At 40.5% G+C, this 144,179-nt stretch overlaps 1 protein-coding gene across 16 annotated transcripts; it reads left to right on the plus strand.

Annotated features, from left to right (window-relative positions):
- The first annotated feature begins 54,575 nt into the window (after nt 1-54,575).
- Nucleotides 54,576-83,518, plus strand: LOC131459305 (transducin-like enhancer protein 3-B). 16 transcript variants are annotated; one of them, XM_058628957.1, is made up of 22 exons: nt 54,576-55,035; nt 55,945-56,166; nt 56,758-56,858; nt 57,063-57,126; nt 58,541-58,585; nt 64,344-64,406; nt 64,978-65,082; nt 67,683-67,727; nt 70,146-70,350; nt 71,269-71,285; nt 73,658-73,780; nt 74,368-74,418; nt 74,791-74,946; nt 75,880-76,015; nt 76,388-76,560; nt 77,093-77,166; nt 77,283-77,532; nt 78,713-78,960; nt 79,047-79,194; nt 80,006-80,156; nt 80,951-81,027; nt 82,013-83,518. In XM_058628957.1, exons 2-22 carry the CDS (start codon nt 56,143-56,145, stop codon nt 82,118-82,120), a joined length of 2,364 nt encoding a protein of 787 aa, XP_058484940.1. In that variant the 5' UTR covers nt 54,576-55,035; nt 55,945-56,142; the 3' UTR covers nt 82,121-83,518. The 16 variants fall into 16 exon arrangements, with proteins under 16 accessions (XP_058484940.1, XP_058484930.1, XP_058484933.1 ...); XM_058628947.1 differs by having other exon boundaries at nt 70,146-70,349; nt 71,226-71,285; XM_058628950.1 differs by having other exon boundaries at nt 70,149-70,349; nt 71,226-71,285.
- The last annotated feature ends 60,661 nt before the right edge of the window (nt 83,519-144,179 follow it).

Raw genomic sequence — 144,179 nt, forward strand, 5'->3', positions numbered from 1 at the left:
GAAAAATCAATCTTTTAAAGAAGATTAGATGTCTATGGTTATTGTTACAGAATCATTACCCATCTCTAATGTGCAGGTTGTAACAAGTCATTTTCTCATCAAATTATGAATCACATTATGAGTTCAAAATTATTATTATTATTATTATTCTTGTTCCCTTTGAAGCCAATCTTCTGGTTGCTATATTTAAGACGTAGCTATAGTTTTGACAGCATATTTATTTCTAGTCAGGAAAACGGTGACATCTAACATGTGAGGTGTGGTTTGTGCAACTCGTCAAGATGATGAGGATCACCTGGTGTGTGTGTGTGTGTGTGTGTGTGTGTGTGTGTACTTGTATTTATATCTTTGTGAGGTCCAAAAAACCCCCAGAGCTCCCAACATTCATTTCAATAAGTTCACACGCTCACACAAGGCATTTCTCACGCTGAGAAGTGACAAAACTCACCGCACATAAATTAGTAATCTATGAATGGATGATGTGAAGGCAGATTGCTCTGTGCAGTAAATTGCTTGAATTAGCCACCTATCAATCAATCAGAAAATAGTATTTCTTGTTTCTGGGTAAAGTCCGAGGATAGGTTTCCTCTGGAAACACTAGTTCCACGAACGCGCACGAACGCATTCACAGGTTTCAGACAAGATGAAAGTGAAAGAGCACAGTCAGATAATCACTTCATTTATTATAATAGCTGCTTATTACAGTGTAAAGAGGATACTGTTGTTGTTTTATACTGTTTGTGACGTCTTTTTGGATTTAACGATGTCAGGAAAGAAGCAGAAAACTATTGTTTTATTCTGTTTGATTCAAACAATTCATTAAAACAATCTATGTGGTTTATCTCGCTCCAAACTTGAGAGCCCTGGTACTAACCTATGTCTGGGAGGACATTATGACCTCGTGGTGACATTTTGTCTGAGCCCCATAACTTTAAAGGGCTTTTTCAGGTTAAGACCTGGTTGCAGGGTTATCGTTAGCACTTAGTTGTGATGGTTAAGGGTTAGGGTAAGAGGCTAGAGAATGCCTTATGTCACTGAGGGTGAGTTTGTGTGTGTGTGTGAAGGAGGGAAAAAGAAACGGCGTTGGCATAGATCCAGTGAGGCTGACAAGCCTTTTTCACAAACAACATTGAGAGACACTCAAGCGCGGAGGACAACAGCAGCGGAAGATGCACGCTAACTGAACACAAAGATGCTACAGCTAAGACACTCACACTGACAGAGTGGGACAGATGGTGAAGCCTTTGCTAGTCCAAGGTTTTCCACTCCACACACTCCCACAGTCAGAGAAGCATCAGTACCAGGTTATGTGGAGCTCCCTGTACTGTAGCTCCTTAACAGTAACTTTTGGTGATGTTGTTGTTGTTGTTATTCAGCCTCTGTTTGGTCTTCTTAAACAGAAAATAATGCAACATTACATGTATGCTAAAAATAGTGTGGTACTGAGGTAAGTGATGAGAGGTGAAATAGTTTGACTACTTTTTCTATTATCAGAAATTGAATAAATGTTGGGGTTTTTTCACTGTGAATGTTAATTTGCTTGTCCGATAATATGTAACAGCCGGCGTGTTGCTGCAATGCTAGTTTCCGCCATGGCGTGGTGTGTTCTGTTGTTGTGCTGTGTCGTGCAGTAGAGTACAGGGAGAATATAAGCTTTTATCCCATCAAACTTCTGAATGACCGGGTTTTTTTTGTTTTTTTAGCAGTAGTGTTTGCAGACATCACACTTTAATAACACAACGCTTCAATCTGTCTTGACATAAAACAAATCGCGCACTGTGGCAATGTCGCCGGGCGACACGAGCGCTAAACACGACTAAAACGCACCTCACCGGAGTGCATTACCATATTGCTGCGATCCAGTTCACTTTTCATGTTATGAATTGTCAGGGGTGTGTTCTTGTCAAATAGAAAATGCTAATGATGATGACAAAAGAAACAACAGCAGCATCAAACAAGTTGTATCATGCCCTGCAGCCAACAACAGTACTCCACCCCCCCCCCCCCCCACACACACACATACACACACACACTCTCATAGACACACAGACACTTCCCAAGCTGATAATCAGGCATTTATTCCATAAACAATGCTGGAACTGACTTGGGATTTGCCTAACAATGTCTCATTACTAGTGTATGAGCTTCTTCTTTTTTTTTTTTTTATTCCTTGAGATAATGCAATTCGTCAAGGAGAGCAGATGAGAGAGGGAGTGAGAGTGTGAGCAGTGGAGGGGAGGGGACGGAGGGACAAAAACACGTATTAATTTGCACGAAATGGAATTAGCAGCGGGGAGTTAGGAGCAACGCAGTTTCTAATTTTACCCTTGCCCCCGTGCGCCGATGGTAAATGGAGATTTGTCACACTCGACTTGGCTGGCTCCCATCGCTCGATGAGCTGTCTCTCTTGCAGAAGCTTTACTCAATCTCGAGCATTAGCCGCAGTGCCAACACTCACATCAGCGCTGGGAGTGGGTGGAAGTGCCATCAGATGCCACATTTTACTGGTGACACTGAATAAAAAAAAAAAAGAATGTGAAAGGCTAGAGATACAATTTATGAGCATCTTGACTTGAGGATGGCGGATGAATGCGTGCACTGATGGATGAATACAGCGAAGGGACAGACACGATGCTACTTATATAATATGATCGCCTGATTGAAACGTTCCCTTCAGTCCGCTGTCAATACATCACCTTACAATGAACAACCAATCGATTTCACAGCCGCTGTCGGTGTGTTTGTGCACAGACATAAGTGGTGCAGCTATTCTAGAGTCATCTGTGATTTTAACATGATAAAACACTGAATGTTTGAACTGTAACAGCCTGTGATTTGAAGTAGTTTGCCATAAGGTCCAGCAGTGGGCGCTCTTAAAATTCACAAAATTCAAAATAGTTTGACTGATTGCATGTCCCACTGACTGGTATCAGTACACAAAGCTTATCTTTAAATCTAGAGGGCTGTGATACTTAAAATCTGACACAAAACAAGTTAAAGCCAAGTCATATAGCACTTTTCCACTATACAGTCATAACACAGCTCCACCTGACGCGGTTTTGGTCCGTTTTCCATTACTATAGTACCGCCTCAAAGTGGGCGGAGTCGTCACAACATGGCTGCATGAAAATGCTGCACACACACAAACCAGTGACGAGCAAAGCCATTATTTTTTCATGTGATTACAGATTGTGATTCGGCTCTCGGTCGTGCTGTCACTAAATAAACCAGTAAATGTTGGAGGTTAATGCACATTTTCAGGATTGTTAAGTCTTTGTCTTCTTTCTGCTTCTGATCTACAGTTCAGCATTGTTTGGTTTGATTCTTGTGTCTTGTGTCAGTGGCCGGCAGCCTGCTGACGTCACATTTTAGTATCGGCTCAGCAGCTACTAATAAAGTACCAGGTACTATCACTAAGGAAAAATCAAAAAAGAAAAAAGAAAAGACTCGAGACGTACTACATCTGTATAGTGGAAAAGTGGCCAACATTTATACTGCTATGACATTAGCCACCAGTTTGCCTGATGTGCTGTTGCATGGTCACTGCTTGTCTTTTCAGACTCCAGCCATAAATAAATATGAATACACAGATAGATGTCAAACAGCCAATTCAACATAATCTGCCCCACAACTGATTATCATTTAAGATTAAGCTATTTGTCGTCAGTCCGTGATGAGTTCTAGTCCTGCACCAGAGCGGCGGCAGAAGGAGAGAGAGAAAAAAAAAAGTGTCAGAAGACATCAAGTGCTGTTCAAGTGAGAAAACACAAATAAAACATGACAAGAATTTCAACATGAAGTTAAGAAACACAGAGACGACCGTCGGTGCAAATAAACATGAGCCCACTTTCATTTATTCACTTGTAAATAGTCTGTGTTTAGTGCTTCTCTGGTCCTCACGACCACTCGGGTGTCGTTTACCCTACACTTTTACCCACAGTCACACTAAGCTTTGTCATGTTGACTCGCAGGGCAGGGAATAGAACCAATGACCTCCCAGTAGCAAAATGACCTGCACTACTGCTAATAAATCTTATTAAAGAGGAATTGTATGTTCAGCAGCAGGAGGAGTGGCTTAATTTATAATCTGTGCCATTTTACAAGACAAAGATTCATATACACACACACACACATTGTGCCTCCGAGCGTGATAAATAACATTCTGTTAAATGGAAACGCTGATCAATAATTAACACACATGCATGTACACACACACACACATACGCCTACAGTCGCCCCTGTGGGAGAATTCAACAGAAAATAACCTGCTGACCCTGCACCCCGCCCCCTCCCCCCCCCCCCTCCCTGCAGCGATTCCTGGAGGGACTACTTTTTCAAAAGCGAGTTCAAAGGGCAGCGTCAGCGATGCGGCTGATAAACACTTCTGGAGCATCTGGGGTTTTCGCTGCCTGTTCAGCTTCATCCTCACAGCAGATAACAAGAGTGGAATTATCGCAGCTCGGCTCAGATAAGGTGCTGCCTCCTCTTTCACCCCGGCTCCTCTCTAACATTGATCGATACATCTGTGACGATGATAATGATGATGATGAGGAGGAGGAGGAGGAGGATCTGCTGTTAGATGCAACTTTTTAAGAACAACAAATCTCCATCATCCGTCCGTCCATCCATCCATCATGTACCGATCCGCCCTGCAGCGATAGGAGGGGTCACACACACACACACACACACACACACAGTTTGGCAGTCCATCACAGGGCCACATAGAGACAAACAACCATCCACTCTCACGCCTACGGTCAATTTAGAGTGTCCAATTTGCCTAATCCTCTAAATCTGCATGTGTTTGGACTGTGGGAGGAAACCGGAGAACCTGGAGAAAACCCCCCCACACACACACACACAGGGAGAACATGCAAACTCCACGCAGAGAGACCCTTGTTCCGACCGGGGGTTCTCAAACCCGGGTCTCCTTGCTGCAAAGGCAAACGCCAACCGTGTGGACCAAAAAAGAAATGAAATCTCGTGTCATAAATATCATATCTGTGTAAATTAGCCTCAGATGTTTGCCTCTTTGTTATGGAGCTCTGTGTCTTTCAAAGAAAGAAAGAACGACACAGAACAGACAGACAGAGAGAGAGAGGAGGGGTAACATTGTCATACGCTCCTTTAATTGGAAGCATCAAAACCAAAAGCAGGGGTGTTTTTTTTTTTTTTGTTTTTTTTTTGGCATTTACTGTATTTCTCATTTTGCACGGAGATGGTTTGTTTATCTGTTTGCCAAAAGTTCCTCAAAGCACCGGTCAGGTCAGTGTAGCTGCAAGGCCACAGGCATCCCTCACTGATTAAAAAGAAGCAGCTGAGACACGCACACATGCACACGCACACACACAAACTCTCACACACACACACACACACACACACACACACGCCTGCTGCTCTTGCCGGGTGATAAGGATCCCGATGTGTCTGACAGCGAGGCTGACTGCAGAGTGTGAGGGAATTAGAGGGATTAAGGGGTTATAGAGTAGCATGATAGCCTTTGGGATGATGGGGGGATTAGCCCGATTATCTCTCTCGCTCTCTCTCTCTCTCTCTCTCTCTCTCTCTCTCTCACACTCACACACACACACACACACACACACACACACGCACACGCACACGCACACACAGACATATTCAGGCAGGCCTAGTGTGGAGCTGAAAGCGGCCAGATGTGGCACCCACAGATTGGAAGAGGAGGAAACAACCGGAGGGAAGGAGGGAAGGAGGGAGGGAGGGGGAGGGATGGATGGGAGTGGTTGGTGGGGGGAGAACTGCGAGAGCAGGAGAGGTAAAATGAGGGTAAAGGCGGAAGGAGAGAAGGAAACAATTAGTAAGTAGAGGAAGGTTATAAAGACAGCCAGTTAAAAGGGGAGAAAAAGAAGACGGGGGGGAGGGAGAGAAATGGGAGGAAATTACATGGGGAGTGACACGCAAGGTAATGATAGTGCGGAAAAAGAGGGAAGGGGGATGAGATAGGAGGCAGAACTCCCCGCTGCTTTGGCTTCACTCTCGTTCCCTCCAGTGCACATCGACTCCCTGCTCGGCTTGATATGGGATTTCATCAAGGTGCTGCTTAGAACAGCTTTACATTTTAATTTGTGGATTTCGCTGGTAGTTTTATTCCTTTACTCGGGGGCTGTGTGTGTGTGTGTGTGTGTGTGTGTGTGTGTGCTACGGTGCTACAGTGTCTACTGCTCATGCATTTTGAATCCCCCCTGTTATTATTATTATTATTATTGTTGTTATGATTCTGGGCCTATAGTCTGCACTGCTGTCTATGGCAGTTTTGTAAATGTGACTTGTTTGGTTCCATTTATGCAAATCAAAAACTGAATCTGACGCAAATTTCCGAGCAGGACTTGACTTGAGTAATGTAAACAATGTTTGTGCATGTAATTTATCAGGGCCTGAGCTACAGTATGAATGGTGTGAAGCCCCCCCCCCCCCCCCCCCCATTACTTCTCCTCTGATCCTGTGAAGGATTACATTTTGGAGACTTGACAACTCACCAGACTTTGCACAAAATTCAGAAACTCCCCCCAAAAAAATTCTACACTACTCCCCCCCCATTCATTTTCAATGGGGGACACTGTGCGCAATCTGCCTTGCACAAGATGAACCCCCCCCCCCCCACCACAGTAGCCATGGCAACCCAGATCAAAGGCAAACAAGGAGGAAATTGCATCGTCTTTGTCCATCTGACAGAGACATGAGCGGTGAAAGCGTGAGCCGGGTCAACACTGCTTGCAGCTTAAATTTCAGATTTTTTTAATTTTTTTATTTTTTTAAATAATTAAACAAAATGTGTCACTGTTTAACCCGAGAGGCTCCGAGGAACTTTCATTTAAATCATGTGTCACTATGTCTGTCAGGGTCCGTCTCCCCTGTGTGGAGGTATTTGACTTTTCTATCCCTTATGTTTTGTCGTTAGTCATATGTTTAGTTATGTATACATATCTTCCTTTGTTTATAGGCTCCACCACATGTGTGCACTCACTGAAGTTTCTGTTGTCAGAGATTAACACACGACTAAATCACTTGTGGTCCGGCAGCGCAGACATGTGAGACACACAGTTACATAAACACAATATTCAGAAGATGCTTTTGTTTTTTTTTATTTGAGTGCCAGAGAAATCACCAGACACAGACTTTTGTGTCAACGTTGATTAAATGACGACATGCCGATAATAACGTCTCCACGCAAGCAGCGTCTCTAACTCGGCCTTCATCTAAAAGTGTGGAACTCAAACGCGATTAGACGACGTTCACCCGCCGGGGAGGAGAATTCTCTGAGAATCGACCACAGAGGAGCTGTTGTTGTCTTCAGAGTGAGTTGTCATATTATGCCTCTTTTAGCAGCGTAATTCACTGACTTGGTTGATTTGGAATGGTTTTGGGTGTAAAAGCGTTGCATTGTTGGAGACGTGTGGTGTAGCAGTCACAAGAGCGGAGCTGAGCGGAGCTGAACCCGTGACGACTGACTTCATCTCCATTTTTGGTACAAAAATGAATGTCCCAACCACCTAGTGTACGTTCCATTCATTCATTACATCCACCGGGAACGACCTGGTCTCAACATCCATCCTGAGTGATCTGACAGTGTACAGATCACACGGAACGCTCCCAATCCTGATCACAAATCCATGTTCCGCAGTGTTGTGAAGACGCATGTGACGGCCACAGAAGTGCTCAGCTGACTGATCTGATTTTTTTTTTGACACAATGATGCTTATTGGCACATGTAGTAATAATAATGTTATCTCACAGTTTACGCTGTAGAACATGTTGGTTCACTCTTGTTATTTCTATCACACGGAAAAACCTGGGTCGCGAGATAATTCTTTGTATTCATTTGTTGTTTTATTGAATTCATGAATATTGCAGGCTGCATAATATCCCGAGGCCCCACTGTGTTTTTTTTTTTAAATAACATCCCAACTTGAAACTCAAGGAAGTTTTAAAAGTTCATGTCACTTTCCAGGAAGTTAGGTTACAATGTGTGGATGTGGAAGTTCTCAAATGTCCAATTGTTCTCACGCTCTCCTACGATGTCACGCTTACCTTTAGTGAACCGCTAACTCACGGACAAATCTGTTGTGTCACGTGACTAAGCGGTGACACCCGTTTACAATAAAAGTATTTGTGGATTTGCGAGCAGAGCGTCTGCGTCATGGAACGTCTCGCGTTTCATTTAAGATCCCGCGTTACCAGATTAGAGCAACCACACTGGCCGTGTGACATGTGCTCTCGCCTTGTTTCACCACAGAATAGACTGTGAAACAAACTCACCATGTCCTTTTACCTGCTTCAAAGTAAAAGCAATCAAGAATGTCTGTTCACTGAATCCATTCAAAAGGTTTGTATCGCGAAATATTTGCAGGTCAACATTCCCACACACTAAGTCCACTCACACAGTGTTTTTGATCCAGAGTGGATCCTCCTCGGGTCAGAATGTGCGATATTTGCAGGAATGATGGATGCACGGCTTTATACTGCACAGTCCTGTCATTTTAGTTGAGTATATAGAGTATTTTAAAGTATTAGTTATGGCAACTGTCAAAGGCAAAACCCTGTGTGAATCCTTACACAGCATCACGTCATCCGTCTGTCACTCGACACACAGTCTTGTATAAAGTACCTTAAAGGTGATACTTGAGTAAAAGTACAAGTATCTCAGCAGAAAATGACTTTGGTAGAAATTGAAGTCACGTTTTTTTCATATTATTTAAGTAAAAGTCACTAAGTTTAAGCTTTAGTTTATTTAAGTAAATTTTAGAAGTAAAAGTATTAATATATATAATAGAGATAGTTAGAGGGAATGTAGTGGAATGAAAGTAAAAGTTGCTAGAAATATAAACAACAAAGTAAGACATGTGAATTGTGTACTTAAGTACAATAACTTAGTATTTGTACTTTCAACACTGACAGTTTGTTCCTAGATGAGAAAATAGTAGTAGAAAACATTAATTCTGTATTATTATGTCCAAAAATAAGACACAGTGAGTTAGTACTGTGAGCTCTCACGATGATTAACTGCATTCTCAGGTGTACAGTACAGTATTCTGGGTAATTATTGTTGTTTTTTTTGCAAACGCACCAAACGAATCGCAACGACTCCAATTGACGTGTTAGCAGCTTGACAATTAGACAGATAATAATTCCAGTTGTCTTCACTGTGTGAAGGGCTGTGATTCACATATTTCGGGGTGTGTACTATACAGAGCAACAAGTCGTACATGTTGAACGATAACGTTTTCATTACGGCTGCCATATGGCGTAACGTCGCGCAGTGTTGGCAGCAAAATCCGCGTGACATCACCTAAACCTTTTTAATATGCATCGCGTGTTTGTTCATCATTAAAGAAAAAGGCAAAGACAAGTACATTTCTGTGATTTTCTAACTCTGAGGGTTTTTTTTATCATCATATTGTTTACATTCAACTTTGAATATGATGTTTTGATGTCGTTTATAGAGTAACGACTGCTTCTTCTCCATATGTACGCACTTAAACCCACTGAGATAACACGATTCACAGTACAGCTTATATGCAGAGGATATTTATAATTATGCAACATTGGTAATATATAGTAGTATTCGCTTCAAATATTATTTTTTATTGACTTAAAGACTTTTAATAACCAGTCACACATCTACACACTGGAGCTTAAGCCTGCCTCACACTAGAGGATAGTTGGCCAGATTACGGTCCCAATCTGGCCCTTCTAACAATCGTTTTCGGCTGATTTGAAGAGATAATCTGGTGAAATGATCCTCCAGTAAAGATTAACGGACGCATAACGACGGCGACAGACCGCCGCCATGTCTGTTTATATTCCGAAGTCACGTTAAATCACGCGTGTTTCTGCGAGATCCCAAATCCCTGGAAACTCCTCCCTGAAATCGTGTGGTCCTGTGTCTAATCTGTGCTTTCTCAGGATTAAAAACGTTGAAAGTCGTTTACAGACTTTCGTTGTGTGTGTGTGGTTTTTGAAAATCCTCTGGTGTGGCGCAGGCTGAAGAGAGCCGAGTTCAGTAACTGTAAGAGAATAATCTGGAATATTTATTATTTGCAGTTTACAGTGTTTGGTCTTCTGGCAGCGGAGTGAAGCATTAAACATATTCTTTTGGTACAAAAGACGATTTCAAGTACTGAATTAATTATATCTGCAAAACTCTTTGCTTTTGATGAATCATTTTTCATTTGTGTGTGTGTGTGTGTGTGTGTGTGTGTGTGTGTGTGGCCTTGTTAAATAATCTATAACAGTTTGAACAGTGTTTGCCGCTCCTTAAGATCAAAATCGTAGCGACTCTTATGTTTGTCTCGTATTTTAAATGAAATGCACAGCGCTGTATGCAGCAGTTGTGAGTATTTTATTTCTTTATTTCTTTTTTTAAGGCACTTCTTCTTCTTCTTTCATTTCTGTGCTCAACACGTCTGTTATCTCACGACTACAGGAGTGGCTTACATGGCCTAAATGTGCCGAGAGGGAAACAGAACCGTTACATCTCATACAAAAGCCCACAACCCCAAAAACCACAAGTAGCAGCTTTTGTCTAAACCCAGAACTCTCCTCCTCCTCCTCCTCCTCTCGTCTGCAGTCCGAACACAATTATCTTAATCCACCTGCACCTGCAACAGCTTTCAAAAAAATGCCAAATGAATGAATTCATAATGAAGTAGCTTTATTTTCTTTTTATTTTGTATTTTCTGGTGTAGTTTCCTATTGTGTTGCAGGGCTTCTTTCACTCCGGATGTCTGACGTAGAAACTGTAACACCACATGCACTTGTGGGTTACTGTATTCTCTGATAGTTCACATCTACACAGGATGTGCCGACAGAGCTGCTTGAAGGTTGTTTTGTGGTGAAGTGGATAGATTGTTTCCGTGCACTTTGTTTGTGCAGGTCGGCCTCTCACTGTGTGTGTATGTGTGTGTGCGTGAGAGTCTGTGCGCTGTAAACAAGATTTGCTTCTGCCCTCAAACCATGGCTGACAGAGTGCTCCTGTGTGTATGACGGCTACACACACACACACACACACACTTTTTTTTTTCCATGGGTTATTGGGTACGGTGGGTTGTCATGGCAACTGCTGAGACGTCGTTCACTATGATTCTTTTCCTCTTTCTTCTCGGCAAAGAAGGAGACAGGATGCAAATTGACTCCCCCTAAAGGAACCCCGCACAAATCAAATGGACCTTACTGGAACTAGTGGCAAACAAAGAAGAAGAAGAAAAAAAAAAAAAGAATCTTGTTTTTCCTTCCAAAGACACGAAGCCCTCACAAACATTAGGAAAAAAAAGAGAAAAAGAAAGTGTCTTCTGTTAATTCGGGCTGTTGTTGTTGTTGTTGTTGTTGTAATTATGGTCGATTTTCTCGACACCCAAACACAAGATGACTGACCGAGCACAAATGACTGCACAGTCCTGCGTATGGATGTGTTTTTGCTCATGAATATTTTATTTTTCCAAAACAGACTGTATGAATTCATAAATAATGACCAGGCTGAGCCGAGACCGCGCCATGTTTGTTCTCTCTTGTTCCCGCTCCTCGAGATTTGTCTTCGTCTCTCAAACATGTGCCGTCTGCATGTTTGTCCTCCGTTGACCTGAAGCGAAACACATCCGTTATCTGTGATCTGTGTCTGCGCAGAACTGTCAGAGCTGTCGAGGTAATCTGACTGATAAGGCCAAACGCATGCACATGACTTCTGTCTTATCTCCCCACCGATAAGTGTTGGCAGTTTGTGTCAAATACACAACATGAGAGCCTCATGTGTGTGTCTGTGTGTGTCTGTGTGTGTCTGCGTCTGCGTGTGGCCACTGATGTGTGCTGACGGCAGACGTGCTGTGCCGGTCTGGGTGATGTGGTCGGAATCCACTGTCGACCACGCGGCAGAGGAGAAGCTGCAAAACAGAATAAGGCAGAATTAACAGAAAATATCCTCCAGCTCAGTGGTTCTCAACGTTTTTGTACCATGTGTAAATAACATCATTTCCTTTCTCATCATCCTCCTCTTCCTCACATGTACTTCAGAGACTGGTATAGTGAAACTAGACTCTAATTGTTTTTTTTTTATATTATTATAATAATTTAAGGGCTTTCCCATACCTCAAAACTCACAGTATTTTGCATTTTCACACAAATTTATATCTGAAAGTGGTTTGAGCAATCTGTGTCAAAAATTGGATGTGGGAGGGGCAAAAAAGTGCACCGCCCACCGTCCAATTTCACCCCGAATGCAGGTTTAACGTAACATGCACGAAAATCGGTACATGTGTAGAAGGTTGGGATTAATAAAGAAATAAATTACATTATGACCATGATCCAAACCCAACAGGAAGGCCGCCATCTTGGATTGAATGCTCACTTTTTGGCAATGGGCAAATACTTTAATAGATAAATGAAGGCGCTCTAAAGTAAACAGTTCCTGCCTATTTTCGCTCACTGAGCGTCACTACTTCATGTCTCCTCACGGTGGCGCTGCTCAAATGAATGAGGGGAAACTTAAGCGAAAGCTACGCTAAGAGATGCTCCATCCACATTCAATACATAGACTTTATGCACTTCCTTCTCTATGTTGTGGATAAATAGAGAAATCCGGCACTTTTAACTTTTCACATTAAGATTTTGTTTCCTTCAGTCAGACAGATATCGCGATTTATCGCTGTGATGATTGTCATGCGACATGTTGATTATCGCAGAATCGCTGTATCGCGATATTATTGGTATCGTGTATCGTGATTCCTACCCCTGATATATACAGTAGAAGAGTATTTCTGGTGGTACCACAGTTTGAGAACCTAGCTTTATAAAGTCACAAAATCCACCAAGTATTGACACGGCTCATGATGACAGGACTTCACGTTATTCAACAAATATAGCCAAGGCCTTACATAGACACACGTTATACACGTTATAAGACATGTACGGTAAATAAACGAGTGAACGAGAGTAACAAAGGAAGAAAAGAAAGTCAGACGGAGGTGTGGAGAAAATAGACTTCCCCTGCACACTTGCATAACGGTGACCTATAATACACCGCAACCAAGAAGAAGAACAGAGGTGGGATGGAAACAGTTCGAACGTGTGTATGTGAGCAGTCACGCACATGTCTGTGGGTGTGTAGATGTGCATCAGCGTGCAGGATGACACGCTGTATTATCAAATGTGGGAGAGAAAAAAAAAGAGCAGTGGAGGTGTGTGTGAAAATGTGCGCCCACACGCACAAAGTACACACCTGCAAGATTTTGATGTATTGGTTTCCGTCCTTTTTTTTTTTCCCCTCTCTCTCTCTCTCTCTTGCAAACGGCGCCGCGCAGACCTGCGTCGATAGCACGTTGCTTTTGCTGCGCTGTTTCGCCCACAAACCCACAATGACAGTGTCACGGCTGTGTTGTCAGCATCAATATATTAGAGGGATTGTTCATCGCATCATTTTCTGATCAAGACGGATTACTCTTCATCAGCGGCGCGCGGAGCCTTCGCTTTGGAGATATGAAATCACGTTGATGTATCTGATAGAAAAGTGAGGCTGAGAGATTTTAGATTGAGTTCTCTGTGCCTTATTGACTTTTTCAGGCTTGGATCAAATGACTCGTTTTTTTTTTGTCAGCGCGCACAAATAGCCGCAGGCTCTTGCCTTCTAATTTCTACTTTTTGAGTTATTTGTCTTGTAAAACATAATAGCATTCTTTCAGCTCTTGGCCATTTATTTTTTTTATCTTAAGTCATCTGTTTTAAATTCCTGGAGTAAAAAAAAAAAATCCTTACATTGGCCCTTCCTCGTATTCCTCTCGCTCATCCTTTACTTGTGAGCACATTTAGCTGCTGCTGCCTCGAGGAAGGAGAGCAAATTGAGCCTTAAATCCAAACATGTGACATCAGAGGAGAAAAAGGCAGCGCAGACAGGCCTCGGACCACCCACAAGCACTGCGGCTTCCCTCTAACTGAATGTGTACTGAATTAGACGCTGCCTCAAACCGTTACCCCAGAGCTTTTATTAACCACACCAGAATCAAATACATCTGCGGCCTGTTTTGACTTCTCCTCTCCACTCGACAAGCCAGTGTTTCCTGTGTTGAAGAAGTTGTGTGTGTTCAATCTGAAGGTTTTTTTTTTTTGTTTGTATTTTTTTTTAGAGAGGTCTAAGAAAAACACGGCGTGAGCTTTACGTTCAGACGCAGAGAGTGGGACTCGGTGAGTTTGTGTATTTGGGGTCGAGGCGTGCGACTCGCTTTCACCACATGAAAATGAAACTTTTGCGTCCAAACAACTCTCCAACAGGAGTGTGTGTGTGTGTATTTGTATTTATGTCAGTGTGAGGACATTTTGTCTGGGCCCCATGACTTTAAAGAGCTTTTTTTTAGGGTTTAGGGTTTGGCTATAATCTTACGTTTGAAAGGCGACCCGTTCTACCACTGTTCCACAGGAAGCAGCTTTGGATCATGGGAGTTGTTGTTGTCTTGTGTGTGCATTTATACTTTCACAGGGCCAGCTTCATCCATCAGTGACAAATACACAAAATCAAAGACAACACACTGTTATTATTAGTTCTAGTAGTAATGCTATGGCGTGTTTCCACTAGCTCTACTTGCCTCGGCACGGCACGGTTAAGTTGCGTTTCCACGAGGATAGTTCACTGATTGGTCAGAGTGCCGTTACAGGAAGAGACGTCCGACACAAGAATGAAGCCGAACTGTAGATTAAAGTTAAACAGACTTAACAATCCTAATGAACTTATTCTAGTGATTCAGTTACACTAAAAACAGCTGTTTTACAAGTCAATAGTCACTCGTTTGTGTGTGTGTGTGTGTGTCATGGCAGTTTCATGCAGCCGTGCAGTAATGACTCCGCCCACATTGAGTAGGTACTACTAAACCGTGCGTTGACGAGGTGAGGTGAGGTGAGGTGAGGTGAGGCGGTACCATAGTGGAAAAGAACCACTAAAAGTGAAACAGGTGATGTTAATAAATGGCGACAATGAAAATGAACAAAACAACAAAAAGAAACTGGCTAATTTAAATTCACTACTCAACAGAATATAAGGCACTTGTCTTTTTCCAAATACACTGGTTTACACCTGAAAAAAGGTGGTTTATTATTATTATTATTATTATTATTATTATTATTATTAATAATAATAATAATAATAATAATAATAATAATAATAATAAGTGTTTCTTTTTCTCTTCAGATACAGTATGCTGTTTAAAGTCTTCCAATCAGAAACATAAGCAATGGCAACTCACCTCAATAAAAACACTAATATTTCTCCTGTGATGACAAAGGCAGACCATGTGTGATCTGTGTTTAATATAAGGTAAGGATACTTGGAACTTAATGGATTTTTTTTTGCACGTAGACTGAAGTTGCAGCACAGATTGCATTTCTTGTCTGGTCTGAGTCCAAGAGAAATCTAATTGAAACCTAACCTGACTGACCTGACGTGACCCGGACCTGACCCAGTCTCATCCTTCATCCTCCAGCCAGGCTAAGTTCACCTGAACAAACAGGCTTAAGTTAGGTTAAACCACAGAACAATTAGTTTGCGCACTTGGGCGTAATTATGTAAACATAGACAGAAGATGAGTTTTACTCATTAAAATAAGCTACTACCGCCATGTGAATATACAGTAATATGTTGTCTTTGTATTTTGATGATTTAAGAAACATTTCTGAAGTGACGTGACAAATCGAATTCTCATCATTATCTTTTTTTTTATTATCTTAATACACAGCAGCGGACAGATTCCCACAGTTTGATTTGCCACTCTTTGCCCCAAAGGCGTCGCTCTCCTCAGACAATAAATGAGCAGCAATAACAGCGTTTGTAACAGTGGTATTGATTTTAATCGCCGCGATAGTTGCGCTGCTTGGCCTGCTTTTATGAACAGCCATAAAATAACAGGGCCGAGATGACCTGGATGCTTTCCATGTATTACAATCAGATTTTATGAATTGCCCCATTACCCACCTTTCCACCGGTTACATTTGGAACATTAGCAATTATTTTCACATGGGTCACACTCATAAAACCAATAATCTGGTGATTTAAGACCTTGGCAGAGGAGCTGGGCTGCAGGCTTCCACTTTCTCTCTCTCTCCTTCTTGGGAAAGAGACTCCTTCACTTGTGAGACTTGAGTTTCTGTTAGATTCTGCAGTGTACACACATGAGGATTTCCATCATGAGCTTTACAAGTGAGTGACAGATATGCCAGCAAATCAGTGCCAGCGAATCAGTGCATTCAGCCCAAATCAAATGATTGTTTTTTACAGTATTTAATTTAAAAAAATCTTATTTATTTATCTATCTAGCCACAGGCGAATTGGAATCATCTAAACAAATGTGATTTCATTTAATTTACACATAAATGCAGCTTTAAAAAAAAACGTTATACTGAACTAAGATAAGCAATAACTAGACCATGGTTAGAATAAATAAATACGAAAGGTACAATACATGTTTATCTGTTTGTCTCCTGTCTCCTGATTGGTTGCACGGCTGCACGTTTTGATTGTCGATTATTGGCGTGATTTGTTCTGCGCTTTTATTTTGGCAGATTCTTTGAACAGTGCGATTTCCAAAACTTTGACAGTGAAGCCGCTTTCTTTGTATAGCACTGTGTGCATTAGAGTCCGCTCAACTGTAAGTAAACACTGGGTTTGCTGCAGAGACTCTATTTTCTACTTCAAATCATCTCAAAACATGTAATCACGTAGCTCCTCACTGCTACGTTAGGTGCAAACACGTAGATCTGGAACTCTGAGGCAGGACACTGTGAGCTTATGGTGATTAATAGTATGCAGAGAAAACTCCTGATGACTGACCACTGACAGGTCACAGATACTCACCTGGGCCAGAGTGGAGGGATGAGAAGAAGATGAGATGAAGTGAGTTTGGCAGGAGGAAAGAGTAGATTAAGGCAGTAATTCACATGTTTAACATGTATTTTCTATGTGAATAATATTACATTTCAATCTTATATTCATACACTTTACTCCTGAATTACATCTGGTCTTGACTTGGTGTCACCAAAGTCAATATTTGGCCCTGGATACCCCTGCGGTCTTTCCAAAACCAGTTTAGTGATGCACCATAAATGTTGCTTGAACTGCAGTCTAACCAAAAACTGCCACTCACTCAAGCCTGAAGAGTGCCGAGTCTTTTCCTCGTCCACAAAAAGACACAAGACGGTGTCCTGCCGGTGGTTATTTAAAGATAACTCTTCTATTCCTGACGTTTCTTGGGGAGAGCCAACAATCTTGGAGCCTTTTTTTGATCTTAATTTGCCTTTAAGTGTGGGGAACATGCACAAACGGCAGCGAAGCATGTGCAGAAAGACCGATTAAGACGCACGTACGCAAACAGTTAAATGCACGCAAAATGGCCACAGATATACACACACACACAAAGGAAAAACCCACATGCACAGAGTGTGGTCCAGCCCTTGGCTCCAAAGCCTGTAATGTAGCCTCAGTGAAGGTCTACCGAGGAGGCTGGAGCAGTTAGCCACGTTGGCCTGCGGTCTCATTCAGACAACCACCTCGCCTTTGCCAGCAACCCTCAATGTTCAGTCACTGGGTGGGATGGTCAGGAGATCTAATCCAGCAAAGCAGAGGGTGGAGGTTTGAGGAGAACTCCTAGATGTGGTGACTGTGGGACACCGAGAAGAACTGTCACTTATTTGGTGCCACAAAAAGGCAAAGGTGGCCTTTCCTGTTCTCCACGCTGGTCTCTTGCTGATGAGTGGAGCTCACCACAGGCAAGACGCAGCAAAAAAAAAATCAAAGTCCATGGAGAAAACTTTATAAATCCTGTCATTTTCAAAACAACAAACACTTTAAGGTCCAGTGTGCAACATTTAGGAGGGTTTACTGCCGGAAACTGAACGCACTAGCCATATGTATGTTTATACAAGTGTATAATCACTTTAAAATAAACGTTGTTTGGTTTGCTCAGAATAAGAAGAAGACATTTTATGTGTAAAGGCAAAAAAAAACCAAAAAACCCTCGCTTTGCAGACACCAGTGTGTTGTCTCTCCATGTTTCCACAGTACAAATGAGGAAGAATGACATCTTTGTTGGTATGTGAAGGCCGCTGTACAGAAATATTTCAGCTCACGCAATAGAAACAAAGACGCGTTTGTATATCGCGGAAAAAGTGAGTAAAGTCCTGCAATCTGTCGCGTCACCATTAGATGTCACCACTTCCTCGCCACTGGACTTTAAAAAAACAAAAAAACGCTTCAAATCGGAGCTCACAGAGAACAGATGTGGATTCTTCTCAGTGTCCACTGCACACACACACACACACACACACACACGCGCGCGCTCACTGTACCACGTTGGCTTCCTCCATTTACACAATACACCTACCACAATGACTTGGCACGGCCAACGCTATGTTTGAGCATATATTTACTCCCCGGCAATTTACTGTGGGGCTATTACAGCTCATCGTTTATGCCAATGTGGCATTGCAGAAGGCACCACTCCCTGTCTGTGAGTCCATCTGTGTGTGTGTGTGTGTGTGTGTGTGTCCAGCCGGTCAGAAGACATATCACATGTTTTAACTCAGAGTACGACTGTCGACACATCCTGGATGCATCGCCTGGAACCTGCATGTGTTGGATCTAGCTTTACTAGCACGAGTAAAGAGAAACCATTTAATGTGACAATCAGTATTATTGTTGCATCATTGGAGGCTAAAAAATAAAAAAAAAAGAAAGAAAAAGAGTTTCCCCGTAAAACTACAGCTGGCCAGAGGACATCGTCTGAGGAGACTGTCTCTAATCTAAACGAGGACAGAATGCGTTCATGCATGTTCAGGAATGTGACCACATGTGTCCTCAAACCACGTTCAAATGTGGTTTCTGTGATCAGATCTGAAATCAGATTCAGGAAACGGTGTCTGCGTTCAGACCTGTACTTAAAGCCGCCGCCGTGTAATCAATTCACTCGGGATGGATGTGAACACTAGAGGGCTCACAGAGGCACACAGACATTCACACTCTTATTTACACATCTGGTTAACGTAGAGTAGCCCGTTAATATAAACTCAATCTGTATGAGTTCGGTCTGCGGGAGGAAGCCAAAGTAAACCCATGCTCACACAGAAAGTACGTGCAAACCAAAGCTTGATTCTTGCTAACCAGCTAACCACACACTGTTAATATCAAATAGTGGCTATTGTGTAACGTCGCACAACTCACTGTCAAGGCCCTGGTTCTGTTGAACCTCTGATGTGATGTTGCACAGTGGTAATTTCGGGTCTGAGAAGCATTTTCTTCTCTTCTCCCTGAATCCTCGGTGAACCGCAGCTTTAAATTCACCGTCGACACTGCTAGATTGTAGGGTGATGTAACAACAGCATTAAACATGTCTGGATGTCTTATTGAAGTAATTAGCCTGTCGTAACCTTTAATCTCACTAGATTCCTAAGCCTCACCAGATTACATGCCCCTGGCCTTCTCAAAATTGCCACATGCCTGTCACATGGAAAATGGTAACCAAGCCAATTTCCTCTACCTCTTTTCTCTCTTGAGTTGCTTTGTCTTTCTTTTCACTCCGATGTTTTCCTGCCCTCTTTTCACCCATCTCAAGGCGAACGCTGATAGCTGAAATGCCATGAAAGACGGCGGCGGCGGCTGCTGCGGCTGCTGCTGCTGCTTTTGTTTGACTACAATTGCACATTTCATAATGACAGAAAGCAGACGTCGACGCAGATAAAGAGCGAGAGACAGAAATAGCAGTGTGTCCCTAGAGAAACCTGTGTTTCCTCATAAAACTTCCATCATTTTTAAACATCTCTGCGTTTCTTAATGTTGAGATCTGGTAAGGTTCCCGCGCTGCATGCAGGAAGTGATTTGTTTCCTATCAAAACAGACAGCATCGATGCACCGGTAGGTAAAGCATGATGGTCACTAATGTTTCAAAAGTGATTCTACGGCTCAAAAATATGCAGTTGCTCAGCAGTTTGTCAGCATAAAATGCTTCTTACGGCGCTTATGGCTCGGCGCAGTTTTGGTCATTTTCAGTTAATTAAAAAGATTAGTTCAGTACTTCCTGCCTGACTGAAGCACATACTCCTTCTGACAAAGTCGCTGAATTAAAATACAGCTGACGACACTCTCTGACCAATCAGTGGCCGACAGTCTGCTGACGTCACATTTTAGTTTGGCTCAGCTCGCTTAGAACCTCGTCAAAAAAGGCACCAGGTCCAAAGACCCCAAAACAAGTAGATCCATGCTGTGCTCCAACTGTATAGTGGAAAAGCGCCTTTAGTCCCACCTGAACATGCACTGCTGGTGTGTTTACACATAAGTCAGGTCTGATAGTATTGCTTGACATAGGACCAAGGACGCAGCACAAATAAAGTGACATCATTTCTGCTCACAGAGACCAAACATAGGCAGAATAACATCAACACACATGCAAATTGTGAGCTCTATCCACTAAACAGTACAACACTGGCGAGACAGCATGGGCTCACTTACGCTGAAATGATGTTAACGTCTAACCTTTGGTTTCACCAAATCCCTGCAGTTGTGGGGCAAGACTGTTTTTTACGCACATAGCAATCTGCAGGAGGCTAATTTAAAGATGCCTGTTTCTTATTGTAAACAAAGCATTTACAGCTTGTGTGGTAGCGTTCAACAAGTTTGCAGTGCGGTTGATCTCAGTGCCAGTGGAAATGGGCTCAGATTTGAAGGGAGTGCACGGAGACGTTCTAATCAAGCAACAGGTACCCAGTGTTTTATAAGGCCAGGATAAAGTCAAGTGCTCCCAGCTATGAATTAGATTGGGAGGGGAAAAAAAATGTGTCTCCTTTGACTGCATGTTGCTTAATTCTCTCTCTGGGCTCTGGCAAGCCAAGCCCAATGTTAAGTGGCTTCTTGAGTTTATCCAGCGAGGTCAGAGGGAAAATAAAAACATCACGCGAGAGCTACAATTACAGCCCTCGAACATGACAAGCGTCTGTTTTTGTGCTCTTGAATGAGGTCCCACTTTTAATGGTCGGTTCTGGCTGCAAGATAAACAAACAGTCATAGGGTTAGCATAATTCCCGTCTACAAGTGCTAGCCAGCCCCAGCCAGTGAGACAGCCCAAGAAGCTAAACTGTGCCGCAGCAACAGCAGGAGCAGCGGCGGTTTTGGCGGCAGGGCAAATTACAGCATGGAGCAAAGCTGTGGTTTGTGTACAGAGCACTCACACACTCACTTGCTTTTCCTTTCGCTATGCTTTCTCTCTTATACACACTCAGGGTTACTCTGCTCTATCCATACTCTGTGTAGTGCACAAAACGGTTCAGGTTAGACATCACACACATACACACACACACACTTGCAGTCACTTGGGTGGGCCCTTTCCCGCAGGTGTTTCCAAACCAAAGACCCACAATCAACATCGCCTCTGGCAAGACTTCCAACCTACAAACCTAGTGACCTCATCACAAAAACCAGTAATCTCTGAAATTATTGGCTCCAAATCCCGTGGGAGAATCTAAGCTAATGGGATCTCATTATATGGAACATAAGGAGAATCCCATCAGGTGACTGTACACGTTGCATCATTCTGTATGTTCATCCAGTTTGGACCCGTGGGGCTAATCAGACATCAGTTCAGCTAGATTTCCTCTTGGACTGACACACTGGTGGGAACAGAGAGAAAGAGCGTGATTAATGATGACTGCATGGTTACAGTGACTTTGTTGTACGAGCAGTTGATCTGTGCGACCACATGTTGTGAATAACAGTCACAAATCCTTTATTTTTCCACTGAATGCAATATTATTATCATTATTATTATTCTATTATTATTATGAGGTTAGCGTTCATAAAAAATCTGGAAACATTGCATGGAGGTCAGGTGTGGCGATATATTGGCATAGCGCTATGACGCGTGCGTTGCCACAGGGCACTCTAGCGCCCCCTAAGATGAAAAGCGAGCCAAACTTAAGTTGCCCCAAATTTCAGGAAACTTGGTCGATCGAGACCATGGCCTCAACTCAACAGGAAGTCGGACATTTTGAATTTGACGTCCATCCTGTCCGCTTTGTAAATGAACAAACTTCATCTGACCTGGAAGTGCAGGTCAGACAGGAAGTGCCCTATAACTTGGCCACACATTGGCCGATTGCCTTGAAACTTCATATGTGACACAAGAGACCGACCCTGGACACGTCTACGAACATGAAATGGACCCGACAGGAAGTCGGCCATTTTGAATTTTGCTGCTATTTCGCCACAAAACAGGAAGTGCCCTGTAACTTAGCTGTACATTGACCGAGCTGCTCGAAACTTCATATGTGAGACCAGCGACCCATACATAACACGTCTGCAAGCCATGACTGCCCAACAGGAACCTGGTTGATCCGACATTCATGGTATTTGGCAGCAGAAAGCATCTGGAGTTGCGTATACCACCTTGTTATACAATTCTGTATTGTTCTTCTTTTTGATATTAACCTCGTCATTAATTCAGTTACCATGGTTACTGCTTGTTCCCCCTCCTCATAGACATATAGAATAAATTACTGTCTATGTGTACAAACAGTAGATATGAACTAAGGACATACAATAAATTACATAACGCATATACGAGCTGAACATGACTGCAGTCTGATTTCAAGTTTTAAATGTTTGTCCAAACCTGGTTCCATTAGGTCAAGATCGGCTCAGGTCCAGTATCAAACAATTTAGCAAGAAAATCTGAATTATAATGCATTTATAAACAAAGTACATTCATAATTTGTTATTATCATTGCTTAATTGCATCCAGATCATTATTTAAGTTACTTTAATGAATATCTTAGTGTGTCTCTTGTACATAAACACTCTGATGTGAACTAGGCTTCAGGGAAGAGCTCATAACAATAAATGATTTAATAAAAAAAAGACATCTACAGATGTCTATTAATAAAGGTGATTTAGTTCTGTATCCAGCCTCAAAAAGCATGTTTCTAGCATCTACAATGAACATGACTGAGGTTTGAAGTTTGCCAAAGAGCAGCTTGACACCCCCCATGATACTACGTGGGAAATTTGTGTTGGAATTGTTTGGGAATAACATTTAAAACCTGTGCACGGCATAAAAAGAACATCGCATACCAGTATGAAAATATCATGCCAACATTGAAGACGTGTGGCGGCTGCGTTGCTGCCTCTGGGTTTACACAGCTTGCCGTCAACAAGAAGAAATGAAATGAATTCCTAAGTTTATCAAGGTGTCTTACTGGATAATGCCAAGGTGGCCGTCTGCCAGCTGAGGCTCGGTAAGTTCAGTGATGTAGCATGACCGTGACCCTAAACATCAAAGTGAATCTACTTCAGAAAGACTTCAAACAAAGAAAATTCACCTTTTGGTTGAGTCCCAGTCGGAGCGCAGGTCTGCTGAATGACCTTCTGAGTTCAGCTGATCTGAAGTGGTTTTTATTGGAAAGATGGTCCAAAATTCCTCACGAACACTGTGCACTTTACAGAAAAGACTTGTTTTGCTGGAAAAGAAAAAGAAAAAAAGACCATATGATAAGATGATATTTAATGACCACTTAATGAAGTACATTTAAGATTAAAGGGAGTTTAAGATAAATTAAAATAGATAAACATAGTTGCCTTCACAGATAATTACACAGTAATTGCTTTTTACGATGTAGAAGTTAAAAAACAGAGTTTTGACAATAAGATAATTTGCTCTCTCATCATCCTCCTCCAGCAGCAGAACAGTATTTCTGGTTTTCCTCCAAGTACCACAAGAGGAAGCTCGCGTACCACTTGTGGTACATGTACCACAGTTTGAGAACCATGGGTGTAGACTATGACATATCTTGTGTGCATTTCTTGTGTTGATGTGCACAACTAATTTAAACAGTAGTTGATACATAATGTAAATTGGGTAGTTCTATACAATGTGGTGTGTGCCGAACCCCAGCCCCCCCCCCAGTGCTGAACTCCGGCACGGCATAGGCGTAGTATGAGTTTATGAGGCATATCATTCCATTTGCCATAAGGTAATGTTGGTGTTGTTCATCTGTGTAAGGTGTGGCTCTTTGGGGCCCTCCCGGTGGCGGGTGGATGCCGTGAGTGCCTCGGGGCGTTGCCAGTTCCGTGGGAGGCGTCGCGTAGCCACAGCGCTGTGTACTGTGTGATGTTGTGTATTGGTCGCTGTGTGTTGACTGTAGGAGCACATTGGCACTGTGAGCTGAAAGCTGTTAACCACAGGTGAGGGAGTTGTTGTGTGCTTGAGTGATGACGTGTCCGTATATCGGCGGGATACACGTCGTCAGTGGGCCGGCCGGCTAGCTGGCTGACCTCTGTGCCGGTGCTGTGTGGAAGCTGCCATGTGTGAGCCATGTGAGACTGACCAGTGCATATTCTGTTCCTGTCTAGATGATAAACGGCGATACTGAAAGAGAATCTTATCTCCTGCTCATCTTTATTAAAATATACAACACAGAGTCAGGAAAAGTTTAGCCACGACCAAGTATCACTGTGCATAAAATATCGTTATATAACGAAACACATGAAAGTAGTGTTTCCTTCTCTAAAAATCATTGTAGAGGCCTTATTTGATTTTTTGACAGGGTGGGATTAGATTAGCAGAACGTGTCCTCACACTGCACAAATTATCTATGTATTATCAGGTAACATTTTAAGTTCTGTTTGCATACCTTGAGCTCTATGCTTAATCTATTCTCTATGTTTGTATGTGCACATCTACTTTGCCAAAGGAGGTTGTGTTTTTCGTTTGTCTGTTTGAGCATAACTCACAAAGTAAACCCACGGATTTTGATCAAATTTTCTGGCGATGTAGGTTATGACCCAAGGAAGAGCTGGTGGTGAACCGACGATGGAAAATGAGTGGCCTGGGTGGATGTCAGCGCTCTCTGAGCACTCGCTCTAGTTTATTTGTGTGGAGCTAGTGAAGACAGCCATGACAGGATGTACTGAGGAAACTGCCGCGTCTGTGCCTCCACTGACTTTGAATGTGTAAACAAATTTGTCTTTGAACACGTTTTCTTGGTTTTTCTACTATGTTCGCACCTGCTGCTGAGTTCCTGGAACAGATGCATCCACGCTTTAGAGGCACCCGTGCACACACTCATGCACAGAGCTATTAGCATAGAGCTACTATACAGAATATTCATACTGCACACAGACACACACACTGACACGCACACTCAAAATGTATTTATGCATGATTATTATAATGTTCATGTACACAAAAGCAAGAGCCCAGACATACACAAAAACACACTACCAGAAGCACACCCACACACCTGCTGCTCATCCTTTTCCACGGCCCCTTGTGTTAATGGATGGGAGTCTAATTACTACTCTCACACTGGGACTACTTTCTCTCCTTGTCTCAGAGGGTGTGTATGTGTGTGTGTGCGTGTGCGTGTGTGCGTGCATCTTGTGGTGGGTTGAGCTACTGTCAGCACACAGCTCACACACACTGCTCATTAGCAGACTTTCTGTCTTCCTCTCATTTCACTAGCTCGCACAGAAACAAGACACTGTTAAACACTGTGCACTGCTCAGCTAAACATCAAAACACGTAGTAGCTGCCAAGCGTGGCTAATACATTTTATTTTAGGATGTACTTTATTTCCTCTCTTTATAGCTGCAGAAAGACCGAAAAAAGGCGCATTTTCACTGCAGGAACTTGGGTACATTTTTGGCACAGTGAAATGTTCTCTTTTCAGCGGGTAGTACTTTCTGGAAGTTCAGGAACCTTCCAAGTGGAGCTTACAGTAATGAACACACCTTATTTTGGCAGATCAGTCTCCACTTTTGTTTTGTTACTCCATACAGCAGCAAAACTTAAATGTCCTCCATGTAAACTGTTGTCGTCGTTTTGTTGTGTGTTGTTATGAAGTAATCAGACTATGAATCGCATTATCCATATGTTAGTCGGACTAAGACTACCTCGATATTAGTCTCTAACCTGTTTACATGACATTAAGAAAACTAAATTATAGTCTTAGCCGGACTAAAATCGGACTTTTAACTTGTAAACATTCATACATTTTTTTTAACCTTCAATTATAGACACAAATCATTTTTTTTGATTCACCACTACCCGTCCTGACATGTAAAAAACATACATTGAAGGTCCAGTGTTTAAGAATTAGCGGGACTACAAATTGTAAGAAACTTTTCTGCCTAACACTTTCTTGTTTCCAAGCACATTAGGAAACTACGGTGGCCTTTGCATACCAGAAGTCATGACATCCCATGTTTGTGTAGTACATTTTCATTTCAAAGAGCAAAAATGTGCACTCTGACTCATAATCTTCCCTGGTCTTTCATTGCAGTAGAAATGTAGACAACAATGGTCTGCAGGAACATTTTTTGTTTTTGGGACTTTGTGGTGGAAATGTGGCTGTAGAGATGATTGGTGCAAGACACAGAACCAGACAGACACACTTCCCCATTCAACCACCACAGTGCTGGATAAATATATCAACGAGGAACTGTGAGCTACTGACTCTCTCTCTCACGGTACTAATGCACACATCTGCGTGCACAAGCACACTCACAAACAGCACCCTGGTGGTGGCTGAGGTCTTCCAAGTCTCTGTTTTGACACAGTCTCGTCTATGACGCAATCTGTGTTGTACCATAAACTGCCTCTGTACCGGAGTGACCTCTCCCACCACTTCCTCTGTGTCTGCGAGTGTTTCATCTCCCCTGCGGCTTTTCAGACTCAAAGTCTAAGTGAAGCACAAAGGAAAAGACAGGTCTTCAGAGGCAACGATTGCTGTTGAGAACCACAGCAGTGCACAAACAAAGGCCACCTGGCTCCGAGCAGAGGGGGGAAAATGTGCTCTCCTCCGTGCTACACTGACAAGTGTGTGCTAATAACAGGCTCCACACTCTCGAGGCCTAATTAGCACTTCAACTAATGTGGTGCTTATCATTCATAAATGCTGGGGGAAAAAAAAACCCTCTACCGTTAATACTTTTGGTAAATGAGCCTGCTCTCATTTTCTGAGCTATGTTTTGATCTGGTATATACTGCATGGTACAGGATGGAGTAGACGTTTGTGTAAGCTAAAGCTAATGCAGCACTTGCCCTGCTTCAGTCAGTCATCCAGAGCCATGTTTCTATCATGGTACAGTTTGGTACAGTATGGTGAGGCTTGTGTTTCGACTGAACACGGTACCTTTACTTGGTAGGCGGGGTGTGCGCTGTGCCCGATGGCTGTGTCGGCGAGATACGTAGCGTAAGGCTGTACCGGTGCTTCGACAAGGAACAACGTCATCAAACGCCACACAGAAGACAACAAAGGAGGACATCCAGCAGCTCTTTTTTGGGTTTTTTTTTTGCTCGGGTTGTGGCTGTTTGGCATATCAAGATGTCAAACTTTGTTTGAGAATAGACTGTGGGTGATGAAGGAACACCGGTTTGCAACAGAGTGATACTGTTCTGTCACCGGTTGGACCGGTTGAGGCCAGTTATTTTGGTACTATTCCAAATTGAAATGCATAAAAAATAGGTACCGTACCGAATTGACCCGTTCCACTCAGTGGAAACACGATACATTATTTAATTTATGAAATAATGATTTCTCATAATATTACGACTGAAAATCAAATCATCTATGAATTAATTTGAACAGATGATGACATGCATGCTTGCATTTAAAATGCAGACTGTGCCTTTAAGTACTTGTATGTACATGTATGACTTCTTTGTATTAAACTTTGCTTTCCATTCACTGAGCCATGAGTCGAGCTGCAGCCGAACATAACAGTGACCTCGAGAAGCTCGACATCATCGCTGAAGTGAACTGACTTTAAAAACAGACGTCGTGGCCATCAAAGTTTGGGCCGCAGGTGAAGGATGTTAAACAGGAATTGAGTCTTCCAGGGCAGCCGTGCCAGCTGAGTATGGATTCGTCTCCGTCTGGCCGATCTTATCGGCGGCTTGCTGTTGAGCGGTGATGCAGAAGGAGAAGCAGACGGAGGGTGAGCAGAGACCAGCACCCAAGTAGTAGTGGACTCCTGGGCCGCTCGATTGCTCAGCCAAGTCGAAAATGTGTTCTCAGATCTTTGCCTGACATGATGTCCTGTGGGATTAGGCTTCTTTCTGTGTGTGTGGGTGTCCATGTGCGCACACCTGTGAGTGTGAGTATGTGTGTGTGTGTGTGTATGGTTGTATTTGTTTCCTTATAAACACTGACCTTTTCAGGGCCAGACGTCCTCATGGAGACTAAACCCGTGTCCGTGTGTTCTGAGGAACTAGTTAGGATTAGAGCAAAGATTTGGATTGTGCTTATTTTAAGGTTAGTGAAATCACTTTGTTTAGGCTGTGCATGAATGGAAGTTAATGCGGTGTCGAAAGACCTGTGTGTGTCTGTGTGTGTGCGCATGCATGTGTGTGTGTGTATGAAAGTGGTTTGTTTACATGAGGAAAGTCAGTCTGATGAGAGTTTTAAGTAGATGTTGACGGGTGGTTAATGGCTGAAATTTGATGCCATTTTTCATGGGTCGGGTATTTTCCTCCATAGAATTAAAAAGAAATAACAGTTTAATAAATATAAACAATACACACAAAGAAACTAAATAAAACTTTATTGACCGACACATTTCGAAATCTGCATTACGTGTCTGCACTGCAGTGTACTTCCCATGGTAGTGGGTTGAATTAAATATTATTATGACTTTTTTCTTTCAAGAATAAATCATAATATTATTTAATATGTCATAATATTATTTTAATAATATTAAATATTAAATATTAATATTAAAGTCATACGTTTAGGAGGTACTATGAAGTAATGACGTGCCTGACACCAAACCGAGTAGAGTCGAGTCGAGCCGGGTAGTGCCGGGTAGTGCTAGATGTGAAGAACTAACGTGCGTCTGAGCCTGTGTGTTTGAAAGGCGTCGGGCATTTTTCTCATGTTATAGTGGATGCAGTGAAGCCATGATGCCTCTCTGGGCCTGTTCCAACTGGAACTCTGTCAGACTGAGCAACCTTCTTTGGTCTGACAGGCCCAGGAGTCCACTGGACCGTGTGTGTGTGTGTGTGAGTGTGTGAGCGAGTGAGACAGAGAGATATTGTATGGTCATGCATGTGTGCGATTATGTGTGAATATTGGCGAATGCACGCATGTGTGACTCTCTGTCTGTCTGAAGTGTGTGTCACACATCCATTGTGTGCGTGCGTGTGCTTGCAACTCTCCCAGGATAGCAGTCCATCTTGACAGACTGTGTAGCCCCATCACATCACTGTCATGCCACTCTCTCACTTGGAGGAGTGATGGAAGGAGTCCAGAGGGAGATAGGAGGAGGGTGGTGTGTGTGTCTGTGTGTGTGTGTGTGTGTGTGTGTGGGGGGGGGGGGAGGGGGGGGCAGTGAATGACAGAGTGAATGACAGATCACATCGGACTCATCAGGAAAAAAGTGCTGTGACACACACTCTTCTCCAGAGAGTGTGTGTGTGAGAGAGAGAGAGAGACCAAACTCAGTATTATACTATACTATGGATGTTGACTTAATTGTGAGTCTCTGCTCATGTGCAAATAATATTACATTTTTTATTTACATGTTTTTTATTGCTGACACAAGATGAACTTGGACGTGATGAGAGCCTCCTTTTTTTTTACAGAATGAAGTTACAGTATGTAAAATAATAAAGCTTATTCATGCTGCACATCCTTTGGCAGAGGAAGAAACACTTTATACAACATTTTTACTGTTGGCTGTGCTGGAAGGGTATGTCACTCATATAGGTGGACGGGTTATAGGTTTCAACTGCACAGTCCCAGCATGCCTCGCCTCGACTCTACGCGGTTTGGTACGGTTTCCCATTACTGTAGTACCTCCTCAACGTGGGCGGGGTCACCATAGCACGGCTGCATGAAACTGCTGCTCATGCTGTCGCTAAATACATCAGACTCCTGCTTTTTCTTGGCTAAATGTTGGAGATTAGCGTATGTTTTCCGGATTTTTAAGTGTTTTCAACTGATCTACAGTTCGTTATTGTTTGATTCTTTTGTTGGACACAAAAGGGCAGTCTGACAATGTCTAGAGTATCGGCTCAGATTAAAAAAAAAGAGCAGATACTAAAACAGTACCAGATACAGGTAATATTGCTAATGGAAAAGCAAAATAAACCATCCGGAGTCGAGCCAGTCAAGTGTCATAAGTAACCATTCATTCTAACTAAACGTTTATCAACTGCATTGGTGCAGTATATGCTGATGTTTTTCATCATGCTGCGCTCTACATTTAAATAAATAATCCCAAACTGTTGCATCAACATTATTCCAAATCACATGCTACACTAAACAAATAATGTGAGCATGGTAAGTGTTATTCTGTGCCTGCTTAACATTAACACTCTGTCACAGCTTCACAGAGCTGCTGTAACTGCAGTTTTTTTTTTTATATTTAGTCTTTTTAATTGTAGTCTTTCTAATCGCGGACACATACAGAGAATATTGACAATGTGAAACAATACAAAAGTGGATTTAACAGAAACTGGATTCCGTGGAGCCGATTCTGTCGTCTCTCCGCTGGAGGACAACAACATTTCACAAGATAAAGACAAATAATGGAACACAGTGATGCAGACTTTATGTATTCATAACACAAAGTGGAGGCATTCTCCGAGCCCCTGTGGTTTCCTAAATTCCAACAGGATATATTTGTTATAAAGGATTAATGCTGACATTATTTCCCATTTGTGAGCTGGTGTTTTTCTGTCGCAACCTCCAGACAGCTGTAAAACTATGGCGACTCCTGTGCAGATGTCATTAAGATGTCCAGTGAGGAAGCTGCCTGCTCAGCCTTAGCAACGGGGCTAAGCGCCGCTGTTCTCAAAGGAAACCAAATTATATTGATGAGGACATCTGAGAGAAGTTAGTGTTTTGCACTGCTTCAGCTCACGGGAACGTGAAGCCTAAACAGTTCTGCTACACCGAGGGCGGATTTTCTCGTCGTTGCCTGGGACTTTCCGTCTCATTAATTATCCATAAACCTCACAATGATTTGACGAAATCCTGCCACACTCGCTAATTTGAATTCCTTTCAAGCATTTGAAGCTGTTGCTGTAGATTTAAGTTTATATTTCCCAAACGTGGTGTTTGGCCTGGTTTGCTCAGCGCGGCACCATCCGAGTAATGATTTGCAAAATTGCACGGGGTAAACTTTCATGACTTCATTTCCTCTCCTGCTGCATTGTCACTCAGCTGTAAATGTAATCAGTTGCTCGTCCAATTATATTCAAACCCGGCCTGTCGATGCTGTTTTGGACTGCGGTTATGTGAGACAGTGAAGAGAGTCTTGGCTTGTTCAACTTGTCAGCTGCTGCTTTTAATCGAACTATCTTCTGAATAGTATCCAGGCCGGGCCTGCACTTCTTCATCCAATCCTTTTATGTGTTGGCCGCCTGAGGCACACGAGGAAAAAAAAATCTATCTCCTTGATATGCTTGGCTTTCTCGACCTCTGCTCGAAATGTGGAGCGCAGATGGTCATTATTGGCCGAGGATCAAGTTTGGAGCTTGGTAACACTGTCCATGGTCTGCAAGTTTAATTGAAATGCAAGAAGTTGGGCGGATAAACGAAAACGTGTGGGAACACAGCGTGATGTCTGTGAAATGTCATTAATTTATGTTGATTTGTTTAATCGCTCTTCGAGTGTGTCAGGCCCAGATCACATCAAGATGTTTACAGAGTCAGAACTTAGCACAGCGAGGTGTTGGAGTACTTGGGGCTGCTGTCAGCGGGGTTGTGTTTTGGCTAACTTCCTGTCTGTTGGTGCCCCGCCCATCTCACCTCACGTTTGGTGAGTGGAGGGGGAATTTATTCACTGACAAACAGCAGAACGTCACCAGCGCAGAAAACCAACGTTTTGTGAAGTTCTGGCTCCTGATTGGGGAAATTTGTTGCATGATGATCAGAGTTTGAAAAGACCCTGAGACTGATTTGTCGTCGGAACTTGGAATGTCCAAGTTCGCAGGGTTTTCCTTCAAAGGGAACAGCCTGTGAACTTGGTTTTCCAACATAGACTCCAGTTTAATTCCATGAAGACCTAAGGCCTTGTTTAGACTGCAGCCCAAATTGGATGTTTAAGCTTATCTGATCATAATCTGACCAGCTGTTCACATTATACATTGCAAATGATCAGATCTGATCTGCGTGTGTCCATATTGACATAGTCTACTCTAGTCTTGTGACGCAGAAGACACTTCCTGTTCATATTGAGACAGATGTAAAAATCCGAGTCGGGGGAAAAAATGGATCCCATGTGTTTTTCAGCTCGTCCAGACTGCCCAAAAAATCAAGCTAGATACAATGTGGATATGCTTGAAAATCTGATATGAGCTGCAGCCTCAACAAGGCCTTATTTATTTGTTTATTTATCAGGATCACCACAAGATTTGCTCTCTTGGGGGCCGAAAAAAACCAGACATTGGTCATTAAGCACTTGAAGTTGAAACTATGCATTACCAAAGATAAATAAAAAAGAATAGACAGAGACAGAGATGCCGTGAAATGTTAACAGAAGTGCCAGCGCAGAGTAAAATCCCTGCAGCACAGTCTCTGACTGCTCGTCTCAGCAAGAGCGTACCATTCACAGAGAAAAGAGGGGTGAAAAGGTCACAGAGGTGAACAGTTTCACAGAATTAGACACAGTTTCACAGAATATAAAAACTGTATATTTTAGAATAAAATACTTGTATTATCATATCTTTGTTCTTGTAATCATGTGCATCTGTTGAACTGAAGAAAACCAAACGTCCGTGAAAAGTTAAAAGTGCACAATTTCTCTATTTATTCCCGACATAGAGAATAAAGTGGATGGAGCATCTCCTAGCGCAGCTTTCTGCGTCATTATCCCGCTGTAAACTCCCTCTTCTTCGGCCAGGTAACGTCCACCCAAGTTTCCCTCATTCATTTGAGTTAATTCATTAATTAACATTTCAATATCTGCGCCAGCATATCGATTCTCGTTTTGCACGGGGATATATCACCAAATCGATATTTAGACCCACCCCCAGCCTTCACTATTATTCTACCTGCCTGCTCTAACAGTGCCCTCTGCTCCCTCCACACACACACACGCAATTGTCAGTTTGGCAGCTACAACACGACGCTGTTCTCGCACTACACACTGTATAGAAGTGAAGGTATTTTTAACTCTGCCTCCTCTGTCAGTAGGCAGGTATCGGAGGGTTTGTGTGGAGTCTTATGCCCAGCGGGGGCTTTTGGTTGTATCTCTGTGCGGCAAAAACAAGTCGAGGAACAGCAAGGAAGCCAAAATATGGCATGTTTTTTCCCCAGCTATGTGCAGCAGAGGTTTAGAAGCTGAAGTGTATCACAGAAATGCCTCCAGGGACAGATAGCCTTTTGTTTTGTTTTTTTTGCCTCTATAGGTAGATGTGTTATGCATCGACATACTGTATGCATACTGTGCTGCAGCACCTCGACTTGCTGGGGAAACATGATGAGTTTAGGCCTCCTGATGACAGCTGAACAACAGCTCCGACGTCATGAATATCTGTGGTGCTTGGTTTGTGACAGTTGTCCTCTCCAGCTTCAGGTTTCCTCAAATGCTGTGGTTTCATTTGTGGCAAACCTGAGCTTTTCCATCTACTTTATATACAAGCTTTACATTGATGATGTTGTCTCAACCAACAGGATGGCAGCAGACCCACCAGGAGCTCTGTCAATAACAACTGTAAAATATCACATCTGTCCTATGTGTAATGCAACGCCTAATGAAATAAAACTGATAAAATATTTCAAAACTTTTCACTCTGAAGGTCAAGAACTGGCTGGAAACAACACTTTTAATACGTAGTCTCAATAAGGTCGGACTGTTTTAGAGTGCATTTTTACATTGTATTAGATATGGTTTCTACTGTACATGTCTTTTTATCTCTGAAAAGCTCGGCCAGGGACACGAGTTTCAAACTCCTACACACACCGCACTCCAAAAACATACTCTTTGTGCAGTACATCAGACACTTCAGACAATTGTTGTATATCTGCTCCTGGTCTCTCCCCCCCTTTCTGTCCCCCATTTTGCCTTTCACCCCAACCTGTCTAGGCAGATGGCCTAGATAGGTTGAGTCTGGTTCTGTTTTCTCTCCACTGATGCCTAGTGCTTGCTCATTGTGTGAACTGTTGGGTTTCTCTGCTCTCAATGATGTTGTTATGTAAAGTGCCTTGAGATAATGTATGCTGGGATTCGACGTAATAAAAAATAAAATTGAATTAAAATTAATTGAATTTAACTTTATCTTGTCTCACTGCACTGTCCCTGATAAATACAGATTAATAGATTGCTTGATGAAATACTTTGGTTAATTGACAAAAAGATGATACACAGAAAACAGAAATAGTGCAGATTTGTTGCTTTTGTTTCTTTGAACAAGTGAAAACTGTGACTTCAAACTCCATAATGTTGCTGCTCCAAGAGTCAACAAATCAAGTGTCGTCTTTAATCCAAAATAAATGACAGAAGCTTGTTCTCTGCATGGATCTTTCCCACACGATGACAAAGTATGCCATTTGTAATTGGCCTTTCAGAACAACACACACAATGGCATTTTCCTAAACTAAAGCCAATATTTGCAGGGAAACAACACGTGTGCCTCCAAAAGATGACAAAAGACTGGGTGAAAAATAGCATTCCTTTCTGATCTGACACCCCTGTGGTTGCAGGTTAACAATAATATGGAAAGTTATTGGTAAAGGGCTTTGTCACTTTCCTCTGAGGACAGTATCATTTTTGCATGTTAAATCCTTTTTATTGTACATATATTTTGCACCATAGCCTTTTATCTTCTTGGTCATTAAGCCACAGTAATATCGCACAGTACACATTGTATAGTATTATTTACGATATATTTCCCGTCTTGATTAGTGCAGCCTGGATCACTTTTATCTCACCATTTTTTTATGTATTTTATGAGGTTTTCAAATGTATCTTTTATTACTTTTTAAAATTTACAGTACCCAAGGGTGGTAATAAAATAAAAAAAAAAATAAACCTCACTCCTCATATTTAAACACATACACTAGTGTGTTATTCTTTTACACAGCTGATGGTCAGTGCAGAATGTCTCTGGCTCTGTCCGCCGACTTCAGCTGGCCACTCGCAGCCTGATCACAGTCCTTTAATCTAATTAACTGCCATCTTGGGAAGGACATCTAAACGACTTAAAGACAGATGATGCGATTTAGTCCAGATCTAATTGTTGTAACCTTTGTGACCCGGGCTATTGTAGCGTCTATCGTAAAGCTTAAAGCAGCTTGGCAGCGAGGCCAGTTCTTCCTCATCCAACTGCCGGCTCGTCGCTCAGTCTAATTAGCTGTGACCTTTTATGTCGCCATATAAATATGAATGTGTTTTATGAGGATCTCTCTCAGACACTGTCGCTCCATGTCCCGGTGTGACGGTCGGTTGGTCGACAGCTTTGATCCACATCACATTCTTGCAGTAAATTTTAAAATAAATTGGAATGGAACTTTGTACAGACAACCCTGGTTCAAATAAGATAGATCTTACTCACTCTGGTGATTCACTGACTCGTTCTCTGTAGGCCATGAGTGACATCTCTTGGGTTTTGGGATGTAGTTTGGCACATAATAATGAGGAAACACAAAGTAGAGTGCTGAATTGGCTAAAAAGAAAAAGATTATCTATTAAAAATGTATGTCCTTTCAGTCTTAAGGGAGAGTCCATCCATCCATCCATCCATCCATCCATCATCAAACCACTTATCGAAGATCAGCGCTAGCAGAGAGTCCAGACTTCCCTTTCCCTGGCTCCTCTTCTGTCCATGAAGTATGAGTGGCAGTCCAAACTAAAGGCATCTGAGGTAATCCACGTAGGAAAAACAAAACCTTTACTAATGGATACCTTTAAGTTAAAAACCAATGTGTTTATGGACTTCACTTAACATTGAAAAGACAGTTGTTATTGTGAATTTTGAAGGAACTGTAAAAGCTTTGATGACACATTCAGCATCATCATTATGTCAATTATGACAATCTAACTTCAACCCTACTGGAAACACGTCTCGTTCTTTTAACCTGAAAGACTGCTACCCCCACTCCCAGAAAAGACTTGTGAGGTTGTGCATTTTTTTTTTTTTTTTTCAAATGAAAAACAAATAAATTCACCCTGTGGGGACCCAATGTAAAAATTGATTTCATGTTGATTTAGTGTTTTATCTTGTGTGGAACACTCGACTGCGCCTCCTCACTTTGTGAGTAAGAGTTTAATCTCGGATGTGTAATCTGCTCTGTTAGGTAATCCATAACACAAAGTGACGAGGTGTTTTCCTACTCCGCATTTGATGGGATGCTATAGTCCATCGCACTGTTCCTCCCCCTATATGCTTTCCTTTTTGCTGAGTGGTAAAAGCAGAGAGAGAACACAGTATGTGCCATCTTCCGTGTCTTTGGTACGATGCGGCCAGCATTTGAGCCACTAACTCCCACCGCTCAGAGGTGACCACTCTCACCACCATACCATCTAGGTGGTAATCGGGTGTGTTGTCTGTGGTTGCGTTCTGTCAGATGGAGCACTTGTATTCTTTTATTCTTGTATTTCCATTTGCTATTTGGGGGGTGGAGTGGCTCAGTGGTTAAGACCGGTACCCTGTGTGCGAAAGACATCATGGTCGCAAGTTTAACTCCACCCTTGGCTGATTGTACTCAATTCCATTGTAAATCGCTTTGGATAAAAGTTTCTGCTAAATGACATGTAATTTATGTCAATAACACATCTACTATTTGGAAAACCACACTTTCTGAACCTTGAAACCTATGATTTTATAGTTTTTAAGTACTGTATATGGGCAGCCCATGGCCAAGAGGAAAGGGATAGGGCTGGAGGGTCCCCAGTTCAAATGCTGAGACTGGTGAAGGGCTGGGGTGTTCCTGAGCAAGGCACCCAATCCCCACTGCTCCTGCACCCAGCTTGTGTATAAAAACGATGGGTTAAAAGCAGAATTCACCATCACTAATTGTTGCGTGTGCAAAAATAACAAATTCTCTAAACACAGATTATAGTGGATAAACGTATTCCCCTCCTCACCTGAGGCGGCGCTGCATCAAGAATTACTGAAGGAGTAGACGAGACAAACACGGAACAAGAAAACTCGCTCATCTGTTAGTTAATGCAGGACAACTTCAGTTTCCGCCACATAAGAGCAAAACATGGAGCTGCACCAATCGGCCTTCAGTTTTTCATTTTGTTTTATGTGAACATACGACACATTCTGTATACAATGGCTATTGTTCTACGTATGTTTTAGTTGTGTTTACCCACAATACCCTGCGTTGTAGTCCACTTCCTGCATTTGGCTCACCTGAAGCAAACCGAAAACTATGTTTTTAGGCGGACCAGAGTCCACTTCTTTGGTTGTGCACTCACACCTCCCCAACGAACGAGGGCAGGTGTGAACACACCCTATATTAGGCAATCTCTCCAGGTATAATCCTGTACTTGGCTGTTCATTTAAACTGTGTTAAATCAGACGTATCACGTAACCACTGACCAATGCCAGAGTGTAGTTAATAAGAATGAGGGGACGCAGAGCATCAGATCAGATGAATGTGAACAGTCCCACGTTCGAATATCAGAAAGGCCTTAAAATACGTGCCAGTCCTGGTAGTCAATCACCCTGAGCACTCAACTGTAAATTTTAGTTGCACTCATATTCCCCTCAGTATAAAGACTTCAGGTGATAGAACCACTTGAAAGCTGACTGACCCTGAGCGAGGCAGTGTTTTTGTGTGTGTGTGTGTGTGTGTGTGTGTGTGTGTGTGTGTGTGTGTGTGTCGCTTGGCATGAGAGAACTGCCTTTTGTTTGAGAGGCACTCCATTCAGTTTCTAAAACATATTTTGTGAGCGATGCCACAAAGAGCACGGAGTAAAAATCCATTCTCCTGTCGGTGCTAAAGCTCCACATCTTGACCCCTGAGAGGCTGTTGAACACGTTCGTCTCAGCTTCTGAGACCCAAAAGACGGAACGGCTCAAGGAGAGGCTCTGTCATTCGCTAACAACCACTTGAACTCTGCTACCAAGGAGACCCAGGTACTCCCCAAATCCCAATTAATGAGAGAAAGGCTTTAAGAGGGTGTTCTTGACTCTGGCTGAGACGGTGTAATTGTGATTTTGGTGAGGGAGGCCCCTCTGGCAACAATCTCTTCTTCTTGACAGCTTTGTGCAGTGTGTTTGAACACACTGCGTTTCTTGCATATTCAATGACTTACAACCGAATACAGAATTACCGGTGTAACATATGTCCACGGACATGCTGCAGTTCATTCTGTGTGTCATCCTCATCTTCCTCACATATACTAATTATTATTATTTCATTTATTATATTTTGTTTTTGTTATTTCTTTCATTTTTTACACACCCCGGTTGAAATCGCTCAGCTCCAAATACGATCACATACAGTAGAATTTCTAGTATTAGTATTTCTGTTATTTACCTCCAAATACCACCAGAGGAAGCTTGCATACCACTGGTGGTACATGTACCACAGTTTGAGAACCATGGGACTAGAGCAAGGGTGTCAAAAACAGAGAAATAAATAAATGACTATTGTGCTGATTGTGAAAAATGTTTTTAAATTAATTTTGGGTTAGGGTTTGTCAACGCTGAACTTAATTTTAACCCAATTTTACCAAATCAGTGATAGATAGATAGATAGATAGATAGATAGATAGATAGATAGATAGATCGATCAATGGTTTTTCTCTGAAGGAAGAAATCAATATGACAACCTAGTCAAGTACACACATTTCATGAGTGTGTGTTGTTGTCATTTTATCACTTTAATAAGGATGTACTCTTACAACAACCTTCTTCTGTACAAAACAACAAATTAAATATCCTGAGTTACGGCATCTTCAAACTTTCACCTTGAGCGTACATGTTGCAATTCTTGTGCACATCAGACCAATGTTACTGTGAAACATTAAAAATGAGGTCCTTGACATCTTTATTATATAAAATCCAGTCATTATGCATGTGCGATTGTTCGTGTATTAGTGTCATTGTTGGTGAGGATCATGACGTAAAAGCCGTGGTGCTACATCGCTGACCTCAGATTCACCTGAGCTGATTATTACCATAAACTAGAGTTGCATAAAGAAAAGTAGCAAAGTGCACGAACATTAGTCTCTTGAATGTGTACGCTCGGATGTTCTTCCTTGGACAAGTGCGCCGTACTTTACCTGGTTTTTGCTTCTTATTAACATAAGATTTGATCAGACTGGAGCTAAAAGCATTATTTGGCATGAATAATGCAAGTACGAGACATGTCGTCTTCCATGTTCCTTTTCACTAAAAGCCCGTCCTGGGAGGCTGCAGTCAAGTGGACAGCAAAGCCGAGCGAAAGGTTATTTTGTTGAAAGAGGTGGCAACGCTGGCAGATTATGAACAACTCATTACACCGAGGTGGTCCTTTTATAGAGCAGTGAAACACATTCAAACGTGGAGGCTGGATCTGTGGGGGAGTCGTGGAAACGCACTAATGGCTCTTTGTCAATGACAAAATGAATACATTTCTCTTAAAACCAAAATCTCATTAATACAGTATATGAGCATGTTTTTGGTTTTAGATTTTTTTTGTTTTGTATTTTTCTTGGTCTGGTAGATCCTAAAATATACTTTTAGTCTAGTACATATTCAGATTTAAGAAGTTGCTTTGTAATAATAATGAAAAACACAAGTCATAGTTGATAGCATAGGAAGAGTTGAGTCGAGTTGATGTGTTGTAGCCCTATTGTAAATTACAAAATCGATGTCATATTCTATTGAAGGAAACCTGAAAATAGTGAATGAGACAATTTACTGAATCAAGTGACAATGGGTTATTTTCCCGTAGACTTTGATTCAAGTTATTTGTGTAAATAGTGGAGTCGCCCCCTGGTGGCTAACTGTTACTTCCAGCCTCCTTCCTTGGTTGTACTTTTAAAAGTGGAAGGCTACGTCAATTTAATATATACAGTGTATGGAATTACAGTGGAAAGTTGAAAACCAAACAAAACATCTAAATAAAAAGAAAAGTAAACTAGAACGGTGATAGAAGTGGAGTGTCTGTTCTACTGTCACAGAGCCTAATCTGTTTTTGTCTCTCTAGCAGGGCTGTAAAGCACTGGAACCCTCCTCCTTTCTCTTGGATAGAGTTATCAGCTGTTTGGATGCTATGGTGTTAAAGAGACCCACTGTGCAGGCCAGCACATGTTTCCCTGGTGGCATCATGAAATCCCTGCAGCTCGACTCCCCACTTTGCTTAATATCCCTTGTCAACAACTGCTTTGGGTTCAGTTTGGGCCTCTGGTATTCTCATCAGTCACTATTATGGGCTAAACAGCCTCTCTGGCCCTGAGGCCAGCTGCTGGGCATGTTTGGATGTGTTTGGATATGTGCCTGCATTGCAATGGCCTGCCAGCATGGGGGCAGTACAGTTTGATAGACGCACAAACACAGACGCATGACTTGTGGGTAAAGAAGAAACACACGCTCCTTGCTAACAAGTGACAGCCTGGACTGTCTAACTGTATAATTGTTTTGGTGGTTTTCAGTGTGATGTTTGTTCAGTTAGCTACTTGTGTACACTATTCTGACTAGTCACAAAAAAACACAGTTTAATCCAGGGTTTAAACTGTTTAAACTGCTACGACACTAGCGCTAACTGGCCGTTAGCATAGCCATTAGCACAGTGGTTCCAAATCGTTATATACCATGGTACCACCCGAGGAAATATTTAGCTATTGAAGTAACACCATTATTTATTTGTTTATTTATTTAAAAGGGACAGTGTACGGCTATTAACATTTCAATTTAACTCTAACATCTACAAGAGTTAGCACTTGAGCTAATTTTCATCTGTAGTCCCTTGACAGGTCAACACAACAACAACATTAAGCAGCAAGAAGATGTGGTAGTTTTGTTCATTTTAATCCATCATTTAAGTTTAATTTTAAAAACTGAATAGTTTGTACTTTTTTGTACTCTCATATCAACAGAAGGACTATTGCAATAGTGAGAAAACTGTTTGCCCAAACTAAGTATGTCTGTATTGTACAACACAGTCTCCTCTGGTTGTTGCCTGACTACTGCTGATCATTTAATATTTTAAAAACAAGACATACATCTAAAAAGTATGACAAACTATCAACATTAAATAAATTGTTTATTTTTTACAATATGGCAGTGGTGATAAGTGATGGGTTTTTGGTCCAGTGCTTTTAAGGTCTGCTTATAAAATGTTAAAATATAGTGGTGTAAATAGGTCGAGCAAAGACAGATTTATTTCCAATAAGATTATTTGCTCTCTCATCATTCTCCTCTTCCTCAGATATACTTCACACACTGGTATAGTAACATTAGATTAAGATGTATTGAGGGATAAGGTGACTCTAATTATTATTATTGTTATATCATTTATCACATACAGACAGTATTTCGAATTTTTCTCCAAATACCACCAGAGGAAGCTTGTTTGTTCACCCACAGTTTGAGAACCATGGCATTAGCATTGTTGCTTTTGAAAACTTGTGACAGTGCTTGACGCTAAATATTTGCATCTACTGAATGATGATTTAAAATGAGACTAAAGAAAAAGATGCAAACTAGTTTTGTTTCTGGCCACAATTTATGCTTGAATTACTCTGGGTTTAAAAAAAGAAATACACCACACAGCAACAACCACTGGGAATGGAAATTATGTTAATTTAATTTTCTCTTCTTTTTTTAGCAGTTTCACTGGGTTCAAAAACTCTCGGTATACATGCTAACGTTACTATATATGTAAGAGGCTTTAAAATCTAACATGACAGAGATACAGTATAGGTAATATCCGGGTAAATGAGGTGGAAAACAGTAAAGGAAGTATCACCAACAAGGTTAGCTGCTTTAAATGCGTCATTATGAGGATAATATCAATTAGATCCACTCCTTGGTCTGAGGAACAAGGCTTTCAAAGAAAAACATTGCAACATACCAGTACCACATAACTACATATTGGTTACCCCCATGTTGACATACACACATCACACATGCCTGTAGCAAAAGACATGGTGCAGATATAGGAACATGGGAGTTTTTATCTGATTAAAGATGCTATCAGTGAAATACTTGCGTTTAAGAGGCAACAGACAACTTTTGTGTCACTGGTTCCTGTTTGGACACAAAAGTTGTCTGTTGCCTCTTAAACGCAAATATTTCACTGATAGCGTCTTTAATCAGATAAAAACTCCCATGTTCCTATATCTGCACCACATAACTTCACGGGTACTTTTCCTCACAGCTACTAAATTCTCTGTAGTGACTTAAATTTGGAATAACACGGTTCCTTTGTGCCGTATTATAAAGCACTTTGTCATTTTCCTGTTAAAAACTCCATCCCGTTGGGGAAGAGACTAATGAAGTTAAACATCCACTTTACCAAAGGCATTCATGATATGATGTGAAGGGATGAAAAGAGAATGCTAACAAAAGCAACTGATAGAAAGTTAGTTAGTTTGTTAGCCAAATTTAGCCAAGAGAAGACAGTATTTTTTTTTTTCTCACACTATGAATACAACTGCGCCATATAGCAACGTCTGCACCTCGTCAACGGACCATGGTGTATTTTTCGCGTACAGCAGCCATGTGTGCATACCGTAACACTCTTTCCAATTTTAAAAAAATGCCGGGTTTGATTCTTGTGCCTGACATGGCCGCTCATGACTCTTCCAGTGACGACGCTCTCTGACCAATCAGTGGCCGGCAGTCTGTTGACGTCGCATTTTAGTATCGGCCCCAAAAAAGCTTCTGAAAACTGAGCAAACTGATAAAACAACACTGACCCTTCCCTGAAACTTCATTCCTGAAAACTTAAAACTTGATTTGTAAAGGTAAATGGAATGGAGTAGAGCTAGCGTAGTGCTAGAACTGTATAATGGAAAAGCGCCATAGTGAACAAACCAGCAGCTACAGAGCAACATTAGCATTAATATGGAGGCATGTTATTCGGCCACTATTCAATCTCCTTTCAACTCCAACAAACCCTTATTAAAATAGCAGGCTGTTAAGCAACTAAACGCTTCACCACATTAACCAATAAGTCTTTAATTGTGTTGTGTCTGCCCTCTGTGACTAAAATCTATGCTACAACTGCAGTGATAGCAGGTTTATTATCATCCATCCATTATGAAAGGGAATACATAACCAATGATAGCCAAACTATGATAATGTATCATATCAGTTGAGTTCACGCCATATTGCCCAACCTGAGAAATGGACCCAGTCGAAGTTACCACCACACAAATGAGTTGTTTTCTTCATCTGAGTGAGAGAGAGAAAGTGACAGACGTGAAGTGATGGGCAGTGGGCTGCGTGCCAGCGGCAGTGATAAGTGGACCACAGCAGAGTTAGGAGCGTGTAGAAACCTGATAGCAGGGTGGCAGCGCTCAGCATGTTAGAGGTGAGGGAGGGAGGGCAAAACACTGACAACAGCATTACTATATGAGGGCGGTGGATTGAAGATATTAACCAGAGACATTGTTTACCTATGTGAGTATGTCTGTGTGTGTGTGTGTGTGTGTGTGTGGTGCTGGGTTAATGACACGTGAAGCAGAAGTAGTGCTGAGTGAGAAGAAATCTAACTAGACCAGTGAGCAAAGGTGAAACTCCATCACAAAGTCCCATGCTTCCTTTTTGCACTGCGTGAGCTGTCTTGTTTCAAATCCGGTTAAGACTCAAAAAAAAAAAAAAAACACAAACCACGTTTGCAACTGACAGGCCACATTTACATGTGTGGTGTGTTTATCTCACAGACACGTCCTGTTCTGAGTTGAAAGCGAAGCGGTATCTTCCAAAACATGCTTTTGTTTTGATTGACGAGAATCCTGAGGTACTTTCCTTTTACTCCTTTAGTTTACGTTCCTTTGAGGTGCTAGTTCTTATTCTCAATTTAATAAATGCCCTGTTTAAGTGGCATATACTCCATTTCTTCTCTGATCTGCGTTGCGTGAGAATGGTATTTCCTTCATCGTCTGCTTTTAGCAACAATGCAAATTCTAGAGTAATTTCCAGTGCAACTACAGTAAGACACACTTAGCTGTTGGCTGATTTATTTTAGTGCTCAATGGGGTTTTTTTTATCACAACTTGGTTCATTTTCATAGCAACTGAAAGTGTCACTGAGCTCCATGGTGTTGTTTTCTTCTTCCTCTTGACTCAGTAACTCTGATTCCACTGATTCTAAGATTCTAACATTGCACTGGGTTCTGCAGCAGTTCTTTGGCAGGTCACAGGTAATTACATGACCTGACCACAGCCACTGTGAATGTGATCGGTAACACGTGTGTGCTTTTCCTGCTAAAACACGTCAACATGGCTGCTGTGCCAAGGACATAGATCAGCTCATGTCTGAATAATGACAGAGGGATAACTGCAGTGGCGTGTATGGGGGTTAATCGCCCTACGGTGCCCTAATGGACCAAAAAGCTGCACGTTAAAGTGCCGTCTTGAGTCGCAAGGCACACAATACAGTACTCTCTATGGGAAAAACATTAGGAAGTGCCCTACTGGCTGCCACTCATATGTGGCCTCTAAAGCAAAATATATTCATTTTAAAAATTGTTGATGGAGTGTCCTATAGGACGCCCTTTGTTCCCTTATGAAGTTCAATCCATCCATCCATCTGGGACAGGGTACACCCTGGATAGATCGCCAGTCCATCACAGGGTGTTATGAGGTTCCCTACACGTGAAACTCAGTCCTCAGGCCGCACTTTGGACCTGCTTGCCTGAAGCGTACTAGTGGCGCCTGTCCCACCGGCGCGCAGTACGTGCCCTTTTCATTTTCGCCCCTGTCTTTTCAAACGTCTGTGCACCCCCTGGCTATTTAGTCTGTATATGAAGCTGAAAGAACGTGTATGTCTTCTTCTTCTTCTTATGGCAGTTGTAATGCTGCCTCTTTCTTCTCTTCCCCTCGCTCACCTCAGTTATGTGCCCAAACCTGGAAAAAAAAAATCAATCTCTGTCTGAATAGAAATTCAGAGTCAACAACTTTGCTGTGATTACATCACTGATACTGTACCTCCATTTCCTTGAAGACAATATGATAGGTTCTGAATTTATTGCAGTGGGTGGAGCAGGGTAATTAGAGCTATTGATCTGGCTAAATGATAGCCTTCGCCCCGGTGCTGAAGGGCATGTGCTCAGCAAGCCCCAGTGTTATCTGATGACCCATGAAATCGATGGTCTAGCTGCAATCTCCCAGGTGATTTACCTCATTCCATCTATCTTACAAGGCCGAGAGAGTCCACATGGATGAAAACAGCACACAAGGCTGTGCACACAAGTGCAGACTCTCTATATACATGCATAAATACTGCACACTTCTCTCTGGGGTATGGACAAGAAAACACTGCAGCGTACAGAGTAGAGTACAATGCATGAAGGGGACTGTTCCCTTGGAAACCACATTTTGTTCTGGTCCATTATGAACTCTTATGGTTCTCTGGTAGCCTGAGGAGTGGCTGATCAAAAAAAGATAATTAGATAGAGACATTTCAAGTGTCAGCAAGTTGTCAGGCTACCCTCACTTAGTTGATGGGTCCTTGTTTTCTTCTTGTATAACGACGTTAAATATGCACGGACAGCGGATTCAGAACTAATGAAATCCGATTTTTTTTTATTTGATGTCCATGGAAATAAGAGAAAGGTACAGAAAGAGGAGACTGTGTTTGTGTTTACACACTTGTTCAGATACTAAATTGGTGACACTGTGGTTTACGTACAGATAATCTGAGCTGCTGTGTTGTTTGAAGTTTCCACATTTCACCCCTAGGTCTGAAGGTACCCAGTGTGTCCTGCACTTTTCAACATTCTTTTGCCTGTGTGGACATAAATCCGTCCTTAAGCATTAATGCCCGTCTTCTGACGTCCTCTGACCCGCTGCAGTTTAACAGTGGACAGTGGTACATTTATTTGTTACCACTGCCATGTGATTTTTTTTTTATTTAGAATTACAGCAGCGTGAGTAGAGCTTGTTATACACTGTCCACACGATCAGATTTCTCAAGGTGTGAAGGTAAAATGCACAGCAAGTTTAAAAATGTATGCTTATTTAAAAGTGTATTAAATTATGCTCACGATACGCCTGCCGTCCGCACAGCTCTGGTGTTTTCAAGGCCCAAAAACTGTAACGTTTGAAAAGGCCGTGGGCTCCATTTTCGTTGGAAACCTCCATAGACCATGTATAAAAAAGTGTCCATCGTCTTCTGCTTGAAACTGACCAGAATATATTGAATACGTCACTGGTTTTTAAAAAAAACTCCATTTGAATGGAAATCTATGGGAAAATGAGTCTATTTCCCACTTGATTTATAACATCTGTAAATGTATTTAATGGTCTCAATCGCTAATTTCAGTTCTTCAATAGAACTTGATGTCAATTGTGTAAAATAGACTATACAACATGGCACATGTGAGTGGACACCAGTATTATTGACAGTTGGTATCATCCGATCCTAACATAATACTTCCCAGTCGCGAATCTCAAGGCTTCAAAATGCAAGTTTAGATTTTTATGGGTGATGTCAAGGCCGACTGCCGTTTGATCTGGACAGGCAGAACCAGAGACCTGTAAAGAGGATGATGCACTTACCTGCATTGTCTTCCTAAGTGGTTGTCGTCTTCCACAACTGGATTATCAGCTGTCGGTTAAAAGCTCCTCTAACACCTACTCCCAGTTTCCCCTTTCACATTGTTTTCAGTCTCATTATAAATAAATATCCTCTTATATAGTCAGTCATACTTTCCAAAACAATTGGCTTCCTGTTTACATTGGCATGCATTGTGTGGATGTAAATTACTTCTGACACAACGCTGAAATGCTCGCCTGGACCCAGATTATTTATTTATCTGAAAAACCTGTTTTCAAATTAAAATGTCGCAGTGAGGACGAAGCCCCCGTGTCTCACTGTCATTACTGGGTTCTTTTCCACTCTCCAGCTGAAGGACAGGCTGAGGTCAGTGTGTTGACCTGCCTCTTACAGCAACCACTTGGATGGTAATCACAAAAAATAACACCAACCCACTAAAGAGCCTTATGCCGGGCTGGCCTGTCGACTCCGTCACAATGAGTGGTGACTAATGAGCTTATTAATCACAGACAGCACCAGAGGCAGAACCATTCTGAATTCATTAATACTCGGCAGAGCAGCATGACAAAAGACTCAATCATCTTTTCCATATCAACAACTCTCATCTCATTTCAAATTGACACCGCGTGTACGACAAACATTCAAACTGCATGAGCACTAACGATTCTGTTCCACGCAATCGGCTGTGACAATACACAACACTGCAATCAACTTACACACACAGGTACTGTCTCTCGCCTTCATTCACAGATAGTATGAACTTTATGGCATAAATTAGATAAACTCTCAGTATTTACATCTCAAAAGACTTCCAAAGTACTTCAAAGAGCCTCCTGTCTTGTCTCAATTCGTCCTCTTGTTTACATTAGTAGCTTTAACCAAGTCTCACTTGTCACCGGTTTCCTTTGCAAACAATGGAGCCTGCGCCCAAGAAGGGATTAAAGCAAGTTACCAGGCAAGAAAGTTCTCTTCAACTTTTACACAATTAATGAATAAAAGTCAATTAGTCACTCCCATTTCCTGTTGATATGGCACCAGTTACCATTAAATGGCACTGACTTGACTCTGGTTCCCCTCACCAGAGTCAAGTGGTTTGGCAGATCGGATGACAGTCTGTCCTCAATGCGTCTCAGGTGTATTTACACCTGTACTTACAAGTGGTCAGACTCTATCTGATTGCAATCCAATCACAGAAAACACACATTAATGCCAGTTGTAAACGAGGTGACTTGTGATGACATATGCAAAGGCTTTCATATTGTATATTATGTATATTGTAAACATTTCTATTCTTATATATTGTCATATTCTATTGTTGTACAATATTTCCTTTTCTTCCTATAATCTGCTTTAATCTCTATTGCTCCTGTGCCTTCTTTATTCTCTCTTTTCTCGTCGCCGTGTTTGTTAATGCATGGAAACGCCGACGCAAATCCCCCTGTATTTTAAAACCTACTTCACAATAGAACAGATTCTGATTCCGTGGCAATGTTATTCTCTGCAGGCATAATGAAATCAGAAGAAGAGACTGCAGACAACATGCATGTGCGCACACAAGCAGCACACAAAGCCCAGAACAGGACAAACAAACAAACGCATGGCCTTTAGCCGAAAGAGTCCGTTTTCCTCACACGCCGATCATGCCTGTGTTTGTCTTCTGTGATAAAGCCCTTTCATGTTGTTTGCATTGATTGCGGGCGGACGAACCACAGAAGCCCCTTCTGTCCCACTTCTCTGTAAAGCGTATGAAAATGGAAATGGAGGTAATTGTTGTTTGGCCTTTGTGTCGGCAGTGGAGGTACAGTCGAATCAAAGTCCATGTAAAGAGAGGACAGTTGCTGACGCTGTTGTGTTACATGTCGCACCTGGTTCTTGGACGCTGGCGTGCTTTGTGAAGTCACGCAGAGGGGCGGCCAGTACGCCACCTTGTTTGGTTCACTGTAAACAAGCAAAGTCTTCTTAACGGCAATGTAGCGGGATCTCTATATAAAAGGGCCTATTGATACACTAAGAGGCTCCATTCATGTCTGCAGCTCCTTCAACACACACTAGGTCCATTGTGACGAGGAATGTTTCCCTTTGTGGCCTGAAGTCCTTGTGAAAGCACGCCAGTGATCCAGAGTCAGTGGGTGCTCCACAACAGTGCCGCAACCAACCTAACCAGTATGGATGGATATAGGGCCTGTTTTGTGTTCCGTCAAGGAAAAGCAAGTGGGATGGCTGAAAGAATGGCCAGTGGAATAAAAGAAGTAATAAATCTGATGCGCTGCTGACACATAAACAACTTCACGACTTGAGGAACTGCGCGATTCCTCTTCAATTATAAATTCACAGGCTGCACCGAATATCACAGGAGCAGCTTTATTGCTTTGCACAGCCCCTCCTTGTTTTCACACTGCGGCCCACACCAAAAGGCGAGTGAGTATGGTGTCTCTTCTCAGGAAGTATCAGGATCAGACGCAGGAACCAGCGCTGCTTCACTATCGAGGCTGTGGTCTTTGTACTGGGGGTTTGTTTGAACAAAGAATGTGGTACTATAAGCAGAGTAAATGAGATTTGAGTCTTTAGTGGCCACAGAGCTATTGAAAATATACATCAGCTCTGTTTATTTTGGGACTGGTGTGAATTGGGGTTTGGTGTCGGTGGTGGTGGGAAGGAGCAGGGGAGGCTGGAGGAATCCGATGGACAAACTCTTGCAGGGACGGGAGTGAAGAGAGCCAATCATTGCTCTGTGAAGAATTAAAACCACCTCTGCAAATAGCCCCAATATTTGCGTAGTGCCTCAGAGTGGGAGTTTCACAGCGTCTGGGTTTCCAGTGCAAATAAACAGTGCAGAGGTCTACAAGGGTAAACCAGCCCCCCTTAGCCCAGAGGTGAAGCCCACTCCTTTGTTGCTCCCTAATCTAGGCCACTCTCAATTGAGTGGGATGAAAAGTAGACCTGTGTGAGTGTGTGTGTGTTTGTGTTTGTGTGTTGGTGTGAGAGTGACATGTCCACGGTCCTCAGATGACGCTCTATGATAATGTTTGTATGTGGTTCTTAAATCAGAGGCTTGAGCTTGTGGAGACCACCGCTGTATTTGCCAGTTCTCAGATAACCCACATCCTCACACTGGACCTACACATACCACGGCCAGGATCCTCAGCACAGAACAAACTGACAAATATCAACACTGCTCACCAGCGATCCAGCAAGACTCAACACAAACCCGCTCAGTGGACGGTGTGAAAACTAGATTGCATGTCAACGACTTTTATGGCACTTTTTCCATGATACAGTTCTAGTTTCATCTCCACGAAAACGGTATTATTTTGGAAATGGGACAATCATTACGCTACTTTGGGAATGCGATGATGTCCGAGTCCCGCCTCCCTCTTGTGCTGGCTTTCACTGTTGCTATCTTCGTCATCGCTGTCGTCATCCTCCGCTTGTGTTTGGAGATTATTTGGTCTGTTTGCTTTATGATAACTTTTATTTTCTTTCCTTTATCTCCTTCCTGTCCTCTGGCTTGCTTCATTCTGTCTCTGTTTCTGTGATCATCCATCCGTCCATCCATCCTCTACCGCTTTATCCTCCACAGGAGGGTCGCAGGGGGGCGGGGTCACACCCTGGACAGGTCGCCAGTCCATCACAGGGCCACAGATAGAGACAAACAAACATTCACTCTCACACTCCATTTTCAAATTACCTAATCCCCATATGTGCATGTTTTTGGACTGAGCGGGTCACGAAGCCGGGTCTTGAGTCCTAACCACTACACCAACCATGTGGCCCTGTTTCTGAGTATATACATTGTAATGAATACTCATTGGAATAAAGCTCTATTTTAAAAAACAGAACAAGGTTTGCACATGTTCAACATCTGTTTTTGGTGTCGCAGCACCACAGCGCCACTCTACAGGCCTGGCATATGTAATGCAGCGCTTTGAGTCGTTTTGTGTGGACAGAAACGACGCTGTGTTTAAGGAGAACTTTTTCAAAATGACAAATAAAAAAAAAAAAGATAGTTTCCATGTGGACAGGGCCTAAGGGAGTGTTTGCGTGCATACACCATCAAACTAAATCACGCAGGACTTGAAAGTCCATGATAGTCTCGTGTGATTTTGACAGTCTCTGTGCACGGTAAACACGAAATAGCGGGGGGGCACTTTATACTTGGCAGTACTCCACGCTTGAAGTGAATGAAGACGTTCTCGCAGTGCGACTCTTTTTGAATCTATGAATTACGTGTAATGAAACGGAGACATTTTATCATCTCAGTCACAGTAAACATTGCAGTGCGTGAGTTCAGGTCGCTGCGCTCTGAACCTGTGTCTCTCAGACATCTGAGTTGTGCGTCTTCGGGAATGTAGAACAGATCATGTAATGAAAATAAACACAAACACACTTCATACGCAAACAGTCTGTGAGGTGAAGTGAATCACTGATCCAGTGATGTTCTGCTGCTCTGTGAGACAAAGCACCGGAGGCTAAAAGTGTTTTTTGGGGGGGGTTTTAAACATGAAGCCAGGATTCTTAGTCTGTGAGTCTCTCTGTTCAAAGTCAAAGGTCAAACGACAGAAAGGCAGAGAGGAAATGATATCAGCTGCTTTTTATTGAAGGATTATGTGGTAATTAAAAGAATTAAATAAAAAAGGACATTTTTATTAAACTACCCTAAAGATGGGAACGTATCAACCTATTATAATTTATGTTATTAACTTTTGTGCAACCTTTCTTGCATGACGCCACCTCATTTGGCAAAGCTGCCTCACAAAAGCCTCATTTGTGAATTCTGTAACTCATATAACTACAAATGCAATTCATCACTGCTGGGAAAGGGCAATATTTCCCAAAAGTATGTGTTTAAATCAATTTTTGTGTAAAAATACGTGTACAATTACTATAATTATTATTATTATTTTTGAATTCAGTCCAAATATTTGGCTGTACTTGCGATCGTATAGATAAGCTCCGCGTGACAGAGCTTCTTTAAAGGATCCCGCTGAGTGTGTAGCTTACTGACATGTCCTCCGTACATGAGTTATTATCCCAAATCATGTCAGAGCATCTGCAGGAGGGATCCATTTGTTGCTAAGCAACAGCTATAGCTCGCAGCATGCTATGCTACACAGGCACGTTTAAAATTTGGAATACTTCTTGAATTTTTTTTTTTTTGGGGCTCTCGATTCTGCTGCAAATTATATTAAATGTACAAATGTTCAAGTAATTCTTGATATAAAATTATATTTGCATTAAAGGCATAAAAAACATGAATTTCATTTTTTTCCCCACCCTTTTTCAGGAAGAAATGACATTGAATGTGAAAAGACTTTGTGTTTTTCCAGTCTTAGTAATCTAACCCTTAATAGTCAATTAAGGGTTATTGGGTGATTTTAAAACCATGCTAAGTGAGACCTAGGGTGAGTTTTCTTTCGCCTGTTTTTAGTCACATTTTTGGTTTGCACAGTACATACCCAGAATTTCTTGATTATTTCTTGAAAAAACATCCCCGTCTTTTTCATTTTGCTCCAAAGAAAAATGACTAAATATCGGAAACAGTGGTCAAGAGGAGGAATGTGTGGACTGATGAGGAAACCACAACATTCCTCTATTTGGTGTTCAAAGGTAAACATTACCACAATGAGAGACGGACACAGCAACAAAAACAGCAACCACGTACTTACACGGACACTGGCGCTCTTTATTTACCTCATCAAGTTGTGCCTTCTTGTCCTTCTGTTGACCGGTTTTCGTCACCTGTCGCTTATCTTGGTGAACTAATTCCCAATATTTGCTTAAGAGCAATTGATGGAAAAGCACACAGAGACGAGAAAGGACATCGTCTTCTGGTTTCAAAACAAACTCCCATTGTGAAGCCTCAAGATATGTGATACGAGCAGCGGCATGACGTCACCTCCTATTGGACAATACCAATCACCCACATGAATTACAAAATTGAAGCAAATGAAAATGTTAATTAATCAGGAAAACGTTATAAATCAAGTGACAAGGAGCCTCTTCCCCCCCATAGATTTCCATTCAAATGGAGTTCTTTTTTTTACAACCAGCATCAACATATTCTATTAAATCAAAGTGAAACTAGTGATTAAGACCATTAACTCCACAGGAAAATGTTTACCCACATTGTTATTCAAGTGAGTCCCATAGACTGCTGGAGTCGCCCCCTGGTGTCTAAGTGCTACTTTCTGTCTTTCGCGTTTAAAACTGGAAGTCTATTTTAAATACCCTCTATGAACCCACACATGAATGTATATTTTCTATAACCAATTGTTTTTATTATTATTATTATTATTATTATTATTATTTTGATTTGCACTACATGTTAATAGAAAACTTAACACAAAAAATGATTGGTATCGTTCCTTTACAACACTTTTACCACTGGCCCTAACATTTAACAACTCCGCAATAAATCAGATGGTGTAATATAATCATATTCTTATATAAGCTGGTTAAACATGGTCTACTTGAACCAGGAAATTATTAAATTTAAATGTTACGGTCCTAAATGAACACCCAGGAAAACAAATGAATTCTAGGTGAAACAGAGGAGTGAAAGTAACCTATGTCTGATTGAGGTTTTTTTCTTTCTTTTAAAAGCTTTTGTTTTGCGGCAAATGTTTTTATGGTTGAGGGGGTTGAGGAGAAGGGAGGGGGTCAGACTGATATTTAGCCCCTACTACTGGCTTTTTTTCTCCTGCTTTTGTTTTATGCAAGGCTCTTTTTACCACATGGTAGTGACAGATTGTTTGAGCTGAAAGGAAAAGCCATTCGAAGCTAATTAAGCAGCCATTCCAGGCACTATTCGCAGGCAGGAGGGAGAGTAGCACAAGCATTTGTCAGCGCCGTGCCCAACGTGGCTTTAATTGACAGCCCGGGCTCCCGACTGACAGTTTCTCCCGCTCTCAGCCAATGGCAGGCCGCGGAGGGAGACAGCTGCGACGCCATTGGACGAGAAAAGCAGAGGAGGGAGAGAGGGGCGGGGAAGACCCACGTGGGGTCGGGTGCAGCGAACAACACGTGATGGCGCCGAAGTGCTAGTGCTGCTGCTGCTGATAGGAAAGCTTGTAGATGCTTGAGGTCTCGTTAGAAATAGGTCGATCAATTCAAGTCACTCAAAGGACACTCTGCTCTGCAGATTAAGCTGTATTCACATCTGCGCACTTTCGGGGGTCTTGGGTGAATTTCTATACGAGTTTCTATTATTCTTGGCATTATATGAGGATCTATTTTCTTCCCCTTGCCACCTCTTGCCTCTGTAGTCTTGATAACACAAAAGCGTGATCCTCCTGTTCCAGTTCAGACTATCTCCACGTATATGATTTAGTTCTCATAAATGCTCACTTGAACTTTGCATATATTCGTTGTTGTGATCTTATTCTGACATTTGTATTCCTTATTCTTTATATAATTGGGTATGCTTACCCACATTTTATTCTTTAATGCACATGTTTTGTATAAAATCTCCTATTTTTTGTAGTTTTTGGTGTCTCTTCCCTTTGTGCATCTATCCATGTACCTACCTGCTATCTACATACAGCCTGATGCCTTTATTAAAACGATAGATTATGTACCACGTAATCTCGTTAATAGTGGCTTTAAATTAGCTTGCCCTTTAACGATTAAACGCTCACTGGTACATACTGTTCAGGTGTAAAGCTGGAGCACTGGCTGCAATGCGCGCATATATAAATTACTGCCTTTGTTTTGAACAAGTTGTTGAACGTGCTGAATGTCACTCCAAATCCAAAATGGCGACCCTGCGTGTGAGGTCACTGACCGCGCACCAATCACAGCGCCGCCTCGCTCACGGGGCCCACGTGGGGACACCGCGCCGTGATTGGCCGAACGCGGCGGGCGACGCGATTGGTCGGCGCGCGGGCTCTCTCTCGACAGTCGGGTCCTCGTGTCAGTGAACAGTCTGTGTGTGGTACCGCGAGCGAACGGCGGAGGAACTGGGTGTACAAGCTAGTGGTGTATTTCACAAACGGCCGACATTTTCAAGGAAAAAAAGAAGGGGGGAAGAAAAACTAAACCGATTACGCACTTCGAAATAACATTTGGAGTTACCGGAGGATTGGACTGCGCCGTTGCTGGACCTAATATTGATTTTCTTTGAAGTTCTCCGCTGTCAACGACTCCGGGATTTTCAACAATCGAGCGGACTGAGAGACGCTCTCTCCGCCGCGGGTCACCGGGTTTTTTTTTTTTTTTAAAAAAGGAGAGACGCAAAGAAGAAGTCGATGTAAAATAGACATTTTTCGGTTCCTGTAACTCCGCGGTTACAAGTCGAGGATATCGAGCTTTGTGTCTGGATATAAGTGCTTTTTTTTTTACCTGTGCGGAGGAAGGGGAGGAATCGGTCGAGACAAAGGTAAAAGAGGCGCTAACGAGGCGGGCGGTGGTGGAGGAGGAGGAGAAGGAGGTGTTGTTTGGTGGTGGTGGTGTTGTGGCTTTACGGCAGCAGCTCCTTGTTTTCTTGATCTGTCCTGGCTCAGCAGTTGAAACAGCCCCAGTGTGTTCTCTTCCCCCCTCCTTTGTTGGGGATGAATCGTAAGATTTACGAGGAAAACAAAACATCACGTAACCGAGGGTGTGATCCAAAAAGTCTCAACTTTATGATTTATTACATTTATGTTTTACTGCCACACTCGTTTTTTTCCACGCACTGTAGGGGGGTAGATGTAGATTTCATCACACGGAGTAGGACATATTTGAATACATGTACGGCATTAACGGGTGATATGAACTATTCCTGTCACGATTTGCCTGACCAAAAAAAATTGCGAGTCACGATGCCAGAAGTGTAAACAAATGTTTTTTTAAACTTCCGTAAACAGGTAATTTGGTTCATTGTCCGAAAGCTAGTGTAAAATTTTATTCCACGGAATGTTACAAAAACACACTACTCAGAATACACATTTTTAGTGAATATTATATTAAGTGAACACCAAAGATCGTAAATGAGAGCGCAGTAAATCACAAGGTCTGTTGTATGTTGGAGTGCTAGCATTTTCAATCACAAATACTAACGATTTTCCCCCTTCACGATTATCCTGATAGTATTGGAAATCCACCACGATTAAGTGCCAGGAGAGCTTTTTTTTTTAAAATCGCAATGTATGTGATCATATTGTACATTGTCCCATACCTGGTAAAGATAAACATTAGCGAAACCGCCTTAGGCAATATATTAAGTTCTTTAATCTTCAAATAATGTCAATCACAAGGAAGGCACGACACTTGCTCGCTGCAATTTCAGCTACTTTTCTTTTTTGTTTAGGTACAAAGAAAAGGCTGACAAGGTGATATATCCTGTGGCCCGGGTCTGAGGGTGCGCCTTTAAGCCGAGAACGAGGTTTTTGTCCACCACCATCGTGCATTTACAGGGGAGGAGGTGGCGGTGATTTGCCGCACCTTCACTGGTACGACAGAGAGAACGAGAGAAACCACACAGATTCCCTTGTGTAAAGGTCTCGACATGTATCCACAAGGCCGGCATCCGGTAAGTAGCTGTCTTTGTGACTGTTTGTAAATTGATGCAAGTGCACCGCCCTTCAAAATAGCCTAATTAGCGTGTCAGAGTGTAGTTGCTGATGCACACCTTACTATTTATGATCTGTGCCTCACTTTGACAGAAGATCATGTTTATTGGCAACAAGATCAAAAGGTTTGGTTGAACACAAGGAAACAAGATGATCACCTCCTGCTTTGAAATAACTTATTTTCTCAGTTTTTATGTCACACTTGCCATGTATAGTGCTGAAAGGTTGGCTGTGTATGTTGAGCCAGCTCACACTGGTATATCACAACAACAGCGTGTTTGATTTTAAATGTTCCTCCCTTACCATCCACTGTTTACATTACTTTAAGCACGGATTAAAGGACCCTCAGTCCTTTCACATGCTGTTGAGTGAAAGTGGTTGCATTCTGTAATCAGGGCTCTGGGGAAATGTGAGGACAAACCACAGTGAAGAAAAAAAACACACAGTTTATTAGGAAAGAGGAGGAGGAAGTGGCAAGAGAGTGAGAGACGAGTCTATTGTCTTGGCTGTGATGGTGGTATTTTTTATGTGTCTATCCTTGTACTTTTCAGGCACCCCATCAGCCAGGGCAGCCTGGCTTCAAGTTCACTGTGGCAGAGTCATGTGACAGGATCAAAGATGAATTTCAGTTCCTGCAGGCGCAGTACCACAGGTAATGGCCAAACTACTGTAAACAACACTGGCTTCCTGGAAAGAATAGAAAGCGGAAGGTGCCTCTATTGGGTTCCATCTTTGTAGCTTCATTCAAGTCTGCACTCATGCAACACATGAGCTATTGTTTGTTTCTGTTGCACACTTGAATCAACGTGTTAAAACTGTCGTCACTAATCAAACCCTCTTTCTCCCCTCCTGTTAGTCTCAAAGTGGAGTACGACAAACTGGCCAATGAAAAGACAGAGATGCAGCGTCATTATGTCATGGTAAGAGCAACCATCATAAAACTGCTAATCTGATTTAATATCATACCCTCCCTTTTGCCTCAGGTGAGCAGTCACAGGTGGTGCAGCCCTTGTGTTTTGCACAGGCCATGTTAGCATTTGTTCGTGCTTGGTGGTGTTGACTCACGCCTGTGTTCTCATTGGATAAGGAGGTGCAGGGTGGGGGTGTGTAGAGAGGCAGTAGAAATTCTAGCAGGGTCAAATGTCCAACTATTGATTGTGCAGCGTGACGACCCCCCCTGTGGCTCTAGGACCCTCTTTATGACCCTCCACCACCCCTCCCTAACACACCCAACATGACCCACTGGGGGTTAATGACTGGTATGCTGGCTTTGTGCATGAATCAGAGGGTTTCCTGTACTCTTTTATTTCTCTCTCTCAAGGTGAACCATTGGGTCGTTTCGACATTTAAGACTCACCAGGGGGTTTCTCAGATATTGGGTGACTTTGTGTCTTTTTCGTTAACAATAAACATAATACACTGCTTGTTGGCTCGGGCATTTCTCTTGATAGGTATTTGATTTCTATCAAAGCAGAGTGACAGGTTAAATGTAAAACTGTTCCAAAACTGCAATTAAATCATATTACGTTCGGTACAGAGCTCCTCGATAATCAGATGGAGACAATCAATTCCGTGTGTGTGCAATGAAAAAAAGCGAACTTCAAAGGTTATTTCTAATTCAAGAAAAGCTGCACTCTGTGCACCGAGTGAGATCAATCTTTATCTGACAGGTGATGTGACTAAGGCCTCACTCGTGGTTTGTGTATGTGAGTGCTTATCTTGTTTGTACATGCGAGGAATTACTTTAACTAAACGCAGCAGTACATTTGTTAAATATTATTTTTCCCGTGAGAAAGCAGAAGATGGTGGGAGTAGCTGTAATATATGGAAACTGTTAACTACGCATGATAAACAAGACTGACAAGCTATTAAGTCTTAGTTTGCATCTGCTGGTGGGCTCAACAGCTTTTGGCACTTAACAGCTGATAATGTTGTTTTCAGTGATAGCATTGGCTTACTGCTTCAGTTTCTGAAGCCATAGACAGTGTCTGTGCCCAAAAGCTGGCACTTCCTGGTGGAAGTAAATGTAGTCATTGATGTGGCTGTACATGGAAATGTCAATGTGTTTCTAATTCTTCACTCCTGTGCTGCAACGTGTATTCAGCTGCTTTTTATTGTTTGTGTCAAACAGTTTTTGCAGCATTGTTGCCTTTAAAAAAAAATAAAAATATTTCCCCGAGTGAGGGCAGAAGCATCTCAGGATCCCTGATACAGTGTATCATAGAGGATACAACTTGCCTAGGATTATCTGATTCAATGTACAAATGAAAATGCATGATTGAAAAGACAGTTGTTGTTTTTTAAAAATAACTTTTTCCTCCTCTTCTTTTTCAGTACTATGAGATGTCCTATGGGCTCAACATTGAGATGCACAAACAGGTATGTAGCCATATCAGAGATAGTCTGTGTATAGTCATAACACTGTGGTTCCCCCCCAGTGATTGAAGAATATAAACACACCTCCTAGCACACACTCACACACACACGCATACCTGACCTTAGTTTCTGCCTTCATCCTTAAATGCCTTCAGGAGGCGTATACTGGCTTCCTGTTGTGAAAATGCTGACAGGCTAAACAACACGAAGGGCACAATGCCTGATGGGGATGGTTTGATAAGATTAAAGTGAAGTATTTGGCAGACAGTCTTGACAGAATGTTTTTGTGTGGATTGTCCTTCTGTGTGTGTGTGTGTGTGTGTGTGTGTGTGTGTGTGTATGTGTTTGTGCGTGTGTATACACACATGCCTGCACCATTCTGTCTGCCTCACCAGTGCCAGCTGGACTAAAAGCTCATTAGTTCAGCTGCCACCCAGCACTGGGCATCATGCTGCAGTAGAAAGACTTGTACTGATGAACAGGGCAGAAATACCTCTCCACCACCCAAGGAGCAAGAGTTTCAGTTGACTGGAGGCATGGGGGTGGGTGGAGGTGGTTTATTATAATCTTCTAAGCTGGCAAAATAGTGGCCATGTTTCACATCAGGCTTATTTGTTGGTTTGCCTCCAGTTACTTGTGGTCCGTCATGTCTAGTGTCAGTGGAAACCAGCCCTCAATACTTAGCTGGTTTAATGCTGCATTCCATTTACATCAGAACTCGGCGTGACCTCACCCCCCGAGTTTACCGCGCTCTCGAGAGAGGTCGGAAAGACCCATGGATGTAAACATATCCCTGGCTAGTCGTTGTTGGCAATACCAGCCAATTACAAACGCCTTTCATAGTTTATAGTTTTACTGTTAAATAACTAAGACAGAAGTGCTATTAACAATACAAGTAGCAGTGGTTGTACGGGTGGCAGCCATCTTGAAATCGTATGTCAGCAATTTGACTTGAGGGCGCATTCCACTTCCAACTGAATTCTGGAAATGAGAGCCCTCACTTACTGTCTTCCATACTAGTACAAGGTCTGAGTGTTTTTTTTCTTAGCATCTTTTATAAATGATAAAATGGTCTCACGGTGTCCCCTCTTATTTTTGTGACAATTTTAGTTTCTCTCAGTCTGTGTTGCTTTCTGATTCTCTTTTCATCTCTACCTCCTCAATTCTCCTGTCCCACCTCCTTTGTGCCCTCATGTCTTTTCATTATTTCCCCTCCCACCACCCCGACAAAGTGATGTGAATGATGGCCCTTGTGTCATTAGCCATTTGATATGATGCATGAGAGTGGGGGTCTGTCGGAGAGGAGCGGTAGAGGCTTCATGGCCCCTTAGATCCAGAAGGTTAATGGCTTCAGTGGGAGGGAGCCCAGTTGGAACAGCAGCACACTGCACTATTCATCAGGTGTAGATGGTATTTGTAAGCACATCGTAGCTGTGTGTTGATGCTATGGGTGCTAAGTAGGTGTGTATCAGGAAGCCCTCCTCGTCTCACCTCCCTACCTGTTCCCTGTTCTTGAGAGTCAGGCACCAACAAGGAGGTGGTGTGGGGTGGGGTGGAGCTGGTTGTTGTTGTGTTGATGCCGGTGGCAGTGGACAGGAAAAAGCTAGCAAAAAGAGGAATTGAGACAGGAGTGAGTGTGGCCTCGGGGTAAATGGGTTAATCGACTGGTCCTCTCCTGTGCATCTTCTTTGTTTATCAATAAACCCGGTGAAGTCGATGGAGGGCTGTGAATAATGCATGATTCCTGCCACCTCCCTTCCTCTCTCCCCTCTCCCTCCCTGGTGGGTGAGTGTTTGTGATGACATCAGCCAGAGGTAAACAGACAGCCTTTAGCCCTCCCTGTTATTGGAAGGAGGGGAGGGAGGCTGGATTATTGGATGCAAGTAGGCATATTACTCTACTTCTGTTGAAGATTTATCACGGTGTGGAAAAAAAAGACGCAATAAACTAATTTTGCATGATTATTGCTACAGAGCTCGATTGAAAAGCAAGAGAATGAACACAAACTCTCATATGCATGCGTAAATAGATACTCACAGCCCCCACATGGAAACGCCAATTGTGCCTTTACACAAACACTGTAATTCAACTTCCGACAGATGCAGCTTCCTGCTGATCTGAATGGTTGCTAGCTAAGGGATCAGTGTGGCTGCTGGGGGGTAATTTGTTCTGACAGTGTCTCTTATGATGGCAAAGAGTGCAGGGTGGAGGTAATCACCCTCAGTTGCTGTCAATAAGTGATTTTAATTAGCACAGCTCATTAGGCTGCCTCAGCAACGTGCCCTGCTGACTTTGTGGTGTGGGGTAGGGTGGGTATTGCTTTGTTTTTCACTACCTCTGTTCTCCGTTGCAGCCCTTGTTTATCTCCTGTGCGCTCGCCTACATTTTAATTTCATCTCCCTCTTAATAAATTGGAACATGGACATAAAAAGATAAATCCCCACAAATAACACTCGCCACATCATATTCCTCAATTTTAAATTTAGCTCCTTATCTTTTGGGGAACATTTTGTCAATCAGTGTTACCCAATTTCTCAATTCTTGAGTGAATGAGGAAAACTGAGAAAGTGCTTTACCAAAGAGACTCATGTCTGTTCCTGGATGGAGGAAGATGATGAAAGGGGGAACAGGAGGAGGGAGAGAAAGAGAGCTTGTGCAAATGAATAATTTATACAGGATTCCTGGAATTGTTTGCCAAGGTGATGATGGCCGACCTCTCTCTAAGCCAAAACAAACTGACTATGAGAACACACACAGTCTCTCAAGGGAGGTTGAGGAGGGCACTGGAGGCTGTGAGACGGGCTTTATTATGATAGCCAGTCTAGAAGTGCTGGTAGAACAGAGTTACACAATTAGTGTCTGGGTGTGTGTGGAGTCAACCAACTGATAGTGGATTTGTGCGTCATTGTTGATGTTGTGAAATGGGAGTAAATACATACAGTATGTGTGCCGTTTGGCGGCACATATTAACTGCATAATTCAAAAATAGGAAATATTCCCTCATGAAGATTTGAAATCCATCGAAATTGAATGTAATCTTTTGGGAGAACAGCCCATATCCATATTCTCCCCCCTGCAGTAAGGAATGTCACTTCATTTTCTAGTGTATACACTCAAAATTGAATGACACACACATGCAAATGATTCTTCATGCATTTGTAATGAACAAGTTACCTCTAAGTGCCTCTTTCTCCCTCTACTCAGGCTGAGAAGATAATTCCCAAACACCCATCTCTGCCCTCCTCCCATCATATGCCACTTGTTTTCCTCACCAATTGAATCCTCATCAGAGACTCTGCTCTTCACTTGGGGGCTAATGCCTGGAGTGACAAACAGACAAATGGCTTTCAGTGCACCATAGCCTCTCCAAGCTCTGGTGCTACTAGACAACCCTGAGTACCTGCAATTGTGGCGCTGCAGTGAAAAGCTACTGCTGGCTCAAAAGGCCTCTGTTTTCAGTGGTTTTAAGTGTCAATAAACTCTTTCCAGTGCCTGTCTCCGCACTAAAAGCACCGTGAAAAATAGTGCCTCCAAAGTAAAGTGGCAGACACTTAAGAGTGCTGCGAGTCATCGGATGTGATGTGTTATCAGTACTTTCCCCCTTCAAAATGGCTGTCAAAAAGTCGCTTAAATAAGCCATTTGCCCTCTCTAACATGTGTGGACAGAGTCAAGCGACTTCAATTGAAAGGGAAGGACAAGATGTCGCTGATAAAGGCAATGATTCAGTTGCAATATTTTTTGCAGTCTGTGTGTGGGGTTGATGCGTGAGTCATCTTTGCCCTCTCTCAAATTGTCGCTGAGAAATGACAGGCGAAATGTCCAACATCAGCATTGTAATAATTAGGGCTCAAAGAGGAAGTCTGCTCTATTGTTTTACTTCCTGGCTTCAAGGTATTAATTTAACTCTGAGGTAAATTTGAAAGCGTATGTGAACGTTTAACCTTAAAAAACCCCAGACACAACTTGCTCTCAAGTTAAAACACCTGGCGTTCCACTTTGCTGTTCAGAATGAACCGCTGACAGAAGTCTGTGTGTTTATAGCACCGTGCACCTGCATCCATAAGTATTTTTGGCTTAGTTTTGGCTGTGGAGTGATGATTTGCTGTGAACAAATTGATGGCTTTTCTTTGTAAATCAGTTTGTGGTGAGGGTTTGTAATGCTGCTCTAATGTATCGGTACACCACTGTTTTCTGCAAACCCCATGTTGCTCCCCTTGCAGCCATTTCCAGAGAAGTGGTGTGATACTGAAACAATCTAATCCTACTGTGTGGCATTGTATCCAGCCCCCGCTAATGATGATGGTTTATGAGTCTCCATAGAGGCTCGCTCTCTCTCTGTCTCTCTCTCTCTCTACCCCCTCACTGTGCTGCCTCGTCCCCACTCCCAGTTATCCCTCATTAATTTCCCGTGCCGATCAGATCGACAGGCCGAAAATTCAATTTAATGACCTGCCTCTGTGCTGCGCCTAATATGATTTTACAGGCTGTTCTGGTCAGGGCCCCAAACCAATTTACATAACGATCAGCCGTGCCAGATAGCGTTGCCCCAGCAACAAAAGAGGGGGAAGATGAGAGAGGAAGAGGAAAGAGGGAGGGCACAGAGGAGAGTTGGGGAGATTAGCATGAAGGGGTGTGAAGAAGTGGTTGGAGGAGGAGGAAGGAGGGTGAGGGCTGGCTGTGGAGGGAAAGCAGTGTGTCTAAGGTCAGACAAGGGGTTGCAAGATAATTTCTGACAGGCCCAGTAAAGATCTGTCCCCCTCTTCTTTCCTTCTTTTCCTGCTTCACCTCCTCCAGAATGGAAAGAGTGACAGAGGTTGAGCAAAAGGCTACTGGACCCCCCTCCTTTTCCCTTTCTTCCTCCTCCTCCCTCCCTCCCCTTTCACATTCAAACAAGGTTAAGGGAGAATATGAGTGGAATGCAGGCATGTATAAAATGGCGGGAAAGACCTCTTCACCCCACACACACCTGCTGGGCCTCCACCCCTAATCTCTCAGAATCAATTAGTTCACCTCCCTCAGTCCAGTCAAACCACATTACCTTAGTGTCAAATCATAGGGTTTCACTCCACCATTCATCACCGCCACAGAATCCCCCCCCCCCCCCCCCCCCACACCTTCTCCTTTATCCTGCTTTTTACTTTTGTGTTCCCCTCATTCTCCACCTCCTCCTTCTATGCCTCCCGTCTCTGTCGAGAGTACAGGTTTTACAAAAGGAAATGGGTTTTGGGCAAAATGTCTTGGGACATTCAAGTGCAGTATTGGTGCAGCACAGCACATCCATTTGTCCAAATCGAGCACTGTAAAGTGCTCTCTATGTTTTGTCGAGCCCTGCAGTATCGTCTTACTCTCCCAGCTAATATTGCGTGGTCGATACCGAAGATGGCTCTGATAGATAGGGCCAGGGAGTTAACCTGTCTGCTTCAGCATTCCCCACACTGCTCTCTATGGGCTGTAATTATGAAGTATGGCCCTCATTAGGGTCTCTCCAGCCAGATGGTATTAGCATATTTCAGCCTCCTAATGAAATAAGGCCTAATGGAAGCAGGGGGTGGGGCCAGTAAATTTGTTTTAAGGCAGTCCCAATTTAGTTAAGAAATATATGGTGTATGCAGATGGACACTAACTGTGTGTGCGTGTGCAAATGCACACCCATTTTTTTTATTATACTGTAGGCATTTTAATAGCTTAATTATGGTGTAGCCTTTGGCATTTCGTATCCTGGAAGAGTGTTATTCTAATGTCGTCTCTCTTCTCCCACAGACAGAGATTGCTAAACGTCTCAACGCAATTTTGGCTCAGATCATGCCGTTCTTGTCACAAGAGGTGAGTCTCAACCCCCAAGTAACTCATGTTGTTCGCTGCATATACGGGAAACTGTGAACGGTGGATATTATGCTGAGACCCTGTCGAAGACACGCTGCAAATTGTTGTATTGATCATAAGAACGAAACGGAATTGAGTGGCAAGGCAGCCTCACTAAGTAAAGATGTTAATTATTTAATCACTCACCACTCCTGTTCATTCTCCTCCTTATAGATAGATGTAAACATAGACTGAAGTGGGAATGATTGTTCAGTCAAATCTACAGGTTTTTCTCAAAGAGATTAAAATAAATTAAGATAAATGTGCAAGGAGCCTGAATTAGCTATCCTGTCCTGTCCCGACAAACAGATTTATAATGTAGTGGTTTTTAATCAAACATAACCACCTTTGCTCTGTATAACACAAATAACACACTGCGTTTATTCTAATACAAGTAGGATGGGGAAAGTCATTCGATCCTTTACGCGGGATCGAATGACTCTTGTGCATTATAGAACTCATTTGTCTCTCAGGCTCAGGGTCTGTTTTTAGACTTTGATGAATCTCATCGTTGTGTTCATGTGTTTTTCAGCACCAACAGCAGGTGGCTCAGGCTGTTGAGCGGGCCAAGCAGGTGACAATGACTGAGCTGAATGCTATCATCGGGGTACGTGGACTTCCCAATCTGCCTCTCACTGTGTGTATACCCCCTCTTCTTACTTAATTTGACCTGAGGACAGAGGCAAAACTGCATGCATGGAGAAAAACTGGCATATAGGCTGTTCAGGCATGCTACATTACACAGGTATCCTTACCACCACATGCTTCAGCTGAAGTGTTGCATATCAAGGACAACCTGGGAAAGAATAACAGATACAGGAGGGAGGGGGGGGGAGCGGAAGAAAAGGAAATGAGTGACTTAGCGAATTAATCTGCTTCCATTTTCTTTCTCCTCTCTGTGACATTTGAATGTTAAGACTGAATACATACTCACAAAGCCATATCTTCTTCACTTCATACAGATTTGCCCCTGTCTCCAGTGGTTTATTGCGTTTTTGTTTGAGTTTACACTGTCTGTAATGTGCTGTGTTTGTATTCATTGCTGTAATTCCGCTGATTGTTGGTTATAAGGTGCAGTCGCTAACAGCAGCGCTGCTCTGATTTTTTTTTTTTTTTTCCCACTGTCTGGCAGAGTCAAAGAACATCTGATAAAGAGTAATGCAGTCCAGGCTCAGAGCAGATCATGGGGTTTCTCAGATTTCACTTTGGCTGCACTTTAATTAGATAAAAGGTTCCAGCCATCAACCTCTACCTCTGACCCAACGGCAACGGAAATTGGAGCTTAGGGTTAGAACAAGCATTGTGACTTAGCAAGTACTGAACATTTGTTGGACAATTGTAAGGTGTTGTTGATAAAAGATTTAGGCTGTGCTAAAGCAGTGTTGTTAAAGTCTCCTTATATTCCAACTAATGAGTAATTTTTTATTTTTTTTATTTGTGACATTGCTAGAGTCGAAGTAGTCATGCAACTTCTTTTGGGTTTAAATAGCCAGCTGCTATTGTCAAACTAGGACAAGGACTATTTTCTTCTTGTAATGGTCAGTTTTTGAACCGCAGTCCTTTCTTCTTGGAGATGTTTAGTGGGCCATATCCCCCACCCAATTGGAGTTTCCTTTCCCTCATCTGCACACAATTAAGGTCGGAGTAATGTGACATGTATGTGGCAGTGTGTCTTGCAGTTTCTTGCACTAATCTTGGTATTTTAATCCCATCACCCTTTTAAATATAAAATGTATTTTCTTCTTTTCATTGTTCAGTTTTATTAAAGACTGTTTGTGGCAAACCAAACTTAAGTAGAGGAAAAGAGTGCACTTTAACAATTAGTAATTGACCCTTTTAATTGTACCCAAACCCCTGAACACGAACAAAGTCTCTGGCCAAATATACCTTTTTTTGGTATTCTTCCATCTGCTTTTATTTAAGAAGAAAAGCTCTGTTTTTTTTAACAGCCAGCTTGGATCCAGATGGATAAATGACCCTTTTTGATTAGCTCTCTGTAACAGAGCTTAGTTAGTGGTTAGCTTGTCCCAGTGGTAGGGGGTCAGCTCTAATGAGAGGTGGATATTGAAATTTGATTAAGGTAAATGAGCCAGGCTCACAACCCCCAGTTTTCAAGGTAATTACTTCCCATTTCCTCCTCCTCCTTTTTTTTGTTTTATTTATTTTATATTCTACCTGGCTCAGTGAGACTGTCTACAACAGGAGCACCGTGTCTTAAGAAGGGCCAGACATAACACGCAAAAGAAATCAGACTTTAATTCCTACTGTGGTGAAGACATGGCAACGTTATTGATTCCCCAGTGTTGGTCTTCAAAGTTTGAGTGGAGTTTGAATGGATCACCTGCAGCGCTGGGTGACAGCATATGATCCAATATATGAAAACCGAAACTGATGTATTTCTTGTGTCTTTTAATTGAGCAACAACATTGTCTGTCCAGCTCTTCATGTTTTATATTCTGAATTAAATAATATGTTTTATTGGACATCATGTTTCTGTAATATCTGCTAGATGTATTTAGCACATGATAATCACCTTTATACATAAGTACCATTTCATTTCAGGTGTCAGTTTAAATGTCAGTGTTAATATCAGAGGAGAGAAACTCACTATTAAACTTAACAAAAACATGATGAAAATTGGAAAGTGGCAAAAACGATGTGCGAGCTGTTGTCTCATTTCCATAATTTCCACATTGAGCAGGGTTGTACCTGGATAATGGTTAACGAGTCAGTTACAGGTGGCGTGCTGCTTATCACTAACCCTTGTGTGAATGCTAATCTGTGGTACACAACTTCCACACTGTCTGGTTGTTTTTTTTTGGTGTCACTCTGCCTCATTTGCTTAGTTATCTCCTACGTGAAAAGATTTGCATGTTCAAGTCGTATTTCCATCTGATTTGAGTGCTACACCTGTGACAAATTGTTTGACTATTTTGCATACATGTGCTACAAGCAGTTAATGTCTGTTTCAGGATGCTGGCACATGACTAACAGAAACTGGAACTGCAACTCTTTCTCATTGATTGTGTATTAGGAGTCATTTCAAGTCCAATTTCCCCACAAATCTATGATTCCTCCCTCTAAATGTCAACTGACTCTTCACTTTTAATTTTCATTTACAGAACAATTATGTGATTGCCGGAGGAAATTGCAACTGCAGATAAACTGATAGAAATGTTACTTTTTGCATGTGTAATTCCTGGCTAAATCTTTTCCTTCTCTCCTTTGACTTGCCAGCAGCAGCAGCAGCAGCCACATCATAGTGTCTATCCAGCCTTCATGGTCAGTGTTCAGAGACATTATCAGAAATATAGAAGTGGTCGTTTGAAATGCTTGCTGACCGTCTAACATGTTTCTTTGTGAAGGGGGCAACGTCTTTGGAAACAGAGCTTGACTCACTTGTGTGTGTGTGTGTTTGAACATTTTTGGCATCTTGTCCTTTATGTTGCCCGGTTGTCACAGATGTCACGGATTTTCTTTAAACTGACGGCTAACTAAAAAGACGTGTCAATCCTATTACTAATTTATATTTGCTCTTGAGTGGAAGTTGAAGACACTGTTTGATTGTGTGTGTGTTTTTTTTAACATTAATCAAATCAGGTAAAACATTTATAACAATGTTGTTATGTCTAAAGTGCACGACCACTATATTGGTTTATAGTGAAACATTTGTTATATTGTAAGTTAAACTCCAATACACATTGTTATTGAGTAATTGCCCGGCTTTAATTATTCAGCCCTGTTTTTAGCAGAGCTTCCAGTCTATTCTTTCTTCTTTTTTTTTTGTGCGACAACTGAAGGAAATTTGTTATAGTGCACAAGATAAGTCGGTAACGTAACGATCTTTTCCAGACTTATTAAGCCAGGCTGCCAGCTGGATTGTGCTGCTGCTGTTGATGCTTGTTCCACCTGACAGTACAGTTCTGCAGGGAGCCAGCTTCGCCTAGTTAACTTTAATTGCCTGTTTCCTGTGGAAGTTGCCTGAGCTGCAGCAGCATTTACACATAATGAAAAAAGATAAGTGTGAAAGGAAGCCAGCTCTTTATCCATGAATATTGGATTGGAAGCAATTTATTTTCTGAAAATTTCCCTACCCCTGCACCCCCCCACCCCCACCACTCTTTCCTCATCCCTCCTCGCTCCTCTCCTCAGCCATAGCTTGCTAATGAGGCTTCTTGATAATGATCCCTGCACGCTTTTCCTCATTAGGCACACTCAATAGGGACGTCCCTGCTTCAATCCCTCGCTTGCTCTCTCTTTCATTCTCTTGTTATTTTCTGATTCTGCCTCTCCCTCATCTTGTTCTGGCTGCCCCTTTCTCTCTCTCTCTCTCTCTCTTTTTTTTTCTAATTCGCTTTTCCCTTTCCACAACAAATAGGCTGTGCTGGGCGCACCGGTACAATATCGATTAACAATGCCGGCCCTGAGTTGCTTTTATCCATCGTGCGATTTCAGGTCCAACCATACATAATGAGCTGACAGAATAATGGTTAGCTGCTAAATAAACCTTTAAATGTGGTAAGCTACTAGAAATAACCTTGTCTAGTTTTTCCCCATTACATGTAATGAATGCATGGATGAGGTTATTTAAGTTCTATCTAGAAAGCAGAATAGCAATCATCATATGTTTTTTTTTTTTCTTTTTTTAGAGAGGCAGTTGATGGATGTGCTAAGTGTTATTTAACCTTGTTTTAAAGCACTTACTTCCCTCTTGCCTGAGTGGCTATTTAACTCCTGTCTATCTACTCACTCCTCTCTGGTTGCCTCTCACAGATATTCATGGCCTCTTGGGAGGTGTCTGTGTGTGTGTCTGTGTGTGTGTGAGAGTGAGAGCTTACTGTGCATGGCTGCTTGGTTTTCCACAGTGTTGAAGGTTTTGAGGTTTTTCAAATGTAGACCTATTGATTTTCTAAACAGCACCAGCTATGATTGAAGCGCAGTGGTTTTTGGGAAAATGCTCTGAATCACCGCTGACGACCCGAGGACACATGTTGTCAAACACGCTTGTTCCCTAAATAAAGCAGAAAGGCAAGAGAGATGAGTGCTGCAGTGTTGTGATGAAGGTGAAGTGTAATAAGAACAGAGAGCCGTATCTGTAATATGCTCGTGTAGCCCGTGTTTTCATAGACGCAACAATAACACACACGTGCAAATCCTTGTAGTTTTAACAATCAGTTGCAGTTTCAACCTCGTAGTCCATGCATTCAGACTCTGTGACGATTCAAGGTTTTTTGTTTTGTTATCGAAAGCATTTTTGTTTTATCAGCGTTTAACGTGAAAAAACATTTCATGTTAACATGTTGCTGCCACATGACGACAATACCTAGTCTATGATGGGTTAATGATGCAAAGACAAATACTAAAGACCTTCAGAGTGTGAGAAGAGTGAAAATAATGATGATAATTATATGTGTCCTGTTTATTCTACTCTTATCCAGCACACTGAACCAGATGATAACCGCACTGTGCTCCTACAGCTACGAGCACAATCTGTTTTTTTCCCATCAGACAGTGAATGAGCTGGATCAGCATGTTGGCAGCCACCATCATTCTGCTATTATGCATAAATGGTTTGGCCTTGAACTAAATGTTGTCAACGCCAGCTGTAATGCACAAGTAGAGTGCGGTCATTCATGGATTCACTTCCCAGCCGACCCATTTGTCCTCTGCCTTGTCTCCTGTCTCTGTGTTTGTTTACAGCAGCAGCAGCTCCAGGCTCAGCACCTCTCTCACGCAGCCCACGGCCCCCCAGTCCAGCTGCCCCCGCACCCCTCAGGCCTGCAGCCACCCGGCCTCCCCCCTGTGACAGGTGCTGGCTCCGGCCTGTTGGCTCTGGGAGCTCTTGGCAGCCAGGCCCACCTGCCCGTAAAGGATGAGAAGAACCACCACGACCTGGAGCACCGAGGTGAGGAGCACAGCCAGCCACACAAAACCGCCTGCAGCATTGTAGTGCTGATGTGTGATTGTAACTGCCAAGAACAGGTTTTACCAGTGCGATGCATTTATCACAGAAACATGTCATTGTGTGTGTGTTTTTAACTATGGCATTTATTACGGGGTGTTGAAATTTGTATATGGGTATTTTTTGGCCTCAATCCAGGATATGTTTGGACATGAAAATAAAAAAAAAAGGGAGTGTATCAGCAAACAGAAAAGAATTTATAGGAGCAGCTTAAGTAGGGGATTAGCATGTTTTCATAACAAACACAGAAAAGAAAGTGGAGGACTGTTTACTCCTCTTGTTGGTGGGAAATTAGTTGTTTATCAAAAACAAATGTAGTAAAATGTTCTAATCCATAAAAATACAACCTTATCTTTCTTGAGAAATGAAGGTATGTATCATCAATCAATGATTAATACATGCTTATATATTATAAGCTTGAATAGAAAATACTTTGGATTTTTTCTTCTATCTCATTAAACCTGCATTTATATATGTTCAGTATACACTAATTATAATATGGGCCAATAAACCATCAACTGATGTAGACCTTTTCCATCAATAAGCTAAAATAAGACATTTGAGTCAGTCTCCAGTTGTAAATGTGATGCATAATTAAAACATGGACCTGGTCCAGATGTCCCGCAGTCTTTCCCAGACTCAATCAAACTAATTGTTACTGACAGAGTAACTTATTTATTAAACATCAGTACAATGAAAATGTGTTTTTTTTAAGTATAATAAGTAGTACGACAAAGTTGATTTAGCAAAATATTAATTGGATTACTCCACTGGTGGTGACACTCATAATAACTTGTGTTTTGCTTTTTTTCTCTCCTGGCCCCTCATCTTTTCACTCACCTCTGGCTCTTCCTCTGAAAGAACGTGAGTCGAGCACGGTATGTTGACTCTCCATCTCCTTCCTTTGTGACTTGACCTTGTTTGGGTGCATGTTACATAGCCGTAGGGTCACTGTACAGTTAGGAACTTTCACATTTTTGTACTCTAGGGGGTATAAGCTGACTGAAATCAAATAATTAAGTCTGGCCAAATAAGCCAGTGCCATCTAATCCAGGTGGAAAATGATTCCAGTCACTGGGCGAGGATTAAGAGTTAGCTACCTCCTTTAATTTCAGCACAATTAAAAAAGACTTTGACTCCTTTTCTTTGCTCACCTCTTTAGGGGATTTACTGTTGCATGTACCCGATACCTGACTCCCTTTCATCTCCTTTTATCAGCCTTTTTTTCATTTTACCTATACCTGTAGTTTCTCCTCTCCTCTTATCTCACTCTGTCTGTCCACCTCTGTCTCTCACTATCCCTATCTCTTTCTCTCTCTCTCTTCTCATGTTAAAGTCCCTGTTTATTGGACTGGCTTAAAGCTCTCAGTTAGCTGGAGTGTAACGCTCTGTTGGATCTGCTCGACCAGATTGAGTTCCCATTGACTGGCCATCCTGAATGAGCCCACTCAGGTCTGAAGGGAACCCAAACTCATCTCGTATGTTGACCAATGGCTGCCAGTTCTACCTTACCTAATCTCTCCACCAGTCTCCCCCTCTCTCCTCTCCACTGCGCACTCACACGCACACGTCTTCCTGTCCTGTTGTCTCAGGTCATCTGATACCAAATTTGGAGAGCAAGTGCAGGGTTATTGAGTCTAAGCGGTCATTCAAAGCTCACATACGTACATCGATAGACAGGCTGCAATGAGGTCAGGCAGCATCTTCACACCAAGCCAGAATAAAACTTGTGGCTTGTGGCTTTCTTTTCCACAACAGTGTCTGAAAACATTTCCATATTTTGACACTAGACGGAGGGATGTGGAAATGGCAGAGAGCTGCTTGGTTGGCTGAAAACCTCCAGGAAAAGTCTTTCTCTGAGTTGTGGCCAAGGCAGTGGCAGTTTCTGGAGGGGGTGGTATAAATGTATGTGTGCGCGCGCCATTAAGTGGCCAACCACAGTGTTTTTTTAATTGTCACTCTCCACTTTCCTCAGCTTAGCCAGAGAACTGAGTGAAAGGGTGGCGTAGAAAAAGACCTCCTGTTACCTTTCTCTGCCTCGCTTTTCCCCCCCCCCGTTCCATCATTTGCAGCCAAAATGTCAGACATCTTGCTTCTCCCTCTTTCACCACATCTTTCTGATGAAGGCAAGGATTTGTTGAGCTGCCTGAAAGTGTGGGCTGGCCTCTGGTTTGCTTGCCTTCAGCCCTCCACACTCCCCACCCTTCCCTGCCTGTTGGGTTGTTTGGCAGGGCCACCCCACAACACCACTGCCCAGACTACAAAAACCCCGTTAGCTGGTTGCTGAGCGAGTGCCAGCCTCTGCAGGCATTCCCACTAGTGGGGAGAACTCATTGCCACACTGCTATGCTCTCATTGCTCGCCAAGTTCCCTTTCCTGTTTTGCTCTCTTGTCTTTCTTCCTCTTTTTCTCTCATTTTCTCACTCTGCCTCTTTCATGGTTCTTTTCTCAGCTGGCAACACCCTCTTTGTGTCTTCACATTGGACTCTTGTCCAGTCCCCCCTCAGTGGTGTCTGTCTTTCCTTCCTCTTCTTTATTCGAGTTGATTTTCATGAACTATTTTGTTCGTTGTTTTCTGCTGTTTCATCACTGACCTGCCTCAAACACACACACCCAGCAGTCGGTTTTACAGTTGCACAGTGATAGATTTTTTTATGTGTTTGGTTTGAACTGTTAACCTTGCGTCAAGGATTAGATGTCATGTCGTGTCTGCTCTATGCACCACCTTGCAGTGAGAGCTGTCTACCACCGGTGTTGGGTCTTTAGTGGTCTTTTATGTGACTGTGGGTTCCTCGGCTGTCTCATCTTACTTGCTTCATCGTCTCAGTGGCAGCAGCAAAGGCTAAGCTGTCCCAGAATCGTCTTCTGTCCTGTCTGTCCTAAATCGGTTCAGTTCAGTGCAGGAGCAGTGCACGTTTAGCGTTGCAGTCAATAATGTCACTGTTCTGACAAGGGAAACGCTTCTAGAGAAAATCCTGGCCTTGGTGCACTATTTTTTTCCCCAGGTCTGCTTTCTGAGGGTTTGGCACCTCATATTTTTTTTAGTCTGTAGATAAGTTAAAGTGTTTGTATTTTAGCTCATTTGTGGGCAAGATAGCATTTACAATAATGGTGAATCTTACTTCCTTTTCTGCTCATAGACGATGAAGCATATCGTCACATGTTACTGGATATCATAAGTCAAATGTACAGCCAACTTGGGCAACCGGAGACTGACTCTGTGGTCTTGTCTTCACGTTGTTGTTGGCAGAATAACTCGGTGTCGCCTTCAGACAGCCTAAGAGCAGCAAGTGAGAAGCACCGCAGCTCTTCAGATTACGGCCTCGACTCCAAGAAACGTAAAGTGGATGACAAGGACAACATGAGCAGATATGTGAGTGTCGGTGTCTGTGTTACAAGTGTTTTCATTCATGAGTTTGAAGCCCACTTACATTAGCTGTTGGTTGGATTGTGAGATTCTTTCTCTTTATATTTTAACATGTATTAACTCTGTGAATACAATGCAACAGATCTATAACAGCAATACGCTAAATAAGTAAAGCAAGGACACTAAGTGTAGTGGAAATGGATATGCCAGGCTGCAATTACTGTTAATATAGTTTTAATATATTTGATATAATATATAATATAGCAGCTGAGTATAATAAGTCGCCAAGACTCACTTTTTCCTTCTAAATACAACCAGGTTACTTTTTTTTGTTTATTAGCTGAAATAATTTAAGAAATGGTAACGTGGAAAGTAAAAACGTCGCCAAGTTTCAGTGTATTAATATTTCAAATTCAAATGACATACAGGTGACAATTTTTTAAAGTCGGAGAGTACATAGATTGATCTGATGTCGTCTTTAATTTTCTTCTAATTGTAAAAAACATTGGGATTGTTCTCAATCACGTTGACTGTAATTGTATTGCTCTTAGTGAAACCATCAGTAATCCGAGTCTGTCACTCCTTCCTTTCAGGACAGCGATGGAGACAAAAGTGACGACCTGGTGGTGGATGTTTCCAATGAGGTAAGACGGCGTTTAAACTGAGCGGTTCAGGCACATTCCAGTGTGAACGCTGTGTCGAAACTGAACAAAGCTCTTTGTCATTTTGTAAGTCTGTCACAATATTGGTTGTGTGCCATGAGTGTGTGCTTACTTGCTGTATTTCTTTAGCCATTCATGCGCAAAGTAAGACAAAGAACACAAAGAGGAAAGGGAGTGACAGGTGAATGAAAAGTGTGTGTATGTATGTGAGGGAGAGTACAAGCACGCATGAGTATATTTATCTGTGTTTGCACATGAGGCCCCAGTTTGTTTGACCTACATGTACATGCCAGTGGCTTTCCTCTGGTCTGTTTGCTTAGTCTTGCTCTCTGTCTGTTTCGTTTAACTCTGTAGGATCCAGCCACCCCTCGAGTCAGCCCCGCTCACTCTCCTCCGGAAAATGGCCTCGATAAATCAAGAGTCCTGAAGAAGGACGCCGCCCCCAACAGCCCCGCCTCTGTCGCCTCCTCGGGCAGCACGCCGTCCTCCAAAGCAAAGGACCACGCCCACGTGAGTGTGAGGGACATGCTGAAAGACTGGAGAGATGATGAAATAAGGAGGTTACAGTAGAGGGGGTGATGTGTGAAGTGACAGACTAAAGGGCATTTGTCAAGTGAAGTGGGTGTCTGTGTGAAGGACTTATACGCAGGCGGCTTAGCAGTTGGCTGCTATGAGGGGCTTTAAGGGGCAGAGGGTGGATGCACTCTCAGGAAATCAAACCCTGTGGCTCAGTCCTTTCAATCTCCTTTATGGCTTACCCAATAAATGGTCATTTCTTCCTCAGCCCGAGGCTGTAAATAACCCTGAGATACAGTAGCAAGGGAATTGCTGTCTTCTTCCCTTGCTTTGTCTCACCCTCTGCTCCCTCTGTCCACCATTTTCTTTAATACTGAAGCTTCCACTAACCAGGCCTGCTACAGTCTTCATGCATTGGTTTCACATTATGATTTCGCTGCAAATTCAGATAGATTTATACTATATATTACCACCCTTTACCTCCCATGGCACCCAGCTTGACTCGGTCCCTAATTATTGTGTGCCACGAGGCGAAAGCCCTGCCTTTCTAACTCGTTCTGCAAAGGAATAAGGTGGATTAATTGTGAAAGAAGTGGTTGGGTCATCATTTTGCTGATCTCGCCACTCTTAACATGCTTGACTTAGAAGCAAAGCTTTATGGCTCAACCCCACACACACACACACACACACTCTCTCTCTCTCTCCGTAGCTGTAATGAAGTGTCAGAGTTAGATTGGATTACCTTGAGCCGTCCATTCAGATCGTCACTCTGGATTTTTCTGCCAGTGGCAATTTTTCTTTTTTTTTTGGTCCGACATGGATGCTGTTACTTTTTCACGTATGCGTGACTGAAAGTGAGAGGAAGTATTTCAGTAAAGGGATAATAACAAGGTTGCACACAAAGGTTGAATAGCTTCTCTGTTACAGAATGACAAGTCATCCACACCTAGCCTGAAGTCCAACACGCCTACACCAAGGAATGAGGCACCAACACCAGGAACCAGCACCACCCCTGGACTACGGCCGCTGACGATGGGAAAACCTCCTGGTATGGAGGCGTTAGGTATGTTAATTGAAAGAATAGTAATTTTTTTTTGTATGTGATGACAAAAAAGTGTTTTAATGACAATTTGCTTTAAGAAATTGTAATTGGTATTTTTCTGTTTCATGGACCAGCTCACTAAATCGAGAAAGTAGTATTCTAAGTTATTGGGTAGACAATGTTCATTTGAACATTGGTTGATAGGACCTGATCTTGTTCAGGTTTCATGGCTTTTTGAACTATTTTTTGCAACTAAACAACTTTTAATAATGTTTAGTTGCAGCCCTACACTCATTGTAATGAACTTATTTACTACGTCAGAAATTAAAGAAGCATTTCTTCCTTCTACAGAGTTTCTGAGAATGACTTTAAACCTGTTATCTTTTTTTCTAGCTGCTCCTGCTCTGCGCACACCCCTCTCCATTGGTGGTTCCTATGCCACCCCGTTTGCTATGATGGGTCATCATGAGATGAATGGATCCCTGACCAGCCCTGGTGTTTACCCAGGTCTCATTTCACCACAGATGAGTGCTGCTGCCGCCGCCGCATACGGACGCTCACCAATTGTAAGTATTCCCACTTCTACATCAAATATATGAATGGAAGTTTGCATTTATTTTGGAAGTCTTCCGATAAGTTCAATCAATTCATATGCACTTCCTCCATTAATTAGACTGAAAAGCATGTGTTTGAATGATCCAACACAACTGTAGCATGTGAAGCGTTTGCAGGATGACTTGAGTATTCAGCCCGTGTTTCCACAACTCATTGTGAATATTTCTGCTTGGCTACCCTCCTGCTTGTTGTGTGTACATAATGAGAGCACAAAGACAGCCCGCAAAACACATCTCTGTGCTTGAACGTCTCCCGGGCTTTCATTAGCATTAGTAAACGGGATGTCGGAGCCTTGTGCAAAGGTTGCCCTTTTGCTTTGAGGTTGAATTTGCACCTTTTGAAGGGATATGCCTGGAAGTGATGGTTCCCCGAGGTGTTTGCGGCTTAAGTTAAGCATAGTTTTCATTTTGAATATTAGTTTAGTGTAATTCATCTTTGCAGGTTATTGACTGATTGACACTTTCCCTCTGTTTGCATGTGCAGGCGGCATTTGACCATCCTCACATGAGAGCTCCAGGCCTTCCTGCCAGCCTTACTTCCATTTCTGGAGGAAAACCGTGAGTTTTTGTATTTTATTTGCCTTCAGGGGGGAAGTGGTTTGTGTTTAACTGGAAATATTTAACAGAATACTTATCTTAAACTGTCCATCTTTCCCCATCTCTGTCTTCTGCAGAGCTTATTCGTTTCACGTCAGCGCAGATGGTCAGATGCAGCCCGTGCCCTTCCCTCCAGATGCACTGGTAGGTCCAGGCATCCCGCGGCACGCTCGCCAGATCAACACACTGAGCCACGGGGAGGTGGTGTGTGCCGTCACCATCAGCAACCCTACGCGTCACGTCTACACCGGTGGCAAGGGCTGTGTCAAGATCTGGGACATCAGCCAACCCGGCAGCAAGAGCCCAGTGTCCCAACTCGACTGCCTGGTAACTAGATGTTGTTGTTGTTGTTGTTGTTTGTCACAAGAGGAGATTTTAAATGTTTTCATTAGGTCACTGGGATCAGTTTACTTGTGCATTAACTGTAGCCGTATTCCAAATCCTGACAGATAGAGATGTAAATAATTCAGCAAAGTGTCTCACTGTCGCACAGAAATAATCCTCTCTGAGGAAAAACCCCTGCTAAGTAATGATGATCTGATTGGCCAACCCAGTCTGCCATTACCCAGCTCATTACTTCCTCCCAACAGTCTCCATTTCTCATTTTGATACTGCAGCTTCATGCTGCTCATCTCATATAACCTCAAACAGCCTTAAGGTGTGTCCAGAATGCAACTGGGTCTTATAAAGCTATCAGGGTGCTGTTTTAATTCAGCCGGAGCTTCCACAGTCCTATTGATCTCTGCCTTCCTGCTCTCTTGGAGCCTGGCCAGCAACTGTGGCCCCAGTCCTCCTCTCCCTGAGTTTCTTGTTAAAGCCGACATTCACATCTTCACTATAACATGAGACAGTCAGTTGAAAACTCCACTTGTTAAAGGGAGAAAAACTCCCCCTTGGTTTAAATGTCGATGGTTTCGACTTCAACACAAAGAAGTGCCCAACAATTAATATGCTGTTATATGATTTCACACACTTACAGGGAGGATACCTTTTTATTATGATGAATGATTCAACCGGATACAATACATTTGTTTAATGTAGACACTCATTTTCATTTACAAATTACAATAAGTGGAATCTTTCACTGCTTACCTTCAAAAGGATATTTGATAAAACAACCAGAGAATCTTTTTATTTCTGCTATTTTATGACGAAAAAAAAAAGCTTGGTACAGATAAGAACGTCCAATTCACCCGTTTACAAAGTTTTAAGTGCTTCAGCCGACTGTAAAAGGCAGGATATTGATCTGCACATTGACATCGACACAGTCATCAATGTATTTGTATCTTACTGTGTAACCAATTGGTATCAGTTGATTTTTACACTTGGATTTGTGGCCTTATGCCCACGGAAAAAAAGGCAAGTTTCGAGATTTTTTTTCCCCCAAAACTTATGCAGATTCTCCCAAACGTGTTCTCGTATGTAAGATTTTTTGTAGCTAAGTGACATTAAAGTTGTGGTTATAAAGGTGAAGACTGACAGTGCTCTCCTTTTATTTCTGCTATAGAACAGAGACAATTACATCCGCTCCTGCAAGCTGTTGCCTGACGGCCGCACCCTAATAGTGGGTGGAGAGGCCAGCACGCTGACCATCTGGGACCTGGCCTCACAGACCCCCCGCATAAAGGCCGAACTCACTTCCTCTGCTCCGGCCTGCTACGCGCTGGCCATTAGCCCTGATGCAAAGGTCTGCTTCTCCTGCTGCTCGGATGGAAACATCGCCGTGTGGGACCTCCACAACCAAACCCTCGTCAGGTCAGTACTTGCGACGCTCATTGTCAGAGTTTGGAAAGCTCTGCGCCGTGTTCCTGACCCCGATGTCTGTTCTTGTTTTGTTCCAGGCAGTTCCAGGGCCACACAGACGGAGCCAGCTGCATCGATATCTCGCACGACGGGACCAAACTGTGGACCGGAGGGCTCGACAACACTGTCCGCTCCTGGGATCTGAGGGAGGGACGGCAGCTCCAGCAACACGACTTCACGTCACAGGTAGAGAGAACAAAGTTTCACATTCAATCCGGTTTTAGCAACTCTAGCACATCACGCATAGTCGAGGAGACGGTGCGTGTTTGCTCAGGAATTAGTGTCATACAGGACAATGTGTTCCCTGAATCTTTAAAACCCAATAATCTTGAGGCATCCTTTAAATTTGTCAAAGCTTAACTTTGTTTGAGCGTCTCGAACCCGAGGGCTTATCTAAATAACATCATGTTCACTAAAAACGTTACTTCTCAAAGCTCTGAAGCTCACATAAACATTGAATGAAACCCAACTCTTTGACTTTAATTGGAAATCATTGCCTTTTTCTTTGAAACTGGATACAGAGGGAAAGAACGAGCCTGTTTTTCAACGTTTTCACTTCAGGTTTTGTTTATTCATTCTTTATGGTGTTTAACATTAAGGCATGTTTAATGATTACCACCCCCAGACAAACCAAAGGTTTACATTTTCAAATCGCTTTTAATTTTCTGCGTCTATCTCCCTCATGGTTTTGGTTATCTTGTACCAGAGAAACATGACATCATTTTCTCCCTCTGGTTTGCAGTTAAACTGGCTCTCGCTGAGCCAAATCCTCTTTAAACATGCTTTTCACCCCGAGCCTTTAACAGTTGGTGCACGTTGAAGTCTGTGTCTCGCGAGTAAATGATGTGTTTGAGTTTCACGGTCCTCCTTCAGGTCATCAAATATTCTTAACTGTGACTGTAAACAGTGACAAGAATTCCACCACGTGTCATATCGTTGGCCACACGTGAGAGTCAACATCCTCTAAAAATGGGTTCCACTTGTTTCCTTGTTGCAGATCTTCTCACTGGGCTACTGTCCCACTGGAGAATGGCTGGCCGTTGGCATGGAGAGCAGCAACGTGGAGGTGCTTCATCACACCAAGCCTGACAAGTACCAGCTGCACCTGCACGAAAGCTGCGTCCTCTCACTCAAGTTCGCATACTGTGGTGAGTATGAAACAAACTTTTCTCCAAATCGTGACCTTAACACTGAAATTGAATCAAGGATTTGGAGTATCGTGAAAGCCCTAGGTTTGATAGTTGGGTGAAAAAGCAACGGTTGCATTATTTTCATGTTGAAAATCCACAAACAACTGCAATATTTCAATTATAATACATTTAAGATGTGATGCATCAACATTAACATGAGTACTAGCTGTTTATGGCTGGACAAACTATTACTTTTTTAATCTCGGCAGTCTGGATTATACACACACATGAATGAAAAGGCAGGCTGTTATTTTACAAACACACACATTACACATTATTTATCTTCTTGTTCAGTTTAGATCGTTCAGACCAGATGGTTTCAGGTTTAAGGCTCAGGCAGATGAAGACATTTTTACTTGTAGCAGAAATGATCAGCAATTATTTGAGAAACATTTCGCGCAGAACCTCCGCAGCACCGCCGGCGCTCTGTGCCTCTGCAGAACTTGTTCATTCAAACGGCGCTCGCAGTTTCCCGAGCACTCGCCGTCACTAATTAAATCATTAACAACTAGTCAGCGGGGTAATTAATACGAGTGTGATTTAAATAATCATCGGTGCAAATGCGGGTCTTCTTCATTATGTGCTTTTTTTTAATGATTGTTAATGCAACGGAGTCTTATTCTATTAGCTTTTCATGGCCAATGATGGCGTTATTACAGGATGGTGTTTATGGGGATATTAATTAATGTGCGTCGAGCACATACTGAGGACGACGATGATCTCAAGACACCTGTTTGTGTTTTTTTTTGCAGGTAAATGGTTTGTGAGCACAGGGAAGGACAATCTGCTGAATGCATGGAGGACTCCCTATGGTGCCAGCATATTCCAGGTAACACAGACAAACACAGACACGGTTTAAATCGGGGATTAAAAGAACAGTATAGTTTGTGTGAAACGTAGATTAAATCAGTTATGCGACATATGAATGTTTAAAAAGAAGTGTATTAAATCAAGATGGAGGGAGTGATTTCACAAAATATCTCTATAAAACTGGTCTTCTTTCTGAAATCACACTGAAACAATAATATTTAAATGGGTCACCTTGATTTTTTAAAGTTATTTTTTACTATTCTTTTATTTACACTGGATTCACTAATTGAACAATTATGCAGTCGTTTATCTTTAACGCACAGGCCCACGTATTGACCTTAAATTGATCTGTGAGAGTGGGCGGCCGTGTTTAAAGCTCATCTGGTGACACCCAACATTTGTCACCAGCTAATTGGACTCGCGTTCCACCGTCTGTTCCACTTGTGCTGGCATCGACCGAATTTGAGTGTTTTAAGCTTTTAAAAGTTCAGTGTGTTAAATGTAGCAACGTTTACTGGTAAAGTTGCAGCTGAACTAGACGATTCTTTTCATAATCGAGGTCCATAAAATGTGAGAAAGCGTTAAAAAATGTTGATCAGTGTTTGTCAAACCTGGAAATGATGATGTTCTCGAATGTCTTGTTTTTGTCCACAAACCAAAATGATTCACTTTAACGATTTTGCTCATTATCTGGAGCAAAGAAACCAGAAAATATTCACATTTAAGAAACTAAAACAATCAGAAATCTTGTTTTAATAATGAGAAATACTTCAAACCGATTAGTTGATGATTAATATAGTAATCAAGTAATTGTTTCAGATCTAAGCTGAACATCCCTCACCTCACAGAAAATGATTAATCTTCAATTTCTGCCAAATAAAAAGTGGGAACCACAACGAAGAAAAGTTGCAACCCTCAATTCGAGGAATAGTGGAAGCTTCAGGTAAACTCAAAAACACCAGGAACATTCATTAATTTAGTTTTTCTTCCGTCTTCTCGTCCAGTCGAAGGAATCGTCCTCGGTCCTGAGCTGCGACATCTCGGCAGACGACAAATACATTGTGACGGGATCCGGCGACAAGAAGGCGACGGTCTACGAGGTGATCTACTAAAGAGGAAGAGGAAGACGTCCGTCTGCTCTGCTTCAGCACTTCTACTGAGACGACTTCACTTTCTCTCCCCCCCGACATCCACACACGTGTGGCGAACACAACAGGACAAACGGAGGAACTTCACTGGTGGAATTATTAACGGATCTGTTGTCCTGAGGATGCTTACGCTGGAAAGGAGTGAACTTCTTTATTTTTTTTTGAGGGTTTATTTTTGGGTTGCACTTTTTTTGTTTCTCCTCTGAGAATCTTGGGGTGTGATCCAGGGAAGCAGCGCTTTCGTTTCTGAGAACCTTCTCAAGACTTTCATGTGAAAAGTGTAAATAGTGGATTAAATAAAAGACATTTTATATATATTATAAGAATATATATTTTCATGTCCTGGGTGTACTTGTGATGATTTTTTTTTTTTTCGGCCCACTCTGTGAGAGCAGAACATACAGTAGATTAGAACTTTTTAAACTTTTTGATTTTTGTCGAAGCACATTCTCTGGGCCCGATCCTTTCAGAAATACAAAACTGAGGGACATGAAACTCGTGAGGACCAGGACGTTTTGTGGAGATTTTTAAAATGGCCTTTTTGTCACTCTGTAAATCTCTACCATGGAACCCTCCGACTCAGGCAGAGCCTCGGCTGGTTTGGACCACTGTGGGACCGAGTGAGACATAATGATTCAGGAAAAGAGATGGATGTAAATTTAATTCGTATATATAAAACAACCTTTTTTTAAGAAAAGAGAAAAAAAAAAAAGAAGTGTACTGCTCTTGTCTGTGCTATCTTTCCCTGTTTGTTTTACCTTGTTAGATCATGGGAGATGGGAAATGTTTAATATTTAGCCTAACCCTTGGACCTCAGTTGGCAGCAGAAGCACTGCTGCAGGCACAAACTGAATGACAATGTGCTTTCGCTAACTTGACGTAATATGGATGTTGAATTGCACCATTGATTTCTACAGACTTAACTCGAAACAGTCCAATCTGCACTATTGGAGTCCTTCTGCCCTTGGTATCTTATCGATATTCCTGGAATATGTTTGGTCGGCTGTGGTGGGGGGAGGTGGAGAGACGTTTGGCCTGATTAAATGCGTAGTCTGTCTTCATAAAAATGTTCAGTGCCTGTAAATTCCCCCCTAAAGAAGGAGGAGGATGGCACTTAAATGTAAAGACAACAAAAAATACCACAATGAGTCGAGCGTCTCCGATAGTTGACGTTAAGACGACAGTGAATAATTCTGGGTTCTACACTGTGCTCCTGAGCCTGTCAGCATTTCCCACAACACGAGAGAAGGGGTGAAATGTGATCGTCCCTCTGAATCACACCAAAGTATGTAGCAAATGCTGTCAGCACTGAAAAGAAATGTACAGTTGTTAATAAATAAATAAACCTGTTTTTGTAGAATGGCCCAGTTCCTTATGATTGACCCACTTGCATCAGTTGTTGAGTAGGTCTTATTTTTGTCCGTGGCGAGTCGAACCGGTGGTAAGTATCTGACTATGACTTTTTTATCACATTTTGGACGTTTTATTAAACTATGACTTTTTTGTCACATTTTGGACGACATAGTGTATTATTTTTGTCAAAAATTTTGGACAACATACTAAAATATGACTTTTTTGAGTAATTTTGGATGACGTACTAAACTGACTTTATAGTCAAAATTTGGACGACATACTATACTATGACTTTTTTAAGTGATTTTGGACGACATACGGTACTAGGACTTTTTTGAGTGATTTTGGACAACATGAATTTTTTGAGTGATTTTGGACGACATACTAACCTATGACTTTTTTGAGTGAATTTGGACGACATACTATACTATGACTTTTTGATCAAATTTTTGACGACTTACTAACCTATGACCTTTTTGAGTGTTTTTGGACGACATACTAACCTATGCCTTTTTGGTCACATTTTGGACGACACACTATACTATGACTTTTTGATCAAATTTTTGACGACATACTAACCTATGACTTTTTTGAGTGTTTTTGGACGACATACTAACCTATGACTTTTTGATCAAATTTTTGACGACATATGACCTTTTTGAGTGATTTTGGACAACATACTATACTATGACTTTTTTGAGTGTTTTTGGACGACATACTATACTATGACTTTTTTGATTGATTTTGGACGACATACTATACTATGACTTTTTGATCAAATTTTTGTCGACATACTAACCTATGACTTTTTTGAGTGATTTTGGACGACATACTAACCTATGACTTTTTGATCAAATTTTTGACGACACTAACCTATGACTTTTTTGAGTGATTTTGGACGACATACTAACCTATGACTTTTTTGAGTGAATTTGGACGACATACTATACTATGACTTTTTGATCTAATTTTTGACGACATACTAACCTATGACCTTTTTGAGTGTTTTTGTACGACATACTAACCTATGACTTTTTTGAGTGAATTTGGACGACATACTATACTATGACTTTTTGATCTAATTTTTGACGACATACTAACCTAAGACTTTTTTGAGTGATTTTGGACAACATACTAACCTATGACTTTTTTGAGTGAATTTGGACGACATACGGTACTAAGACTTTTTTGAGTGATTTTGGACAACATGAATTTTTTGAGTGATTTTGGACGACATACTAACCTATGACTTTTTTGAGTGAATTTGGACGACATACTATACTATGACTTTTTGATCTAATTTTTGACGACTTACTTACCTATGACCTTTTTGAGCGATTTTGGACGACATACTAACCTATGACATTTTTGAGTGAATTTGGACGACATACTATACTATGACTTTTTGATCAAATTTTTGACGACTTACTAACCTATGACCTTTTTGAGTGTTTTTGGACGACATACTAACCTATGCCTTTTTGGTCACATTTTGGACGACACACTATACTATGACTTTTTGATCAAATTTTTGACGACATACTAACCTATGACTTTTTTGAGTGTTTTTGGATGACATACTAACCTATGACTTTTTGATCAAATTTTTGACGACATATGACCTTTTTGAGTGATTTTGGACAACATACTATACTATGACTTTTTTGAGTGTTTTTGGACGACATACTATACTATGACCTTTTTGATTGATTTTGGACGACATACTATACTATGACTTTTTGATCAAATTTTTGTCGACATACTAACCTATGACTTTTTTGAGTGATTTTGGACGACATACTAACCTATGACTTTTTGATCAAATTTTTGACGACACTAACCTATGACTTTTTTGAGTGATTTTGGACGACATACTAACCTATGACTTTTTTGAGTGAATTTGGACGACATACTATACTATGACTTTTTGATCTAATTTTTGACGACATACTAACCTATGACCTTTTTGAGTGTTTTTGGACGACATACTAACCTATGACTTTTTTGAGTGAATTTGGACGACATACTATACTATGACTTTTTGATCTAATTTTTGACGACATACTAACCTATGACCTTTTTGAGTGTTTTTGGACGACATACTAACCTATGACTTTTTTGAGTGAATTTGGACGACATACTATACTATGACTTTTTGATCTAATTTTTGACGACATACTAACCTAAGACTTTTTTGAGTGATTTTGGACAACATACTAACCTATGACTTTTTTGAGTGAATTTGGACGACATACTATACTATGACTTTTTGATAAAATTTTTGACGACTTACTAACATGACCTTTTTGAGTGTTTTTGGACGACATACTAACCTATGCCTTTTTGGTCACATTTTGGACGACATACTATACTATGACTTTTTGATAAAATTTTTGACGACATACTAACCTATGACTTTTTTGAGTGTTTTTGGACAACATACTAACCTATGACTTTTTGATCAAATTTTTGACGACATACTAACCTAAGACTTTTTGATCAAATTTTTTCACGACATATGACCTTTTTGAGTGATTTTGGACGACATACTAACCTATGACTTTTTGATCAAATTTTTGACGACATATGACCTTTTTGAGTGATTTTGGACGACATACTAACCTATGACTTTTTTGAGTGATTTTGGACGACATACTAACCTATGACTTTTTTGAGTGAATTTGGACGACATACTATACTATGACTTTTTGATCTAATTTTTGACGACATACTAACCTTTGACCTTTTTGAGTGTTTTTGGACGACATACTGACCTATGACTTTTTTGAGTGAATTTGGACGACATACTATACTATGACTTTTTGATCTAATTTTTGACGATATACTAACCTAAGACTTTTTTGAGTGATTTTGGACAACATACTAACCTATGACTTTTTTGAGTGAATTTGGACGACATACTATACTATGACTTTTTGATCTAATTTTTGACGATATACTAACCTAAGACTTTTTTGAGTGATTTTGGACAACATACTAACCTATGACTTTTTTGAGTGAATTTGGACGACATACTATACTATGACTTTTTGATCAAATTTTTGACGACTTACTAACATGACCTTTTTGAGTGTTTTTGGACGACATACTAACCTATGCCTTTTTGGTCACATTTTGGACGACATACTATACTATGACTTTTTGATAAAATTTTTGACGACATACTAACCTATGACTTTTTTTAGTGTTTTTGGACGACATACTAACCTATGACTTTTTGATCAAATTTTTGACGACATACTAACCTAAGACTTTTTGATCAAATTTTTGACGACATATGACCTTTTTGAGTGATTTTGGACGACATACTAACCTATGACTTTTTGATAAAATTTTTGACGACATATGACCTTTTTGAGTGATTTTGGACGACATACTAACCTATGACTTTTTTGAGTGATTTTGGACGACATACTAACCTATGACTTTTTTGATCAAATTTTTGACGACATACTAACCTATGACCTTTTTGAGTGTTTTTGGACGACATACTAACCTATGACTTTATTGTCACATTTTGGACGACATACTATACTATGACTTTTTTGAGTGATTTTGGACGACATACTAACCTATGACTTTTTTGAGTGAATTTGGACGACATACTATACTATGACATTTTGATCAAATTTTTGACGACTTACTAACCTATGACCTTTTTGAGTGTTTTTGGACGACATACTAACATATGACTTTTTGATCACATTTTTGACGACTTACTAAAGTATGACTTTTATTGTGTTTTTGGACAACAGTATTTTGTGAGAGATTATGATAGCATGCCACCAAAAAGTAGAAATTTCATTTGGCCTAGCGGTCTATGACGCTGCATTTTGGTAGCCATCCTTCCCCAGGGAACACTGGTTCGAATCCCACCCCTGACAGTAAATAAGACATTTTTTTATTGGTTTTGGACGACATACTAACCTATGACTTTTTGATCAAATTTTTGACGACATACTAACCTTTGACCTTTTTGAGTGTTTTTGGACGACATACTGACCTATGACTTTTTTGAGTGAATTTGGACGACATACTATACTATGACTTTTTGATCTAATTTTTGACGACATACCTATGACCTTTTTGAGTGTTTTTGGACGACATACTAACCTATGACTTTTTTGAGTGAATTTGGACGACATACTATACTATGACTTTTTGATCTAATTTTTGACGACATACCTATGACCTTTTTGAGTGTTTTTGGATGACATACTAACCTATGACTTTTTTGAGTGAATTTGGACGACATACTATACTATGACTTTTTGATCTAATTTTTGACGATATACTAACCTAAGACTTTTTTGAGTGATTTTGGACAACATACTAACCTATGACTTTTTTGATCAAATTTTTGACGACTTACTAACATGACCTTTTTGAGTGTTTTTGGACGACATACTAACCTATGCCTTTTTGGTCACATTTTGGACGACATACTATACTATGACTTTTTGATAAATTTTTTGACGACATACTAACCTATGACTTTTTTTAGTGTTTTTGGACGACATACTAACCTATGACTTTTTGATCAAATTTTTGACGACATATGACCTTTTTGAGTGATTTTGGACGACATACTAACCTATGACTTTTTGATAAAATTTTTGACGACATATGACCTTTTTGAGTGATTTTGGACGACATACTAACCTATGACTTTTTTGAGTGATTTTGGACGACATACTAACCTATGACTTTTTTGATCAAATTTTTGACGACATACTAACCTATGACCTTTTTGAGTGTTTTTGGACGACATACTAACCTATGACTTTATTGTCACATTTTGGACGACATACTATACTATGACTTTTTTGAGTGATTTTGGACGACATACTAACCTATGACTTTTTTGAGTGAATTTGGACGACATACTATACTATGACTTTTTGATCAAATTTTTGACGACATACTAACCTATGACTTTTTTGAGTGTTTTTGAACGACATACTAACCTATGACTTTTTTGAGTGAATTTGGACGACATACTATACTATGACTTTTTGATCAAATTTTTGACGACATACTAACCTATGACCTTTTTGAGTGATTTTGAACGACATACTAACCTATGACTTTTTGAGTGATTTTGGACGACATACTAACCTATGACTTTTTTGAGTGATTTTGGACGACATACTAACCTATGACTTTTTGAGTAATTTTGGACGACATACTAACCTATGACTTTTTTGAGTGATTTTGGATGACATACTAACCTATGCCTTTTTGGTCACATTTTGGACTACATACTATACTATGACTTTTTGATCAAATTTTTGACGACATACTAACCTATGACTTTTTTGAGTGTTTTTGGACGACATACTAACATATGACTTTTTGATCACATTTTTGACGACTTACTAAAGTATGACTTTTATTGTGTTTTTGGACAACAGTATTTTGTGAGTGATTAGGATAGCATGCCACCTTAAAGTAATGATTTCATTTGGCCTAGCGGTCTATGACGCTGCATTTTGGTAGCTATCCTTCCCCAGGGAACACTGGTTCGAATCCCACCCCTGACAGTAAATAAGACATTTTTTTTATTGGTTTTGGACGACATACTAACCTATGCCTTTTTGGTCACATTTTGGACTACATACTATACTATGACTTTTTGATCAAATTTTTGACGACATACTAACCTATGACTTTTTTGAGTGATTTTGGACGACATACTAACCTATGACCTTTTTGAGTGATTTTGGACTACATACTATCCTATGACTTTTTTGAGTGATTTTGGACGACATACTAACCTATGACCTTTTTGAGTGATTTTGGACGACATACTAACCTATGCCTTTTTGGTCACATTTTGGACTACATACTATACTATGACTTTTTGATCAAATTTTTGACGACATACTAACCTATGACTTTTTTGAGTGTTTTTGAACGACATACTAACCTATGACTTTTTTGAGTGAATTTGGACGGCAAACTATACTATGACTTTTTGATCAAATTTTAGATGACATACTAACCTATGACTTTTTTGAGTGAATTTGGACGACATACTATACTATGACTTTTTGATCAAACTTTTGACAACATACTAACCTATGACTTTTTGATCAAATTTTTGACGACATACTATACTATGACTTTTTTGAGTGTTTTTGGACGACATACTAACCTATGACTTTTTGATCAAATTTTTGAAGACATACTAACCTATGACTTTTTGATCAAATTTTTGACGACATACTAACCTATGACTTTTTGAGTGATTTTGGACGACATACTAACCTATGACTTTTTTGAGTGATTTTGGACGACATACTAACCTATGACTTTTTTGAGTGAATTTGGACGACATACTATACTATGACTTTTTGATCAAATTTTTGACGACATACTATACTATGACTTTTTTGAGTGTTTTTGGACGACATACTAACCTATGACTTTTTGATCAAATTATTGAAGACATACTAACCTATGACTTTTTGATCAAATTTTTGACGACATACTAACCTATGACTTTTTGAGTGATTTTGGACGACATACTAACCTATGACTTTTTTGAGTGATTTTGGACGACATACTAACCTATGACTTTTTTGAGTGAATTTGGACGACATACTATACTATGACTTTTTGATCAAATTTTGGAGGACTTACTAACCTATGACCTTTTTGAGTGATTTTGGACGACATACTAACCTATGACTTTTTTGAGTGAATTTGGACGACATACTATACTATGGCTTTTTGATCTAATTTTTGACGACATACTAACCTATGACCTTTTTGAGTGTTTTTGGACGACATACTAACCTATGACCTTTTTGAGTGATTTTGGACGACATACTAACCTATGACCTTTTTGAGTGATTTTGGACGACATACTATACTATGACTTTTTGAGTGTATTTGGACGAGATACTAACATATGACTTTTTGATCACATTTTTGAAGACTTACTAAAGTATGACTTTTATTGTGTTTTTGGACAACAGTATTTTGTGAGTAATTAGGATAGCATGCCACCTTAAAGTAGTGATTTCATTTGGCCTAGCGGTCTATGACTCCGCATTTTGGTAGCTATCCTTCCCCCCAGGGAACACTGGTTCGAATCCCACACCTGACAGTGATTAAGACATTTTTTTATTGGTTTTGGACTACATACTATACTATGACTTTTTGATCAAATTTTTGACGACATACTAACCTAAGACTTTTTGATCAAATTTTTGACGACATACTATACTATGACTTTTTGATAAAATTTTTGACGACATACTAACCTATGACCTTTTTGAGTGTTTTTGGACGACATACTAACCTATGACCTTTTTGAGTGATTTTGGACGACATACTAACCTATGACCTTTTTGAGTGATTTTGGACGACATACTAACCTATGACTTTTTTGAGTGATTTTGGACGACATACTATACTATGACTTTTTGATCAAATTTTTGACGACATACTAACCTATGACCTTTTTGAGTGATTTTGGACGACATACTAACCTATGCCTTTTTGGTCACATTTTGGACTACATACTATACTATGACTTTTTGATCAAATTTTTGACGACATACTAACCTATGACTTTTTTGAGTGTTTTTGAACGACATACTAACCTATGACTTTTTTGAGTGAATTTAGACGACAAACTATACTATGACTTTTTGATCAAATTTTAGATGACATACTAACCTATGACCTTTTTGAGAAATTTTTGACGACATACTATACTATGACTTTTTTGAGTGTTTTTGGACGACATACTAACCTATGACTTTTTGATCAAATTTTTGAAGACATACTAACCTATGACTTTTTGGTCACATTTTGGACGACATACTAACCTATGACTTTTTGAGTGATTTTGGACGACATACTAACCTATGACCTTTTTGAGTGATTTTGGACGACATACTAACCTATGACCTTTTTGAGTGATTTTGGACTACATACTATCCTATGACTTTTTGATAAAATTTTTGACGACATACTAACCTATGACTTTTTTGAGTGTTTTTGAACGACATACTAACCTATGACCTTTTTGAGTGATTTTGGACTACATACTATCCTATGACTTTTTGATAAAATTTTTGACGACATACTAACCTATGACTTTTTTGAGTGTTTTTGAACGACATACTAACCTATGACTTTTTTGAGTGAATTTGGACGACAAACTATACTATGACTTTTTGATCAAATTTTAGATGACATACTAACCTATGACCTTTTTGAGTGATTTTGGACGACATACTAACCTATGACTTTTTTGAGTGAATTTGGACGACATACTATACTATGACTTTTTGATCAAACTTTTGACAACATACTAACCTATGACTTTTTGATCAAATTTTTGACGACATACTATACTATGACTTTTTTGAGTGTTTTTGGACGACATACTAACCTATGACTTTTTGATCAAATTTTTGAAGACATACTAACCTATGACTTTTTGATCAAATTTTTGACGACATACTAACCTATGACTTTTTGAGTGATTTTGGACGACATACTAACCTATGACTTTTTTGAGTGATTTTGGACGACATACTAACCTATGACTTTTTTGAGTGAATTTGGACGACATACTATACGATGACTTTTTGATCAAACTTTTGACAACATACTAACCTATGACTTTTTGATCAAATTTTTGACGACATACTAACCTATGACCTTTTTGGGGTGTTTTTGGACGACATACTAACCTAGGACTTTTTTGAGTGAATTTGGACGACATACTATACTATGACTTTTGATAAAAATTTTGACGACATACTAACCTATGAATTTTTTGAGTGTTTTTGGACGACATACTAACATATGACTTTTTGATCACATTTTTGACGACTTACTAAAGTATGACTTTTATTGTGTTCTTGGACAACAGTATTTTGTGAGTAATTAGGATAGCATGCCACCAAAGAGTAGTAATTTCATTTGGCCTAGCGGTCTATGCCACTGCATTTTGGTAGCTATCCTTCCCCAGGGAACACTGGTTCGAATCCCACCCCTGACAGTAAGTAAGACATTATTTTATTGGTTTTGGACGACATACTAACCTATGACCCTTTTGAGTGATTTTGGACGACATTCTAACATATGACCTTTTTGAGTGATTTTGGACGACATACTATACTATTACTTTTTTGACAGATTTTGGACGACATACTAAAGTATGACATTTTTGAGTGATTTTGGACGACATACTAACCTTTGACTTTTTTGAGTGATTTTGGACGACATACTAACCTATGACTTTTTTGAGTGAATTTGGACGACATACTATACTATGACTTTTTGATCTAATTTTTGACGACATACTAACCTATGACCTTTTTGAGTGATTTTGGACGACATACTAACCTATGACTTTTTGGTCACATTTTGGACTACATACTATCCTATGACTTTTTGATCAAATTTTTGACGACATACTAACCTATGACTTTTTTGAGTGTTTTTGAACGACATACTAACCTATGACTTTTTTGAGTGAATTTGGACGACAAACTTTACTATGAATTTTTGATCAAATTTTAGATGACATACTAACCTATGACCTTTTTGAGTGATTTTGGACGACATACTAACCTATGACTTTTTTGAGTGAATTTGGACGACATACTAACCTATGACTTTTTGATCAAATTTTTGAAGACATACTAACCTATGACTTTTTGATCAAATTTTTGACGACATACTAACCTATGACTTTTTGAGTGATTTTGGACGACATACTAACCTATGACCTTTTTGAGTGATTTTGGACGACATACTAACCTATGACTTTTTTGAGTGATTTTGGACGACATACTATACTATGACTTTTTGATCAAATTTTTGACGACATACTAACCTATGACTTTTTGATAAAATGTTTGACGACATACTAACCTATGACTTTTTTGAGTGATTTTGGACGACATACTATACTATGACTTTTTGATCAAATTTTTGAAGACATACAAACCTATGACTTTTTGATCAAATTTTTGACGACATACTAACCTATGACTTTTTGAGTGATTTTGGACGACATACTAACCTATGACTTTTTCGAGTGATTTTGGACGACATACTAACCTATGACTTTTTGAGTGATTTTGGACGACATACTAACCTATGACTTTTTGATCAAATTTTGGAGGACTTACTAACCTATGACCTTTTTGAGTGATTTTGGACGACATACTAACCTATGACTTTTTTGAGTGAATTTGGACGACATAATATACTATGGCTTTTTGATCTAATTTTTGACGACATACTAACCTATGACCTTTTTGAGTGTTTTTGGACGACATACTAACCTATGACCTTTTTGAGTGATTTTGGGACGACATACTATACTATGACTTTTTTGAGTGATTTTGGACGACATACTAACCTATGACTTTTTTGAGTGATTTTGGACGACATACTAACCTATGACCTTTTTGAGTGATTTTGGACGACATACTATACTATGACTTTTTTGAGTGATTTTGGACGACATACTAACCTATGACTTTTTTGAGTGATTTTGGACGACATACTAACCTATGACCTTTTTGAGTGATTTTGGACGACATACTATACTATGACTTTTTGATCAAATTTTTGAAGACATACTAACCTATGACTTTTTGATCAAATTTTTGACGACATACTAACCTATGACTTTTTGAGTGAATTTGGACGACATACCATACTATGACTTTTTGATCTAATTTTTGACGACATACTAACCTATGACCTTTTTGAGTGATTTTGGACGACATATAACCTATACTATGACTTTTTGATCAAATTTTGGACGACATACTAACCTATGACTTTTTTGAGTGAATTTGGACGACATACTATACTATGGCTTTTTGATCTAATTTTTGACGACATACTAACCTATGACCTTTTTGAGTGTTTTTGGACGACATACTAACCTATGACCTTTTTGAGTGATTTTGGAAGACATACTATACTATGACTTTTTTGAGTGATTTTGGACAACATACTAACCTATGACTTTTTTGAGTGATTTTGGACGACATACTAACCTATGACCTTTTTGAGTGATTTTGGACGACATACTATACTATGACTTTTTGAGTGTATTTGGACGAGATACTAACATATGACTTTTTGATCACATTTTTGAAGACTTACTAAAGTATGACTTTTATTGTGTTTTTGGACAACAGTATTTTGTGAGTAATTAGGATAGCATGCCACCTTAAAGTAGTGATTTCATTTGGCCTAGCGGTCTATGACTCCGCATATTGGTAGCTATCCTTCCCCCCCAGGGAACACTGGTTCGAATCCCACACCTGACAGTGATTAAGACATTTTTTTATTGGTTTTGGACTACATACTATACTATGACTTTTTGATCAAATTTTTGACGACATACTAACCTAAGACTTTTTGATCAAATTTTTGACGACATACTATACTATGACTTTTTGATAAAATTTTTGACGACATACTAACCTATGACCTTTTTGAGTGTTTTTGGACGACATACTAACCTATGACCTTTTTGAGTGATTTTGGACGACATACTAACCTATGACCTTTTTGAGTGATTTTGGACGACATACTAACCTATGACTTTTTTGAGTGATTTTGGACGACATACTATACTATGACTTTTTGATCAAATTTTTGACGACATACTAACCTATGACCTTTTTGAGTGATTTTGGACGACATACTAACCTATGCCTTTTTGGTCACATTTTGGACTACATACTATACTATGACTTTTTGATCAAATTTTTGACGACATACTAACCTATGACTTTTTTGAGTGTTTTTGAACGACATACTAACCTATGACTTTTTTGAGTGAATTTAGACGACAAACTATACTATGACTTTTTGATCAAATTTTAGATGACATACTAACCTATGACCTTTTTGAGAAATTTTTGACGACATACTATACTATGACTTTTTTGAGTGTTTTTGGACGACATACTAACCTATGACTTTTTGATCAAATTTTTGAAGACATACTAACCTATGACTTTTTGGTCACATTTTGGACGACATACTAACCTATGACTTTTTGAGTGATTTTGGACGACATACTAACCTATGACCTTTTTGAGTGATTTTGGACGACATACTAACCTATGACCTTTTTGAGTGATTTTGGACTACATACTATCCTATGACTTTTTGATAAATTTTTTGACGACATACTAACCTATGACTTTTTTGAGTGTTTTTGAACGACATACTAACCTATGACCTTTTTGAGTGATTTTGGACTACATACTATCCTATGACTTTTTGATAAAATTTTTGACGACATACTAACCTATGACTTTTTTGAGTGTTTTTGAACGACATACTAACCTATGACTTTTTTGAGTGAATTTGGACGACAAACTATACTATGACTTTTTGATCAAATTTTAGATGACATACTAACCTATGACCTTTTTGAGTGATTTTGGACGACATACTAACCTATGACTTTTTTGAGTGAATTTGGACGACATACTATACTATGACTTTTTGATCAAACTTTTGACAACATACTAACCTATGACTTTTTGATCAAATTTTTGACGACATACTATACTATGACTTTTTTGAGTGTTTTTGGACGACATACTAACCTATGACTTTTTGATCAAATTTTTGAAGACATACTAACCTATGACTTTTTGATCAAATTTTTGACGACATACTAACCTATGACTTTTTGAGTGATTTTGGACGACATACGAACCTATGACTGTTTTGAGTGATTTTGGACGACATACTAACCTATGACTTTTTTGAGTGAATTTGGACGACATACTATACTATGACTTTTTGATCAAACTTTTGACAACATACTAACCTATGACTTTTTGATCAAATTTTTGACAACATACTAACCTATGACCTTTTTGGGGTGTTTTTGGACGACATACTAACCTAGGACTTTTTTGAGTGAATTTGGACGACATACTATACTATGACTTTTGATAAAAATTTTGACGACATACTAACCTATGAATTTTTTGAGTGTTTTTGGACGACATACTAACATATGACTTTTTGATCACATTTTTGACGACTTACTAAAGTATGACTTTTATTGTGTTCTTGGACAACAGTATTTTGTGAGTAATTAGGATAGCATGCCACCAAAGAGTAGTAATTTCATTTGGCCTAGCGGTCTATGCCGCTGCATTTTGGTAGCTATCCTTCCCCAGGGAACACTGGTTCGAATCCCACCCCTGACAGTAAGTAAGACATTATTTTATTGGTTTTGGACGACATACTAACCTATGACCCTTTTGAGTGATTTTGGACGACATTCTAACATATGACCTTTTTGAGTGATTTTGGACGACATACTATATACTATTACTTTTTTGACAGATTTTGGACGACATACTAAAGTATGACATTTTTGAGTGATTTTGGACGACATACTATACTATGACTTTTTTGAGTGATTTTGGACGACATACTAACCTTTGACTTTTTTGAGTGATTTTGGACGACATACTAACCTATGACTTTTTTGAGTGAATTTGGACGACATACTATACTATGACTTTTTGATCTAATTTTGGACGACATACTATACTATGACTTTTTTGAGTGATTTTGGACGACATACTAACCTATGACTTTTTTGAGTGATTTTGGACGACATACTAACCTATGACCTTTTTGAGTGATTTTGGACGACATACTATACTATGACTTTTTTGAGTGATTTTGGACGACATACTAACCTATGACTTTTTTGAGTGATTTTGGACGACATACTAACCTATGACCTTTTTGAGTGATTTTGGACGACATACTATACTATGACTTTTTGATCAAATTTTTGAAGACATACTAACCTATGACTTTTTGATCAAATTTTTGACGACATACTAACCTATGACTTTTTGAGTGAATTTGGACGACATACTATACTATGACTTTTTGATCTAATTTTTGACGACATACTAACCTATGACCTTTTTGAGTGATTTTGGACGACATATAACCTATACTATGACTTTTTGATCAAATTTTGGACGACATACTAACCTATGACTTTTTTGAGTGAATTTGGACGACATACTATACTATGACTTTTTGATCAAATTTTTGACGACATACTAACCTATGACCTTTTTGGGGTGTTTTTGGACGACATACTAACCTAGGACTTTTTTGAGTGAATTTGGACGACATACTATACTATGACTTTTGATAAAAATTTTGACGACATACTAACCTATGAATTTTTTGAGTGTTTTTGGACGACATACTAACATATGACTTTTTGATCACATTTTTGACGACTTACTAAAGTATGACTTTTATTGTGTTCTTGGACAACAGTATTTTGTGAGTAATTAGGATAGTATGCCACCAAAGAGTAGTAATTTCATTTGGCCTAGCGGTCTATGCCGCTGCATTTTGGTAGCTATCCTTCCCCAGGGAACACTGGTTCGAATCCCACCCCTGACAGTAAGTAAGACATTATTTTATTGGTTTTGGACGACATACTAACCTATGACCCTTTTGAGTGATTTTGGACGACATTCTAACATATGACCTTTTTGAGTGATTTTGGACGACATACTATACTATTACTTTTTTGACAGATTTTGGACGACATACTAAAGTATGACATTTTTGAGTGATTTTGGACGACATACTATACTATGACTTTTTTGAGTGATTTTGGACGACATACTAACCTATGACTTTTTTGAGTGAATTTGGACGACATACTATACTATGACTTTTTGATCTAATTTTTGACGACATACTAACCTATGACCTTTTTGAGTGATTTTGGACGACATACTAACCTATGACTTTTTGGTCACATTTTGGACTACATACTATCCTATGACTTTTTGATCAAATTTTTGACGACATACTAACCTATGACTTTTTTGAGTGTTTTTGAACGACATACTAACCTATGACTTTTTTGAGTGAATTTGGACGACAAACTTTACTATGAATTTTTGATCAAATTTTAGATGACATACTAACCTATGACCTTTTTGAGTGATTTTGGACGACATACTAACCTATGACTTTTTTGAGTGAATTTGGACGACATACTAACCTATGACTTTTTGATCAAATTTTTGAAGACATACTAACCTATGACTTTTTGATCAAATTTTTGACGACATACTAACCTATGACTTTTTGAGTGATTTTGGATGACATACTAACCTATGACCTTTTTGAGTGATTTTGGACGACATACTAACCTATGACTTTTTTGAGTGATTTTGGACTTCATACTATACTATGACTTTTTGATCAAATTTTTGACGACATACTAACCTATGACTTTTTGATAAAATGTTTGACGACATACTAACCTATGACTTTTTTGAGTGATTTTGGACGACATACTATACTATGACTTTTTGATCAAATTTTTGAAGACATACAAACCTATGACTTTTTGATCAAATTTTTGACGACATACTAACCTATGACTTTTTGAGTGATTTTGGACGACATACTAACCTATGACTTTTTCGAGTGATTTTGGACGACATACTAACCTATGACTTTTTGAGTGATTTTGGACGACATACTAACCTATGACTTTTTGATCAAATTTTGGAGGACTTACTAACCTATGACCTTTTTGAGTGATTTTGGACGACATACTAACCTATGACTTTTTTGAGTGAATTTGGACGACATAATATACTATGGCTTTTTGATCTAATTTTTGACGACATACTAACCTATGACCTTTTTGAGTGTTTTTGGACGACATACTAACCTATGACCTTTTTGAGTGATTTTGGGACGACATACTATACTATGACTTTTTTGAGTGATTTTGGACGACATACTAACCTATGACTTTTTTGAGTGATTTTGGACGACATACTAACCTATGACCTTTTTGAGTGATTTTGGACGACATACTATACTATGACTTTTTGATCAAATTTTTGAAGACATACTAACCTATGACTTTTTGATCAAATTTTTGACGACATACTAACCTATGACTTTTTGAGTGAATTTGGACGACATACTATACTATGACTTTTTGATCTAATTTTTGACGACATACTAACCTATGACCTTTTTGAGTGATTTTGGACGACATATAACCTATACTATGACTTTTTGATCAAATTTTGGACGACATACTAACCTATGACTTTTTTGAGTGAATTTGGACGACATACTATACTATGACTTTTTGATCAAATTTTTGACGACATACTAACCTATGACCTTTTTGGGGTGTTTTTGGACGACATACTAACCTAGGACTTTTTTGAGTGAATTTGGACGACATACTATACTATGACTTTTGATAAAAATTTTGACGACATACTGACCTATGAATTTTTTGAGTGTTTTTGGACGACATACTAACATATGACTTTTTGATCACATTTTTGACGACTTACTAAAGTATGACCTTTATTGTGTTCTTGGACAACAGTATTTTGTGAGTAATTAGGATAGCATGCCACCAAAGAGTAGTAATTTCATTTGGCCTAGCGGTCTATGCTGCTGCATTTTGGTAGCTATCCTTCCCCAGGGAACACTGGTTCGAATCCCACCCCTGACAGTAAATAAGACATTATTTTATTGGTTTTGGACGACATACTAACCTATGCCTTTTTGGTCACATTTTGGACTACATACTATACTATGACTTTTTGATCAAATTTTTGATGACATACTAACCTATGACTTTTTTGAGTGTTTTTGAACGACATACTAACCTATGACTTTTTTGAGTGATTTTGGACGACATACTAACCTATGACTTTTTGATCAAATTTTTGACGACATACTAACCTATGACTTTTTTGAGTGAATTTGGACGACAAACTATACTATGACTTTTTGATCAAATTTTTGACGACATACTAACCTATGACCTTTTTGAGGGATTTTGGACGACATACTAACCTATTACTTTTTTGAGTGATTTTGGACGACATACTAACCTATGACTTTTTTGAGTGAATTTGGACGACATACTATACTATGACTTTTTGATTCAATTTTGGACAACATACTAATCTATGACTATTTTGAGTGATTTTGGACGACATACTAACCTATGACTTTTTTGAGTGATTTTGGACGACATACTAACCTATGACTTTTTTGAGTGAATTTGGACAACATACGATACTATGACATTTTGATCAAATTTTTGACGACATACTAACCTATGACTTTTTTGAGTAATTTTGAACAACATACTAACCTTTGACTTTTTGATCAGATTTTTGACGACATACTAACCTATGACCCTTTTGAGTGATTTTGGACGACATTCTAACATATGACTTTTTTGAGTGATTTTGGACGACATACTATACTATGACTTTTTTGAGTGAATTTGGACGACATACTATACTATGACTTTTTGATTTAATTTTGGACAACATACTAACCTATGACTATTTTGAGTGATTTTGGACGACATACTAACCTAGGACTTTTTTGAGTGATTTTGGACGACATACTAACCTATGACTTTTTTGAGTGAATTTGGACAACATACGATACTATGACATTTTGATCAAATTTTTGACGACATACTAACCTATGACTTTTTTGAGTAATTTTGAACAACATACTAACATATGACTTTTTTGAGTGATTTTGGACGACATACTATACTATGACTTTTTTGAGTGAATTTGGACGACATACTATACTATGACTTTTTGATTTAATTTTGGACAACATACTAACCTATGACTATTTTGAGTGATTTTGGACGACATACTAACCTATGACTTTTTTGAGTGATTTTGGACGACATACTAACCTATGACTTTTTTGAGTGAATTTGGACAACATACGATACTATGACATTTTGATCAAATTTTTGACGACATACTAACCTATGACTTTTTTGAGTAATTTTGAACAACATACTAACCTTTGACTTTTTGATCAGATCTTTGACGACATACTAACATATGACTATTTTGAGTGATTTTGGACGACATACTATACTATGACTTTTTTGAGTGAATTTGGACGACATACTATACTATGACTTTTTTGAGTGATTTTTGACGACATACTAACATATGACTCTTTTGAGTGATTTTAGACGACATACTAACCTATGACTTTTTTGAATGATTTTGGACCACATACTAACCTTTGACTTTTTTGAGTGATTTTGGACCACATACTAACCTATGACTTTTTTGAGTGATTTTGGACCACATACTAACCTTTGACTTTTTTGAGTGATTTTGGACGACATACTAACCTATGACTTTTTTGAGTGATTTTGGACGACATACTAACCTATGACTTTTTGATCAAATTTTTGACGACATACTAACCTATGACCCTTTTGAGTGATTTTGGACGACATTCTAACATATGACCTTTTTGAGTGATTTTGGACGACATACTATACTATTACTTTTTTGACAGATTTTGGACGACATACTTAAGTATGACATTTTTGAGTGATTTTGGACGACATACTATACTATGACTTTTTTGAGTGATTTTGGACGACATACTAACCTTTGACTTTTTTGAGTGATTTTGGATGACATACTATACTATGACTTTTTGATCAAATTTTGGACAACATACTAACCTATGACTTTTTTGAGTCGTTTTGGACGACATACTATACTATGACTCTTTTGAGTGATTTTGGACGACATACTAACATATGACTTTTTTGAGTGATTTTGGACGACATACTATACTTTGATTCATACACAATGTTTTGTGCTGAGAAACACAACCAAAACTGTGAATCAACTTAGTTTTGTACAAATTACGGTTGTAAATAAAAGCAACATCAGTTTCCAGGTCAACTCACTCTCATTGGTTATTGTGAAGTTCTGCTCATGCCTCCAATCACTGTTCTGTCATAAATGTTTGATATTTACAATTTGAAATCAGGAAGACTCCTTAATTCCTCACATTACAGGATAATTTGGCCAGATTATCTGTTAAATCAGCCTAAAACTGGAAGAAACCCATGATTGTCGGAAGGGCCAGATCGGGACCGAAATCTGGCAAATGATCCTTTAGTGTGGGTCAGGATTTAAAGACTCAAACTGCCAAAGTCAGCCCAGTAAGTTAAGGAGTAATTCCAAACTAAGGTCAGTGAAATAGACTTAAACACATTCAGCTAAAGAGACATAAAGTTAATAATGCCAGTTAAACCTTTATCCTATTGGAACTTTTCTGTCAAGAACTTCTTTATGTGAAACTGTGTTTGGTCAGATCTCATCTTAACTTCCACAATTCACCTCACGGCCATTTCATAATGATTTTAAACAGTGGAAATTTAAAGATGGTTTACATATTCCAATGAGTAAACAAGGACCTTTTAAGTTATTAACATGTTTTACAAGTGGTTCATCCCCCAGATGTGTGCCTCAAGTACTTTTTCCTTTAACTTTTCATGAAATTAATGTTTGCAAAACGGCTTACTTTTAAGTCGAGTCGGTTTGCTGCAGGCTGTGTATTTTCCTCTTTTCCAAATTCAATAACCACAAAGTATCATTTTCCCATGGGTGCCAAAACTTTTGCACACAAAGTGTCTCTGATCCTGTGGCAAAACGAAATAAAGTGAAAACAGACTAAAGCAAGTAATGAACAAGTTTACCTTAGTTTTTTTCTTTTTTTCTTCTCCCCCCCTCAGGGGTAGTTATGCATTTTTTGTATGACTAGAAAAAGAAGCCTGCTGATGATCCTTGGATTTGTCCGTCCTGTGATCCACACAGGTCATAGAAGTGAACCAAGAGACTCTCCGTTTATCAACCAGTGTAAATATTTAACCCAATCCCAGCCTAAACATCAGCAGAATGTGCAGAACCTTCCCCGATACGATATTTCTTGTTCTTTAAAGGTTTTCTGTAAACACGGCATTGTTTTAAGAAATGAAACCCCTCAAAACGACTATAAAGGCTGTAGTTTATATGCCAGGCCTGTGTGTGGCGCTGTAACGCTGCCACGGAAACAAAAAACAAAAGCAGAGAAAGTATACGTTATAATACAATCGCAGAGAAAGCCGGGGCAACGACGAAAGAAAATACATTTTAACATAGAGCGAAACAGATCAAACTATTACCAAATAAACGACGACAAAGATAGCGACAGAATGCAAGCGCAAAAGAGAGGTAGCACATTTAGTTGTCTACACAAAAATGCAAAGGTGGTGAATAGCGTTTCAGGTCTCCGTAAACACCAGCTCCATGTGGATGAAACGTCGCTATGATAAGAAACTTTAGCCAGTTCACACTAACTCTTGTTTTTTTGGGCTGTTGTGAGTTAGTGGCTTTGTTTGCAGACTGGATGCTTTTGTGGCTGTTGGGCCTTCTGACAGGAGTTAACGGTGGGAGGCATGAGACACCAGGCTCAGGATCAGAGCGGTTTGCCAAACCACTCGCACACAAACACACAAACACACACACAGAAAATAGATACTCGCCATACAGAGACACATTCAGCCGCACACTCCCACGCGTGACTTAGAAAAAGACAAACTACTTTGGGGAATTTTGTGGCTTCGAGCGAAACCTGTTGACAAAAAAAAAAGCAATATCGTGTCAGTGATAGTCAGCAAATGATTACACATTTCTCTTTCCTGTGATATATTTAAAGTGCAGGCTCCTCACACTTACTCATGATGAATGTATATTATTGTACGTGTGTGTGTGTGTGTGTGTGTGTGTCTGACTCTCTCTCTCTCAGCAGTCGTCATTTCCTTCTCTCCTCGCTCTTCCTCTCCCACGTCCTTTCCCACTCCCTCGCTCTGCTCCCACCACAGGTGGTGAGTGCATTCATTTTCACATTTTGTGGGGGTTCTGGCTGCCAGGCTGTGATTTCTGACTGTGAATGTGACACAGAGAGAGAGAGAGAGAGAAGGTGAGAGTGTGTGAGAGTGAGAGAGAGAGTGGTTAGGCATGTATTAATAATGGGTTATTTGTATGCGACACAGTGTGTGGGCACATACATGCAAATTGTACGTAACATTTTTTTTTGTTCAAACATGATTGTAAAACCAACTGTGTCAGCTTGTTTTTCCTTATGTCTATGAAAAATAAGTTTACATACAATATGACGTGTTATTTTGGCTTCTTGCTCTGTAGGGGGCGCTACAGTGCATCACCTGCTCAGTAATCCGCATATTTGATTTGGTAGAGATTCTTTTTTACAGCAAACTTTCCCATTGATCCATTTATCAATGATTGCTCAGAGGTGCCCCCGCACAGGATCTGAACCAGCAACCCACAAGTTCCATTTATACTATACCCATGGTTATCAAACTGTGGTAAGTGTACCACCAGTGATACACAAGGTTCCTCTGGTGGCCCTTAAATCAGAAATATTTAAATATATATGTATATACTGTTCTACTGTTTATACCAGGGTGTGTGGTCTGAGTGGAGCTGAGGAATTCTGACTTTTGAGTGCGTAGAAAATTACAAAATAATAATAATATATTAACCCTTAGTTCATTTAGGCTGCTTTATTTCCATCACTATGTTGAAACTTACAGAGGCTATAAGAATGTGCAATATTCTTATACTGTGTTTCTATAAAACTGTAAAACCACATCCAAGCAAAAAGTACAAACTGGAATTTGGAAATACGTCACAGGTCAACGTTCGTTTTTATGGACAAAAATAGAAGAAAAATGGTCTATTTAGCTACTTCTGTGCAATTATCACTACCATAATATACTCTACAGGTGTTTTATACAGGTAACTACCGCCCTTCATTCACTAGAGCAGCGCCACCGTGAGGAGACATGAAGTAGCGACACCTGGCGGGGAATGTTCACTTTGTAGCACCTTAATTTTTGAATTAAAATATTAGAGTGATGACGCCGATGCACATTAGTCTCAGTTGAATTAATATTTCTTTGAGATGAAGATCTTTCCATAACCTAAACCAAAAGCTAAACTAAACACAGAAACATGAAGTATATTATCAGTGAACAGTGTCTCTAGTGTTCATGTTGAGCTCGGCTGAGCCAAACTTCTAAGTGATTCAAGACCGACACACTATAATATGGATCAATATCCACATCTGATTCTCCTCAAAGGCGTTGGCACTTTACGTTAACCCAGGTTGTTTTCACAAAAAAATTTGTAAAAAAATAAGTAAATAAATGAATGTTTGGTGCAGTCGTATCTGCTGACAGACACAGAACAGAAAACAACTTCCCTGACAGACGTCCAGATCTACACAAGCTCCTGGAACGAGCCGCGGTCATCAGTGTTAAATGATGGAGGAATGTCGTAAAAAAACACAACATATTCCAGATGCAGCATACGAGGTTTATTGTGATCTTAAACGTAACCTTGGGCTATGACCACAACAGACGGATTGCCGTGAACTGAAAGTGATCTGTCAGACATTAATGGGGACGACATATTTGAGGCAAGAGCAATGGAAAGGTTGACTCTATCAAAGGGCCAAAAGGGGGATGTTAAGAAAAGAAAATAGCTCTAAAGACACTAACTAGTAAGTCATCTGTTGACCTTTAATGCAGCTACAAACTCAGATGAAAAGGTGTTTCTGAAGAAGAAGTGATGCAGAGGACATCGATTGGGGCAAAAAACCAAAGCGGCTCGAAGAACAACAAAGACGATTGTTTGAGGGTGCGGCTGTTTTTTTTTTTTCAGAGCGACAAATCAAAAAATGAGAAGCTCTCCGCTCGCTGTGTCACTCACTGGATAACCAAGTGCTTGTGAAGAGCAGAGGGAGATTAAAGGGAGCTTGTGTAGAGGCAAAGAGTGCTGGTGCTTCAGCTGACAGAGGTCATTTGGTTCCCTTTGATAGCAGCGAGTCCACGCTCCATCTTCAGACCTGTCCCGAAAAATGAGAAGCTTTCATCAGTGTCTGCCGGACACAAGGGCCCACTCAGAACCAGGGGCTCAAATTAGATGATGCAGTGTATGTGTGTGTGTGTGTGTGTGTTCTTATGTATAATTCAATGCTTTTTTCCCCCCGCTATTAGAGCCTTTTTCTTTGATCTTTGATCACACAGACTTGGAGAACAGTACTTCAACTAGGTTTAAGACATGATTTGTCTGGGACTTGATTTAAAATTTCAGGTGTAAAAAAAAACAAAACAAAAAAAAACACAGCACAGTAAAGGAGGCTCTTCCAACAGTTCCTGAATATAAAAATAGGGGTCCCTACATCCTTGGTTGACATCAAAGTCAATGACTTTTCAAGGACTTTCCAGGCACAATTTCTCTCAAATTCAAGGACTTGAATGTGCTGACACAGGTGATGGCGCCCACTTTTATTGATTTGCAGCACGCTCTGCATCTGGACGTGAAGTGATTGTCCTTGGGATCTTGGTCAAAGACAATCTTTGTATTTTCCTTTCCCAGGCATCGCGTCGTAATTTGCCCTCTCTTGCTTAACTTTACTCGCTCATTGTTCTGCCCGGAAGCTCACATCAAAGGCGGGCATGAAACACAGGTGGCACCATAACAAACAAGGGAGACATTTACCTGAATATCAACTTAACTCCTTTTTTGCACAAAATTCAAGCACTTTCAATGACCCATGTCTATTCAGGTGATGTTTCCAACCCTTTCAAAGGCCTTGAAAAACATGTTTCGAATTCACAAACTTTCAAGGACCTGTGGGAACCCTAAAAAATGGCCGTAGTCTTCCTGTTGCAAAACAAACTCTACCAGCTGTCAATCACACAAGTTTAATCATCTGTTTTCCTTTGACTGGGAGCAGAAATGTACAAAATTCTAAAAATCTATTGAAGACGACGACGACGACTGAAGCTAGAGCTTGAGACCATTCAGATCAGTGGTAACTCACACAACTCCTCTCCACTGGTCAAATCATTTCACTAACAGCCACTAACTTCTGAATATAATCAGCATTCACTCCTGGGTCAAATGACTCTGCAGTTTAAACAGGGTTTTATCAGATAAGCTCAGACCAGATCAGCAGTGATAGAAACAGCACATACGGTATGGTGAACTTTCTGAACTAGAGTTCACTGGACTTTTACTGTATGAAAGACATCGAGTCAAAGACTAACCACAGTAATATAATCACTGATCACTGTTTGTCCTCTTGTGTTTCACAATCAGTGAGGCACAACTCCACGTTCACTGATTCTTCGACTAATACCGGTCCCAGTCTCCGGGCTACAGCAGTGGATATCAGCCTCATTACTGAGACACACAACTCTACTCTGTTGACAAAAAGAAAAATGTCTGAAATAGATATTCAAATGTTGGATTTTCCAAAATAGCAAAAACAATAACACAAAAACAGTGCAATAAAACACAAATGGTTTCATATTTTAGTTTTGCTGTGTATGTGTTATATATGTCCACATGTCAGAGACAGGGGGTATGATTATTTGATTTAACATACTGTACATACACACATACATACAGTGTATACATATACAGTATATTCATACTTGCACACATTCAGTACATACATACTATACACACACACACATTCAGTACATACATACTATACACACACACACACTCATACATATACATATACATGTACATATACATACATACATGTAGTATATAGTATATACATACACACATACTGTACATACATTGCATTTGTACAGTATGTACATAGTATGTAAGTATATACATTTATACTTACTGTACATACATTGCATGCACACACACACACATTCAGTACATACATATTCATACTTAGAAACATACACATTTCCACATGAATGATACCAGCTGTTAGCTTAGCTTAGCATAAAGACTGAAAGCAACATCATCAGCCTTTTTTTTATAAACGTCACATTCAGCGTGTTAAACTATTCCTTTGATATTGAGGCAGACAAACACAGAGCAGGACAAACACAGTGGTCAAAAATAATAAATAATAAATAAATAAATAAAGCCCGACTTTAGAAAAGAGGATCCGTCAATTCTTACATCATCCACCTTCAGTATTTTCCCCTCTTTGTTTTATTTTGTTTCCACAGCAAACGCTTCCACCGCCAAGGTAAACGTGGGGGTTAACAAGCGCAGCAAAGCAAATAATTGGTACAAATATGTCATTAGCACAGTGAAAGGGCTCTGCAAAAATGTGAAGGAGCGCTAATTGAACATGATTACAAACTTCCTCCTCCATCAATTGCAGCTGTAATGAGGTCCTCACAGATAATTAGGATCACAGGGCAAAAGTGACTCTGAGTTTGCAGGAAAACACTCAAACACTTTGGCATCTTCTAGTGATTATTTACACACCGTTCACATGCGACACAAAGGTTCTTAGTTCATGGACTCGATCCATTCACAACAATATTGTGAAACGGTGAATCAGAAATGCTGTAAATCAGCAGCTGTATGTTGAATTTTAGTATAATGTTGTCTTTCCAGTAGGAGTGGGGAGACAAAATCAAAAACTAGCAACTATTCTGATAATCAATTTATTGTTTTTTTTTAGAATGTTCTGGTTTCTTTGCTCCATGTAACAAAGAAATCAAACCAAACGATGTCTTTATAGTCGTTGCTTTGTTCACTGGGGCACAATCATGATGGATTAGAAAAGGGGCCTTCCTCAAAGTTGTCCAAATGCACAGCATTGTCCAAAATGTCTTGGTATGCTGACGTGTTAAGATTGTCCTTCTGTATCACTTTCTTTTAATTACATTGAAAGATTATGGAATTATTGAAGAATGCAAAAACCAAACAAATCAGAAAAACTTGACTTTTTATGGGATTTTTAAATCTATAATTCTTAGTAGTGACACGGGTAGATTACCTAATTCTTCAGGAGTTTACGTCGTAGTTTCCAGAATCAAAATACAGTGAGATGGTAGAAGCTCTTCAATACAAATATATGATAGGTGTAACTCAGTTTGTTTAGCTATTCTTCCAAGGACCGTGCATTGACTTCCATTCATCTGGATGACAAACACTAAGCTTTATCTCTAGTCTTTACCATAACCAGTTCTCTCTCACACACACACACACAGACAGAATCTGCACCGACGACTTCTCCAAATAGAACTTGCCACCGTATGATGTCTAGGTTTGTGTGTGTGTGTGTGTGTGTGTGCAAGTCACTTCTTTCCACGTGATTGTGACTTTAATGCAGTTACAGAGAACATGTCAGTCATTCATTAATCCCTGTGTCGTTCATATTACCTGTAAGTAGGTAAACATGTCATGACATTTTACTTATAATATCCTAAGGTTCAACAGAAACCTTATCCAGCAAACTCTTACACAACAAACACCATCTCATCTCAAACTCAAGACAAATATTCATCTTTCGTTCGCTCTTAAATACTGTGAACATACATTTGATGTTTTTTTGTGTGAGACACTTTATAAACTTTGTTTTAAAAGCGCTTTTCAAATAAAACATAACTTGGAAACAAATGGAATGGAAGTATTTGAATGAAGCCTATTTATAAAAAAACGTAACTAATCAGTTTTAAGTTAACTTCTAAAGTAGAAGACAAAAAGAGGAAAGGAGACAAAAAAAAGGGAAAGGAAGGAAAGGTTTGAAGAGGTCATTGCAAAGAGGTAAGAAGTGAAATGAAGCCGGAAGGCTGACACAGGGAGGGAGCATTGTGCTGAATGAACAGGTCATTTGTTTGGTCCACAACGGTTAAAGGGCCAGAGGAAAGTGAGGTGCCAAGTTAATGTGACAGGCGAAAAGAGTGCGAGTCTGTTCCTGCGATTTCTTTGGGCTTTTCTGCAGCGGACAGACAAAAGGAGAAATGCCCATTCACTGTCGCTGTCAGCAGCAACAGGAAGGAAAATCTAATCAAGGGGAATTCACAACAGCAGACCCACTCTAATGGTGTTATGACGAGAGGATTTTGTTTGTTAAATTAAACAAATAATTGTTACATGTGACTAATGGTAGCATGTTTTTGTAAAGTGTGTACAGAGATTTGTATATACTTTATTTATGTATCCATTGGGGCCGTATAAGTGTTTTTTTTAATACCCCAGAATAAGCCTTTAATATTTATAGGCCACAGTGGACAAACAAAACATCTTTTGAGTTTTAATACTACATGTAAGTGAAGGCGACATAGTTTCTCCAACACACTTTGAAGGGAAGGATGAGCTGAGGGATTCTCAGCTGCAACATGAAAACTTCACCAACCTTACCTTTAAAATATTTATTATTAACTTGTTTTTCAGCTAAAGTTGTTAAGGGTAAGGCTTTATGTAAATATATATATATATATATATATACATATATACATATATATGTATATATATATATAAATATACATATATACATATATACACACACACATATGTATATATACACACACATATATAAAAATATATACAGTATGTATATATGTTTATATATAGTTTGCAATAGTATCACCATTTGTGTTTTAATGATGAGCAAATTGACAATATGGAGTATGTAAATTAAAAAGCCGATGACACGTGCACGTAAAGTCACGTAACTAGTAGACTCGTGAGCGCTTTTCCTGCAACTTCATAAAAGTATATACAGTATATAGTAATTGTATTATTGTCCATTTGACTAAAAACTGGGGATTTTGTTTATATTCATGACATTTGTTTAAAACTCATTCTATATTCATGCCAATATCGCTAGTAGTGTGTCAATTGGCAGAAATTGTATATGTTACATTTAATAAGTTTTCACACATGTAAAGTAATTGAGGTAAAAAAAAGGCCTAAAAGTCGTACGACTGTACTTTTTGAGGACGCCACCGTCTTGCTACGCTCCTACACTTTCTACAGCGGCCATTTTGAAGCAACAGCTAACAACACAAACAAAAACATGGCTCCTCCCTCATGAAATCGATGCATTACCCAAGCCGAAACCAACTACCGACTAACTCAGCATGCTCGTCTGGTTTGTGAAGGCCACTGTAGTTCCTTAGTGCACTTATGAAAGGGAGGACAGGAATCTGCTGTCTCATCGTTTGATGTCACACACTTCAATGACGTGACATCATCACCGCCCGACACGGTGCTTTCTTTGCTCTGTCTTGTATTTCCTGCATCTGCCACGTCGCCTTTTATTATACAAGTTTATCCGTGTTTACAAACCCTTCAGGATAAAGAGGAACTGGGGATTGTGTCCATGACTGTTGCAGACAGAAGTCATGTGTTTGTGGCTTTTCTGGCCACTGGAGAGAGACTTTAGTTCACTTCTATGCACAAATGTAAACGACTGTGGGAAACAGGTGATTTCTCGAAGTGCAGAGGCTTCTTTTCCATGTCGACCCTGTTCCCCAGTCTGAGTTTCTCTCTCTGTCACACAAACACAGCATATTCTCTCTCCCTCTCTCAACCTGTCTCACACACCATTACCCCTGTGAGGCAAGGAGACAACACTAGCCAGGGGAGAGCGGGAGGAGGGGTAGCATCATGCGTAATGTCAGTAGACACATGTCAAAAGTAGAGCCTGTGTCCTGAAAAAGCTGTGTACGGTGTGACAGCCGTCCGCCTGCCGCTGGCTCACTTGCATCCCCCCCCCCACCTCCGCTCTACCATGACTCTGTCCAGGCAACACAAAAGCTTCCTGTTTTAGCCCCAAGAGAGAAAGAGAGCGAGAGAGTGCCAGCAGGGAAGGTCATCAGTGCTACTCCACCAGGATAAATGCTTTTACTCTCACTGTCTCACCTCACTGCACAGCTATCGTCCTCCAGAAGAGTGCTAAAGGCTTTTGTGTGTGTGTGTCAGAGAAAAGCAGAGTGTGTACAGGTTGAGGTTCTGAGCCGTTCACTACTCAAACTCTCACAGTCACACAGTCACACACACACACACACACACAGTAGACTTTAGTCAGGATTGAGCAGGATTATTGGTGCTTTCCATTTACATCAGAAGTTAGAAGTGGGAAAGACGTCACCTCCAAGCTGAGAACTTGGAAAGAAAACATCCACAACAACAATAACTGACTAACTGTGTAACAATAAAAAGTAAAAGAAGCTAACTATTGATGCAAGTGGCAGCCATCTTGGAATGCACTGTCAGAAAAAACTGACGTGAGGAGGGCATTCCGGTTAAAACTTCTGACTCGGAACTTGGAATGTCCAACTTCTAACTACAACTGGAATGCACCAAGATGCACCGAAGTTTGTTTCGCTTTTCCACTACATGGTCATGTGGCTCATGAATCCAGTGCAGGGGTGAGTGGCAGTGATCGCAGTATTAATCCAGTGATTTCTTCTACTGTTTGGAGCAACCACTGGTGCCACTCTGCATGCCAATCGAGTGCCAACTCATCACAGGTAACTGCTAGTTCCTGTATTGCTGTAAAATGAAGCTGCAGTTCCCTCTTTAACCAGGCAAAGGCTATGAGGATCAGTTTTAGCCAGTGGAGCATATCCTCCTCTCTACACAACTGAGGGATCTAAAGGTCTGATGCAGTTTGGCAGCAGAAGCGTCACTGGAGTGGCAGCCGGACACTGATGTCAGTGTTCTGTGTCCAGATTTCTCCTCGTGGGTTTACTCCCACCGCTTTTTTCCAAGGATGGGTAGAACCACAAAGCAGTTGAGGTTTGAAATCAGAGATTTCCTTTTTCCCCCAAGACTGGCAACCATCACCGGTTCACGGGCCAGATCTGCCAGAGGCTAACAGGTTTTAAGTCACCAGAAATTAACCCTCACCCCTTTTCCTGTCAGTGCACTTCCACCCTGTGAAGGCCAAGACCTGTCAAAGACTATTTGAGTCATATGACATCACAGGAGTAATTGAATAAGCACTTGGAGCTCATCACCAGAGCAAATCCCATGTTTTACACAGTGTAGCCAAAAACAGAAGGTCACCTCAATAGTGTGTATTAATGTGCTAAAATAACAGCCTTCAGCTATGATATGATTTCCACCTGATTACAATACACCTGGTATTAATATGTGTCTCCATTGTCCACACGGAGCTCCAACTCAAATCTAATGTCCTTGTCCAGTTTACATCACATCCTTTTCCCATTTGCACACATCCAAAAGAAACAAACACAGAAGAAGAAGAAGAAGAAGAAGAAAACACAGCTCACTAAAGATGCAGGTCATGAAAGACCGAGGAATCCATGCACATCTGATCCCAGAGACCGTGTTTGAACAGGAACAAAAGGTCTGTAAGGTTTGTAAGACACTGTGACATCTGACAGCGAGACTGCAGAGAGCAACAAACAGAGGACTCCTCTGTCCTCCGCTCCCCGTCTGAAGTGTGTCAGTGAACCACCTTTGAATACCAGAGAAGGATGTAAACACATTCAATACTCTCTCCACTTCTTCTTCTTTTGTTTATGCATCAGATTTTTGAGGGTGGAGTCCTCTTGCTCTTCATCTGCGTCCGCTTCACACCATGAAATACACACTGTGGCTGGTTTTGTCCTCTGTGGTTTGCTGTGGAAGTGTGGCAGCAAACGATGTCACTCTCTGTAAAACAAGGCCCTTGCTTAAAGGTACATATGAAAGGCTTATTCTAACCTTACAAAAAAAACAAAAGGTATTTAATGTGATTATACACACATACTAACATACTTAATATTCAACATCCATCAATAAACTGTCCTTAATGCTACACTGTGGACATTTAAGACCTGGCTTTGGACACTGGGCTGTTGCCATGTTGAGGGGAAGAAGGGTGTTTCTTAACCTGCTGGCAAGAGCTGTAAGCACGCTATTGTCCAAACTATCACTGTACAGTGGCGCACTGGTATATCCCATAATTGTAACAAAACAAAAATGCCTCACTTAAAAAGAATATACAATTATGAGGTTTGAACCCCGCCACAACGGCTCGGCCAGAATGGATTCAGAGATTCAGAGATGAGTGACTTTAGAAATGCTAGACCCACAGTCTAATTCACTGTGGACAGTGCACACATCTCAGTGTCTCTCAGTGGACATTCAGTCGCAGAGCTAAAACAGGCAAAGCAAGGACAAATCTGCGCCGTCTCTCTCACTGTGTTGCACACAATCAGAACAATGGAGACGTGAATGTGCTGCGATTTTGCAGAGGTGCATGAATGAAGAATCGACAAAACAGCCAAAGTTTTCACCACTGCCAGTCTCTGTATTCACTTCTGACTTTGAAATACAGTATATACCATGTGATAAGTTTGGAAACTCAAAGCTATGAAATCACGCTATTCTCACACTCCTTACAATGCACCAGCATCTACAAATTTCAAAAGCAAAAGGTTTACTCGGGTCAACATTCAGACCAAGCTGCAGTATAGAAAAATATCACATACAAAGTCTGAGAGAATACGCTGTCGAGACAACGGTGTCTCGACGTTTAAATCCTTAGGTGAGGATCACCTTGACGCGATGACCTCTATTATTCAATCTTCGCCAAACAAAAACGGCGTACTGTAGACGTACTTAGGCAGCTCTTCATATATTCCTTTCAGCCTGTCCACTGTCAAGATTACAGAGGACACAGGTAATTGCCCTTATTTCTGCTGCAGACAAAAGCCAATGTTCTGGCGGCTCTTAAGTGAACTGTTGAGTGTCAGTTAAGGATGCGTCAAGGCTGCGCAAAATTGTATGGCTGTCTTTTCTCCTAAGACAGCTACCAATCTGAGTTAACCACGAGTTTCCCTATTGAGAAACCTTGTATTGACAGATTGATTTTAATTTTTTTCACAATACAATAACATGGAAATGCTGTCATCCTTTCTGGGACACTAAGTGAGGATGTTTGGGTTTGTTTTTAAAAAAAATGATGGGTTAAATGCAGGTCAAAATTTACGGAGTAAAAAGTCAGAATTCATACATCAGCTGGAAGTTGTCACAGATTGTGTGCTTGTGATTTGAAGGCCAATACTATTCAGGGAATACAGAGTTCTTGAAGTTTCTAATGACTTTCCACACACACAACTATTCTTCTTAAGATACTGCATTGACTTCCATTGACTTTGACCATCAAAACAAAGTGCTATCCCGAAACCTTAACCATAACCTGTTAATGCCTAACACTAACCTTATCCTCACCACAACTCAACTCTTGGCCCAAAACTTAACCAGTTCCTCAGAAATGAGGTTCTGCTTCAGTAGAACCAGGTTTCAGTGTCCATGTCCACGACTGAGGTAACAAATACAAGTGCACGCACACACACACACACACACACACACACAAACACACAAATATCACATTCCCATTGGTCAGATAAAAGTTTAATCTCAGGTTTAAACATTTTTTTTTTGTTTGTTTGATCACCATTCACTCCCAGGTCAAATGCCATGAATTGGACATGGGTTTTAATGGGCTTCGACCTTCAGGTGAATTTTTTCTTCATCTTTGTCACCTTCCAGCCATTAGATTAGCCATTAGCTATGAATGTTAGCAGCAAACTTTAACATTTTACAACTAGCGACAGCACTCAGTATTTCTTATTTCATCATTCAGACCAAATAAAAGATCAGGTGACTGTGGGCCTGAGGTAAAAGACACAAAATAGTGAAGCATGGCTGACACAAAGGGTGGAAAAAAATCATTGATCAAATGTCATTGGCAGACCAACCAATGACAGTGGAAATGTTGATAATTGCCTTTCTTAGGTTCAAAAACCCTGGATATACCCACTAATTTTAGTGTGAAAGAGGCTTAACCCAGCAGTGAATAAGTAATAAGTAGGAAAGCATTATTCTCACCCCAACTATTATTCCTGCCTCAGTAAACACTAGTCCATGGGAGAGCAGCTGGTCTCCTCCCTCCAAAATGAGATCTTATAAAACCACCATGAGTAAGCACACAGCGCTAAAACCCCAACGGACAATAAAATACTCCAAAAGCTAACAGAAGATGAGAAGACCAAATACTTGCCCGTTGCTCATCCTCTGACCCCAAATGTGTTGTCCATTATGGCACACAAACCACTGGAGAAGAACCAATCCTAACCCAGTCTCCATTTGCATATGAAAGGCCTTAAGCTCAGAAAATAACACCCAGAGAGGTGGCTCTGGCCCTGATTTCAAGGGATATTTAGCCTCCTATTCAGCCATCAACAAAGGACCAGCATTCAGACAGGCAAAGAGGGAAGCAGTGCTTGCTGAGCTGTCACAGAGCTCATTTGTTCTCTTCTGTTTACTTAAGCCTCCCTGTCTTTTTTCCCTCTTCCCTCTAGAGGCTTCAAGCATGGACGGGCGGGTGATTGGGAACCCTCCCTCCACTGCTCCATCCCAGTGGGAGAGATAAACAGCAATTTAAGTGGTCGTCACCAAAAAGGTTTTCATTTGCATGAATTTATCGGTCAATCAGCGATGCCGACAATCACTATCACGCTGTTGCATGTATTTATTTCTTTAGTCTTCTTTGTCCAGCTGTTGGCTTTGTTCTTGTTTCTGTTAAAAGAACGTATGAAAGTGTGTGTGTGTGTGTGTGTGTGTACATGTACTTGGTAGTGTTTACAATAGCAGACTCTCCGAGGATCTAGATGAGGAGGTGACACCTGTCTTAAGAATGCAGGACGCTGGAATTTCGCCCACTCACTAACTCACTCACTGTGGAGTGAACGCGTTGTTTCTTTTGCTGTGTTCTGCCATGAGTCTGGAGATGAGACTCTGTAGAATATCTGCAGAGATTTCTAAACTAATTCCATCCATCCATCCATTTATTTACCACTTTATCCTCCACAGGAGGGTCGCGGGGGGTGCTGTGCCAATCTCAGCTGACATAGGGCGATAGACGGCGTCACACCCTGGACAGTTCGCCAGTCCATCGCAGGGACACATATAGAGACAAACAACCATTCAACCATTCACTGTCACTCTCACACCTACGGACAATTTAGAGTGTCCAATTTACTCTTCTTCTTTGGTAGGAAGGGGTCCTAATCCCTGCGTCCAGACTTGTACCACCACCCAATGGTGAAGTGAGATACTACAGGGTGTCTTTAAAAGGATGGCTGGCACAAACCTGTGTGTGTGTGTTAAGGAATGCCTCTGAGAAAGTGGATGTGTCCCTGCACTGTTTAAGTGTCTCAGGTCTCTGATAGGGACACACTTGATGAAGCTGAGAAGCCTCCTAATCTGATTCCTGCCACCATCCACCTCCAGCCTCCTGTGTGAGATCACTGCCACGTCTGAGGGGAGAGGTATTTGTAATTATATCAGGGGATTACGGGGGTAGACTGAAGGCCACATGGACTAGCTTTGTCATGTCTGAGACGTAGGCGAGGTCAAGTCTGTACCACACGTCCCTCAGGTATATGGAACAAGGTGCTGGAGAGAGAATAAAACATCAGCAGATTAGGTCAGTGTTGTGTAGAGCGGTGGGCGATGAGGGGGAGTAGAGACAGGTAGGCATTTATTCCTGCCAAGATAAGAGCCCCAATCTCAAGACAAATGATGTAAAAGTAAAACTAGATAGATGGAAAATGCTGTAACAAATGTCTGATCACACCGAACTGTGAAGCTTTTTCTTACACCAGAAAAATGGGCACTGTCCAAGGTGCTGAATGATTTTCCTCAGCTGAAAAACCCTCAACAATCTGTAAATATCAGAGCTTTATTCATCGTGTTGGTTAGAAACTGTGTCTCTAAAGCCAAAAACAAACCATGGTGACTAAAAAAGTTTGAAGACACAGCGGTCTAAAATAATGACTCACTTGAATGGAGTTGATATTTTTTCTTTTGCCACCGTTGCAGTGTTTTTTTGTTTTTTTTCTCCACTATTTTTCACTGATTTTAGCTGGAGATTCAAGATTCAAGAAGACAACTGTCAATGCAGTGCAATGCAGACACAAGGCATCACAGACACACAACAGACAAAGTGAAATCAGGCGTGCAGATATGAATCTATGCATCCTGTTTCTTTTGGAATTTATCTTCTTTCATCACATATGCAGCTCTTTATAAAACAGCACTGTCATACCTTACGGATCTTTGAACACCATACAACTCAGCATGAACCATCAGGTCCACAAATCCAGCAGAGAAACAGCTTTGAGCTACTGCCCAGCTGTACCAAATGTGCAAAGTCTGGTGTTATCTATCTATCTATCTATCTATCTATCTATCTATCTATCTATCTATCTATCTATCTATCTATCTATCTATCTATCTATCTATCTATCTATCTATGTGCATACAATCAGGGTCACTTTATTAGAAACACTAGGTAAACTGCTCAAAATAGTACTCGTAAGGACGAGAGGCACAGTTGCCAGGGGCTCCATCAGTGCATCCATCTAAATGATTTCCTTCCCGAGAGCTTTACCATCAACTCTCTTATGTAATGTTTGTATTTTTGCACTTCTCTTGTGTCCATTTAGTATTTTGTTGTGAGCACACTTCCATGATATCATTCCATTATATTCAAAACTGAGAGCAAACAAGGGAAAAACTTGTGGCAAAGGGTCAGAGGTTTCCACTCGAGTCTCTGAAGCCTTCAATCTCTTTATCCCTGGACTGAGCTGGTCCTGGCCCAGTGCCTGTTCCCAGGCCATGTGTGTGTGTGTGTGTGTAGCTTTATCCTCCCAACAGGGAGCAATCTGGGGGTAAAGGGCTCACTACTGTTTTTACATAAACAAAGACTTTAGAGTCAACAAAGAGAAACACGTCACAGACAAATCCTCGTGCCCGGCTGTTGGCCACTGCTCCATTGGTGCCGTCACCTCAGGCACCTTGTGGACACCATGCTGGTCCTGGTAATTAAGCAGCACAGACAGGAACCTTGAGAAGCCATAGACCAAAGTGAGGCCATGACACAAGGTGTGGAGAATTTCCATGTGATCTGACGCTCATTACATCAGAGAAGTTACAGTTACAGTCTGTTTCCAGGCATTTATGTAGACGTAAACCTCAGTAAGGACAGTTCAGACAATAAGAACACCCAAAAATATGATGTATCTAATGCAAATATCTCATCATCAGCAACTCACTGAAGTTCAGGAAGTTCAAACTGATCATCGGAATGAAGACAAAAGGTAATTTAAATGATTTTTGAACATGACGTGGTTGTTGGTGCCAGATGGGCTGGCTGCTCTGACCGACTGCCATTTTCACACACAATCATGTTACAGAGAGCGGTCTGAAAAGTGAGAATAACCAGTGGTTTAAAAAGTAAATAAATAAATAAATAGGCAACTGTAACACAAAGGTCGTCCTGTGTACCTTATAAAGTGGCCGGTGATCTGCTATAACTAACTACTGACTCTGGTCACAGTTTGCCTCCCACTGTCACTCACCCACACACACACACACACACACACACACACACACATATGCAGGATTGTTGTTACAGTTGTAGCAGCTTGTTCCCGGTTCACCGAGGAAACAGTGTGCGATCGACATGCTTCTGCGGGCGCCATGGAAACCGAAGAGGGAAAACTGAACCAGTAACAGAAAATGGCAGACATGAGTGACTGTTAGCGGGAGTATTTGTGTACATAGTGAAATACACCTGGATTGGGTGGTGGGCCAGGTGGTGATGGGGGGGTCGGGAGTGTTCCCACTGTTTACTTGTCTATCTGTATGTGTGTGTGTGTGTGTGTGTCTGTTTTTTTAAACACGTAGCTGTGTTTCTTTGCAGAGTCAGCAATATCCGGGTGTATTTAGTGCCGTTTAAGTGAAAATCTAGCAGCCGCCATCTGTCATCTGCTATCTATGCAAATAGAAGGCAAGCAACACCTACCTTATTATTCAAAGCAGTTTGTTTTCCTTTAGTCGGACATCATCAATGAACAAGTCACTGGATCACACACACACACACACACACACAAACCTGCTGTAGCATCTTAGTGAGGACACATTATAGATATAATGCATTCCCTAGCTGCCTTACCCTCACCTTAAGTGTTTAACCCTAAACCTTAACCTAAAACCATGAAAAAGCCCTTTAAAGTTGTGGGGCTCAGAGAAAATGTCCTCACAAAGATGTAAATACGTGTGTACACACACACACACACACACACACACACACACAGAGGACAGAACATCCTGTGTTGATTTAGAAAGTTTTTCATTTCAACTCATTTGATTATACTATTTTCAAATATGACAGGGAAAACAAGGGCGTGGCGACAGATGAGTATCTCCATGACACATTTTTGTAACAGCGTGTACCAGAAGAATGAAAGGCAGTTAAATCAAATTTGAATAGAAAATGTATGAAGACGTTGGTTAAACAAGAAGAAAAAAGAAATGTCCTCTGTTAATATTTCAGAAGGACAGTGACTGTGAGGTCGCTGTGTCTCGCATGATTTTAATGGTTATATAAATTATACAGTTGTAGAAGGTGATTTATATTTTTTTTGTCCTTAAAATCTCCATTTCATTTAACCCTTTAAAACCTAAGCCTCAAAATGTCCGTCTGGACTTTTTTTGCTTATTTTTACCATTTCTTCCAGGACAACGTTCAATATATGGCAGTTATTTCGTAGTGTATTAACAATTTAAAATTAAGAAGAACAAAAAAAATGGATTTAGAAACAACTTTTGAAAGTTCAGTTTGAAATCTGAACAGTATAAAACATATTTACAGTAGTTTGGTTATAGTTATGGTCATAACAGGGTTAACATCAGCCTAAGCACAGTTTGTATCTAAGCCCTCAATTTTACCACTTCATGAAAATTGTGAAGCCATTACCTTGTTAATCCATGAATTATTGTTAATCCATGAATTATTGACTCACTCTATAATGTCTTGAAATTAATCCATAATTAGTAGAAAAATGCAAAACAGATGCAAAATGTAATTAGTTATTACAACACGGCATTTTGTTACATTATCAACCAGTTGTTATTATTATCAGCTCTTACATGTCTCATTAGGACCAGGTTTTGGTCTCCATGAGGACTTCTGGTCCTGACAAGCTCAGTATTTATGCCAGAAAAGGTTCTAAATCAGTAACACGCACATACACGGTTACAATGATTCATCCATGTGACTGAGTGGGAAGAAAGAGGACATGATCTATTTAGCTCTTTATGGCATATTCTCAAAAAATATCCAATACTTTGGCGAGGACACACCGTCTCCGTCTTTTTTATAATTGATTAGTGTTTTCTTCAATCTCCTGCCGAGTCATCTTGTCTACAAAGTGCGACAGAATGATTCATCCGGGGGGAGGAGGAGGGGGGGGCGGGAGGGGGGATGCTTCTCTCCCTCTGCCAAAACCAAAACACCTTCGCTCTCTGTCACTCTTGTGTAATCTGCATCACTCATGTGAAAATCTCACACCTTCAACGTTTTCAGAAGCAGAAACCGAGTTTAAGCTTCACACAGCGCAACATTCAAACTGTGGGGGATTAAACGGTGACGGCGCAATCGTGACTGAATAGGTCGATTTAATCCAGACTCAATCCAGACAAACATATTAACATATACTAAGTGTTTAATTTACCCTCCTCCAGTCTCTGGCTCAACATGTTCCCACTATCTCAGGCTAATCTCACATTTCAAGTACTTTTTGCTCAGGTGTGTTTATATAGTTGGTGAAAATGTATTTATTTTTTCACCCGATTGCCTATGTTGTGCTGAAAAAAAAGGATATAAGACACTCTATATTGCACATTCTTATCACCTCTGTATTTACTTTACATTTAAACATAGTAATGGAAGCCAAAATGCTCTGTGCTCTGAGGGTTCATCGATAATCTCTGCAGCTCCAGAACTGTCAGACATTTCCTCAACAGAGTGTAGCAGTTATATCACGGCTTCACTAGGAATACCAACAACATGGAGAGAAAAAACAAAAACACTATAGCTGATTTTCCAACTATGCATATTGCTTTCCTCATCAGCCATGACATGAGAAGGTTTGGCCGGTTCAAATCCCTAATCTGAGGGTAAAATAATCTGTCTCAGAATGTTATAATTCACATGGTATGTCTTTTGATTTGGATTAGTGGCCTGCAATCCTCTTAGCCCGGTAGCTCAGTGGAACTTCTCAGTGACAGGTTCACAACTCCAACACAGCCTCGCATAGACTCCTCTCACAGCTCATAGGTAATCTGCTTATATCTGGCTCCAGTTTTACACACACATATATATATATATATATATATATATATAAATATATATATATATATATATATATATATATATATATATATATATATATATGTGTATTTTGTTGTGGCATTGTAAACAAGTCTGCCCTTATGCCACGATACTGTGTAGAAATTTGGGGATCTGCAATCACCTGCTGCATAAATGAGAGCAAAAACACCTGAGCAGAAAAATCTAAATATCCTTTCACTTGTGTCACCACTGAAAACTTGTCAAAGGGATCAGTGACACTCGGGGATTAGTAGCACATGGGAAACTCTTTATACTTTAATACCCAGGAATCAGAACCCAGCCAAGGCCACATTTGCACTTAATGTAGGTTTGTACTTAGAGAGCGAGAGAGAGAGGGAGAGAGAGGGAGAGAGAGTGGGAGAGAGGGAGAGAGAGAGAGAGAGAGAGAGAGAGAGAGAGAGAGAGCGCTCCATGTGTAACAACAAAGTCTGTCACAGCTTTCGCCCGCTGCCATCTTTCAACATGATCCAGTGCTATCAAATAACCTGCAATAAGACAAAAAAGAAAAAAAAAGCCCTGAATCATTTAAATCCTCGACTTGATATTCTTTATCTTTATCCTTTAAGGTTCTTTATAATTTAATAAACAGGATTAAAGTCATTGGGTAGAACAGAGCTAAGCGAGGCTCGTTCCACATTTTCCTGTTTCAGCCCGCACTCAGCACACTGAGTCTTATTAAGCCCTGGCAAGATTACAGGGCCTTAATCTCTGGGAACACATGTTGTGAAGAATAAAAGCAATTTTATTTGGGAAAGCAGAGTCCAAGTTTAGCAGGAAATGAGCTTTCTACAATAATCTCATCTTTTTTTGCTTCTTTTTTTTTTTTTTTTTTCCTTGAGTAAATGAAAAGTTCCCTGTTACAGAGCCAAGCTCTCTCTCTCTCTCTCTCTCTCTCTCTCTCTCTCTCTCTCTCTGGTTATGGAATTAAATTGGAGTATTGTGTGCGGCATGATGTCTCTCTTACTCACTCACTCACTCTCACACACACACACACTGGGTTCACTGGTTCATAAATACCGCAGCAGTCGCTCAGGTTTTAGCCACCGAGCTGAGCTTAGCTTTGATTCCTCAGGAATGTAAATCCACCTGTTTGTGAACAGACAGGCTTTCAGATGAACATATTTATTGTCACCCCCCTCCCCCCCCTCCCATCACTAGAAGCTCCTCCTTCCTTCCGTCCTCCCCCCTCTTCTCTGTAAATTCTATGCAGATTGCCGGTCCAGGCTTACTGCACTTTGCAGAGGAAGCTTCGTGAAGATGTTGATAAGCTAAAGCTCTAAATCCTGGACTTAGCGTTCTTATCGAGAGCTGCAGGAGTGAATGAAGTGCTTTAATATAAGATATGTGCATTACGGTGTCCTCGTGTATGTGTGTGGACATGTATTTGTTACCTCTTTAGGACCTTTTTGTCTGGCATAAACACTTTGTTACCTTGTCAGAACCAGGAACAAATGGAGACCAAAACCTGCTTCTAATGAAACTGGTTTAAGTTTAGGGTTACAATTTGAATTTTAGTTAGATAAAAGTTAGGGTTAGGGATTAACTGGTTAGGGATAACACTTGGTTTAGGCTGTCCAGATGGAGGTCAAGGTCAATGCGGGGACCTAAGAAGAATAGTTTAACAAATTTGGAAAGAGTACTGAAATATTCTACTGAAGTAAAAGTACTACTATTTTGAAAACATTGTACTTAAGTTAAAAGTTCTGGTCTAAAAATGTACTCAGGTTAAAGTAAAAAAAAAAAGTAAAAGTTACTTAGTTACCTTTTTAACAAAGTTGGGGTTCAATCTTGTGTCGTGCAAAAAGGACAAGGGGACACAAATCTCACGTTAAGTGTTTATAATTAAAGGCAAAACTTTACTAATTAAAATTCTGACAAAATAAAATATGTAAACAAAGGTCAAAGGTTTAAGGTTAATGCTTTAACTTTGTCACTCACTCAGGGACCTTAATTAACGCCAATTCACCTGTCCTCATCATTCACCTATCCTCGTCATTCACCTGTCCTCGTCATTCACCTGTACTCATCATTCACCTGTCCTCATCATTCATTCACCTGTCCTCGTCATTCACCTGTCCTCGTCATTCACCTGTCCTCGTCATTCACCTGTCCTGTGTGAAAAAAAAGAACAGTATTTGCTATGCAGATGACACACAACTAAATTTATCCAATGCAGCCAAATGGAAAAACCCTAGGAATGTCTCAAACTAACAAGTTAAAGTATTAGATTTTGCTGATAAAAAAAGTCTATTCTCAAATGAATGAAATGATGGTTGTCTTGTGAGCATTAAGACGAAATGAGCTTGACTCTCAGTGTTCATTTCTTTTAACCACAACCATGGCACTCCTACTTAATCACAGCTAAAGCTTCAACACAGTAGTTCATCTTAGAGTAACTACTAAGAACTAAATCTCAGATAAGACAAATTGATCTGGTTAAGAGGTTCTAGTTAGCAGCATGACGGTGTTGAAGGTGCAAGGTACTTTGAAGGGCCTTGAAAAATTTACAAACTTTCAAGGATTTCAAGGACCCGTGGGAACCCTGGATAAACAAACCTTGTGTGAATTTAACACGTTCAAACAACATAGACCGCAGTCAACAAAATCTGATCAAACCCCAATCCAAGGGAGTTTTTAAGTATAACAATAGTGAACCCTCCCTCCAGCACATTTTACTTTATGCATTCACTGAAAAAAATATATATTCAATGCTATAAAGAAACACCTACTTAAAACCATACGTTTTTTTAGGACTTTATCTAAACCCATGCCACGTGGTTGGCAGGTCAGAAAATGTTTGTTTTGCAGCAGTCATGTAGGTCAATTTGGGAGATAAAAGGACTTTTCAGTGGCACACTGCAGAATAATTGGTTAAGTTGGAGAGATTGGGTATCTTAGGTGCAAGGTATGCACACCATAAATGAATAATTGAAAAACAACCAGGTCTGCTGCTGAGGCTCTGTTTGAAGTTAATTAAAATTTGACTGCAAAGGAAAAAAGTAAACATGCGGAATAACCAATCACAAAGTTTCAGTAGCTCGTGCCTCGTGCTTTAATTCCCTGAGCAGACACCGGTACCGTCAGACTGCATTTCAAAACATGTGGTGCCTCGTTTTAATCTCTGCCAAAAGAAGCTGCTTACATGGATTTAATGTAACGCTCCAGGTGTTAAAGTGTTAGGAGGAAAGTATTGTTATGGTGCAGTTGTGCATGGTGGGAGGCCATTGTTTCTCCTTTAAGAGAATTCAACATGATTGATATTTGTTCCACAATATAACACGTTACATTATAGTGTTGTGACAACATGGAAACAGTATGATTATCTTATTTTTTTATTAAAATTCCAAGTTAATAATAGTAATAGTGTGGTAATACGGAGACAATATTACAGTAAGTTGTTATTTCCAAAGTAAGGCTGGCATGTTGAGGGTTTTTTGGATGTTACCAGTTGTAGTGGCCAAGTCCCATTTTCAGCTGCTACTGATTGCTAATTGGTAGATTGTTCAGACGTGTAACTCAGAGAAACTGATACCGAAACTGTCTTATACTTTAACTCAAACTTAAACTCCAAACTCTGTTGGTATGTTACTTTCAATAAGTTTTCCATGAAAGTCTTTCAACCTTAAACATCCAACACAGGTCTTCCAAGCACAGTCAAAAATGAGCAATTACCTGGGCCTTTACCATTACACCCCCTGAACCCAGAAAATAGAAATGAATATTTGGCTCCTGCACCAGTTGTCAGTCTCACTGGTGTCCAATCATTTGTGCTGTGCTTTATAATCTATGTTCCAATAAATGGAAGCACAATTTATAAATACGCAAACTTAAAGGACTTCATGTTGACCCCCACCTACTTCTGTTACTACTGTATATACAAGCATATAATGTTCCACCTGCTCACTGTACAAAACCACAGCAAACTCATTCAGATACCGACACTGCCACAACAATAACTGGTCTAACAAACAAATCTAAACCTACAGGAACAAAACAGCAGCAGTATCACAGGACACCACACACACACACACACACTCAACCGTCATTTCCAATTCCTAGCATCAAGAAGGAGATGATGCCTTATACCTTGAGTCATCTCCACCTTAAACAAAACAAAGCCATATATGTGAAGTATGTTATACATTTTTCTTTTGTGTTTGATCTTTTTAGGTCGTATCTGTTTGCAATGTGAGACACGCAAATGTACAGAATAAACTAACTCACTAAAAACTGGCATCATGTTCTACTGAAGAAGACCAATAACTCAAATAATCTCATTTTCCCATACACTCCCATTCAAACGCAGTTCTGTATACAAGTAGTGGAGTCCCCTCCCCCCCCAATGGCTATTTAAAATATTCTTACTTCCTGTATAGCCTCAGCTGGCAAACAGGACGACCACATCCATTTTTAATATACTGACAACGCCATGTTAGGACTTTTGGCACGTGTAGTTTTTTTTGGCCTGGCAGCATCACAGGCTTTAAAGACTGTTGCTCTGTCAAACTGCCAGTTAATCAGGCAGCCAGAGCGCACTGATGTCCGCTACCCTGCTATCTGTGCTGACACACACACACACACTGCCTGCCCGTGCCCCCACTCACCTCCCTGATGCCTGTCCTGTGCACTCAGGTGCACGCACATCAGCATAATGAACTCCAAGGTAGACTTTACCACTTCACTGCCTCCTCACAAGACAAAATGCCAAAACAAATCTTGTCATAATTAGGCATAATCCAGCTCATTACCATCTGCTTAATTATCCTATTAATAACACTTCCTGGGAGAGCTTGTTTGCGGCGGCAGCAGCAGTGCACTCGGGCAAATGTTTGTTCCTAAATGAGCAAACATAGAGAAGACAACAGCATTGTTCAAACACTGGAGCTCTGACAATTGGAAAAACAGGGGCAGGATTAATAGTGTGGCACAGAGCTCATCTCCCCACTGAGGCCTTGTTTCACCACCACAGTTCTACAACACAGGTAAGAGTCAAGAGTAGGTGTATGTGCATAAAATACCCATTTTGCCGTGTTTCTGCTTAAGTGATTTCAATTTGAAGCAGAGGCGGCCGTGATCATGACTTTTTAACTAAATTAAATATATAACCCCCATACGGTCATAATTCATACCGTTTGTTTTCAAAGCTTCTAGAATTCCTTACAAATGGAGTAAAAAAAAAAAAGTAATTTGCTGCTTAATGACATTGAACTGATATTGTTTTCTTTATATGAAGAGCCTCTTCTAATCTCATAATGAAGACTGAGTGGAAGACATTTCCAGACTAATTTCAGGTCAGTGATTTCATGTTTTCTCCGAGGCTGTGAGGCATCATTTATGCACTTACTGTAGTTTTTCAGCTGGAATGGGTTAATGGATTTTTTTTTCATTCTCCAATCTTCTTTCTCAGTTAAATAAATGCGTCCGAGGGCAAATAAGCAACATAATGATATCATTACGATGGCATTATGCTCAGTTTGTGCTGTTTTTTCATTTCAGTCAACAGTTTGATTTGTTACGTCTTAAGGATTCGTTAGAAACGTTGCATTTTTCATTTCAAAAGGACTCTCTGCAGGTGATTAATTAACATCATATTAGGCCTTTCTCGGTCGGTGCTCTCATCTGTTTTTGAATTCTCGTGCATCTCACTTTAACTGCGGCGTTGGCAGAGGATATGAGCAGAGCCGCGAGCTGTTTCATTTTGAGTTATTGTGTCACTAATTGAATAAAAAGGAAAGAAAAAGATAAAGTTTTACACCACTTTTTACATAACTTAGAGAATGTTAGTACACAATGTGGAATCATTTAGATCCACATTTTAGGAGGTGTACCAAGTTTAATTTACAGCAGGCTTTTGCTGGATTTGTGCTTAAGATTTCATCGGTTTGGTCTTTATGAACAGAAACAATGCTGTGGCCTTCATCATCTGTCGAGCATTAAAGTCAGACCTGTGTATACAGCAGCAGCGCACGGGGGATCAGGGATCATAAGTGTTTATTCTATCGAACTGTCAAACTAAACATTATCATTTGACCTTTGGAGCAGAGTGCGAAGAAAAAGCTCTGGCATTACACTGTATTTTGTTTTTGTGTACACAAAAAAAACACTTTTCTCATCAATATTCAAATAAACGGCATTTCTCTCAGAACTAAAGCTTGAGCTTACCCGAGTGTATGAACATCAAGTATGAGAAAACCTTAGGTCAACTTTTAAGCGCTGAGTTTGCTCTCAGCATTCTCACTGATGTTTCGTTTGCCCTGCTGGAAAGCTTCTTTTTTTCATCATTTAAAAAGAGACCATCTGTGATATAATGTAGCACACTTATCCGTTTGATGTAAACTGAAAAGGATCCTGTGCTGGGGATGCATGTTTCATCTTTTTTTTTCTGTGATCTTTGGAGACAGACAGACAGAAAAACAGAGGAGGAGAAAAAAAAAGTTGCCGGCAGATAGAGGCGGGAGAGGGAAGGGAGCGACAGTGGCGCTGCCATATCAAAAAGAATAAAGAGAATAAGTAATCAAGGGAAGAATTGATTAACGAATTCACTTCATGCAAAAAACAGCAAATAGCAGATGTATTGAAACCTCATTATTACGAGAAAACTGAATAACTCATGCATTCTACTTTCTGTCACACTGCTGCATGTCTGTGGTGAAATGGATTTACGAGCTGGATGGTGGCGTGATAATTATCGATAATTTCCCCAGTGGTCCTTAAACAGTATTTTAACTGCTCTTATATTAAAAGTGAAACTATGTAATGTACCAAGGAAGCTTCGGGCTACTTTCGGATTACATGGTTCAAACTCCATCCAGTCACATTAATGGGAAAAATCAGATATGAGTTACTTTATCATGCGATCAGAATCAGAATGGCAATGGTCATATGAGTATACAACAAGATTGTGCCCTTGACTCAGTCACGTATGAGGTTTTGTGCAGATCGGTCAAAGTACAGCAAAGTTATAGGGCACTTCCTGTTTTGTGGCAAAATTCAAAATGGCAGACTTCCTGTTCATCTTCTTAGAGTGTCAGTCTCTTGTGTCACGTATGAAGTTTACAGCCGATCGGTTAATGCATGTCAAAATTTACAAGGCATTTTCTGTTTTATGGCGGATGGTCAAAATTCACCAAAATTCCAGGTGGTTGCTGTGGCCCAAATTACCACAAATTCTAAATGGCTGACTTCCTGTTCAGTTGATGCCATGGTCTCAATAGACTTTTTTGTTCGTCTTGAGCTGAGACATGTTTCCACCAAGTTTTGGGAAATTTGGTGCAACTTAGTTTTGGCTTTGTCCTACCGGGGTTTCACCTTTGGGGGTGCTACTGAGCAATTTATACTTATGTCTCCTATGTCAAAATGTGATTCTTTGGGGAGAAAAAAGAAAATCCAGTAATTCCAATAGGTCCTCGCAACACTGTGTGAGTGCACAGGCCTAATAAGTGCATAGTCATAATAAACAGCAGCATGAATATTGCACATTATTGCCATTCTGGTTGCACTATATGGGGTTTATAACAAATATGGTATGACATTTCTTCACGTAGAGCAGGGGTGCCAAACATACAGCCCAAGGGCCAGAACCGGTCCACCAGAGAGTCCAATCCGGCTCGCAGGATGAATTTGCTATATATACTATATTTTTTCAGTTGGAGATTCCTGTGGCTTAATGTGTTGTGCCTTTGTAGATCCACTGTCATCTGTAAGTTGTAATGAAACTGCACTTATTTTACTCAAGAAATGTCAGGCTCTTAATAAAAAAAAAATTTAAAAAAATTACACAACTAAATGTTATTTGTAGGTTGTTATGCTATTATTTTATTTACTAATGAAATTAGTCTTTATTTGGCCCCTAAACTAAAATGAGACGTAGAGGTTGTGGTTCACACAGGAGTGTGTGCACATGAGCTTGAGAAACAGACAGGTCCTTGTAACTATATATAACTAAGTTGTTTATTTTGTTAAGTTGTGCTTCACTTGTGTGATGGTGGTGGCGTGGTTGACACAAAGCATACAGAAAAAAGAGACAACGTCAACTAACCTTTCTGACAAGACACCTTAGAAAGGTGTGGTTCACATGGGTCCATGGACACCCAAGCATGAGAATGTGCTGTGGATTAGAGCGCATGCGTGTATGGAAATGTGTTTAATCTGCTGGATCAACTTAATCTAGTCTTACCCATTCATTTTCCTAGAGCAGTCATTTTTGAGCGGGTCCACCCATGGGCGTCGCCTGAGCCGTTAAACTGGGACACGTGCACCACAGCGATACAAGATTAGAGTGAATAAATACACAAAAGCCTGCATTTAAAAAATAATAACAACAACAATAATAATTCAGTTAGATAATTATGATATTATATTGTTATTCCATCCCCAATCATGGGATGTTGAAGAATGCAAATGTGAAGAAGGTATTATTTGCATACTGTAGTGTACTGTATGTGTTTGGGCTATAAATCATGTCGAGTGTTCCTATGTTGTATGTGGAAGTTCAACATTATCATAAAAAATAATAGCTTCACACGTTTACCTCCCAGCACTGAGAGTAAAGTAAACGGCTTGTATAGTATGTTGTGTTTGCACGCAGCATTGCCGTGCCCCGGTAAAGTCTAGCAGCGCCCCTGGGTCCACCTGAAAACTAACTGAATTCACTGTGGTGAGCAGCAATTGCATTTGTTCAGATGCATTACTTTTTCACTCCTGTGTGGCTAAGGTTTGGTTACATGGCCATTAAAAAAATTATAAATGGAATGAAAATAAAATTATTATAAATTACGTAACTTTAAAAAAAAAAAAATAAAAAAAAAAGACATTATCAAACGTGGCACTCGTTAAAAAAAGTTTGGATGCAATAAGCAGAACATAAGCATAAGAACAACAAAACAATTACTTTTTTCTTAATTGCAGAAGTTGTATAATTTTGCAATTCAAGTCCATATTTACAATGTAAAGCAACATTTTACAGTGTAGACTTTTATATTTACTAGTGTTGTTCCTGTTCAATTTATTTAAGGTTTTTGTGTGGTGGTGTATTTGTTTGGTGGTGGTTTAGGGCTGCAATTCCTGGTTATTTTATTATCTATGATTATAATTAACCTGCCAACTATTTTCTCGATTAATCAAGTACTTGTGCAGTCTGTAAAATGTCAGAAAATGACCTTCAGTGTTTCCCAAGCCTTGAAATGATGATTATTTTGTCCACAAACTAAAATGATCCAGTTCTAATGATTTATTTGTCACATGGAGCCAGAAAGGAACCAGAAAACTTTCCCATTTAAGAAGCTGAAAATCACAAAACTTGCTTTAATTATTAAAAAAACAAAAAATAAAAAAGATTAATTTAGTAATTGATTAATAATGGATTCATCGAATAATCGTTGCAGCCCTCGGTGTGTTTGAGTGGTCACTGTTTGTTTTGCACAATAAAAGATCTGTTTAAGTTAAGCAGATCCATTACAAGGCATCATAATGACATTGTATCGTTGTAAGAACTAGACAAGTGTCCACATTTATGAAAAGCCCAGCCAGGGACAGGAGTTGCAAACTAGCAAATTACTACATACTCCTTGTGCAGTCCATCAGATGCACTTTATGTCCACTGTGTCTCACTGCATTGTCCCTGATAAATAAAGATTGATTGATTGATTGATTGAAACTTCTCTCAGATTCTTCAAATTCCTTGAAGTACAAGTACAAACACAAACACACGGGCGTGTACATGTGCACCTTCCAGCACAATCCACACTTCTTAAAAGCCCGGTACGTCCTCTCCAGCCTTCAGGCCAAACAACAATTAGGCCCCTGCAATCAGTCATCATAATACTGCAGCTCACTGGGCAGCAATAAAAAATGCTGATATAAGATGTGCTTACTCAAGGGGAGCTAACATCCCACAAATGCTAATGACAGCCAGACAGTGCACCTCATACAATATGTGCTCTGTTTTTACAATGAGACACATGCGCTGAATGAAACAAGGAGGAAGAAGAAGAGGAGAGGAGAGAAGAGAAGAGAAGAGGAGGAGCGAGAGTTTACTCGGGGGCTGACAGAGGACGACGGATGTGCGCATGGCCGGGATCGCCATCTGCAGTTTGGGGCCGGAGTGTGGAAATATATTGGAGGATATTAGTATGATTTATGTACTTGTCAGCACAACATACTTTGTGTTTTGCTTTAGGTGAAGGGTTGAAAGGTTGGATAGAATTTTAAGGACTCTAATAGCCCAAGGAGGAGAAAAGTCATTCTGCTGTTCCCTGTACTTTCAGAGATGTATGAAGGTCAGAAAGAGCTGCTTCTGTTTTGTTATTTTTCCCAACAGTTTATTAAAAACATCTTCTGTCCTCGTTCGGCTTTTGCTCTATCGGTGTATTTAGAAATCTCACAAAAATTATAAAAAACTTGCACATGAACCCTTCTGTGTGAGATACCTGATTACAGGTTTCCATCGTGGATATAAGAGCAAGTGTGAGGGAGACTGTGGATCGACAGTAGATGAACAGATTCACATGGAGTTTAACTAAATTATGATATTTTGTATGAAAAGCGTGAAAAAATTGTTGTTTAGTTTGATAACCAGTAATTAGCATTTTAAGGGAATGCTACTTAAAAAAAAACTATTACACTATAAAAATGTCTGCAATCAAAAAGTAACTTGTTACATTAAATCAAAACTTTCTGAGAAAAGACACTTTATCATATTTAGTGTTAAAGACCGCTAATATGTATTGATACAGTATTTATTAATGTTTGTACTATTGTCATATTCCATTTGTTACTATTTATTACTTTATTTACTTTTTTTATTTACTTTCTCTGCTGCTGTAACAAATTCCCGCCCTGATGGGACTAATAAAGATTTATTTTATTCTATTTACTTTACCCACAACACTGAAAAATTGTTTCTATTATGGTAATATTGTGTTCCAGTAATAATTTCCTAACTCAGAAATAACTAAGAGGAGTAACTAGAGAGAAGATTCACCCCCTCAACACCTATACCTATGTGCAACGTTACTGTTGTTACTATTTAAAGCCATATTTCCTCAGTTTTTATATCTCTACAGCACTTTTTATAATAATAGACAATGTTAGTACAGTTTTGAAAATATGTGTTAAATTACTACATTACTGAAAAAGTAATCCAACTACAGTAATATGTTACTAAATCACACGTTACTGCCCAACACTGTCACACACACACACACGCACACACACACAGTAGAATCCTTATTAAGTATGTTACAGGGTCCTTGACAGATATAAAGTGTTTATTGTTGGGTCCACAGACAGCAGCTGCAGAAAAGACTTCAAATGGAAAAACAATCACACACTAACCACAAATAGGAACTGAGCCCGACTCCACTATTAAAACGGTTGCCATGACAAAAACAGAAGTATCCTGCAGAAACGCCATTGTCGACGCCGGTGCTTTTATTGTGAGACACAAAACAGGTTGGGAAGTGCAAGTGCATCAGAAAAAAATGGCCAAACCCCACAATGCACCAGTGCCTGGCACACAGGAAGCAGATGGGCTGGCTGGTCTTACCAGAAAGTGGAGGCTGAATAGTGGCACCGGTTGTTGTTTTTTGATGAGCCACGCACATCAGAAACCAGAACATCTGGTCTGAACATCTTGCACCTACATTTGTCCAAGGCCCCTTGAAGGAAGTCCTCACATTTACTCAAACAAACAAACAGACACGCGTGTACACACACACACACACACACACACACACACACACACACACGCACCCGCACACACACAACTTCCACTGCCAGCTGCATTCATGCAAATGTGAGCTAAATCCAATGAATGATGCATGTTAGTCACAGTGGGACGGTGGAAGGTGTGGGCGATGAAGGAGGGAGGGGGGTGTGGTGAGCCTGCCGCCCGTCAACAGAAGCCCCCCCATCGTCCCTTTCTGTGACTTTGATTAAAAATCATCCCGCTTTCCCCACAAACAACTCATGAATATGCAGCAGAGGTAATAGGCTCTGGCTCAAAGCAACTGATTTGTCAATTGTCTGCATTTCATCAAGATTGAGTAACACCTCGAGGGTGCTATAATCGAAAAGCTGTAAAAGAAGAGGGAGGAAAGAGCCTGTTCACCATTAGATTGCTGCGTTATCTTAATCATTAGGCACTTGGGGAGCTTAATTAACGACCTGACAAGAGCCGGGTAGAGAATTTGGAGTTGATTGGTTGTCGGAGGTGTTGAGTGAGAATACTGAATGCTAAGTCAGGAGAGAAATTCTAGTGAGAGTGAGAGAGAGAGAGGGAGAGAGAGAGAGAGAGAGAGAGAGAGAGAGAAGAGCAGCTGATTCGCTTTTTAAAGAGCAACTCAGCAGCAGCCATTAGACTGTTTTAATTAAGCATAATTAGAGATCTGATTACAATGATGGGTTTGATAACCAGCATTAAATCATTCAGCCATAAATGTTATGTTAAAATAGATGAGGGGTGGGGGTGGGTGGGATGAGAGGGGCGGGGTGGAGGTGGAGAGCGACTGCGATGTGAATAAATATGTGCATGAGAAAGGAGTGTATAAGAAAGACAGAGAGCAAGGAAGTAAAGGACAAAGAGAGAGAGCAAATGAGACAGAGAGAAGAGGCGGGTGGAGAAGGGATGGGGGCGCAGGGGTTGGGGGGGCGGTGGCAGGATGCCACCAATTAGTTGGGTGTGCTCGATTGCAGGAAATCCCTGGTGTCGTGACTCATGTTGACAGGTGTTCAGGGTGAATTATTTGTGCAGGGGAGGCAGAGTGTGCACTAACGCACACACACACACACACACACACACACACACACACACAGGATACATGTTTGCGCAGCTATTCTTCTCAGGACTCTGCAGTGACTTCCATTCATTTGGACAGCCTGAGCAAAGAGTTACCCATAACCAAGTTAATAACTAAACCCTAAGTTCCTCATCAGTGAGGTTCTGCCTCATTAGGACCAGGTTTGGTCTCTGGTCCTGACAAGGTCAGTGTTAATGCTAGAAAAGGTCCTAAAGATGTAACAAATACAAGCACACACACACACACCCTGGTCACCGTGCCTTGATAAACACTCCCTCTGGTCTGCAGGGATAAAAAAAAAAAAAAAAAAAAAGAGATTGGACAATCCTGCCTCCTTCGTTTCCTCTCTGCTGACCGACCTGACTGGGTCATTTTTTAAATACCTTGTAAATTTGTCAGCCATATTAAGTGCCCATTAAAGGGCACCGAGCTGCAGGAGGACGCAGAACAGAGCGGCTCACGTGGGCCATTCCTGACTGGCACTGCTCCCACATCTATCCAGCTTAATGGTGCCTGCCCACTGTGCACTGGGAGTCATAGCTGTGATGTATCGTGGCATGGATGGGCACAGGAGGGAGGAGTGGCAGATTAGGCTCCTGAAGGCTAGTATGTTTGGCGTAACCTGGCTGCTTGGCCATATTACCCCAGCATGTGGACCGGAAGATTACTGGGATATCATCAGAGGATCAGGAACAATTAAGACCCAATGCCACAACCATTTCTTACTCCTTATAACTCCAAAACTTACAAAGGGTGGTGGTTGAAATGGGACATACAAGGAGACTCTATGTGTTTTTGCTGGAGATTCAATGTGCTGTCATTAAAAAAGAGGAAACAAAAGCTGTCGACAGAAGTAGTTCTGCAGCAGAGTGGAAACATGTCATCTTCAATGCCTGGAAATACTGATGAACCAGTTTATGGTATCTGTGATAATATCCATGAAAAGCTTTTGTTGTGGTTAACATACTGTAGTGACACAACTCGCTCACCAATGCTGGCTTCTTTCTTCTTCTTCTTCTTCTTATGACTGTAACATATGTTGTGTTTCTGGGAAAAAAGACAGAAAGCGGGGTGACAGAGCCTTCTACCATCTCTACGGGGAACTCCGTCCTCAAACACAGACTTTAAAACAGGCAGAAATTATTGTAATAATATTGTTTGATCTATAATGTGCATTTTATTTTATGCATCATTATTGTGCTTCCATTTCTTGTTGCGTTTAAGTGACGTTGAGCATCGTTAGCTATATAAATAAAATGTGCAATTATTATTATTATTGTTGTTAGTAATTAGAATTGGGACACAGGCAAAAGTGCAGGTGCTGATGATGGCAAGGTGTGAAACAGGGTTGAACGTGTGTGTTGGAGAAGTCTAATTAGTGGTCGTAAAGTGTGCGGGAACATGTGATCGTATGTGTTGGATGCAGCAAAAAGACTTGAGCAACATTCACAAGAGCAGAAAACATGGACCAGTGACATAATGTTATCTTGAAATAGATCCAGTACACGATGAGCCGTTTATTCTGAGGATGAAACACACACATCACAATGAGGAAATAATGAAACACAACATATCAGCCACAACATAAAAAAACCCCCATGTGTTTCATATTATGACTAATCATATTTGTAGATATCAGTGTGGGAGAGTAACATGTTAAAGGATTAAGCTAAGGACCAATGAACTTCCTCAGACCAGAGTGTTTGCTAATTAGTGCAGTTAAAGCAAAAAAAAAAAGCAAGACTCTGTGTTTCTGTGGTAATTAACAAGAGGGAAAGTGGTCTTAATCAATCCGTGCAATCGCTCCACATATTTTGTCAATACAGGGGCACTCAATAAAATCTTTAGCCTGCTCTAAAATGAACAGACCAGACAACCATTTTCTGATGAACATGATAAACACCGTGTTAAACTGACGAGAAAACAAACCAGAAACAAAAGCTCATGCTTCAAAAGGATTCTGCTGAAAATGCACTAAGAGTAAATCCTCCCAATGAAGTGTTTGTACATGGAAGTACAACTGTTTGTGAACACACACACATATGTATGTGTGTGTGTATATATATAGATATATACAGTATATACATATACATACATATATATATACATATATACTGTATATACATATCTATGTATATGAAAACACAATATTTTCTCATAATAGTGTCATATATACACATATGTATATATATATATATATATATATATATACAGTGTGTCCAATTTACCCAATCCCCGTATTGCATGTTTTCGGACTGTGGGAGGAAACCGGAGAACCCAGAGAAAACCCACGCACACACGGGGAGAACATGCAAATCCATGCAGAAAGCCCCTTGTTCCGACTGGGTCACAAACCCGGGTCTTCTTGCTGCAAAGGCAAGAGTGTTAGCCACTACACCAACCGTGTGGCTCCTATTCATGTCAAAACAAGCAAAAACTACTTTTCTCACAAAATCCAGTTCAGGAATGCACTTTAATTGTGTGGGGATGTAAATTTTGTGGGCCGAGTTTTGGTTTGTGTGCTTGCGCTTGTCTTGTTTCCCTGTGATTTTGATACACATCACTCTCATTTTGTCCTCCCCTCCCCGCAGCTGCCTTAATGAAGCTGTATGGAGCCGTATTCTCCCCACGCTGGGACTGTAAATGAAAGAGAGCCCACAGAGCCATGGTGGCACTGGGCTATCTGCCTCCCACTAATGAGCTGAGCTTTCAATGCACCCACTAATTAGTTCATCTATAACTCTAAGCACTCAATTACTCTCCACCAGCACCAGCACCACCACAGAGAGCCGAGAGAGGCGATAAGACTGACAAATGCCTTGGCAGTATGTTCGAGACGCACACACACACACACACACACACACTCACACACACACACACACACACGCACACTCACACAAAATAGCTTTAAGCAGGGAGGCTCAGGAGAAGTTTTCCTGAACTTCCCACGCTCAAACACGCTGTTCAGGCAAAGCACATTGATCTCCAGTTTCACCCTCTTTTGCTGATTTTTGGTATTTTCCCACTCACTGGCTTCCACAGAAGATGATGATTCACGGGCTTAAGTGAGACGTTGCACGCTGACGGATCTATCTCTCCATCTATCCGTCTTGGTTTTGATCAAACTGAATAAACATGTAATAAACAAGTGAGCTATGAAGTCAGTGGCCTTTTCCACTGAACCCATGCAGCTCTCTGAGATAACCATTCGTGGAACGCTCACTGCGCGGCCAAGAGGAAAAGTCACACCCTTGTATTTTTCTTGGAGCACCTTTAGCTTTGATTACACGCTGCCAAGATCTTGGCAACAAATTAAAATATTGAGTTGGACCATGGCATGAAGTTGTGTGAGCAGGATGCCTCATGCTCACTGAACCATTCTCTCACAACTTCAGTCCAATGAATCACGACATTATCATGTGGGAAAAACCTGAATGTGACCACATTTTTGGGGCATGTGACGTTGCTGAAGCCCAGATCATAACACTGCCCCCACAGGCTCGTACAGTGAGCAACAAAGTGACATAGTACGTGAAACATCTGACTTGTTTTGCTTTATTCATGATTGTACGCAGGTTTGCACCATGTGGCTCCTCAAAAAAAGGGAGGAAACAGGACTCATCAATGCCTCACCGTCTTGTAATGTTTAGTCAATGACTATCATTAGTCCAGTAAGGACGTCCAAGCAACAGATGAAATGCCTATATCTCATTTGCACAGCCTTCTACACACACACCCACACACACACCCACACACTGAACCGTTGTATGTGGACATGCAAATGCACACCAGGACCAATGCTCTGCTTTCTACAACGACTCTCTAACCTAATGAAGTTCAACCGCTGTCGTATATAAATAGATTGTGTTGTGTCAACACCAGAAAGAGGAAGTTCTCCATTCACCTGGTTTTCACAGTTGTACGTACACACGGCAGCCAGTAGTAAAAGACAAACACAGGTGTGCAGAGGACATGGGACACATGCAAACAGATAACAGACGTGTCCTCCACCAAGACACACACGCAAATGTCCCCACATGTGCCTCTATCTCTCTCTCTTTCACACACACACACTGGACAATGTGTCCGGGAATTACAGCATAATTATGTGCCAAGCTAAGGACAAAGTTCAAAGGAATTCAAAACCTTTAAATTATTTGTGATTAACCCTTTAACAAGGAACGTATTGCAGACGACACGTTAATGTAGTTAATGTTAAAGTTAATGTGATAAAGGAAAAATGTCTTTACATGTCTTTAGATCACACTACAAATATCCATATTCTAAATTGGACCTAGACAGACAGAGATTAACACTGTTGATGCACCACACGCTGCAGATTTAAACAGAGACGGAGCATTTTTTTACTTATTTCATTGTGCTCCTCTGTACATTTACTGTCACTCATAATAACTTTGTAACAGACAGGGACAAAAGATTGAGTTTCTTCATTTATCACACACACAAAACAACTGTCAAAATGTACAACAAGATTAAAAAAGGGAAGAAAAAGCTGAAGGATAAACACTGTTTCATGAAGGATTATTGTAAAGTACAAGAATGTAGCTCCAGACTAAAAATTACAGGAGGTCCACAGAAGCACAGTGGGTGACTGTGTAATTATAACTACAAAGAAGGTGAAAAATGACCCACATATGCAAAAACAAAACAAAACAAACCAAACAAACAAACAGTAACCTATGTAAACTTGTTTATCAGGCAAAACAGGGGCACAGATTTGTTCCCGTGGTTTCTCGGTTGGTGCAGTTATGTTCACGACTCACAGCGAGAGCTTACTGCATTCCTGTTTTCTTTCATTTGCTCTGAATCTGACTATAGACAGAAAGTGTGTGTGTGTGAAAGAGAGAGAGAGAGAGAGAGAGAGAGAGAGAGAGAGAGAGAGAGATCAGAGGTACAATGTGACTGAGATTATTGGTGTGTGTATGTGCTCACACTCTACATGGTGTAATAGGCTACGGGGGTGGTGTTCACAGTTTTAAACAGAATGGAGGCAAAATCCACATTACACAATGTAACCCCCCCCCCCCATTCCAGAATAGTCAAGCCATCAAGCCCTTGCACTAAGCATCTGTACATAAACCTCAATTATGCTAATGCTAATCCCTGGGACACTGATGTGAGTAGGCAAGGAGGCTAACAGCTAAAGGCTTTGATGTGTTCTGCCATTTGGCAGCGTCTCCACAAAGACTAGCATTGGACCAAAAACTCAGCCAGGGCTTAAGGAGGGAAAACCAACACGGCCTTGTCTGTTCCTCTGCTGATTACAAGGGTTTAGGGGACTTCTTTTATTTGCCTCTTTGGTGTGGACCCAATCATGGGTGTCAGTTGTCTCACCGCTGCATGGCAGGTCTTCGGCATTCATGTTTTTCTTTTTACTTGCCCTTCATCTGCACCAGACTTTGTTTTATTTTTTCTTGTACCCGCCTCCTTTATGTGCAATTCACACTGGAAAACCTCCAGTTTTATTCCCATGTTGGTGACTGAATTGAAAACACTAAAGTGTAAGATTGTTTTAGCCTGTAACATTTCTGTATTATAATATCTAAAAACAACACTAAAATGTATTCATTACAGCTGCCCTAAATTAACAGCATAAAAGTAATGGTTAATACACCAGTATGTATGTAGAAGCCCTTTAACTGAAATGTTTTTAATGCTAAAATGTAAGTATTATTGTGATGCATGAATTTTCAAATGTACTGCTTTACAAAAAACAGGTAAAAAAAAGCACATTATTTTGACTCGATTATTATTATTAGTTATTTATGTGCATTCCTGAACAGAAAAAAATAGTTTTAGGGATTGAATGTTATGCTCAGAGAAGAAGCCTAGTGAACTGGCACACATTTGAGTATAAAAATAGTGTACTTATATTATCCAAAATATTTGTAACAATCCACAGAAACCCATATTTATATTTGAGGTTGTAAACAGTTCCATTCTGGTTGATCTTTTTAATGATTGACGTCATTAAAAATCCAGTCATCCACTTTACACATCTGGTTGTGAACCGACCGTGGAGGCTTTACAGAACTGTGTTGGGGAAACACCAGAACAGGCAACAGCATGTACAGTGTAAACACACTCCACTCCTACTACAGCTCTACTGTGTCTTACACACACACACACACACCACCCAGACAGCATTGAGATGTGGGCCATTTGTGGCGATGACGTGGCATTTCTGCCGCCTTTCATGAGCCTCAAGTGGCCCACATGTGGAATGGTAAACGTGGCCCGAATATCCTTAAACAAATGTGGGCCCTTTTTATTTTTCTCTTTCTTTCGTTTTATGCAAATATGTGGTGCTCTGTAATGTGGACGTCACCATGAAGTGGGTCATGTCATTAACAATAAATATAGGACAAATATCGTCAGACGAATGTGACCCACCTTTGGTGAAGATGGTGGTATAACCGCTGACATGTGGTGATGCAGTGGCCAGCTTGTGGCCCAGATCTGGCAACCAGGAGCAGACACAACAAGTGCCATCACTCCATGTGGTACAGAATGTGGGCCAGATGCAAATGCTACCTGGGTCTACAGTTAAGCAAAATTGAAAATGCACAAGCACATTTGTATACTATGGTATATGACAGCTACGAGTTCTGGAGCAAATACCCAATGAAATTATTGTGTGTGTGTGTCTAATGCAGGGGTCTCATAGACTAGCGGAGCCGGGAATTGGCCCCTGAAGTTAGGGCAGTAGGGGCCAGTAAAGTGAAAAAAACAACAACAAATATTCAGTGCAAAAGGAGCTTCAAATAATATCGCAATAACAATATTTGTGACATCATTTCTTAGAATTTGAAAATAAATATGTTTGTGTTGATATGGAACAATATGTCGTGGGGTCAGTTCCTGTCTTTTATTTTGTTAAAGTTCTTGGTTTCCTGTGTTCCTGTGTATTGTGTTCTGCTTTATGTTTCAGGAGGCTGGCTGGTTATGCGGGGGCGGAGCTTCTGAGCCACTCACCTGCAACTCATCTCCTCATTACTTTGCTTACTTCAGTCGCCAGTGCGTCATGTTTGCTCCATGTGGTAACGACACTGTCTCCAAGGCTCTTACCTCTAGTTTTTGTTTCTGTGACCGTTTTTGTTTTTGTTCCAATTCATAAAAAAATGATTATGCAAAATTTATAAATATCAAAAAACATTTTAGGTTAAACTCAATTTAAGTTGATATTAAGTGGTGGTTTGCTGCATGTTATGCCACTGAAGCTCTAGTCCGATAAGAGTTCCCATGATTCCACACTGCTTCACAATGTCATCAAACTATATCTTCTGTTATTCTTCTGATTGAGAGCAGAAATGACATGCTGTGCATTTAATCTTTACTCAGCCCTGTTCTGATTATTGGAGTCTGAACAAACAGGATTCAGCTCCACCGTCTTATCTTCTTGGCACTTTATTTACAGAGATACACTCTTTAGAAACTCAGTGGTCCACATAAAACAAACATTTTGACATTCCATACTCGTTGCCTCGTTGCATAAAGGGACTGCCACGACTACAAGTTCCACTTTTTTGAAAAGTCAGCATGTAGCTTTAACAAAAATAAATAAATAGGGAGTTAATAAAAATTTCATAGCAGAGACTTAGCAGTGATTGTGTTCCACTAATGACGAGTGCTTTTTGAAGCACTTTGTCCCCTTTCTTACTCTTATGTTACAATTTCTCTGAGCTTTCAGCAAAAACCCTGCCACAAGAGAAGGATTAAAGCTTATTTTCGGTGAATGAGTCGACACATGGAATTGAAAAGAAAAAATAACCAAAGACAAACAGTGCAGACAGTTTGTGTAACAAAAGGAGATTATGAACATTTAAGAGGGATTTAGGGGAAACAATTGGGGCCAGGATTGTGAAATGGTGGCATAACATTTTAGATTTGGACCAATGGAGAGGGAACTCTGGGAAAATACTGTGTTGTAATTTAATATTATACCCAGTTTGCCTAGTGTACAATATACTGTAGTGTAGCAAACGGCCTCTGGTATATCTGAGATAAACAAATACTAACTTTTGAGGTTGGTGGGGGAAGCTGGAGCCAATCCCAGCTGATATGGAGTGAGAGGCGCAGTCACCAGCCAATCAAATGACCAACATGTAAACAAATGGTGTGAGAATGTTATAAATCTGTGTGTCAGTGCTTGACGTTCAAATATCCAACAGGTGACATCTAACGGGGAGACTGCGGATTGTAACAAATGGAGGTTTCACAATTCCCTTTCATCAAGAAACTATGGTGGCCTCCACATACCAGAAAGGATGCCAGTCACTCTGTGAAGACATGGCAGCGCAGGACGGTGGCCTCCATTAAGTGAGGCCCTTGTCTAAAGTACATATAAAAGACTACTTATTCTATGAGTGTGAAAACCAAATTTTTTCATTTTATATAGATCATACACTCATAAAAACACATCAGTCGAGGTGGGAATCACAGGATACGATACACGATACCAATAATATCACGATACAATGATTCTGTGATTATCAATATATTACAAGACAATCCTGTGATGATATCTACTCACAACATGGGGAACAAAGTACATGTCTATGTGTTGAACGTGGATGGGGCACCTCTTAACGCAGCTTTTTCCCACTGTAAACTCCCTCTTCTTTGGTCAGGTAACTTCCGCCCAAGATTCACTCATTCATTTGAGAAGCGCCGCCATGAGGAGACATGAACTAGTGATGCTCTTTAGAGCGCCTTAATTTTAATTTTATTGCACGAGGAAGGACGACAATACGTCACCAAATTGATATTTTGATGAGTTAATATTACATTTCTGCAAATTAACACTCTGGACATGTTACCACATCAGCTTGTGTCACACATACATACGA

Source organism: Solea solea, chromosome 5, assembly GCF_958295425.1.
Source record: "Solea solea chromosome 5, fSolSol10.1, whole genome shotgun sequence".
In the NCBI taxonomy this organism is placed as follows: Eukaryota; Metazoa; Chordata; class Actinopteri; order Pleuronectiformes; family Soleidae; genus Solea; species Solea solea.

Bases quoted from the DNA above. Each gene is read 5' to 3' on its own strand.
- LOC131459305 (XM_058628947.1), top strand. From the start codon at position 56,143: ATGTATCCACAAGGCCGGCATCCG. The intron at 73,781-74,367 runs GTGAGTGTCGGT...CCTTCCTTTCAG, and splicing joins AGGACAACATGAGCAGATAT to GACAGCGATGGAGACAAAAG. The intron at 77,167-77,282 runs GTGAGTTTTTGT...TGTCTTCTGCAG, and splicing joins TCCATTTCTGGAGGAAAACC to AGCTTATTCGTTTCACGTCA.